We start from the raw sequence: 144,179 nt of genomic DNA, 5'->3' as shown, positions 1-144,179 counted from the left end.
CACTGCAGTATTTTAAATATCACTTCCATATTTAAAGTAAGATATTAAAAAACCTTTTGAAATAAAATTAACGTTTTATACTCAAGTAGTAAGTGAAACTAAGGGCGAAATTTAGTCTAATAAGACTGTGTAGAAATAAGATATATTTGTGTAAAAGCGCCCATCACCCACTAAGGGGGGTCTGTTTTGGCATATTCTTTAGATCTCATTTTAGGTAAACAGACAGCTGGAGAATGTACCATATTTTTCACTTTATAGGAAGAACCTGATGACACGGTTTTTGAGGAGGTAAATAAGAAAAAAAATAATTGAACCAAAAGATGTTCTTTTGGTGGACTTTGAACTAATGGTGGTCTGTGGGTGACACTGTTTTGGGTGGGATCTGTGGATGACACACTGTTATGGGGGAATCTGTGGATGACACACTGTTATGGGGAATCTGTGGATGACACACTGTTATGGGGGAATCTGTGGATGACACACTGTTATGGGGGATCTGTGGATGACACACTGTTATGGGGGATCTGTGGATGACACTGCTATGGGGGATCTGTGGATGACACACTGTTATGGGGGAATCTGTGGATGACACACTGTTATGGGGGATCTGTGGATGACACTGTTATGGGGATCTGTGTATGACACTGTTATGGGGGATCTGTGGATGACACTGCTATGGGGGATCTGTGGATGACACACTGTTATGGGGGATCTGTGGATGACACACTGTTATGGGGGATCTGTGGATGACACACTGTTATGGGGGATCTGTGGATGACACACTGCTATGGGGGATCTGTGGATGACACACTGTTATGGGGGATCTGTGGATGACACACTGTTATGGGGGGATATGTGGATGACACACTGTTATGGGGGCATCTGTGGATGACACACTGTTATGGGGGCATCTGTAGATGACACACTGTTATGGGGGCATCTGTGGATGACACACTGTTATGGGGCATCTGTAGATGACACACTGTTATGGGGGCATCTGTGGATGACACACTGTTATGGGGGCATCTGTGGATGACACACTGTTATGGGGGCATCTGTGGATGACACACTGTTATGGGGGCATCTGTGGATTACACTGTTATGGGTGATCTGTGGATGACACACTGTTATGGGGATCTATGGATGACACTGTTATGGGGATCTGTGGATGACACATTGTTATGGGGGATCTGTGTATGACACTGTTATGGGGATCTGTGGATGACACACTGATATGAGGAATCTGTGGATGACACACTGATATAAGGAATCTGTGGATGACACACTGTTATGGGGGGATATGTGGATGACACACTGTTATGGGGGCATCTGTGGATGACACACTGTTATGGGGGCATCTGTAGATGACACACTGTTATGGGGGCATCTGTGGATGACACACTGTTATGGGGCATCTGTAGATGACACACTGTTATGGGGGCATCTGTGGATGACACACTGTTATGGGGGCATCTGTGGATGACACACTGTTATGGGGGCATCTGTGGATGACACACTGTTATGGGGGCATCTGTGGATTACACTGTTATGGGTGATCTGTGGATGACACACTGTTATGGGGATCTATGGATGACACTGTTATGGGGATCTGTGGATGACACATTGTTATGGGGGATCTGTGTATGACACTGTTATGGGGATCTGTGGATGACACACTGATATGAGGAATCTGTGGATGACACACTGATATAAGGAATCTGTGGATGACACACTGTTATGGGGGATCTGTGGATGACACACTGTTATGGGGGCATCTGTGGATGACACTGTTATGGGTGATCTGTGGATGACACACTGTTATGGGGATCTGTGGATGACACTGTTATGGGGATCTGTGGATGACACTGTTATGGGGATCTGTGGATGACACACTGATATGAGGAATCTGTGGATGACACACTGATATAAGGAATCTGTGGATGACACTGTTATGGGGGATCTGTAGATGACACACATATGGCACCTTATGCTGGTCCCCTCATGGCCCTATGTGTCACAATTATTAATTTCTCATATTCCCTCCTGTATTACAGTTATTACTGTGTCCCCTCATGTCCGTGTGTGTTACAGTGAATGGTGGCCCCATTATACCGGGCCCCACTCACTCAGTCACGTTCCTGCTCCGCTAGATTCATTAATAAAGTGGGAGGAGCATGTGCCAACCATGTAAGATTGCTCTATTCACTTTCCAAGACGCACTGCCATTTTACCCCCACTTTTGGGGGGAAAAGTGCGTATTATAAAGCGGAAAATATGGTACTTTGTCATAAATGAAACACATCCTCCAGCAGCGCGGGGGGGGGGGGGGGGGGGGGGGGGGTCGGTCTTTATAAATGCACCCATTGTTTTAGTCCAGTTGGAAAATCCATCACTGTGGAGTAATTTCAATTCCCTGGAGCTAGGTGTCACTGGTGTTATGAATAATCAGTACCAGTAACGCTCACATATAAAAATTCTAACCAACTTTAAGAACATAAATTCACTCTTGACATAAGTCTGTCTGCTCTGATTGTCCAGGCCTGTCCATACTAAATAGCTGCATTCATTTAGGTATATGGCACTGGAACAATAGCATTAATCTCAAGAACATCAAATAGATTTGCATGTCTTCAAAGCCGAGAAGAGACAGAACTGGATATGCCTGTCCTCAGTGGCACAGTTATGTGCTAGCAACTCCCTGAAAAGGATTTAGTGTTTGGTAACCTGATCCCATTAGTACTTCTTGCTTCTTTTCTTCTGGAAAATGCCGTCACTCCACTAATTATTGTGCTGTGTAGTCTGCTGAATATGTCCAAACAGCAAACAGCAAGCCTAGGCTTAGAAAATGGCAAGATAAAGTAGATACTTAAGACTATAATAGGATGAATAAAATGTTAGCAGACGTCCCATTTACCGGCAACAGGCAATTCACGGAGACATGACTTTAAAGTATATTCACAAACAAACAGCACTGCACAAGTAGCATCAACAAAGGAGCTTTATTCAAATTACAAAGGAGGGATTTTAGATGGAAGAGTGCCAGTCAAAAGAGCATATCAAATGAGCAACTACAAAACTGACGCTGATTAACAAGTGCGCCATACTGGATTTTTTGCAGAGCATACACAATATCAATAAAAAGTCATTACATTTCTGAAGACCAATTCACATATTACAATTCAATCAACTCTGAACCCTTTTTAATGAAAACTGTGTGTGTGTGTGTGTGTGTGTGTGTGTGTATATATATATACACTCACCTAAAGAATTATTAGGAACACCATACTAATACTGTGTTGGACCCCCTTTTGCCTTCAGAACTGCCTTAATTCTACGTGGCATTGATACCACAAGGTGCTGATAGCATTCTTTAGAAATGTTGACCCATATTGATAGGATAGCATCTTGCAGTTGATGGAGATTTGAGGGATGCACATCCAGGGCACGAAGCTCCCGTTCCACCACATCCCAAAGATGCTCTATTGGGTTGAGATCTGGTGACTGTGGGGGCCATTTTAGTACAGTGAACTCATTGTCATGTTCAAGAAACCAATTTGAAATGATTTGAGCTTTGTGACATGGTGCATTATCCTGCTGGAAGTAGCCATCAGAGGATGGGTACATGGTGGTCATGAAGGGATGGACATGGTCAGAAACAATGCTCAGGTAGCCCGTGGCATTTAAACGATGCCCAATTGGCACTAAGGGGCCTAAAGTGTGCCCAGAAAACATCCCCCACACCATTACACCACCACCACCAGCCTGCACAGTGGTAACAAGGCATGATGGATACATGTTCTCATTCTGTTTACGCCAAATTTGGACTCTACCATTTGAATGTCTCAACAGAAAATCGAGACTCATCAGACCAGGCAACATTTTTCCAGTCTTCAACAGTCCAATTTTGGTGAGCTCGTGCAAATTGTAGCCTCTTTTTCCTATTTGTAGTGGAGATGAGTGGTACCCGGTGGGGTCTTCTGCTGTTGTAGCCCATCCGCCTCAAGGTTGTGCGTGTTGTGGCTTCACAAATGCTTTGCTGCATACCTCGGTTGTAACGAGTGGTTATTTCAGTCAACGTTGCTCTTCTATCAGCTTGAATCAGTCGGCCCATTCTCCTTTGTAAACCCTAGAAATGGTTGTGCATGAAAATCCCAGTAACTGAGCAGATTGTGAAATACTCAGACCGGCCCGTCTGGCACCAACAACCATGCCACGCTCAAAATTGCTAAAATCACCTTTCTTTCCCATTCTGACATTCAGTTTGGAGTTCAGGAGATTGTCTTGACCAGGACCACACCCCTAAATGCATTGAAGCAACTGCCATGTGATTGGTTGACTAGATAATTGCATTAATGAGAAATAGAACAGGTGTTCCTAATAATTCTTTAGGTGAGTGTATATACACACACACACAGTATAATTATCATTTGTACTGTATTGAACTGTAAATGGTTGTCTTTATCTGGCCTCTTCTGTACAGTATTACTGGTCTCATGTGACTGACTGAATTCACAAACATAATCGGTGCTCATACATGATCATTTTATGATTCTAATATCTCTAATTACTCTAATTACGGAGATGGCTATTTATAATTTTTTGTAAGTGAGTAAGGGACACTTCCATCATAAAGGAGTATTTTTAAACTACGGTAAGTTTGTCCCTAATCTGAAACAATTATTTTTAGAATGTTTGGCTGTTTTTCTTTTTTATTTCAGCAGTACTATGCCATTGAAAATTAAATACCAAATATTGTCCTCCAGAGCATAGTTCATCAGTTAAAACATTTCGGTAAACCATTTTAATGAGTCAGAACAGGAAGTGAGTTCAGGAAACTATCGGTATATCTGGAAAACTATTTACAAAAAAGAATTGCACAGAAAATTCACATCTAGCTTGTTAATATGTGATTTAAAATCACAGAAGGATCATGCTGCTGAATTTTAACATGCCCAATCCTTTTGTATTTAAAGGATTATAGTGTTTCATGTAATATAAAGATCTGACCCCTACCTTTTGGAACTATACAGATAAAATAATAATCAGCAACCAAATCAAACTAAAAATGTGAAGCAGAAAATGTAAAGGTAAAAAACATTGTACAAACACTATCCATATATCTTGGTTCATTAACATATTAGATGCTCTGGCCATTAAGTGGGTAAAATAATCTGGCCTTCAACCTGGCAGCGTATTGTGATGTTACCACATTTGCATAGAATGTCCTAGAACTGGGCCTACAGCTGTGATGTCACTGGATGACATCACAGTGATGAATTTGTGAAGGTGTGACTCCAGTTTGGATGCATACAACTTCAGAAAGAAGATTGGACACCATCATGAGGATTCATAGGCGTCGGCGCTATGTTGATCGGCTGCTGGTCAACCCTCTCTCATCCTGCATGTCGATTGGCTAATTCCTTCTGACATGATTCAGGAAATTGGATCAAAAACGGAAAACTCTGATGAGGAACTCCAGCTTCCTGGCCAAGAAATCAACCATAATGACACAGGCCAGGAGCTTCTTTAGGTCAGTTGCCTTAAGACGTAAAAACTACGTCATCCACCATGACACAGCTGAGAAGACACCAGCCAATTTTATTGCTGATCCAAAAGTTTCACCTGAGGGGCCCCTAATACCATAAGGAATGTCCCTGGGAGAAAAACCAGAAAGTGGGGAACCCCCACAAAAAAGACCATTCTTTGTCCACAAAGCACCAGCTGCTAAAAAAAACACCAAAGAGCTGTAAGCGACGATGTAATAGAAAGACTCGTCAAAAACAAGACACAGCAGTAAAGGATGATGTCTCTATAAATTTTTAGACCCTTAAAACATTGGACAAGAAAATGGCTAATGAAGACCTTTTGAAGGCATCTCGTGAAGCTTCCAAAGCCAGTCTTAAAAGGAAAGTATTCAGGGGCGTAGCTATAGGGGAAGCGTATGATTTGGGGCCCTGACCCAAAAGGGGCCCATCCAGGAGGGGGAGGACTAAAAGATTTTGTCAAGGCCCCCTCAACAGTATTACACAATATAATGATATACAGTGACAGTATAGACAGTGTTGGAAACAGATGGAACAGCTGCCGGGCCTGAGAGAGCGATCTTTACTATCCACAGGAATGGGGGCGGCATGAAAATTTCTGGGGGAGGGGGGCCCCCATAAAAAAAATTGCTGTGGGGCCTAATCTTTTTTAGCTACGCCACTGAAAGCATCAACCTTTAATGACAGTCAGTATGGGACATTTCCACTAGCCAAAAGAGCTGCAGCAGAAAACACATCCGCTCCATCTACCAAAGATGTAGGAGGCCCGGAGCTGGGAACACCACAAGTGAAGAGAATACCTGAAGAGCACAGAACAACTTGTCTTCAGAGCACTTATCCATCCTGAAGAGTAGCGGCCAGGAAGGCATGCTGGACGATGACATCATTAACGAGGCCCAGGATCTCCTGCAGAATCAGTTTGGGGACTTTGATGGCCTGCAGCCCACCGCTGCTATTCTCTTTCCACGGTACGTGGTGTGCTAAAGAAGGCTGTAAAAATCCACTACAACAAGGACAGGGTGCACTGGCTGACCACTTGCTTCAAAAATGGCGACAGCCTAGTGGCCGACAGCATCGAGACCAGCAATTTGCCTTTATCTGTTTGCAAACAGATTAATAATATCTACAGTGTAGTGGTTCATGAGCCCCTGAAACATCAGCAGAAAAACACCTATGACTGTGGGGTGTTCGCCATACCATTTGCCTTTGAGTTTCTGGCAGATGACTGTGAACCCACGGCAATCTTCCAGCACAATGTTATGAGAGACCATCTAATATCCTGCATGTAGAATGGCAGGCTCACAGGCTTTCCCAAAAAGATCAATTAGTGACTCCATGTCTTTCATGACGTCGAGTTTATGAAGGGCCAAGAGATCACCCTGACCAGAAGCTTGATATTACTGAAACAGACCTAGATCCTCTACATTACCAAAGCTGCAGTCTCTACCGAACCCCAGATTACAACCCATACTGACCCATGGTACAGGTCTAGAACCCACAGACCTGTTGGCATCAGTACAGATTCGGTGGTACCATAAGGCAGACCAACTTACTTGTGAGTTGCGCCGCCGGCCGCCCGCCCCAGCCTGCGTGCGTGGTGCAGCCCCGGCCCTCACTCACAGAGCTGCACGGGCCCGGCAGCACGGCAAAACGGTCACAGGGTCAGGCCAGGGGGGTGTGACTGGCGAGCGGCGCAGCGCCGGCGGGCGACAGCAGGGACTGGAGCTGACTGTGTCTGGGAGTCTGACTCACACACAGCCAGATTGCCGTAGCAGCAGGACAGGTGGGTAGGTGATCACTGATGAGCGCACTAGCGCCAGAGTGCACGGCATAAATGTGTTTAAAAAAAATTATACCACAAACAACAATCATAAATGGAGAGGGGGGGATGGTGACCGTGACATGATGGGAGGGGGGACAATTTCTGTAGTCTGTGACATGGGGATGGGGCCAGGGCCGACCGGGGGGGGATGATGTGCCATGGGGGGGGGAATGTGACACAATAGGGGGTAATGAGGTGATTATGAATTGACACGAAGGGGGTGATGTGACCTGGTTTGGAGGGGGAGAAATGTGACCTGGTTTGGAGGGGGAGAAATGTGACCTGGTTTGGAGGGGGAGAAATGTGACATCGTTTGGAGGGGGAGAAATGTGACATAGATGGAGGGGGAGAAATGTGACATGGAAGGGGAGAAATGTGACATGGGGGTGATGTGACAGAGGGGATTATGTAAAAAGGAGGGGGAGAAATGTGACATAGAAGGGGGGAAATGTGACATGGGGGGCTAATGGCTGACATGGGGGTATGATGGCTTACATTGGGGGCTGATGGCTGACATGGGGGGCTAATTGCTGACATGGGGGGCTAATGGCTGACATGGGGGGCTGATGTCTGGCATGGGGGGCTGATCTGAGACATTAGGGGTCTGATCTGAGGTCTGATTAACATTGGGGGTCTGATTGCTGGTCTGACCTGAGGTGTAATGGAAAATATTTTTTTCTTATTATCCTCCTCTAAAACCTAGGTGCGTATTAGAGGGTGAAAAATACGGTCCTCAAACCAGCGATTGTCTGGAGCAGAGAGAAGATACCAGGACCACACAGAGAAGAAGCCAGCTTCTGCAGACGGGACCAGGGCCAGGTGAGCTGAGAGGGGGGTCCTTATGCGTGCGTTCTGTATTTTTCTCACACCCATCAATTGCAAGGGCTGTTATCGTCTGAAAGTATGAACAAGAATAGGACTTGCTCTGTAATTTGCAGAACAGTTGCAAAAATTCAGCCCCATAGAAATGAATGGGTCAGAAAATGGTGGTTGTGTGCATGCGCTATTTGCCTTCTTATGGTTTTTTACATTGATTTTGGTTTGTTTGTTTTTTAATTGTGCCTTTTATCTTGCTTATTTTTAAGCCATATTTACATAAAACATGAAAACCTCTCTGCTTTCACATGGCCGAACTATTGGAGCATTTTAGCATCTGTATTATGGCTGCAACAAACGGACAACAATGGATCAACTGAACCATAGAGTTCAACAAAAATGTAGCTTCGCTTGTGTTGGCAAAAATCCTTGCACCGGCCGTGCATCAGTAAGTAACCAGTGACTTTTATAAGTCTTCATGTACTGATTGTAATAATGTCTTCTCATGTGATAATATTTGTATGTGTAGTAAGTACTTAGACAACCACCAAAGGTTCGAGATAATCGCACCCCACAAACATTGGCCTTTTAGCCTATGGGCCCCATAACTATACACTGCGTGCAGAATTATTAGGCAAATTAGTATTTTGACCACATCATCCTCTTTATGCGTGTTGTCCAAGCTGTATAGGCTCGAAAGCCTACTACCAATTAAGCATATTAGGTGATGTGCATCTCTGTAATGAGAAGGGGTGTGGTCTAATGACATCAACACCCTATATTAGGTGTGCATAATTATTAGGCAACTTCCTTTCCTTTGGCAAAATGGGTCAAAAGAAGGACTTGACAGGCTCAGAAAAGTCAAAAATAGTGAGATATCTTGCAGAGGGATGCAGCACTCTTAAAATTGCAAAGCTTCTGAAGCGTGATCATCGAACAATCAAGCGTTTCATTCAAAATAGTCAACAGGGTCGCAAGAAGCGTGTGGAAAAACCAAGGCGCAAAATAACTGCCCATGAACTGAGAAAAGTCAAGCGTGCAGATGCCACTTGCCACCAGTTTGGCCATATTTCAGAGCTGCAACATCACTGGAGTGCCCAAAAGCACAAGGTGTGCAATACTCAGAGACATGGCCAAGGTAAGAAAGGCTGAAAGACGACCACCACTGAACAAGACACACAAGCTGAAACGTCAAGACTGGGCCAAGAAATATCTCAAGACTGATTTTTCTAAGGTTTTATGGACTGATGAAATGAGAGTGAGTCTTGATGGGCCAGATGGATGGGCCCGTGGCTGGATTGGTAAAGGGCAGAGAGCTCCAGTCCGACTCAGACGCCAGCAAGGTGGAGGTGGAGTACTGGTTTGGGCTGGTATCATCAAAGATGAGCTTGTGGGGCCTTTTCGGGTTGAGGATGGAGTCAAGCTCAACTCCCAGTCCTACTGCCAGTTTCTGGAAGACACCTTCTTCAAGCAGTGGTACAGGAAGAAGTCTGCATCCTTCAAGAAAAACATGATTTTCATGCAGGACAATGCTCCATCACACGCGTCCAAGTACCCCACAGCGTGGCTGGCAAGAAAGGGTATAAAAGAAGAAAATCTAATGACATGGCTTCCTTGTTCACCTGATCTGAACCCCATTGAGAACCTGTGGTCCATCATCAAATGTGAGATTTACAAGGAGGGAAAACAGTACACCTCTCTGAACAGTGTCTGGGAGGCTGTGGTTGCTGCTGCACGCAATGTTGATGGTGAACAGATCAAAACACTGACAGAATCCATGGATGGCAGGCTTTTGAGTGTCCTTGCAAAGAAAGGTGGCTATATTGGTCACTGATTTGTTTTTGTTTTGTTTTTGAATGTCAGAAACGTATATTTGTGAATGTTGAGATGTTATATTGGTTTCACTGGTAAAAATAAATAATTGAAATGGGTATATATTTGTTTTTTGTTAAGTTGCCTAATAATTATGCACAGTAATAGTCACCTGCACACACAGATATCCCCCTAAAATAGCTAAAACTAAAAACAAACTAAAAACTACTTCCAAAAATATTCAGCTTTGATATTAATGAGTTTTTTGGGTTCATTGAGAACATGGTTGTTGTTCAATAATAAAATTAATCCTCAAAAATACAACTTGCCTAATAATTCTGCACTCCCTGTAGTTATACCTATAAATAAGGGGGTATCCTAATTTATTATTTTAACTCTGTCATAGAGACCTGATATCAGGCAGTTGTGTCGCGGGAACATGTGTCAGAATGTCAGACGTGTCAGATGATAGGGACTGCATCCATGAGAAGACCTTGTATCTTCATTGGGTAGATTGATGATTTGTGATTTTTCTGCTTCTTGATATTTATGGTGTTTTCTGTATAACTTGGACGCAGCAGTATCCACTGGTCACCACTGGAAATAAAAACAGCCTGGGGTTAAGAAGGTAATTGCAGCAGAACGGATCACCAGTGGTCTGAGACAAAATGAGGCGCAGAATAAACCATCTCCTGATCTTCACCAGTGACCCCTGCTAGAAGGTATTGGTCTTAAATACCAAAAATATCCCTAAATAAGGTAAGATCCTTGTTACAGGAGTTAAGGGAGATATTAATTATTAATATTTTGGATAATACCAATAATTAATATTCATAAATAGGCGTGAGACGTCTAGAGATGACTCCGCCTATTTATAACTATTATAGATAAACTAACTATGTTAGTCAGCTAATTGTCTAACTACCTCTGTTGTCTATACACTCCTCTGAACTAAACTACGTGTGACTTACTGCTACTACGGTGGTCACTAAAAACACTATACACTGTATTATGAATAATAAAATATGTATTACACAATACAATAATACAAGTCTAATTATACGCTATATCTATCTATATTTATAGAACAATGGTTATAAATATACATATAGACGCACACACCATAGTACAGCAATAACACTACAGTAAACACAATACAAACCTAACTACACTACACAATACACAATTCCCATTCCACCCCACACATTATCTATACATTACACTTACATACATTGATATGTATATCAGCAACCCACCCGCCTGGCTACTCACTGTCCCTACGGGGTACAAGGGGTTAACGCAATGGTGGAACTGCAAGGGTTAATACTTGCAGGCCAGGGATATAGATAGGAATGTAGCCGTGGGTTACAGGTTAGTGTAATACAGGGGTTAATCTGCTGCTTGGTACTGCAGCAGGGGTTCAGGGCAACAGCAGTGAAGGGGTTACTGCTGTAGGGATTAATGGGATTGTGGCACTGCAAGGGTTTGTGCAGGCCAGGGAATACAGGGTTAATACAGCCCAGCAAGGGAATGCTGGGGCTGCACAAAGGAAGCAGGGGACTGGGGGAAGGGGTAAGGAAGGGTTAATGCTCTGCAGGGCAGGGAATGCTCTGCAGGGACAGGGAACTGGGCAGGGGTAACCCAGGAAAGGACCAGGATATCAAGGGTTAATACAGCCCAGCAAGGGAATGCTCGGTCTGCACACAGAGAATGCAGGTGAACTGGGGTGCAGGGATTGCAGGGATTAATGCTCTGCAGGGCAGGGAATGCAGGGGTTAAGGATATGGGCAGAAGGGGTAAGCAGGGGTAAAGGACCTGCAGGACAGTGAAATAGGGGTTAATGATACTCAGCCAGTGCTCGTCTCCAGGGAGTTACTGCTCGTCCCAGGAGAGATCCTCGCTTGCTCATGGTTCTCCCTCATCCATGGGGCTGCATGTACTCCACTCAAGTCCACTCTACCATGTGTGCCTCTCTTTAACCACTTCACATCCGGGCCATTTGCCCCCTTCCTGACCAGGCCTAATTTAGCAAATCTGACATATCTCACTTTATGGGGTAATAACTTTGGAACACTTTCTTATCCAATCCATTCAGAGATTGTTTCCTCGTGACACATTGTACTTCATGATAGTCATAAATTTGAGTCGATATATATTTCACTTTTATTTATGAAAAAATCCCAAATTAACCAAATATTTTAAAAAAATGCACAATTTTCAAAATTTCTATTTCTCTGCTTTTAAAATAGAAAGTGATACCTCATAAAATATTTATTACTTAACATTTCCCATATGTCTACTTTATGTTGGCATCATTTTGGAAATGTCTTTTTTTTTTTTTTTTAGGACGTTAGAAGGCTTAGAATTTTAGAAGCAATTCTTAAAATTTGTAAGAAAATTGCCAAAACCCACTTTTTAAGGACCAGTTCAGGTCTGAAGTCACTTTGTGGGGCTAACATAGTGGATACCCCCATAAATGACCCCATTGTAGAAACTACACCCCTCAAGTTACTTAAAACTAATTTTACAAACTTTGTTAACCCTTTAGGCGTTCCACAAGAATTAAAGGAAAATGGAGATCAAATTTTTAAATTTCACTTTTTTGGCAGATTCTCCATTTGAATCCAATTTTTTCTTTAACACATCGAGGGTTAACAGCCCAACAAAACTCAATATTTATTACACAGATTCTGCGGTTTACAGAAACACCCCACATGTGGTCATAAACTGCTGTATGGGCACACGGCAGGGCGCAGAAGAAAAGGAGCGCCAAATGGTTTTTAGATGCCATGTCCCATTTGAAGCCCCCCTGATGCACCCTTACAGTAGAAACTCCCAAGAAGTGACCCCATTTTGGAAACTAGGGGATAAGGTGCCAGTTTTATTGGTACTATTTTTGGGTACATATGATTTTTTGATCATTCATTATAACACTTTATGGGGCAAGGTGACCAAAAATCTGGTTGTTTTAGCACAGTTTTTATTTATTTATTTTTTCAGCGTTCATCTAAGCGGTTTGGTCAAGTGAATTTATTATAGAGCAGATTGTTACGGACGTGGCGATACCTAATATGTATACTTTTTCTTATTTATTTAAGTTTTACACAATAATAGCATTTTTTAAACAAAAAATTTATGTTTTAATATGTCCATGTTCTGAGAGCTATAGTTTTTTTTATTTTTTAATCGATTTTCTTAAGTAGGGTCTCATTTTTTGTGGGATAAGGTGATGGTTTTATTGATACCATTTTGTGGGACATGCGCCTTTTTGATCACTTGGTGTTGCACTTTTTGTGATGTAAGGTGACAAAAATTGCTTTTTTTGAGACAGTTTTTATTTTTTATGGTGTTTATCGGACTAAGTCAATCATGTGATATATTTATAGAGCCGACTGTCACGGACGCGGCAATACCAAATATGTATATTTTATAAAAAAAATTCTATTTTTTTTTTTTTTATTCCTTTTTTAACACTTTATTTTCGTCCCCCATAAGGTCATACAAGACATTTAACTTTTATTTTTTTTCACTGTTGATTTCTCCTGTAACTGGGGTACCAGTTACATGAGAAATACTCCCCCAGAGAGGCGATACAGCCTCAGCGCAGGGCTGATCGAGGTCTGTAGAAGACCTCACAGCTCCTGCACTCACCCGACTCCAGCTCCTGCACTGTATACACAGAGCTCAGTGAGCGCTGTGTATACAGCGATCTAGAAGGCAGGGACACCTGGGCACTGTCCCTGCCTTCTCTAAGGATTGCCCTGCTGTCACTGACAGCGGGCAACCCGATCTGCACGATTAGCATGCAGCTGCCATCTCTGAATAGACGTTCAGGAATGTCCATTCAGAGATAGAGAACCACCTCCCGGAACTTTTTTAGTCTATGGGCGGATTGGAGGTGGTTAAGCTCAAATCCCAAGAGCCCTCCCCCTAGTCACAAATGCTGGAAGTAGGGGGGATGAAGAAAGCCCCCTGGCAAACGGTGCCAGAGAGTCTGCAATCTCTTTGTCCTGAGGTGACCAGCAAAAGGGCCCATCCTACTGTTTAGAGCCTGAACAAAAGAGGACTAGATACTGATCAGCTGTTAACCTACAAGCTATCAACACAAGTTTTTCTTTAAACATGGGGGATGAACTGTTGATAAGAGTTGATAGGGAATTGAATCTAGGGAATATTTAATACACTTCCCTCTACATATATATATACATATCCCACTTGGCCATTCATCACCAATATATATATACACACACCAACACACACATATATATACACATACCCCACTTGGCCATTCAGCGCCTATATATATATACACTGCTCAAAAAAATAAAGGGAACACTTAAACAACACAATGTAACTCCAAGTCAATCACACTTCTGTGAAATCAAACTGTCCACTTAGGAAGCAACACTGAGTGACAATCAATTTCACATGCTGTTGTGCAAATGGGATAGACAACAGGTGGAAATTATAGGCAATTAGCAAGACACCCCCAATAAAGGAGTGGTTCTGCAGGTGGTGACCACAGACACTTCTCAGTTCCTATGCTTCCTGGCTGATGTTTTGGTCACTTTTGAATGCTGGCGGTGTTTTCACTCTAGTGGTAGCATGAGACGGAGTCTACAGCCCACACAAGTGGCTCTGGTAGTGCAGCTTATCCAGGATGGCACATCAATGCGAGCTGTGGCAAGAAGGTTTGCTGTGTCTGTCAGCGTAGTGTCCAGAGCATGGAGGCACTACCAGGAGACAGGCCAGTACATCAGGAGACGTGGAGGAGGCCGTAGGAGGGCAACAACCCAGCAGCAGGACCGCTACCTCCGCCTTTGTGCAAGGAGGAACAGGAGGAGCACTGCCAGAGCCCTGCAAAATGACCTCCAGCAGGCCACAAATGTGCATGTGTCTGCTCAAATGGTCAGAAACAGACTCCATGAGGGTGATATGAGGGCCCGACATCCACAGGTGGGGGTTGTGCTTACAGCCCAACACCGTGCAGGACGTTTGGCATTTGCCAGAGAACACCAAGATTGGCAAATTCGCCACTGGCGCCCTGTGCTCTTCACAGCTGAAAGCAGGTTCACACTGAGCACATGTGACAGACGTGACAGAGTCTTGAGACGCCGTGGAGAACGTTCTGCTGCCTGCAACATCCTCCAGCATGACGGGTTTGGCATTGGGTCAGTAATGGTGTGGGGTGGCATTTCTTTGGAGGGCCACACAGCCCTCCATGTGCTCGCCAGAGGTAGCCTGACTGCCATTAGGTACCGAGAGGAGATCCTCAGACCCCTTGTGAGACCATATGTTGGTGCGGTTGGCCCTGGGTTCCTCCTAATGCAAGAGTATGCTAGACCTCATGTGGCTGGAGTGGGTCAGCAGTTCCTGCAAGACGAAGGCATTGATGCTATCGACTGGCCCGCCCATTCCCCAGACCTGAATCCAATTGAGCACATCTGGGACATCATGTCTCGCTCTATCCACCAACGTCACGTTGCACCACAGACTGTCCAGGAGTTGGCAGATGCTTTAGTCCAGGTCTGGGAGGAGATCCCTCAGGAGACCGTCCGCCACCTCATCAGGAGCATGCACAGGCGTTGTAGGGAGGTCATACAGGCACGTGGAGGCCACACACACTACTGAGCCTCATTTTGACTTGTTTTAAGGACATTACATCAAAGTTGGATCAGCCTGTAGTGTGTTTTTCCACTTTAATTTTGAGTGTGAATCCAAATCCAGACCTCCATGGGTTGAAAAATTTGATTTCCATTTTTTAATTTTTGTGTGATTTTTTTGTCAGCACATTCAACTATGTAAAGAACAAAGTATTTCAGAAGAATATTTAATTAATTCAGATGTAGGATGTGTTATTTTTGTGTTCCCTTTATTTTTTTGAGCAGTGTATATATATATATATATATATATATATATACAGTACAAACCAAAAGTTTGGACACACCTTCTCATTCAAAGAGTTTTCTTTATTTTCATGACTATGAAGGCATCAAAACTATGAATTAACACGTGGAATTATATACATAACAAACAAGTGTGAAACTGAAAATATGTCATATTCTAGGTTCTTCAAAGTAGCCACCTTTTGCTTTGATTACTGCTTTGCACACTCTTGGCATTCTCTTGATGAGCTTCAAGAGGTAGTCACCCGAAATGGTCTTCCAACAGTCTTGAAGGAGTTCCCAGAGATGCTTAGCACTTGTTGGCCCTTTTGCCTTCACTCTGTGGTCCAGCTTACCCCAAACCATCTCGATTGGGTTCAGGTCCGGTGACTGTGGAGGCCAGGTCATCTGGCGCAGCACCCCATCACTTTCCTTCATGGTCAAATAGCCCTTACTTTCAAAGTTTTCCCAATTTTTCGGCTGACTGACTGACCTTCATTTCTTAAAGTAATGATGGCCACTCGTTTTTCATCAAGAGAATGCCAAGAGTGTGCAAAGCAGTAATCAAAGCAAAAGGGGGCTACTTTGAAGAACCTAGAATATGACATATTTTCAGTTGTTTCACACTTGTTTGTTATGTATATAATTCCACATGTGTTAATTCTTAGTTTTAATGCCTTCAGTGTGAATTTACAATTTTCATAGTCATGAAAATAAAGAAAACTCTTTGAATGAGAAGGTGTGTCCAAACTTTTGGTCTGTACTGTACACACACACACACACACACACACACACATATACCTGGGGCATCACATACAGGGGACATACACATGTCCCCACTTGCCATACAGGGCCAATACAGAGCCATACAGGGAATATATATCCCTATTGGCCATATAAAGGGGCCCATATATATACATATCATGGGGGGCAGATACATATATATATATATATATCTATATATACGCCCACCTAACTTCGCTCTACAAGGAGTCATAAAGTGTAATTTGATTTATGACAGGAGCTCATAATAATAGACATAATGCAAAGTTCTGGAGACACCAGAGTGATGACACAGAATAATTTAGGGTTTAGATTCTCCACGAAGATGAGCAGAGCAGTGGCCATTAGTGGAAAATCATCCAAATCACCTGATACATGGCATATAAGTATGATAAAATTCTAACTGCCTGCAGTCACCACTAGGGGGAGCTCCCATTGACATTGATATGCAGATCACCATTGGCTCCCAGAATTTTAACTATGGAAGTGTGTAAAAAAGCTGTGTTTTTTTGAGAATTGTATCAGGAAAACTGAGCTCCAAACTCTATAAACATATATGAAAATAATTAATCAGTGGGTTTCAGAACAAGAATAAGAGCTATAGCAGTTAATTGCATTGATGAGCATTGGTATCACCATTAGAAACATGGGCCCAAGTTAAAGGGATTACAATGACGCACAGTGACCGGGAGTAAATTGTGTGTCACTTACATATAATTTTCCGCTGCTCCATGTTCAGTCATAATTAGTTATATTTTTTTGATTCTGCAGATCACTGTAGCCAGAGTGGGGGTCTCACTGTGTCCTGGCAATGAATATGGGATACAGCTGGAGGTGATGACTCTACCACAAGTCGACGACATGGTGGCCACCGTGTCAGAATCAGATGACCTGCGCTTCAGCAAGAGGCAGAATCCGGGCTCACTCTCTGCACTCACCCACTGGACTTTCTGCAGTTAGACGTCTTCACTAAAGAAGTGAGTTTCCTACTGCATCAAAGGCAGATTCCAGGCTTAGTCTCTGCAATAACCACTGGTCTCTGTGGACATTCATCGGACTTACCGTACCGCAGACAGATGTATTCACCAATGAAGTGAGTTGCCTGCTGCATTAAGAGGCAGAATCCGGGCTCGGTCTCTGCATTCACCACTGGACTTGTCATTCACTGGACTTTCCGCAGGCAGATGTATTCACCGAAGAAGTGAATTTCCCACTGCATCAAAAGGCAGATTCCAGGCTTGGTCTCTGCAGAAGTCAACGCACTTGACATTTACTATTGATTCAAGGAAAAATCTACCGTCCTGGTCACGTGTCATCATTTTCCTCCACCGCCTAGGGGGAGGGCAGTCCATCAGCCATGGTTCCCTAAGGCCTCTTTCACACTGGCATCCCAGATTTGCTCCGGATCTGTCGCGTGTGCATAGCAGGAAACCTGCACGAGTAGGCACGCAATTGCAGTCAGTTTTATCTGCGATTGCGCTCCAATGTTCAGTTTTTTCCACGCGAGTGCAATGCATTTTGCACGCACGTGTGAAAAAACTGATAGTGGTACCTAGACCTGAACCCGGACTTCTTCACTGACATTCGGTTTTGGGTTAGGTGTTCTATTCATTTTATTATTTTCCCTTATAACATGGTTATAAAGGAAAATAATAGCATTCTTAATACAGAATGCTTACTAAAAGGACCTTTGATGACGTAATCGCGCTCACCACGTGGTGAGCGCGGTGACGTCAGCGCAGGTCCTGCTGAATGAAGATAGACGAATCTTACGTCATCAAAGGTCCTTTTGCAGGTCCTGAAAGAAGAAGAAAGAAGACGATGTCGGCTGCGTGAACAAGTGGATGGGGTGAGTTAATTTTTTATTTATTTTTTAACCCCTTAAGCAACATTTTAGTAAGCATTCTGTATTATGAATGCTATTATTTTCCTTTATAACCATGTTATAAGGGAAAATAATATAGTAAATTGACTTTTATCAATTTACTAACATCATCTCCTAGCAACTATGCGTGAAAATCGCATTGCATCCGCACTTGCTTGCAGATGCTATGCGATTTTCACGCTGCCCCATTCATTTCTATGTGGCCTGTGTTGCGTGAAAAACGCAGAATATAGAACATGCTGCGATTTTCACGCAATGCACAAGTGATGCGTGAAAATCACCGCTCTTCTGCACAGCTCCATTGAAATGAATGGGTCCGGATTCAGTGCAGGTGCAATGCATTCAATTCTCACAGCGTGGCCGGTGGTGTATCAGCAGGGAGGGAGGAGGTGGGGGCCGGCATCTGGTGTTGTAATGGCAGCGGGGCCAGGTGCAGTCACTGTATTCTATTACACCGGGCCCCACTCACTGTAGTATTAATAGGTAACGTGTAGGCATGGGCATTGTTTTAAACTATAGTAATCCTCTGCAGCCTAGAGAAATCCATGTAGTACGGTACTCACTTGAAACTCCTGTAGGCAGGCCAGGCGGACGGTGGCAGCATTCACTACGTCACGTGCCTGCTCCGCCTGCTTCATTCATAAAGTGGGAGGAGAAGGCGCGTGACGTAGTGAATGCCCATGCCTACACATTACCTATTAATGCTACAGTGAGCGGGTGTAATAGAATACAGTGCCTGCCTCGGGCCCTGCTTCCATTACAACACCAGATGCCAGTCCCCACCCCCTGTATTGGGGGTCATTCACTATTTTACACAGGGACACTGTTATGGGGGGGGGATCTGTGGATAACAATATTATGGGGGGAATCTGTGGATGACACATATATAGCATAAGATGCTCTATATGTGTCATCCACAGATACCCCCATAGCAGTGTAATCCACAGATACCCCACCTAAGAGTGTCATCCACAGATCCCCTATAACAATGCCATCCACAGATCCCTATAACAGTGCCATCCACAGATCCCCCCATAACAGTGCCATCAACAGATACCCCATAACAGAGTCATCCACAGACCACCATTAGTTCAAAACCCGCCAAAAGCACACCTTTTGGTTCAAAATATATATTATCTTATTGTCCTCCTCTAAAACTTAGGTGCGTCTTATGGGCCGGTGCGTCTTATAGGGCGAAAAATACAGTAGGTCAACCATGTTCCCTTCTGCTTAATTCAATGTCTATGGAACTTCTGTAAATAGATAAGCATTGTACTTGGCTATCTCCAGCAGTCCCATAGAGAGTGAACAAAGTAGCTATGTGCACACTTGACCTGCCACTTCATTCATAAGGGAACACAGGATCTAGCTCTCGTGATGTCACGACTGTGACTGATCCAGACAGGTCTGGGAGGAGAAGGTCGCAGCGACTTGCTACTCGCGATAGCTTGTGAGTTTGCTCCATGGTTCAGGGTATGTCATCTGGGTTTTGCCTTGTGAACCTTTTTGTCCTGACTGAGAGTTTGTAGGCATCCTTCTCAGGTGAGTCCTGTCTGCCACTCCCAGCTACTATATTAGTTTCAGTTTCACTTGCAGTCATTGCCAGATATAGTCCTTACTTCCAGTGCTACTCTGACCTTGGAAGGAGATCGTTTGATGGTGTCGCTGTGGAGCTCTTGTCCGGCGTGGACTGTCGTGTTTGGGATCGCCTTCTCTGCTCGTGACTGGATAAGTCTATCTCTGCTGTTGTTTGTTTGTTGCTGTCTTCCCCTGTTGTTTTCCTAGACGGGAGTGATGGTGACTAGGGCTCCCATCGGCCTTTCCCCAGTCCAGTCTTGTTAGGGTGACTGAGGGTTTAGGCATCCTGCTCGCCGCACGGGTTCACACCCCGTCTAGGGTATCAGGGCAGACAGGTGCCAGCTTAGGGTTAGTCAGGGGTGGCCATTCTATTTCCCATCCGTAGATAAGGGTCCCCCTTCCCCTCTGTCTGGTGCGACACGACTGCTGCTGGGATAGCGCTCGTGACAGTATATCTGGCCTTTTAAAAAAAAAAAAATGTGACATTTCTATTTTTTTTATTTTTTTATTTGTTGCTTGCTGTTTTGCTTTGTATTTTGTCTGTTCCACTATGGATCCGGTTTCGGTTTTGGCGAAACAATTACAGGGGTTATCCCTTGAAGTGGCAGGATTAAAAGCAACAGTGCTGCAGCAGCAATCCTTGGGTTCCACCGTTGCTACGGGAAACCAAGGTACTCCTGAGCCAAAAGTGGCTTTACCTGATAGGTTCTCTGGAGGGAGGGACCAATTTGTAACCTTCAGAGAAGCTTGCAAATTGTTCTTCAGGTTACGCCCTAGATCCTCCGGCGGTGAGGAACAACGGGTGGGCATTGTAATTTCTCTCCTGCAAGGAGATCCGCAGGCTTGGGCTTTCTCCCTACCATCAGACTCTCCGGCCTTACGATCAGTGGAGGAGTTTTTTGAAGCCCTGGGTCTCGTATATGATGACCCGGACAGGGTCTCACTGGCTGAGTCTAAGCTACGTAGACATCGGCAAGAGAACCGGTCTGCTGAACTATATTGTTCCGAATTCCGTAGGTGGGCTACTGATACGTTATGGAACGACTCGGCCCTTAGGAGTCAGTTCTGCCAGGGGTTGTCTGAAAAATTAAAAGACGCGCTGGCGGTATACGAGGTCCCTGGGTCTCTTGAGGCTGCTTTGTCTCTGTCCATAAGAATCGACAGACGACTCAGGGAGAGACTATTAAATTTTACGGAGGCCTCTATAGGGCAGGGATCGGTCTGTTATGGTCCAGTCGAACCAATGCAAATAGGGGGCGCCACTAGACGGGTGAATCCTCCTAAGTTCCGCCGTAGGTCAGAGGTTTGTTTTCGTTGTGGGGGGAGGGGTCATTTTGTAAAGGTTTGTCCCTCAGAACCCAAGAGACCACAAACAAAGGAGCCGCCGGAAAACTAGAGTCCCCAGATTGTGCGGAGGAGAACAGTCTGGGCTTATTCGTTTCCTCCATACGCATGTCTCAATTTTTGTTGTCCGCTACCGTTGAGGCGGGCAATAAAACTGAGATCTGTTCCGTCTTTTTGGACAGTGGGGCGGGGGTCAACTTGGTGGATTCACGGTTTGCTCAGGCTCTGGGTTTTACTCCGGAACCAGTATGCAGAACTATTCCTGTGTTTGCCATCGACTCCTCCCCTCTTACTCAGAGAGAGTTAACTCAGATCATCCATAATATCCATCTGCAGGTAGGGGACCTCCATAAAGAGCATATCTCTTGTTATGTCCTGGACGGTCTTCCGGCTCCTATGGTATTGGGGCTTCCCTGGCTGGTGACCCACTATCCAGTGGTGGATTGGCAGGCCGGGGAGATTGTGGAGTGGAGTGAACATTGTAAGGACAACTGCTTGAGTAGTAGGTGCTCTACACTCTCTGTAACATCTTTACCTGCCTTTCTGTCAGATTTTATGGATGTGTTCTCTGAGAAGGGTTGTCAGGGGTTACCACCTCATCGTCCATATGATTGCCCGATTAATCTATTACCTGGGGAAAAACTACCTAAAACCCGGTTATACAATCTTTCCGGCCCGGAGAGGAAGGCTATGAAAGATTATATTTCGGAGAGTTTGGCTAAGGGACACATCAGACCCTCTTCTTCACCTGTGGCTGCAGGGTTCTTTTTCGTTAAAAAGAAAGATGGGGGCCTACGTCCTTGCCTGGATTTCCGGGAATTAAACCGGATAACTATCCGAGATCCCTATCCTCTTCCTCTCATTCCCGACCTCTTTAATCAGGTTGCTGGTGCTAAATGGTTCTCCAAAATGGATCTCAGAGGAGCCTATAACCTGGTTCGCATCAAAGAGGGGGATGAGTGGAAGACGGCTTTTAATACTCCGGAAGGGCATTATGAAAATCTGGTCATGCCATTTGGTCTTACTAATGCGCCTGCGGTATTCCAACATTTTGTCAACAATATTTTTAGTCACCTTATCGGGAGATTTGTTGTGATATATCTTGATGACATCCTGGTCTATTCCCCGGATCTGGATACACATAAGATCCATGTGAGACAAGTGCTGCAGATATTAAGGGCCAACAAATTGTTTGCTAAGTTAGAAAAATGTGTGTTCGCCGTAAAAGAACTGCCATTTCTGGGGTATGTGTTGTCAGATTCAGGTTTCCGCATGGTTCCAGAGAAAGTCCGGGCGATTATAGACTGGGATCTGCCTGAGAACCTGAAGGCATTGCAACGCTTCCTGGGGTTTGCCAATTTTTATAGAAAGTTTATAAAGAACTATTCCTTGGTGGTCAAACCACTGACGGACATGACCCGAAAGGGATCCGATTTTTCCAAATGGTCACATGCAGCCAAAACTGCCTTTGCATCTCTGAAGGAGAGATTCACCTCGGCCCCTATTCTCGTACAGCCAGATGTCTCGCTTCCTTTTATTGTAGAGGTTGACGCATCAGAGGTGGGGGTGGGAGCGGTACTATCTCAGGGCCCGTCCCCTGGTGAATGGCGTCCGTGTGCTTTCTTTTCGAAGAAATTGTCTACTGCAGAAAGGAACTATGATATTGGCAACAGGGAACTTTTGGCTATTAAGTTGGCTTTTGAGGAGTGGCGTCATTTTTTGGAGGGGGCGGTTCATCCCGTCACGGTGATTACTGATCACAAAAACTTATTATATCTGGAGTCTGCTAAACGTCTCACCCCTAGACAGGCTCGGTGGTCGTTATTTTTTACTAGGTTTAATTTTTTAATAACCTATCGCCCGGGGGCAAAAAATACTAAGGCAGATGCATTGTCTCGAAGTTTTCCTGGAGGGGGTGATGTTGAGGTACCAGAGCCCATTTTGCAAAAGGGGGTGGTGGTCTCTGCATTACACTCAGGTTTGGAGGGGAGGGTGTTGGAAGCTCAGGGGGACGCCCCGGCTTCCTGCCCCTCGGGTAAACTGTTTGTGCCAGAAAATTTACGACTGGAGATACTAAAAGAACACCATAACTCTACACTGGCAGGACACCCAGGTAGTAGGGCAACCTCTGAGTTAGTGTCTCGTCGGTTCTGGTGGCCTAAATGGCGCCAGGAGGTGTTGAATTTTGTGTCTGCATGTGCTACCTGTGCTCGTTCTAAGGTAGATCATACTCGTCCGGCAGGGCGTCTTTTACCTCTGGCCATCCCCAACAGGCCTTGGACGCACCTGTCAATGGATTTCATTACGGATCTACCAGTATCAGCGGGGAAGACTGTTATTCTTGTAGTTGTTGACAGATTCAGTAAAATGGTGCACTTTATTGCTCTTGCCGCATTGCCTAATGCTAACACACTGGCTCAGGTTTTTATTGACCACATCGTGAAGCTTCACGGGGTCCCTTCCGATATTGTTTCGGATCGTGGTACCCAATTCGTTTCTAAATTTTGGAAAGCTTTTTGTTCTCGTTTAGGGGTTCATCTGTCGTTTTCTTCATCTTTCCATCCACAGTCCAACGGTCAGACTGAACGTACCAATCAAAACCTAGAGACATATTTGAGATGCTTTGTTTCCGAAAATCAGGAGGAATGGTCATCTTATTTACCGTTAGCCGAGTTTGCCATTAATAATCGTCGTCAAGAATCCACCGATAAGTCACCATTTTTTGGTGCGTATGGTTTCCATCCTCAGTTTTGTACGTTTAGTGAGGGGGGGGCCGTCTGGGATTCCCAAGGAGGAACGATTTGCGTCTTCACTTTCTTCAGTGTGGCAGAGTGTGCAAGAAAGTTTGAAGAGAATTGGTGGTAGATACAAACGTGCGGCTGATAGGAAGCGCTCTGAAGATCCGGACCTTGGGGTGAATGACTTGGTGTGGTTGTCTACCAGAAATATCAAGTTGAAGGTTCCCTCGTGGAAATTAAGTCTGAGATTTATTGGTCCTTATAGGGTAATTAAGATCATTAACCCGGTGGCTTTTCGTCTGGAGCTACCTCAGACTCTAAGGATCCATAATGTCTTCCACAGATCTCTGCTTAAGAGATATGTAGAACCTCCTGAACCATTGCCACTACCGCCTCCACCGGTGGTTGTTGATGGCAGTCTTGAGTTTCAGGTAGGAAAGATTGTTGATTCACGATATGTTCGCCGCTCTCTTCAGTACCTGGTGCACTGGAAAGGTTATGGTTCCGAAGAGAGAATGTGGGTTCCAGCATCAGAGATAAAAGCGGACAGACTCATTAAGGCTTTTCATAGCTCCCATCCGGAGAGGCCTGGTCTTGAGGGTCCAGGGGCCCCTCGTAGAAAGGGGGGTACTGTCACGACTGTGACTGATCCAGACAGGTCTGGGAGGAGAAGGTCGCAGCGACTTGCTACTCGCGATAGCTTGTGAGTTTGCTCCGTGGTTCAGGGTATGTCATCTGGGTTTTGCCTTGTGAACCTTTTTGTCCTGACTGGGAGTTTGTAGGCATCCTTCTCAGGTGAGTCCTGTCTGCCACTCCCAGCTACTATATTAGTTTCACTTTCACTTGCAGTCATTGCCAGATATAGTCCTTACTTCCAGTGCTACTCTGACCTTGGAAGGAGATCGTTTGATGGTGTTGCTGTGGAGCTCTTGTCCGGCGTGGACTGTCGTGTTTGGGATCGCCTTCTCTGCTCGTGACTGGATAAGTCTATCTCTGCTGTTGTTTGTTTGTTGCTGTCTTCCCCTGTTGTTTTCCTAGTCAGGAGTGATGGTGACTAGCGCTCCCATCGCCCTTTCCCCAGTCCAGTCTTGTTAGGGCGACTGAGGGTTTAGGCATCCTGCTCGCCGCATGGGTTCACACCCCGTCTAGGGTATCAGGGCAGACAGGTGCCAGCTTAGGGTTAGTCAGGGGTGGCCATTCTATTTCCCATCCGTAGATAAGGGTCCCCCTTCCCCTCCGTCTGGTGCGACACGACTGCTGCTGGGATAGCGGTCGTGACACGTGATCAGTGGTGGTCCCAGATATTCTGTGGATAGGGGGAAGTTTTGTATTAACAGAAAGTATCTCCAGACCACATACCCATCAAAGTTAACGGGTCTGCAAAAAATGTGGATGTTACATGGACCGCATCCACATTTTTGTGGATCCGTGATTTGCAGACTGCAAAATGGATGTGGTTGTGTGCATGGGGGAGATTTGCTCTGGTAGGCAGGGTAAGCAGATGCGATACAGAGGCAAGACCACGGTTGAAAAAACAAAAGTCCAGTGTTTATTCACACACAGAAGGCAGAAAAGAAAAACAATGCTTTACAGGGTCCTGGTGTTAGTTCACACAGCAAGAGTTCCCAAAATAACATAAATCACCTGGCAGACCACAGCAGGCTTTAGGGCGCCTGACTCCCAGCAGGCGGCTCTCATGCAGCTCTCAGCCTTGCAGTATGGCAGATCTCCTCAGCTCCCAAAAACACAGAGCTTCCATATCTCCACTATCACTTGGAGGATCATACCACACCCAGCTGAGCCAGACAGTGTACTTGGGACAGGGCATCCGCGTTTCCCTGTAACCGGCCTGCCCTGTGTTCTACTGTGAACTTAAAGTTTTGCAGAGACAAGAACCACCTGGTGACCCGAGCATTCCTCTTTTTGGCCTGGTTTATCCACTTGAGAGGGGAGTGATCGGTCACCAGACGGAACTTCCTCCCCAACAGATAATAGTGGAGAGACTAGAGTGCCCACTTGATGGCCAGGCACTCTTTCTCCACTATACTGTACCGGGTCTCCGCTGGAGTGAGCTTACGGCTGAGGAAGACAACGGGATGCTCCTCCCCGTTGAATTCCTGAGACAGTACCGCACCGAGGCCTACTTCAGAGGTATCAGTCTGCACCACAAATTGCCTCTTCAAGTCGAGCGTCACCAAAACCGGGGACCCACACAGGGCCGACTTCAAAGCGGAGAAAGCCTCTTCCACCTGGTCATTCCAGCGGACTATCCCGGACTGCCGTACCTTTAAGAGCCCTGTCAATGGAGCCGCTAAAGTGGCAAAATGGGGGACAAACCTCATGTTATAGCCCACCATTCCCAGGAACGACTTTACTTGTCTAGAGGTGGCAGGTCGGGGCCAATCCCGTATCGCCTCTATTTTGCTTACTTGGGGTTTGATGACTCCATGCCCAATGACATACCCAAGGTATTTAGTCTCCTCTAACCCTATCGCACATTTCTTTGGGTTAGCTGTTAGTCCCGCCTTTCGAAGGGAGTCCACTACGGCCTGTACTTTGGGAAGGTGACTTTCATACCGCCGATGTGGACGAAGTACAATATCCATTAGACGTTGAAAAGTGGCGGGGCGCCATGCAGGCCAAAGGGTAACACCTTATATTGGTACAGCCCCTCTGGTGTAACGAAGGCAGTTTTCTCTTTGGCAGCCTCCGTCAAGGGTACCTGACAGTACCCTTTGGTGAGGTCCAAAACAGAAAAATACCTGGCTTGGCCTAACCTCTCAATAAGTTCATCTACCCGAGGCATGGGATATGCATTGAACTTAGATATTTCGTTTAATTTCCGAAAATCGTTACAAAATCGTAACGTCCCATCTGGCTTGGGAATTAAGACTATAGGACTGGCCCACTCACTTTTAGACTCCTGAATGACGTCAAGCCGCAACATGAGCTGCACTTCCTCCGAGATGGCTTTTCGCCGAGCTTTGGGTACCCGGTATGGCTTTAACCAGACTTTTGCCTGAGGCTCAGTGACAATGTCATGTTGGATTATGGAAGTGCATCCAGGGGGGTCTGAGAACACATCCGTGTTCCGACTAACGAACTCCCTGGTTTCCTGACCCTGTTTAGAGGAGAGGCTGTCAGCAACTTTTATTGTGGCAACCGCTTCCTTTGCATCAGACAGAGGAGCTGGAACCTCTTGCCCTAGAAAGCGCGCCAGCGAGCTGTCTTCCATACAGGTTTCCCTATCCTTCCAAGGTTTTAGTAAATTAACATGGTAAACCTGCTCCGGTTTTTGCCTCCCCGGTTGGTGTACTTTGTAATTTACCTCTCCAATTTTTTCACGTACCTCGTAGGGCACCTGCCACCTGGCTAGAAACTTACTGTCCACAGTCGGCACCAGAACCAAAACCCAATCACCCGGGTTAAAGACCCGGACCCGGGCCTGCCGATTATAGATCCGACTCTGGGCTCGCTGGGCGGCCTCCATATGCTCCCTGACAAGAGGCAAAACGGTCTCTATTCTCTGTTGCATCTTGGTAACATATTCAAGGACGCTTTTATGCGGAGTGGGTTGTTCTTCCCATGCCTCTTTGGCTACGTCCAACAAACCACAAGGATGTCTGCCATATAGCAATTCGAAGGGCAAGAACCCAGTAGAGGCCTGGGGCACCTCTCGCACTGCGAACATGAGATAGGACAGAAGAAGGTCCCAATCCTTTCAATCTTTGGACACCACCCTTTTTAACATGGTTTTCAGAGTTTTGTTAAACCTTTCAACCAGTCCGTCCGTTTGTGGATGTACACGGACGTCCGTAACTGTTTAATACACAGTAACTTACAGAGTTCCCTTATGACCTTGGACATAAAAGGGGTCCCCTGGTGAGTCAGGACCTCTTTAGGTAACCCCACTCCAGAGAACATTTCCATTAGCACTGCCTCCGGGTACCGAGTGGCGTAATCAAGGACAACCAAGATGTGTTGATGTCCCCTAGCGAACTTCGGCACTGGGCCTACTAGGTCCATAGCGATTCGCTCAAACGGTACCTCGATGTTCAGGAGAGACACCAAGGGACTGCGAAAAAGGTGCTGGGAGCTAGTTGCCTGGCAGGTCGGGCAAGACTTACAGAACTCGTCCACCTCCTTAAACACGCTGGGCCAGTAAAACCGTTGTAGTATGCTATACCTATATAGGGCTGCCCCGATACTTCTCCCCAGGAAACATTTTACTACAGTGGATAAAGGGTTCACTCCCTTTCTATGGAGCAAATCCTCCCCCAGAATAGCGAGACGCACCCTTCAGGCAACCTACCTACAGGGAGGCCTTGCTTTACCTAATATGTACATGTACTGTGTAGCTGTGCAGCTGAGTTACGTGGCGTGGTGGGTGCGGGCTGACTCGGGCAATCCGGCGGTAGTGCTGGAGGCAGCGTTGATGGAGTCCTATGAAGAGCTTACGAATTCGGCATACAGGAGGGGGGCGGGCTCTTCAGAACACTATACCCAATCTATGGCTGTGGCAGTGAAGATCTGGGTTAAATGGAGTCAGATGAGCAACTCTGGAGAGAATATTGCTACTTGGTCGCCATATTTGCCTTTGTGGAAAAATAGAGGTTTACCAGAATTGTTCTCATTAATAGAATTCAAATTTTGGCCCCAAAAAGGGGTGCGCTATCTTACCCAACTATATGATAGGGTTTTTTTCAGGTCTTTTAGCAGTCTGAAGCAAGAATTTAACCTGCCCCAACATAGTCTGTTCAGATACTTTCAGCTTAGGCATGCCTGTCATGCGCAGTTTGGTAGAGAACCTTTAAAGCTGGAGTGTGGCCCGGTGGAAGCAGTGGTTAGGAGGGTTCCTTTTGTCAAACCAGTGTCGGCTCTCTATGCATCGCTAATGACGCTGCAGGATTCTCCCCTCGATAACTCTTTTGTCAAGTGGAGAAGGGATGTAGAAAATCTGGAAGATGCACATATTAAAGAAATTGGCCATGCATGGAGATCAACAGTGGTGAGTGCTAGAGATCAATTTATTCAAACTAAGTGGCTCCATAGGATATTCTATACCCCTGAGAGACTATTCAAAATGGGTAAATTACCAGACCCGCAATGTACGCGATGTGGACATGAAAAGGGCTGCCTAATTTATATGATTTGGCAGTGTCCAGTCATCTATAGCTTCTGGGAAGAGATCCATGCCTACATTAATGATAAACTGGGTTTTCCTAATGTCTGTACTGCACTGACGAGTCTGCTGGGGATAGCTAATGAGGTTGTTCCCACCAAATTCGGCAGGAAACTATACAGAATCCTGCTGTTCTATGCTAGGAAAACTATCCTCCTTAATTGGAAACCCCCTAAGAGTCCTACTGTGCAACAATGGATACAAATAGTCAATACTGATCTCGAGTTATATAAGTTTATATATGAGCGACGAGGGACCCCAGATCGATTTATGAAGATTTGGGATCCCTGGATTGGAGCCCAAAAGCTGACGCCTTAAAAGGTAGTGATATTTTGTCTCTGGCCGATGAAGGAGTGTATGAATGTGTGTGTGTATGCAGTACTCTTTGTTATTTCAGGACATATTCTATTGGGTGTTATTCATACTATCCAGTTACTTTCTGCTTCGGACCTGGGTAAGGGCTAAAGGAAGCTGTTATGTTTAATCCCATGTTGATCAATGTACTGGGCTTATGTGTGATTTGCCGGTCAATGGAGTATTTGTAATGCTTTTTGTTAACCTAAAAAGATACTATTAAAAAAAAAAAAACGTTGTAGTATCCGGTCCTGTGTTTTCTGCATTCCCAGATGACCCCCGAGAACATGCTGGTGGGCTAACTCTAACACAAGTTTGTGATAAGCCTGGGGCACCACCAACTGTTCATTGGATTCACCTCGCAGCTGATTTACCCGATACAACATATCCTGATGAACCACAAAATGGGGGAACACCGACTCTGCCCCTGGTTGTTGTGGTTCACCATCTACTATTAATACATTTTCCCAGGCTCGGGATAGGGATAGATTCCCTGTCCTCCGTCTGGCGCAGGGCCTGGACGTATGCAGGGATGTCCTTTTAAACAGCTCACTCTCAGACAGCGGCACTGTGCTGTCTGAGAGTGAGCTGCAGGGAGAAAGTCACTGTCCCTCACACCCCTGCAGTTGACAGAAGTAGATTTTTACCTTCATTTTTTTCTGTCCGTCGACTGTGGAGTGGGAGGGGCATGGCCTAACTGGATCGGGCGTGGCTTGGTGCGACCTGGGGATGGGGTTTTTAAGTCCATCTTTTGAGGGTGGCCTAAATGGCCACCCTAACTGCCCCCTGAACTGTGACCTCCATAGCACTCCGCTCCCTTAACAGTGTCATCCTCAACGCCCTGCCCCTTTAAAGTTGACCTGCAGCAGTGAAGAAAAATGGCTGGGTTATTATGGAAACCTGGTGTAAAACTGTGTGTATGTGGAGACTAAGGACCTGCGAGCTTCTATTGGCTGATAAGGGACATGTGACAGTGTGTATGGCAGTTGGGATATAAAGAGAAAGACCTGTAGGCTTCTATTGGCTAATGTAGGTCATGTGATGTGCCATATTTGCATTTTTGGGGAATATTTCAGGAAAGCTGAGACCCGGTCTAAAACCTTCCCGAACACCTGATGTACCTGTGTGCCAAATTTTGTGATTGTAAATGCGACGGTGCGGATTCCTTTAATGAACAAACACATTTACACACATACACTAAGCTTTATATATTAGATATTGAGCTGTTGTGTCACAAAGAGTTAAATGTTTTTCTAGCTGTGTGAATCCTACTTTTTACTTTGTGCCAGTCATCTAATAAACCATATCTCTAAATAAAAGGTCATAAACACTTATTTAAGCCACATTCTTATCAGTAAGACAAAAACTGAGCTATAATGAGTTTTTATAAGGTCAAAGATAAGAGATAAGGAGACCGTCAGGTGAGCTGGCTGATAGGGCAGAGGGAAAATTCAGATCCTGCTACTATAGTAGCTCAGCTCTGTACAGAAAAAAGGGTTCCATATTTATAATAAAGACCAATAAAATAAAAAAATCTTGGCTCAAAGTACAAAAGTGCACCCAAAGGTGTGTATATAGCCTTTAAGGCCAGCCTAAAATGTTCAATCTTGGTGTAATTTTATCAGAGAATCTTGTTTCTCATGGTTAGACAGTCTTTTAGGTGTTTTTTTTTTTTTTTTAACTCTAGGCTGGCTTTCATGTGTCTTTTACTGAGGAGAGGCTTCCTTCTGGCCACTCTGCCATAAAGCCTAGATTGGTGGAGTGCTCCAGTGATGGTTGACCTTCTGGAAGTTTCTCTCATTTGCACGCTGGATATTTAGAGCTCAGCCAAACTTCTTCCATTTAATAATTATAGAGGTCGCTATGCTCTTAGGAACTTTCAGTGCAACAGATTGTTTTAGGATGTTTCTCCAGATCTTTAGCTGTACAGGCAGTTCTTTCCTCCTCGTGGCTTGGTTTTTGCTCTGATATGCATTGACAGGTGTGAAACCTTTAATAGATAGGGGTGTGTCTTTACAAATCATGTACAACAACTCTAATTTACCACAGATGGACTCCAATGAAGGTGTAGCAACACCTCAATGATGATCAAGAGAAATGGGAGGCCAGAACTAAATTTCAAGTATCATAACAAAAAGTCTGAATACTTACTGTATGTCCATGTGAAATTTTCGTGTTTTTTTGTTGTTGGGGTATTGAGTGCAGATTGGTGAGGGAAAACTTTTTTTTTTATCTTAGCACAAGGCCACAACATAAAATGTAAAGAAAGTAAAAGGGTCTGAAGACTTTCCGAATGCATTGTAGGTGTGTGAATGGATGCGCTACAGTATTTGCATCTATTTGTCCACCGTCATATAACATTATGTCTTGTCTGTGTGTGTCCTGCACTGAATTGATCGTTAACCTTGTGTCCTTATGGCTGAGTTCACACTTCAGTTATTTTGTCATTTATATTAATCAGTTATTTTGAGCCAAAACCAGGTGCAGGTCAAAAACACGTGCACATTTTTACATTACACCTGATGTCTGAGTAGGCTTCACTACTAGTTTTGGCTAACAATAACTGATGGAAACTGACCAAATAACTAAAGTGTGAACTTAGCCTAAGTATGGCCGTTTTCAGTGCTGTGATCTTGATAAGCAATGGGACTAAATGGCTCATTAATATCTCAATACCCCTGTTGGTTGTGTATTCATATATTTAGATGGTATTATGTGAGTATCGACATGCATCCCATGTTTCTGTGGGTTTCCTCCCACATTCCAAAGACATAACTGGAATGTTAGGGTACTTTCACAGTAGCGTTAAAAGTTTTCCGGTATTGAGTACTGTCCTAGGGGCTCAATAACGGAAAAAAAAAGCTTCAGTTTTGTCCCCATTCATTGTCAATGGGGACAAAACTGAACAGAATGGAAAGCTCCAAAGTGCATTCCGTTCTGTTTAGTTGCGTTCCCATACAGGAGAGCAAACCGCAACATGTTGTCGTTTGCTTTCCATCCTGGGATGCGGAGCAAGACGGATCCGTCATGACCCCCAATGAAAGTCAATGGGGACGGATATGTTTTCTTTGGCACAATATGCCACAATAGAAAGCGAATCCGTCCTCCATTTACTTTCAATGGAGTTCATGACGAATCCGTTTTGGCAATGTTAAAAAAAAGTTAAAGATAATATAACCGGATCCGTTCATAACGGATGCAGATGGTTGTATTATCAGTAAATGAAGCGCTTTTGTTGAACCATGCCAGACCCAGTAAAAACGTTAGTGTGAAAGTAGCCTTAGATTGTCAGCTCCACTGAGGACAGCAAAACTGATAATGTCTGTCTCTCTATAAGCAAATAAAATTAATTTAGTTTTTCTGCACAGGTCCTCTAATGGGAGAAATCAACATTGAGCCCAGGGTCAGAATGGCCCACCAGAGTCCCAGAGGATCCTTCGGTGTGCCCAGGCTCTGATACCATAATAGGCCCCAAAGATTCAGGAGAACAAAACCTATTTGGCTGCCACCACGGTCTGTTTCTTTGATTCAAAACCTATCAAACAATTTTTTTCATTTAGGCCTCATGCACACGACCGTATTTTTTTGCGGTCCGCAAAACGGGGTTCCGTTTTCCCATGATCCGTGACCGTTTTTTCGTCCGTGGGTCTTCCTTGATTTTTGGAGGATCCACGGACATGAAAAAAAAGTCGTTTTGGTGTCCGCCTGGCCGTGCGGAGCCAAACGGATCCGTCCTGAATTACAATGCAAGTCAATGGGGACGGATCCGTTTGACGTTGACACAATATGGTGCCATTTCAAACGGATCCGTCCCCATTGACTTTCAATGTAAAGTCTGGAGTCCCTTTTATACCATCAGATCGGAGTTTTCTCCAATCCGATGGTATATTTTAACTTGAAGCGTCCCCATCACCATGGGAACGCCTCTATGTTAGAATATACTGTCGGATATGAGTGAGATCGTGAAACCTCATTTCCGACAGTATATTCTAACACAGAGGCGTTCCCATGGTGATGGGGACGCTTCTAGTTAGAATATACTACAAACTGTGTACATGACTGCCCCCTGCTGCCTAGCAGCATCCGATCTCTTACAGGGGGCCGTGATCAGCACAATTAACCCCTTAGGTGCCGCACCTGAAGGGGTTAATTGTACTATCATATCCCCCTGTAAGAGATCAGGGCTGCCAGGCAGCAGGGGGCAGACCCCCCCCTCCCCAGTTTGAATATCATTGGTGGCCAGTGCGGCCCCCCCCCCCCTCCCTCTATTGTAATAATTAGTTGGTGGCACAGTGTGCCCCCCCCTTCCTCCCTCTATTGTAATAAATCATTGGTGGCACAGTGTGCGCCCCCCATTGGCCCCCCCACCCTCTATAGCATTAACAACATTGGTGGCTAGTGTGCGGCCTCCCATCTCCCCCCCCCCCCCCCATCATTGGTGGCAGCGGGTTACTAGCAATAGTACAATAGTAAAAGATTCATACTTTACCTGGGAGCTTGGGAGCTGCACACTGGCCACCAATGTTGTTAATGCTATAGAGGGAGGGGGGGCCGATGGGGGGCGCACACTGTGCCACCAACGAATTATTACAATAGCGGGAGGGAGGGGGGGGCGCACACTGTGCCACCAACGATTTATTACAATAGAGGGAGGGGGGGGGGCCGCACTGGCCACCAATGATATTCAAACTGGGGAGGGGGGGGGAGGGTCTGCCCCCTGCTGCCTGGCAGCCCTGATCTCTTACAGGGGGCCGTGATCAGCACAATTAACCCGCACCTGAAGGGGTTAATTGTGCTGATCACGGCCCCCTGTAAGAGATCGGGTGCTGCCAGGCAGCAGGGGGCAGTCTTGTACACAGTTTGTAGTGTATTCTAACTAGAAGCGTCCCCATCACCATGGGAACGCTTCTGTGTTAGAATATACTGTCGGTTCTGAGTTTTCACGAAGTGAAAACTCAGCTTTGAAAAAGCTTTTATGCAGACGGATCTTCGGATCCGTCTGTAAAAAAACTAACCTACGGCCACGGATCACGGACACGGATGCCAATCTTGTGTGCATCCGTGTTCTTTCACGGACCCATTGACTTGAATGGGTCCGTGAACCGTTGGCCGTGAAAAAAATAGGACAGGTCATATTTTTTTCACGGCCAGGAAACACGGCTCACGGATGCGGCTGCCAAACGGTGCATTTTCCGTTTTTTCCACGGAACCATTGAAAGTCAATGGGTCCGCGAAAAAAAACGGAAAACGGCACAACGGCCACGGATGCACACAACGGTCGTGTGCATGAGGCCTTATAATGATGATACAGAGGTTGTGCCTAAGGCTACTTTCACACTTGCGGCAGGACGGATCCGACAGGCTGTTCACCATGTCGGATCCGTCCTGCGGCTATTTCGCCGTGCCACCGGACCGCCGCTCCGTCCCCATTGACTATAATGGGGACGGGGGCGGAGCTCCGGCGCAGCACGGCGGTGCACGGCGAAAGGCCGCTGGACTAAAATTACTGCATGTCAGGCTTTTTAGTCCGGCGGCTTTCGCCGTGCTGCGCCGGAGCTCCGCCCCCGTCCCCATTATAGTCAATGGGGACGGAGCGGCGGTCCGGTGGCACGGCGAAATAGCCGCAGGACGGATCCGACATGGTGAACAGCCTGTCGGATCCGTCCTGCCGCAAGTGTGAAAGTACCCTTAAGAACAATTTCTTCTGGTGGGCACCCCTGTCCAACACTGGTTGAGCATGGGCCACTCATAATGTAAACATGTCATATTTACAACAATGTCACACATGTCAATATTTACAACATTGAGCAATGAGCAGTCTTTTTACATCTTATTTTATTTTTTATTTTCTTTCTGCCAAAATTAAAATGTGATTTTATTTGTCATTAAGTACAGGTGAAACTCGAAAAAATTTGAATATTTTGCAAAGTTCATTTATTTCAGTAATGCAACTTAAAAGGTGAAACTAATATATGAGAGAGACTCATTACATGCAAAGCGAGATATTTCAAGCCTTTATGTGTTATAATTTGGATGATTATGGCCTCATGCACACGACAGTATTTTTTCACGGTCTGCAAAACGGGGTTCCGTTGGTCCGTGATCCGTGACGTTTTTTCGTCCGTGGGTCTTCCTTGATTTTTGGAGGATCCATGGACATGAAAGATGTGAGGCCGCACTGGCTACCAATGATGGGGGATTCGGAACGTGATTTTAACTAGGGGGGGGAGATGTGAGGCCGCAGTGGCCACCAATGATGGGGGATTCGGAACGTGATTTTAACAAGGGGGGGGAGAGGTGAGGCTGCACTGGCCACCAATGATGGGGGATTCGGAACGTGATTTTAACTGGGGGGGGGGGAGAGGGAAGGCCGCACTGGCCACCAATGAATATAATATTGGGGAGGGAGGGAGTCTGCCCCCTCCTGCCTGGCAGCACCTGATCTCTTACAGGGAGCTATGATACGCACAATTAACCCTTTAGGTGCGGCACCTGAGAGGTTAATTGTGCGGATCACAGCCCCCTGTAAAAGATCGGGTGCTGCCAGGCAGCAGGGGGCAGTCATGTACACAGTTCTCAGTATATTCTAACTTGAAGCGTCCCCATCACTATGGGAATGCCTCTGTGTTAGAATATACTGTCGGATATGAGTTTTCACGAAGTGAAAACTCATATCTGAAAAAGCTTTTATGCAGACGGATCTGCGATCCGTCTGTGTGAAAGTTGCCAACGGCCACGGATCACGGACGCGGATGCCAATCTTGTGTGTATCCATGTTTTTTCACGGACCCATTGACTTGAATGGGTACGTGAACCGTTGTCCGTCAAAAAAATAGGACAGGTCATAGTTTTTTGACGGACAGGAAACACGGATCACGGCCGCGGATGAACAGTGCATTTTCGGAGTTTTCAACGGACCTATTGAAAGTCAATGGGTCCTCAGAAAATCACGGAACAACGGCCACGGATGCACACAACAGTCGTGTGCATGAGGCCTATGGCTTACAGCTTATGAAACCCCAAAGTCACAATCTCAGGTACCCTTTGCTCAGGGGGTATGGATTAATTAGCTGACTAGAGTGTGACACTTTGAGCCTAGAATATTGAACCTTTTTTACAAAATTCTAATTTTAAGCTGCATTAATGCAATTGCTTTTAATTTACATTACTGAAATAAATGGTCTTTTGCACGATGTTCTAATTTTTTGAGTTTCACCTGTATATTTCATATTATATACAAGTTGCTTCTGTGTATGAACAAAATACAGATAGAATACAATAAAGTGCTCCAGAGAGCTGGAAGCTTTTACATATAACTTGGTACTCCAGCTGATATGTATTCCATACAGACAGTGCTCAGCAACAGCTGAAGTGCTAGGAGATTTAACGAGGTATATTCAGGTATATAGGTAACGCACTTCATTTTGTTAAGCAGGCCTTTTTGGAATTTTAGGAGATACTTTAGGAGAACGTCTTGGTGAAATTGGGGACCTGCTATGAGGACTTTTGTTTTCAGCCTCCACTTTGGGTGCTGATTGTTTAGGAGTTTGCAGTCTGTTTGGTGTTCCCGGCACTGCAGCATTTGTCACGTCTTCTGCTTTAGCCGCTTGAGGAGGTGTTTTTACCTTCTTATTTGGGGTACCAGTTGACAGTACTGGTAAAGATGTTTGCTCTGTGGGATTCACTGGCAATTGCTGTGGGATTGGCACTGGGATTATTGGCTGTTTTGTGTCCTTCCATCTTCTAGCCCCAGACTTTGAATTATATTCATAGACGTTTCCTGTAACTACAAGCATCAATCAAGACTTTAGTGACAATGTTCTAGTAAGATGGAAATGACTGTTGCTGTTTCTCATGAGAATTGTAGCTTTGTCTTCATTTCACAATTAGATATAATATACAGGATAAATTCACAAAAGTTATACATTGGCTATCTGCAATTATTCCCTAGTATTCCTCAGTATTCCACTGCCACTTCTAGAACCATCTCTTATCTACATTATCTGCTTATCTACACCCCCTACCCTATTCAGATCTATACAGAAATTCTAAACCTGCATTAACTAATTATATTAGTCCATGTCTGGACTAGTCTCGGACTCAGATATTAACCCTTGTACTGCTTTATCATATAGTGACTTACGTTTGGTTACACCAAAAACTTGGTATAGGATGGTTCTGTGTGTAGGCGAATTGCTGTCCATATAATGTGCTTTTTGGATTCTCCCTCCTGTCCATTCTCTTAAAGAGCAATTTCACCTTTTAAAGTTTTTCTTAATCTTCATAAAATGTTAAAGTGCACAACTATGAAATGATAATGCATCAAATGAACTGCATCTTAAAAAGGTATAAGCTGTTATTGCCAGAGGAAAACTGCTTCTGACCATTCTGTCATGGAGCAGCCACTGGATGTAACGCACAGATGGACCAGGTCAACCAGACCAGGAGCTGCTCTAACAAGGTGAGACCTCCCCCTTCCTCGGCCCCATTCTAAGACATCCAGAGTCCCAACAGGGTCAATGGATGGGGTTGTCGTGTTTTACTCAATGAATGCTCAACTGCGGTAGCTCGAACATATGTTGTGATGAAGCCACACAGCCTGTTGATGTTTTGTCGCTATCACCAGGTATTGCCACTACTATTCAATAGGGTAGTAGGTAGTCTCCATGTTAATAATAGTTAAAGAACTTAGTCATGGTCCTTTCGCATAGATTGATAATCCGATTACTGGGGATTGTCTAGTGTCGCTAGGGTTATTATAGTGTTTGTATAGGGTGCTGTGGTGTGCGTCTATATGTATATATATTTATATAGACTTTGATATAAACTTTGACATTATATATATATATCACACACACACAGGTGAAACTTGAAAATTAGAATATTGTGCAAAAGTTATTTATTTCACTAATGCAACTTAAAAGGTAAAACTAATATATGAGACAGACTCATTACATGCAAAGCGAGATATTTCAAGCCTTTATTTGTTATAATTTGGATGATTATGGCTTATAGCTTATGAAAACCCCAAAGTCACAATCTCAAAAAATTTGAATATTACATGAAATCAATAAAAAATGGATGTTAAATAGAAAAATGTAGGACCTCTGAAAAGTATAATCATGCATATGTACTCAGTACTTGGTTTGGGCCTCTTTTGCCTCAATGCGGCGTGTCAGGGAGGCGATCAGCCTATGGCACTGCTGAGGGGTTATGGAAGACCAGGATGCTTCAATAGCAGCCTTCAGCTCTTCTGCATTGTTCGGTCTCATGTCTCCCATCTTTTTCTTGGTAATGCCCTATAGATTCTCTATGGGGCTCAGGTCAGGCTAGTTTGCTGGCCATCAAGCACAGTAATCCCATGGTCATTGAACCAGGTTTTGGTACTTTTGGCAGTGTGGGCAGGTGCCAAGTCCTGCTGGAAAATGAAGTCACCATCTCCATAAAGCTAGTCTGCGGAAGGAAGCATGAGGTGCTCCAAAATCTCCTGGTACACGGCTGCATTGACTCTGTACTTAATGAAGCACAGTGGACCAACACCAGCAGATGACATGGCTCCCCAAATCAACACAGACTATGGAAACTTCACACTGGACTTCAAGCATCTTGCATTGTGTGCCTCTCCATTCTTCCTCCAGACTCTGGCTCCTTGGTTTCCAAATGAGACGCAAGAGTTGCTCTCATCAGAACAGAGGACTTTAGACCACTGAGCAACAGACCATTTTTTTTTTTCTTTAGCCCAGGTAAGACGCTTCTGACGTTGTTTGTTGTTCAGGAGAGGCTTGACAAGAGGAATACGACATTTGAAGCCCATGTCCTGGATCCGTCTGTGTGTGGTGGCTCTTGATGCACTAACTCCAGCCTCAGTCCACTCCTTGTAAATGTCCCCAACACTTTTGAAAGGCCTTTTCCTGACAATCCTCTCCAGGCTGCGGTCATCCCTGCTGCTTGTGCACCTTTTTCTTCCACACTTGTCCCTTCCACATAACTTTGTATTAATGTGCTTTGATACAGAACTTTGGAATCATCCAACTTCTTTTGCAATTACCTTTTATGGCCTTCCCTCCTTATGGAGGTGTCAATAATGGTTTTCTGCACAAAATGTCAGGTCAGCAGTCTTTCCCATGATTGTGATTCCTACTGAACCAGACTGAGACAATTTAAAGGCTCAGGAACCCTTTGCAAGTGTTATGGATTAATTAGCTAACTAGAGTGTGACACTTTGAGCCTGGAATATTGAACCTTTTCACAATATTCTCATTTTCTGAGATTGCGACTTTGGGGTTTCATAAACTGTAAGCCATAATCATCCAAATTATAAAAAATAAAGCCTTGAAATATCTCGCTTTGCATGTAATGAGTCTATCTTGTATATTAGTTTCACCTTTTGAGTTGCATTACTGAAATAAATGAACTTTTGCACAATATTCAAATTTTTCGAGGTTCACTTGTATAGTTGTAAAGAATTGACTGTAAACTTTATATTGTTTTAATAAATATATTTATTGCTATAATACTGCGCATAGAGTTTTCAGTCATCACCGTATAAGCCCAGTACAGTCAGCAATAGCAGGTTACGCCTAATATTAATATTAATTCCACATATTAATAATTAATATTCCCTTTAACAATTATTATCTTTAGAAATGCTCATTGGGTGCTCATGTCCTTCATCAGGCAATACAATTATATTTTTTTGTGCAGCAGATCGACCTCTATAAACAGTGATCTGTTGCCCATAAATGATTATCCTCTATGGGAACAAGAACACTGTAGCGATCCCTCATCCCCATATAGCGAAGGTGATTGCTGCATGTCAATGCAACCCTCATCACTGTTGAAGATCAGGCAATTATTGGAAACATTTAGTTTTTTTCTGGTGATTGCCTGAAATAATGGTCTATGTAAACGGGCCTTACGTTAAAGCACCTCTAACCAACCAGACCGGACGACAGTAAAAGTACTAAATTCTCTTCAGGATAGGGGATAACCATTTGATTGATGGGATGCAATTCATCTCAATAGAAGTGCCAAAAATAGTTAAGTGCTGGACTTGAGTGCTATCTTCCGCAGTCTTAGGAGACTTTCGCAAAGGATTCCGGCAGGCAGTTTCATTCCGGACGCAAACGGATGGCATTTGTCAGACGGATCCGGATGTGGATCCGTCTGACAAATGCATTTAAACACCAGATCCGTCTCTCTGGTTTCATCTGGAAAAACAGATCCGGTATTTATTTTTTTCACAGTTTTGCCAGAACACTTAATGCTGGATCCAGCACTAATACATTTCAATGGAAAATAATACTGGATCTGGCATTCCAGCAAGTGTTCAGGAATTTTGGCTGGAGAAAAAACTGCAGCATGCTGCGGTATTTTCTCCGCCCAAAAAACGTAAGAGGGACTGAACTGATGCATCCTGATGCATACTGAACGGAATGCTCTCCATTCAGAATGCATTAGGATAAAACTGTAAAACTGTAAAAATGTATCCAGAGATGCCGTGTCTCATGTCTTAAATCACTGCACACAGAGGGGCTATGGCTAATTTTTCATGAATGCAAAGCAAGGTGGTACCAAATACCAATACAAAGATCAGCTATGAATGTTTTATCTATAACTTACTTGGATCTACTGCTTCTCCATCAAAGACAGTGTTCATCTTGGTCATTTCCTGTAAAAATAATATTATTGCATTGGTTATACAATGTTGTAAATTCCTGCACTACATTATATACTCATTTGTACTACTCTGCATTATTGTGTCTTAATTGCTGTTGTTCATTCTACTTTTTCTATTGCATACAAAGCAGCTCTACAATTGTCCTCTTTTATTATGTGCTGCACAAAAGTATTGGGTTCTGTTGTTGATTAGTGGAACTTGAAACCATTGTATATCTGTAAAGAATAAATCAAGGCATCTGGACGTACTGTAGATTTATTGAAAACGTTTCACTCGTTCTCAAGAAATCTACAGTACGTCCAGTTGCCTTGATTTATTCTTTAGGGCTCTTTCACACTTGCGTTCTTGTCTTCCGGCATAGAGTTCCGTCGTCGGGGCTCTATGCCGGAAGAATCCTGATCAGGATTATCCTAATGCATTCTGAATGGAGAGAAATCCGTTCAGGATGCATCAGGATGTCTTCAGTTCCGGAACGGAACGTTTTTTGGCCGGAGAAAATACCGCAGCATGCTGCGCTTTTTGCTCCGGCCAAAAATCCGGAACACTTGCCGCAAGGCCGGATCCGGAATTAATGCCCATTGAAAGGCATTGATCCGGATCCGGCCTTAAGCTAAACGTCGTTTCGGCGCATTGCTGGAGCCGACATTTAGCTTTTTCAGAGTGGTTACCATGGCTGCCGGGACGCTAAAGTCCTGGCAGCCATGGTAAAGTGTAGCGGGGAGCGGGGGAGCAGCATACTTACCGTCCGTGCGGCTCCCCGGGCGCTCCAGAGTGACGTCAGGGCGCCCCAAGCGCATGGATCATGTGATCACATGGATCACGTCATCCATGCGCATGGGGCGCTCTGACGTCATTCTGGAGCGCCCCGGGAGCCGCACGGACTGTAAGTATACCGCTCCCCCGCTCCCCGCTCCTACTATGGCAACCAGGACTTTAATAGCGTCCTGGGTGCCATAGTAACACTGAACGCATTTGGAAGACGGTTCCGTCTTCAAATGCTTTCAGTACACTTGCGTTTTTCCGGATCCGGAGTGTAATTCCGGCAAGTGGAGTACACGCCGGATCCGGACAACGCAAGTGTGAAAGAGGCCTTACAGATATACCATGACCTGGATAAATGAGAACCTTCACAGACATCTTGAAACCATTGTGGTTGTTACTAAGGCATTGTGGGAAGATAAAATAATAAATTTTTGGTAACTTATCAGTAGAAGAACATTGAACTATCTGCTACTATACATATATTTAAGAAAAAAAAGTTATTCATATCACATACTTTTTGCTCTCATCAATCTGCTAATGCAGAAAAGGCATTACATTACATTATACAAATACAATTATATACTAAACACCTAAATTAGTTTGTTATCCAACTTTTCCACTGCCTATAGGCATCCTGCTGTCTCAGGTGGGCACAGGCACCGCTCCACTCATATTCCCTCTTCTGCTCCAGTAGCTCAGATCCGCCAGCCTTCCACTGCTTCCTTGCAGTGGGCCCAGCCACCAGAGCCACTTTCTCTTTCTTCATAGAACCTCTATTTCCTCTGCTTTTCGCTGGCAAGGCCTCTTCCCTCTACCCATGATTTAGGGTGTATGCACGCTGGCCCTTTAAGAGCCCAGATAAGCTTGCAAGAGTACCTCAATTCTAAGGTGGCAACTTTGGGTATTTAAGGCACTTTCCTCTTTATGAGTGCCTGAGCAATAGGTTCCTAGCTTGCTACTTCCTACAAAGGTATGCTGTATTCATTTGTCTGCTCCTACTCTCCCTGTCTAGACCTCAGTCAGTCCCTGACTATGATTCTGCCTGATCCCTCAGTGCTCAGCACCAGTGTCTCTGACCAATGTGAGGCAGCTGTTAATCACACAGAGATTGCTTCAGGAGGTGTATAAAACTTACCCAGAAAACATTCTGCTTAACCTTCGTGTCTATAAAGAAAAATACATATATTTTAAATCAAACCACCATTATGTAGTTGTTAATTAGGCTGCCCATACACATTTTATAGCTGTTGGCCGAACAGCTATGGCTACTTTCACACTGTCGTTTTGGCTTTCCATTTGTGAGATCCGTTCAGGGCTCTCACAAGGGATCCAAAATGGATCAGTTTTGCCCTAATGCATTCTGAATGGATAAGGACTCACTCAGAATGCATCAGTTTGGCTCCGTTCAGTCTCCATTTCGCTTTGGAGGCGGACACAAAAACACTGCTTGCAGCGTTTTTGTGTCCGTCTGATGAAACTGAGCCAAACGGATCCGTCCTGACACACAATGTAAGTCAAGGGGGACGGATCCATTTTCTATGACACAATCTGGCACAATAGAAAACGGATCCGTCCTCCAGTGACTTTCAGTGGTGTTCAAGACGGATCCGTCTTGGCTATGTTAAAGGGAACCTGTCAGCGGCAAAAACCACCCCAAACCGCCAGCAGTACCTTCAAGTAGCCGGCAGTGTGTTTCTAATGATGATTTTCTTCCTGCAGTCAGATGCGGTAAAAGCAGGTAAAAACTATCTTTTATCCCCTGAGCACGCTATTTTCGAGTCACTCTTGAAGTCAAGCAGGCAGCTGCCTCCTTGCTTCAAGTCAAGGTAACTGCGCCCCCTTCCTTGCCCCTTCGCTGTGACTGACAGCGCTTATGCCCGACAGCTGGCTGTCAGTCACAGGGGAAGGGTCAAGGAAGGGGGCGCGGTTACCTTGACTTGAAGCAAGGAGGCCGCTGCCCGCTTGACTTCAAGAGTGACTCGAAAATAGCGTGCTCAGGGGATAAAAGATAGTTTTTACCTGCTTTTACCACATCTGACTGCAGGAAGAAAATCATCATTAGAAACACACTGCCGGCTACTTGAAGGTACTGCTGGCGGTTTGGGGTGGTTTTTGCCGCTGACAGGTTCCCTTTCAAGATAATACAAACGGATCCGTTCTGAACGGATGCAGACGGTTGTATTACCTGAACGGATCCGTCTGTGCAGATCCATGACGGATCCGCACCAAACGCGAGTGTGAAAGTAGCCTATCTCTCCCAAATCCCTCCCAGCTTCCCCAGCTTGGCCAAACGTGTATATGTAATCTGTGGGGCGGGTGGAGAAAGCCGCTGCAAAACACTTCTGGCAGCTTATCTCCCAGGAGAACAAAAGGATTGAGCAAAGATATTCATGGGTATGGTCAGCTTTTAGAGTCAGTATTATGGCTTCAACAGACCACCCAAACCACCAGTTTCAAATCTAGTGAGCTAAGCTTAGGTCTCCATAGACCCCTAGAGTGATGTATGTTTGGTTCAGCAGAACAGTGGGTGATCCTTGTTTTGCAGTATAGAAATATGTTAAAATATATAAACCTAAAAATGTGGCTATTTGTGAACAGAAGCATGTTATATAGGCTGGTTTCCTACGGATGTAATGCAGCAACATTTTACTATTAGAGTGCATTCACACGCTGTGGATTTTGTTGCAGAAATTTCCACGACTGTAAATCAGTTCCATTCATTTGAATGGGGCAGCAAGCACATGGATTTCTGCAAGCCCCGTTCAGGTGAATGGGACTGATTTTCAAAGGAAATTTCTGCAACAAAAGCCACAGCGTGTGAGTGCACTCTAATAGTAAAATGTTGCTGCATTAGAGCCGTGTGAAACCAGCCTATATAACCTCTTCTATTCTTCTGTTTTCACATATTTGTAACACATGTTCTGACCAGGGACAAGAGCTGCGGAGTGAATTGTCAGACAGCATCTCTGAGCAGGGACAGACCAGACTGCACTGTGTGTGTTAAAACAGCTATAGAAGACAAATGAGGAAAATGCCCATAATAGGTGCAATTTAATAATAAAAAGATATGACCGTGATGGTGTATGTACGTAGCTTTTAAGGTTTATATAACTTTTTAGTGATATTACTTTTGTAATGTAATTATAACTCCAAATCCACATAGCTCAATAACAAACAGAATTATTTAGCACTGCATAAAACAATATTAACCTAAGTGTCAATTGTACATACCTGGAGGTTTTATTCTAGAAAGGAATAAACAAACATGTTATTACAGGAAGATGCAGTAAACCATAAAGTAATAACAATACAGATCATTTCTTAGTGAAATATTTATTTTTTAACAATGGTTATCAACAAAGTCAGATTTGGCATGTCTGTGGCTACAAGCAAAAGTTATGTCTGGGGGCCCACACTGCACCACTAAGCTCAGCCGTGTCACAAAGCTAAGCTCCGCCCTGTCGAATTGCTAATCTCTGCCTACATTGCACCACTAAGCCCCACGCCCATTGGCCTACTAACTCCCATTCTTAGCTTAGCAGTACAGCCTGAGCACGTCTGCTACTGCTCTAACACTGGGAAGGGCCCCCTCCTACACAGGGCATCTTGGCAGCTAAACTGGCTGCATAGGCAGTATGTCCGTCCCTGGTTTATTTTTTGGGGACAGCAGGGGGCCCACTATTCTCTAATTCGCATGGTGGGAAAGTCCACCCATAGGTATTAACAATATACAGGTGAAACTCGAAAAATTAGAATATTGTGTAAAAGTCCATTTATTTCAGTAATGCAAATGAAAAGGAATTGCATTAATGCAGCTTAAAATTAGAATTTTGTGAAAAGGTTCAATATTCTAGGCTCAAAGTGTCACACTCTAGTCAGCTAATTAATCCATACCCCCTGAGCAAAGGGTACCTGAGATTGTGACTTTGGGGTTTCATAAACTGTAAGCCATAATCATCCAAATTATAACCAATACAGGCTTGAAATATCTTGCTTTGCATGTAATGAGTCTATCTCATATATTAGTTTCACCTTTTAAGTTGCATTACTGAAATAAATGAACCTTGCACAATATTCAAATTTTTCGAGCTTCACCTGTACAGTGTTTTAATAAACACAATATGCATGTAGGCATTTGTAACCTTAAAAACATTATTTGCATGATGTAATGAAAGACTTAACAAAAAATGTCAGTCTTACTAAGAATCCAGATATCTAATGGCTACTACCTTCAACAAGTCCATGCCCCCTTCAGTGTTGCAAGATAAGATTATCATGTATTATAAATGAAGGGCATAATTGTAAAACCAGACAAGATTAAGGTTTCATTATGTTGCTGCAGATATACTTTGCTACAGAACTCACCTGACAAATACCATTTTGTAGTTTATGAGCCTTACAGTACATACAGTTGCAATAAAAAGAATGTGAACCCTTTGGAATGATATGGATTCTGCACAAATTGGTCATAATATGTGATCTGATCTTCATCTAAGTCACAACAATAGACAATCACAGTCTGCTTAAACTAATAACACACAAAGAATTAAATGTTACCATGTTTTTATTGAACACACCATGTAAACATTCACAGTGTAGGTGGAAAAAGTATGTGAACCCTTGGATTTAATAATTGGTTGAACCTCCTTTGGCAGCAATAACTTCAACCAAATGTTTCCTGTAGTTGCAGATCAGACGTGCACAACGGTCAGGAGTAATTCTTGACCATTCCTCTTTACAGAACTGTTTCAGTTCCGCAATATTCTTGGGATGTCTGGTGTGAATCGCTTTCTTGAGGTCATGCCACAGCATCTCAAACGAGTTGAGGTCAGGACTCTGACTGGGCTACTCCAGAAGGCGTATTTTCTTCTGTTTAAGTCATTCTGTTACTTCTATGATTTGGGTCGTTGTCCTGTTGCAACATCCATCTTCTGTTGAGCTTCAGCTGGTGGACAGATGGCCTTAAGTTCTCCTGCAAAATGTCATGATAAACTTGGGAATTCATTTTTCCTTCGATGATAGCAATCCGTCAAGGCCCTGATGCAGCAAAGCAGCCCCAAACCATGATGCCCTCACCACCATACTTCACAGTTGGGATAAGGTTTTGATGTTGGTGAACTGTGCCTCTTTTTCTCCGCACATAGTGTTGTGTGTTTCTTCCAAACAACTAAACTTTGGTTTCATCTGTCCACAGAATATTTTGCCAGTACTGCTGTGGAACATCCAGGTGCTCTTGTGCAAACTGTAAACGTGCAGCAATGTTTTTTTTGGACAGCAGTGGCTTCCTCTGTGGTATCCTCCCATGAAATCCATTCTTGTTTAGAGTTTTACGTATTGTAGATTCGCTAACAGGGATGTTAGCATATGCCAGAGACTTTTGTAAGTCTTTAGCTGACACTCTAGGATTCTTCACCTCATTGAGCAGTCTGCGCTGTGCTCTTGCAGTCATCTTTACAGGATGGCCACTCCTAGGGAGAGTAGCAGCAGTGCTGAACTGTCTCTATTTATAGACAATTTGATTTACCGTGGACTGATGAACAGCAAGGCTTTTGGAGATACTTTTATAACCCTTTCCAGCTTAATGAAAGTCAACAATTCTTAATCGTAGGTCTTCTGAGAGCTCTTTTGTGCGAGGCATCATTCACATCAGGCAATGCTTCTTGGGAAAAGCAAACCCAGAACTGGTGTGTGTTTTTTATAGGGCAGGGCAGCTGTAACCAACACCTCCAATCTCATCTCATTGATTGGACTCCAGTCGGCTGACACCTCACTCCAATTAGCTCTTGGAGATGTCATAAGTCTAGGGGTTCACATACTTTTCCCACCTGCATTGTGAATGTTTACATGGTGTGTTCAATAAAAACATGGTAACATTTAATTCTTTGTGTGTTATTAGTTTAAGCAGACTGTGATTGTCTATTGCTGTGACTTAGATAACATTCCAAAGGGTTCACATACTTTTTCTTGCAACTGTATCCTTGGATCACATATGTGGATTAGATGGCACATTAAAGCTTCAAAGAAATTCATAAAGGCAAGTACTGTGTGTTTTCCATAATACTCACAATGGTTCAGTGTCTGGCTTCGGAGGTCTTCTGCATGGGAAGTACTTTGCAAGAAGGTAAATCAGACCCCCAAGGAACCCAAGCAGAAGTAAAGCGCCAATTGTGCATACAAATGGTATATACCATGCCAATAGGGAATATACATTTTCAGAGGTAACCATGTACACAACACTAGGCTGTGGAAATACAAAAAAAAAAAAACTTTTTATTTAGCCATCAACTAATATAAGCAGGACAACAGGGTCTACACTATGATTGACGTCAAGCAAATGCATTACTCATATTATTTATGCTTACAGTTTCACCAGATATATGAAATATATGAAACAGTTGCCTAAAACCCTTGTGGAAGCAGAAAATGTCCACAGTAACCTTTTTTAAAAATTGCAGCATTCAGGGCCAGATAACTAGTGACAATGCACATCGAGGTATGTGCAGATTAACAAATTGTGGAAATATAATGAAAAGTGGCATTAGATAGCAGTAGTATTATATAGCAGTAGATAACGTAAAAAGGATATTCAGAAAATAAAGGTTACAGTTCACATTAAGAAAATATACACAGTTTTCCAATATCCAGTTGTGTTTGAATGTTTGTGAACCCTTTTCTATATTTATGCATAAATATAAATAATTAAAACTATGTCAGATATTCAAATAGGTCCTAAAAAGATATAAAGACAACCAAATCAACCAAATGAGTCAATATTAGACTTGGTCATTTATTGATGAGCATCAACAACTCTTCTTCTGAGGTCCTCATAAATCTCCTTTGTTTGTGATATGATACTTTTCCACAAACATGTTTTGAAGATCAGACTTAGGCCTCATGCACACGACCGTTGTTTGGGTCCGCATCCGAGCCGCTGCTTTGCGGACAAGAATAGGCATTTATATTGCCGGCGCCATTCCGTTCCGCAAATTGCGGAAGGCAACACGGGCGGCTTCAGTTTTTGCGGACCCCAAAAAACGGCACGGGCGTGTGCATGAGGCCTTAGATACATGTTCTAAAACATAATAAAACAGTCGCCCACTAAGACCTGATCACCTGGTTATCCCATTGAAAACATCTGACTAATTTCACCTTCAAATTATTTGCTAATCTTAAAGGTTTGACATACTTTTGCCACTCACAGACATGTGATACTGGATCATTTTCCTCAATAAATAAATGATAGAGTCTGTATTTTTGGCTCATTTGTTTGACTTAGCTGTCTTTATCTACTTTTAGGACTTATGTGAAAATCTGGTATAGTTTTAGATCAAATTTATGCAGAAATGTTAAAAATTCACAAGGGTCATTGGTCACTCCAGGTTTTCAAGATCTCTATTTAGAACCTGTGTGTCCATCACTTGCCAGCACAGATTTTTAACTACTAGAAGTAAAAACTAAAGGGTCCTATAGAATGACAAATAGTGCGCTTGAAAACCAAGAGGAATCCATGTAGAAAGTATATTAGATATGTGTATAACTTTATTTAAAAAAAAAAAACATTTATTTTCTGAAACTGGAATACACATTGATGGCCCATTTTTCTCTTCAAACAGGCGATCAGCAGAGGGTACAGAGAGTCGGACCACTGTTCTAATATTGATTGAGAACATACCATCATATTCTGATCCTGGAAAGCCCCTTTAACTGCAGTCATTCCTCTATTTTAGTACAGTCTGCAAAATTACATTGCAGTCATCTGGCAACCCTGACCATATTCATGCATAGCAGCCATGCATTAAAGGGCATCCATCATCAGATTTGTACTTATGAAACTGGCTGACCTATTGCATGTGCGCTTGGCAGCTGAAGGCATCTGTGTTGGTCCCATGTTCATATGTGCGCACATTGTTGAGAAAAATGAAGTTTTAATATATGCAAATGAGCCTTTAGGAGCAATGGGGGCATTGCTGTTACACCTAGAGGCTCTGCTCTCTCTGCAACTGCAGTGCCCTCTCCACTTTGATTGACAGGACCAAGCAGTGAAAACATTATCACACCTGCCTGTCCCTGTCAATCAAAGTGAAGAGGGCGTGGCAGTTGCAGAGCGAGTTAGCCTCTAGATGTAACGGCAACGCCCCCATCGCTCCTCATTTGCATATATTAAAAATCATCTTTTTCATCAATGCAGAAACATATGAGCATTGAACTAACACAGATGCCTTCAGCTGCCAAGCGCCCATGTAACAGGTCAGCCAGTTTCATAGGTACAAATCTGCTGACAGATGCCCTTTAAATGTTAGTTTCACCTTTTCAATATACCAGGTTGCGGACTTGTGGTATGTGGAATGAACATAATTATCTTTGTCACCTAGAGAGCTCAGTAACAAATACAGTATATCAGGTTTCAATAAAAGCAAGCACATCCTTAAAGTGTTAATCCAACTTCAGATTAAATGTGATTGTGCTAGACTGTGAACATTAATCTTCAGGTGACAAATAAACTGAAGGCAAATATAAGCAAGCATTGCTGCCATTAAAAACATCCAAAAGGTATCTGTATGGACACGTACCTTTCAGTCAGGTATTTCCCTTTTCTGTGCAAATAGAAGGACGTGAGCTATTACTTAACACCTTGCGATTTAAAATAACATTGTTTCAAGGACAACTTTATCTGGCATTTCAAAATTCTGGATTGTGTAGGATGAATCCATAGCTCCTATTCACAAAAGTTGTGTGAGAACCCTGGTTGGGATCCACAGAGCTGGTTTCTTGTGGTTTTGATTCCCTAGCATAATAGTGGAGTTGCACACTAGATATTTGTACCCTCCACTATTACTATTATGCCTAGTATGAGGAATAGCTGTTGGTGTGTCTAATAAACTTTATATATTTTTGATACGGATTTATTGTCGGATGTGCATTTATAGGGTGGTTCTAGCGACTCTCTCTTGGGTCAATATTGTTTAATGTTCTCTTTCACCGCCCCTTGCACTCCGTTTATTATGTGGTGTGCCCCCTGACTTGGTTATTTGATAGTATGAGGAATAGCTGACGTGCTCCATCTACATTGCAAGGTATCCAAGTACAGAAGAGTTAAGGTTCCCTTACACATTAGAGTATTGTTGGCCGAACCCCACGAGAAAGGCAGGTTTGACCAACACTCTTATATGTGTGTGGGGAGCTCCTGTCTCTCCCCTGACCGATGATGCTGGAGGAGACAAGGATCTGACAAAATTAATATTTTCACCCCATCCTTTTGGGAGATAAGCCATCGCCAGAGGTGACTGGCAGCGGCTTTCTCTGATATCCCCATAAAATATACATATACCGGTACGTTTTTCCCAGCCGAACGTGTATGTGTATGGGGGAAACTGGGAGGAAGTCAGGAGAGATAGCTATCGGCAGAATGTGTATGGGGGTCTATAGTGTACACATATTACCATGACAATCTCAGAGCAAATACAATGAATTGCTGCAGCAATTGGGTCCAGATCTAGTATACTAGTAAACTGTATTTATACCTAATCTGAAATAGTAAAAAACAAAATACACAGTTTATTTAGGGTGAAAAATATTCATTCAATGTAAAACGCTCAGATTATCTAAATGCTTACTGTGGTAGTTGTTTTAGTTGTGGTCGTTCCAGGTATATAGACATTAATAAATAAAGACACAGTCCCAGTTTGTACAGGTCCTCCAAGAGACCGGGAATTCAAATTGCCATCAGTAATCAAAACCCTCAGGTTGTAATTCCAAGTAGTGTCCCCACCTTCAGAGTAATCAAACGGGAGGGCAAGAATCAGGCTGGAGACGTTGGAGCCAGAAGAAGGTGAAAAAGTAAAATGGTTGTTTATATTGCCTAGAAGGGTATGAACAATCATGGTCAAAGATATATGATAGATAGATAGATAGATAGATAGATAGATAGAATCTGCATACAGAATAAATTCATTGCAAAAGATAACCTCTGTCTATTAGGACTGTAATGTACAGATAGACATCAATACAAAGGGGTTCTGCAATTTAATGATTTTCTTCCATGTCACATAAAAAACATTTCATGACTGAAGGTTCTAGCGTGTACGGTTTAAGTTCATTGACCCCTTCCACATTCACTAATGTAAAAAAATGGATGATTTCAATTGGCTATTTTTTTGTATTCAAAAAGCCTCCCGTGGTGCCCCCTGGACATCAAACACCCCCCATGTGTGCCACCAGTATGATTAAAACCCCATGCATGCCTCCTAGTATTATTAATGATTCCATTAGTGGCCCCCAGTATTATGAATGCTCCCCTTAGTGGCTCCCAGTATTCCCCCCCTTTGGCCCACATTCTGTTTGTGTCACACAAAAAAATATATTATTATAATAATAACAATAATGATACTCAACTTATCTACTTGCACGCACAGGAACGCTCGTTCTTCACTGGAAGCAGCAGGAACGGACCTGCATTCCCAGCGTGGTGCCATCATCACATGGGGAACATCAGGTCCTGCTGCATACAGTGAAGAGTGTGTGTCCCTGCGCGTGCAAATGGATGAGGTGAGTTTAATTTAACCCCTGGGAGACCAAGTGTACCTCTTTTTAATGCCCATTAGACGGGTGCACTCCTGTCTAAACGGCTGTTAAAAACTGTCCTATTGACTTCAATGGGGTCTATCTGACATGTCCTATGTTTTTATTTTAAAAAACGCCATGTGAATAGCCCCAATAACTTCAATAGGTCATTAAATGTAGCCTAAAAGGTAGGTACTTCCAATCTTAACACTGAACAGAAGCTCCCAAATGGATTTCCAATGTATTATAATTTCATGTAAACTAAAATGCAAGAGAATTATATATTGCATCATTTCATCCCTAATTGTATACCTGAATCAATAAAGTATTGAAAAGACTGAGGTCCAGAATCCCGATCTGTACAAGTAAGCTTGAAATTCTGAATGTTTGTACCTGTTGCTTGATTTACAGGTACGGACAGTCTGTATGAATTTGGTTTACATACCGGTTTTTCATCATTAGCTTCCAGTATGTTCACAGTCACCTATGGAAGCAATAAAAAAATAGAAGATTTAAACAAAGATGTCTCATCTCTCATTTTTTTTTATTATTTCTTTCTTCTCTCCCTCTCCCTTTCTCTCTCCCCAAAACCCAAAATTCACATGAATCCAGTCACCAAAAATCCGGATTCAATTGCAATTCAGATTTTAAAATAATTAAGATTCAATTTGTGTCAAATCAGTTTTCACATTTCCAAACACGACCTTTCATCACTCATTCTATTACTCTATTCTCCTAAATATAAAGTGCTCTTATATTTTTCACAGCTCCTTTGGAAAATAAAAGTTGGAATCTGATTGATTGCTATGGGCAACTAAGTTCTAGCTACACCGTTGGAACTGGTAAAATTATCATATGATAAAGTTCACTCCTGGCAAAACTGAGTGGGAGAAACACAGATGTGCTGTAAGAACTGGAGATCAGTACAAATGTATCTGCTAGACTAGGGATCAGCAACCTCCGGCAATCCAGATGTTCTGAAACTACAACTCCCAGAATGCTCTATTCACTTCTATGGGAGTTGTGAGAACAGCCGAGCATGTTAGTATCACAGCAGCTGGAGTGCCAAAGGTTGCTGATCCTATATGTGCTAGACTATATAAGTACTTGTACAAGGCCAGGCATAGCTCATAATAATTGGACCTTCATGTTCTTGCCAAAGTATATACTGTGTCATGATATACCGAATATACTACATATACCACAAGGTCTACCACAGCACTAGTGTGTTATTTTTTTTTATAGTAGCTTATTAGGTCTCAAAACGTATTATTTACCAAAGTAATAGTACAGGGTGGGCCATTTATATGGATACACCTTAATAAAAGGGGAATGGTTGAAGATATTAACTTCCTGTTTGTGGCACATTAGTATATGTGAAGGGGGAAACTTTTCAAGATGGGTGGTGACCATGGCGGCCATTTTGAAGTCGGCCATTTTGAATCCAACTTTTGTTTTTTCAATAGGAAGAGGGTCATGTGACACATCAAACTTATTGGGAATTTCACAGGAAAAACAATGGTGTGCTTGGTTTTAATGTAACTTTATTCTTTCATGAGTTATTTACAAGTTTCTGACCACTTATAAAATGTGTTCAATGTGCTGCCCATTGTGTTGGATTGTCAATGCAACCCTCTTCTCCCACTCTTCACACACTGATAGCAACACCGCAGGAGAAATGCTAGCACAGGCTTCCAGTATCCGTAGTTTCAGGTGCTGCACATCTCGTATCTTCACAGCATAGACAATTGCCTTCAGATGACCCCAAAGATAAAAGTCTAAGGGGGTCAGATCGGGAGACCTTGGGGGCCATTCAACTGGCCCACGACGACCAATCCACTTTCCAGGAAACTGTTCATCTAGGAATGCTCGGACCTGACACCCATAATGTGGTGGTGCACCATCTTGCTGGAAAAACTCAGGGAATGTGCCAGCTTCAGTGCATAAAGAGGGAAACACATCATCATGTAGCAATTTCGCATATCCAGTGGCCTTGAGGTTTCCATTGATGAAGAATGGCCCCACTATCTTTGTACCCCATATACCACACCATACCATCAATGTTTTTGTTCCAACAGTCTTGGAGGGATCTATCCAATGTGGGTTAGTGTCAGACCAATAGCGGTGGTTTTGTTTGTTAACTTCACCATTCACATAAAAGTTTGCCTCATCACTGAACAAAATCTTCTGCGTAAACTGAGGGTCCTGTTCCAATTTTTGTTTTGCCCATTCTGCAAATTCAGTGCGCCGATCTGGGTCATCCTTGTTGAGATGCTGCAGTAGCTGGAGTTTGTAAGGGTGCCATTTGTGAGAAGCTAATATCCGCCGAAGGGATGTTCGACTAATGCCACTCTCCAGTGACATGCGGCGAGTGCTACGCTGTGGGCTCTTGCTGAATAAAGTTAGGACAGCCACTGATGTTTCTTCATTAGAGACAGATTTCATGCGTCCACATTTTGGCAAATCCAACACTGAACCAGTTTCACGAAACTTAGCAAGCAGTTTGCTAACTGTAGCATGGGAGATGGGTGGTCTCGTAGGGTGTCTTGCATTGAAATCTGCTGCAATGACCTGGTTACTGCGTTCACCAGACATCAACACAATTTCTATCTGCTCCTCACGTGTAAAACTCGGCGACATGTCAATGGCTGTAAACAAAGAGAAACTCTTAAATAACTCATGAAAGAATAAAGTTACGTTAAAACCAAGCACACCATTGTTTTTCTTGTGAAATTCCCAATAAGTTTGATGTCACATGACCCTCTTCCTATTGAAAAAACAAAAGTTGGATTCAAAATGGCCGACTTAAAAATGGCCGCCATGGTCACCACCCATCTTGAAAAGTTTCCCCTCTCACATATACTAATGTGCCACAAACAGGAAGTTAATATCACCAACCATTCCCATTTTATTAAGGTGTATCCATATGAATGGCCCACCCTGTAGTTGATTGATGATGTTTAAAGACCATGGAAAGTTTTGGGGACATTTTTAATTATCACAATCTATATATTTTTGGCTAAAACATTTCTTTTATTTGAAAATTTGCAACTTTTTAGTTTAGTTTCACTGAATCTGCAGATTCTCTGTCAGAGTACTGTTTAAAATTATTAAGAAAGACCAAAGGTTATGCCCCCAAAGGTGTTCATAACTTTTGAAGAGAAGATTTCTTAGCAAAAATACAAGCAGTTCATTGATATATGGCTGTAATAAATAATAATAGGAAATACCCATAACAATATCCTACTGCCCTTTGTAATTATTCATTTCGAAAACGCGTGGAAGACCTAACTGCAGAATATCTATATTCAAGATGAGCAATCGAATCTATAGAATCAAAATTTGACTTAAATTGCAGAGGGAGCGATGCAATACAGATGACATACAGTACAGAAGCAATATGAATGGTATACTATTAATACCAGGATGTATCTGTATTTAGAACACTCTCCATAGACATTTACATTCTTTAAAACAGATGAAAGTAGCACATGCTGCTACTGCATATTGTGAATATCCTCATAGAGTAACAGTATTTTGCACCCCAAAATATGGACATAATTCTGATGGAGTATATGTAGAGATAATTTAATTACTTACTCTCTCTGTGTTTCTCACTCTCCCCTTTTTCTCTGTCACTCCACAACCCCTCCCCACAAATTGAATCACACAAATTCTGGTTTGTTAGAATCAGAACTTTAAAAAAAAGAAAAACATTTAGGTCGAATTTCAATATCTAAATATATGCTCATGTCAAACCCTCCTTCCTTTGTCAGAGATCATTACTTTCCTTGGAATTAGACCTCTACTTTCCTGAGAATTAGTTTTGGTATTTCCCCCTTAATGTCTCTGACGGTTATGATGAATTCACTTTTACTTCTATAAATCTAATGAGCCTTACTGAAACTGTAGAAAACTTTGATCCAGAATCCGTAGCTTTCACTGTAAGTATGTATTTTTGCGTAGTTTCATAATCTGCATAATCAGAAAGGCTCAACTCTCCAGTGCTTGGATTAATCCCAAAAATTCTAGTAGCACCCAAAGTGCTACCACCACTCTCAATTGTGTAAGTGATCCCTATATAGGGGTAGTCTTGGTCCGTAGCATATATGTAACCAATTATTGAACCAGCTGTAAAAACAATAACATGTACATTATTATTTTATATCTAAAATGATATCACACATGACAAAGGAAATCCAAAGATGTCATTTAAGTCTTAAATAAAGTAGAGTTTGATGTCTACTTCAGACCTTACTCCAGGATGCATAGAGCATTGTCCATAAAAAGTGCTACTCCAGTAGCAGTAGACATAGAAACCTAGAAACCTAGAATGTGTCGGCAGATAAGAACCATTTGGCCCATCTAGTCTGCCCAATATACTGAATACTATGAATAGCCCCTGGCCCTATCTTAAATGAAGGATGGTCTTATGCCTATCCCATGCATGCTTAAACTCCTCTACTGTATTTGCAGCTACCACTTCTGCAGGAAGGCTATTCCATGCATCCACTACTCTCTCAGTAAAGTAATACTTCCTGATATTACTTTTAAACCTTTGCCCCTCTAATTTAAAACTATGTCCTCTTGTAGCAGTTTTTCTTCTTTTAAATATTGTCTCCTCTTTTACCTTGTTGATTCCCTTTATGTATTTAAAAGTTTCTATCATATCCCCTCTGTCTCGTCTTTCTTCCAAGCTATACATGTTAAGGTCCTTTAATCTTTCCTGGTAAGTTTTATCCTGCAATCCATGTACTAGTTTAGTAGCTCTTCTCTGAATTCTCTCCAAAGTATCAATATCCTTCTGGAGATATGGTCTCCAGTACTGAGCACAATACTCCAAATGAGGTCTCACTAGTGCTCTGTAGAGCGGCATGAGCACCTCCCTCTTTCTACTAGTAATGCCGCTACCTATACACCCAAGCATTCTGCTAGCATTTCCTGCTGCTCTATGACATTGTCTGCCTACCTTTAAGTCTTCTGAAATAATGACCCCTAAATCCCTTTCCTCAGATACTGAGGTTAGGACTGTATCACTGATTTTATATTCTGCTCTTGGGTTTTTACACCCCAGGTGCATTATCTTGCACTATCTTGCACTTATCAACATTAAATTTTAGTTGCCCGATTTTTGACCATTCCTCTAGTTTTCCTAAATCCTTTTCCATTTGGTGTATCCCTCCAGGAACATCAACCCTGTTACAAATCTTTGTGTCATCAGCAAAAAGACACACCTTACCATCGAGGCCTTCTGCAATTTCACTGATAAAGATATTAAACAATATGGGTCCCAGAACAGATCCCTGAGGTACCCACTGGTAACAAGACCTTGGTCTGAATATACTCCCATTGACTACAACCCTCTGTTGTCTATCCCTCAGCCACTGCCTAATCCATTCAACAATATGGGAGTCCAAGCACAAAGACTGCAATTTATTGATAAGCCTTCTATGTGGGACAGTATCAAAAGCCTTACTGAAGTCTAGATAAGCGATGTCTACTGCACCTCCGCCATCTATTATTTTAGTCACCCAATCAAAAAAAATCAATAAGATTAGTTATACATGATCTCCCTGAAGTAAACCCATGCTGTTTTTCATCTTTCAATCCATGGGATTTTAGATGTTCCACGATGCTCTCCTTAAGTATGGTTTCCATTAATTTCCCCACTATTGATGTCAGGCTTACTGGCCTTATTGACCATGGTAATATTTGCAGGGATGTAACCAAGGTGACTGTCATTGGATGGATGCTCAAAATGAAGTGACATTATGTAGTGACAAGAAACAGAAGATGTTCAAAGGGTAAATATACTGGATGGAAAACATTTCTGTTTTGTTACTCTTAGCAGGTTTTCCATTTAAAATAAAATAAAAATATTCTGCTGAACCTCCATTTTTATATAAAAAAAACAAGATAAATGGCAAGTCTCTACAATATTCTTATTATTGCAATCATTTATTGTGTAAGCTTATGGTTTGCAAATCCATCTGTAGAAGAAGGCTGCTGTAAATGCTTTGTGTCAGGCAAGATGTACTTCTTAAACTTAACTCACACTTTAAAGGGAATCTGTCACCCCGGTAGACCCTTTTTCAGTGTTTGCATGGCCCTATAGTTCTGTTATAGCCATGTGTAAATATACCTTTATGTCCAAATCCATGTTCTCTAACTACCAAAAAATATGGTTTAATTAATATGCTAATTAGGTTGAAAAGAGCACAAGGGGCTGTACTTATCTGTTGTGGAGCCCACTCCTCCTCACTCTTCTTCTTTCCACCTCCAAGCAGCACCGATGTCATCATGCTGCTGGCTAAAATCTCACACAGGAGCATGTTCACCTTTCTGTGTGGCCCACGCAGTTTGTAATGTAGCTGGCAGCAGCCTCATTAACTAAACTGCGCATGTGCCAGTAGTCTGCGCAAGATGTTAGCTGGCAGCATGATGACATGACCTCAACTAGGAGTAGGAAAGAAGAAGAGTGGGGAGAAGCAGGGCACACTGCTGATGGGTGTGACTGGGCTCCACAAAAGATGAGTACAGCCCCTTGGGCTCTTTTCAACCTAATTAGCATATTGATCAAAACATGTTTTTGAGGGGTTAGAGAACATGAATCTGGACATGAAGGTATATATTTACACATTGTTAAAACAGAGCTATAGGGCCATGCAAACAGAAAAAAGGGTCTACCATGGTGACAGATTCCCTTTAAGAAATATAAAGTGTCCCGCTTATAGTTATACATTTATTATTATGCCATTATGCCATATTAGTATATATTTTTATGTAGTTCAATACATTTCTACAACTGTATGTAGTTACTCACGTGGGGAAAGCTCGGACACGTTGAACACATAAGAAGAACTATTGAATACTGGAGCATATTCATTGACTGGAGTTGTTTTAATATACACATAAATATAATCTGAAAATAAAGAAGAAGCAGAGCATTGGTTGTGCTGTATTTTATAGAGGGAATATAGATTAAATAGAAAATTACATTACTTACCCTTGTAATATGGAGCGGCTATATCCTGCACTGCAACCTTTAAACTATATTCATTGCCTACAGCTATATTATTGGGGTCTTCAAAGTCCAAATCACCTGTCAACTAAAGGAAAAAATATAGTTATTAATGGGATGGATTATATAGAGAAAAAAATCAACCACATAGGATCACTATCAATAATCCATTAACAGTATGTTCGTCATTCATTATGTATATACACTCACATAAAGAATTATTAGGAACACCATACTAATACGGTGTTGGACCCCCTTTTGCCTTCAGAACTGCCTTAATTCTACGTGGCATTGATTCAACAAGGTGCTGATAGCATTCTTTAGAAATGTTGGCCCATATTGATAGGATAGCATCTTGCAGTTGATGGAGATTTGAGGGATGCACATCCAGGGCACGAAGCTCCCGTTCCACCACATCCCAAAGATGCTCTATTGGGTTGAGATCTGGTGACTGTGGGGGCCATTTTAGTACAGTGAACTCATTGTCATGTTCAAGAAACCAATTTGAAATGATTCGAGCTTTGTGACATGGTGCATTATCCTGCTGGAAGTAGCCATCAGAGGATGGATACATGTTCTCATTCTGTTTACACCAAATTCGGACTCTACCATTTGAATGTCTCAACAGAAATCGAGACTCATCAGACCAGGCAACATTTTTCCAGTCTTCAACAGTCCAATTTTGGTGAGCTCGTGCAAATTGTAGCCTCTTTTTCCTATTTGTAGTGGAGATGAGTGGTACCCGGTGGGGTCTTCTGCTGTTGTAGCCCATCCGCCTCAAGGTTGTGCGTGTTGTGGCTTCACAAATGCTTTGCTGCATACCTTGGTTGTAACGAGTGGTTATTTCAGTCAACGTTGCTCTTCTATCAGCTTGAATCAGTCGGCCCATTCTCCTCTGACCTCTAGCATCCACAAGGCATTTTTGCCCACAGGACTGCCGCATACTGGATGTTTTTCCCTTTTCACACCATTCTTTGTAAACCCTAGAAATGGTTGTGCGTGAAAATCCCAGTAACTGAGCAGATTGTGAAATACTCAGACCGGGCCCGTCTGGCACCAACAACCATGCCACGCTCAAAATTGCTTAAATCACCTTTCTTTCCCATTCTGACATTCAGTTTGGAGTTCAGGAGATTGTCTTGACCAGGGCCACATCCCTAAATGCATTGAAGCAACTGCCATGTGATTGGTTGACTAGAAAATTGCAATAATGAGAAATAGAACAGGTGTTCCTAATAATTCTTTAGGTGAGTGTATATTAAAAAGAGTATTCCCTTTTTAGATATTAATAAATGCCATAAATGTATGATACTGTAGATGTGTTACCCATGCTCAGTTGTTTCTGTAACTCCTATATTAGTGAATGGAGATAGCTGCCACTTCTCCAACCATGAATGTGGCAGCCAAAAGGTCCACTAACCAGGGAATTGTGATCTGGGACCCCCTTTTTGAAGATAGATGAGGGGCCTAGAGATGTGACCAGAATCTATCAGACATATATGCCATATCCTGTGGCTATGCCCTAAATGTCTAGGATGGGAATACTACTATAGAACACTGAATCAATAAAATAGAAAAATCCTTCTTATTCTAAGTTAAAATGTTTCCATTTCTTAGTTCTGTCTCTATGAAAACAGTGGAACAACCCATATGAACACTATTACAGGCTCTCGTTCAAGAGAAGGATCAATAACTGTATAACTGATTGTACACATATTTCCCATTTGGGGATCTAGGGAGAGGTGGTTGCAAGCCCATATGGAAGTTATATTGATGGTAAACTGACAAATTACTTGTAACACTTTTTTTTTTAGTACCAGATAAATTAATGCAGAAAACCACCAACCACTATTTTTCCAGATCCCGCCGGAATGAGTTGGAATAGTTTGTTGCTACCAAGCCCGGAAAGCTCACTGAAATTGAATGCATTGTTTATGGGGTCAACATCAATGTCCGTGCACTCATTACTGAGATCCATAATGAGAGTGCCATTTACTGCAGTTTCAGGTACCGATTGGCTGTTAAAACATTGAATTAATAATATGAATGTTCACTTCTGAATACAAATGAATCAACATGAGCTAAACTTTGCACTAGACTGATATATACAGTTGTATCTAAAAATAATTACATTTTTATTACCAAAAAGTTTTAAGGCTTCGTACACACACTTTTTTTGTGGTGTTTTTCCACCTTGTAAAAAATTCCATGAATTTTATGCACTTTTTATAGGCGTCTCTTGTGACTTTTTTATATTCACTAATTTTTATGTGCATTTCTATGCCTTTTTTTTATTTACCATAGAGAAGCCTATGAAAAACTGTAGGCTTAATCCAGCATAGAGTCAAGAAATAATCCAGACTTTATTGCAAATGAATAAACATTAAAAGTCCCAACAAAAAGAAGCAAGACAGAAATGCTGATATGCTTCAGAAGCTTCTTGTGTCTGTAATAATAAATGTCGGGAAAAAAAGCCATACCTAGAGCATGCTGTGTTTTGAAAAATGCCACTCAAAAGTGTGTTTTATATTTGTCTATTGACTTAAAGCAGAAAAAAATGCAGAAAAAAACTAAGCAAAAAAGGTGTCAATTTTCCTAAAATTGCCATCTGTGAACCTACTCTGGACACCAGGACATGCTACTATGATGAGAATGAAAATATAAATCCACTTTAATATGTAACAAAATACTTGAAACCATTGAATGCTGATACTGTATATAGTAAGGCCTGTTTCACATGAGCATAACATGGGTGTATTTTTGCACGCGTATTATAGCTACTAACAGCATCAGTGATTGCACCCATATTATGCTTGTTTGAATCAAACATATCCTGTCTGCAGCTATATGGTGAACGCATTAATGCAAACTGATGGATTAAAGAGTGAAAAAAGGATTTGGTTAACATTTTGTCTAGGGCAGGAATGGGCAAACTGCGTCTCTCCAGCTGTTGTAAAACGACAACTCCCAGTATGCCCAGTCTGCCTACAGCTATCAGCTTACAGCAGGGCATGATGGGATTTGTAGTTTTACAACAGATGGAGAGCTGCAGTTTGCCCATCCCTGGTCTAGGGGACAATCATTGAAGAAGTGGCCGGTCATGAAATCCGTCCTCTGAATGACACTGCAGGACAGCCTGTGTGAGAATGTAGAGCACAGTGCCCTATGTAAACTCCAGTCTCTGCCTACATCACTGTGAAGCTCTATATTATGTGAAGATCACAGCAGTGTTTTCGAGGAGGATGGATTTCATGCTCATAAGGCCTCATGCACACGACCGTTGTGTGCATCCGTGGCCGTTGTGCCGTTTTACGGGTTTTTTTGCGGACCCATTAACTTTCAAAATCGGAAAATGCACCGTTTTGCAGCCGAGACCGTGATCCGTGTATCCTGTCCGTCAAAAAAATATGACCTGTCCTATTTTTGAGGGAGGGGGGCCGGCCGCACTGGACAACAAAGAGTTAACTACAGGGGAGGGAGGGGGGCCGGCCGCACTGGACAACAAAGAGTTAACTACAGGGGAGGGAGGGGGGCCCACTGGCCACCAATGAGTTAACTACAGGGGGGAGGGGGGGCCGGCCGCACTGGCCACCAATGAGTTAAAAACAGGGGGGGGGTCTGCCCCCTGCTGCCTGGCAGCACCTGCCAGGCAGCAGGGGGCAGTCATGTACACAGTTCTTTTAGTATATTCTAACCTGAAGCGTCCCCATCACCATGGGAACGCCTCTGTGTTAGAATATACTGTCGGATTTGAGTTTCACGATCTAACTCATATCCGACAGTATATTCTGACATAGAGGCGTTCCCATGGTGATGGGGACGCTTCAAGTTAAAATATACCATCGGATTGGAGAAAACTCTGATCCTATGGTATATTAACTCCTGACTTTACATTGAAAGTCAATGGGGGACGGATCCGTTTGAAATTGCACCATATTGTGTCAACGTCAAACGGATCCGTCCCCATTGACTTGCATTGTAATTCAGGACGGATCCGTTTGGCTCCGCACGGCCAGGCGGACACCAAAACGTGTCATGTCTGTGGATCCTCCAAAAATCAAGGAAGACCCACGGACGAAAAAACGTTTGCGGACCGCAAAAAAATACGGTCGTGTGCATGAGGCCTCAATCTGACAGCGGCCATTTTCACTCCTTCACCAATTGTCCCCTAAACAAAACGAGCCATTATAAATAATTAAAGATATTTAATAGTTTATTTGTTACTATTTTAGGTTATATCGGCTTTTTAGGCCTCTTTCACACTACCGTATGGCTATTTCAGTGTTTTGCGGTCCGTTTTTCACGGATCCGTTGTTCCGTTTTTTTGTTTCCGTTGTGTTTTCGTTTCCGTTCTGTTTTTCCGTTGCGTTTTTCCGTATGGCATATACAGTATACAGTAATTACATAGAAAAAATTGGGCTGGGCATAACATTTTCAATAGATGGTTCCACAAAAACGGAACGGATACGAAGACTTACGGATGCATTTCCGTATGTGTTCCATTTTTTTGCGGACCCATTGACTTGAATGGAGCCACGGAACGTGATTTGCGGGCAATAATAGGACATGTTCTATCTTTTAATGGAACGGAAAAACGGAAATACGGAAACGGAATACGGAGCACATTCCGTTTTTTTGCGGAACCATTGAAATGAATGGTTCCGTATACGGACCCTATACGGAACGCAAAAAACGGCCCGCAAAACGGAAAAAAAAAATGGTAGTGTGAAAGAGGCCTTAGGCTCCATTCACACGTCCGCAAATGGGTCCGCCTCCGTTCCGCAATTTTGAGGAATGGGTGCGGACCCATTCATTTTCTATGGGGATGGAATGGATGCGGACAGCACACAGTGTGCTGTCCGCATCCGCATTTGCGGAGCGCGGCCCTGATCTTCGGGTCCACAGCTCCGCAAAAGATAGAACATGTCCTATTCTTGCCCGCAGCTTGCGGACAAGAATAGGCATTTCTATAGGGGTGCCGGGCGGGTGTGTTGCGGATGCGCAATTTGCGGGTCCGCAACACACCACGGATGTGAATAAAGGCTTCAATTGTATTTCTCCCAGTTTGGTTTGTACACTTATACACAGAATATGTTATCTATCTCTGATGTTTTTCAAATAGAAATGACAAATCAGGATAAGAAAATGATAAATGGTAATAAAGATTGTATTATACCTGAAGGCATACTGGGTGCACACTGGAGGGTTATCGTTTATATCCTGAATATTGATGGTGATAGTTGTTGTGTTTGAGTTTCCAGCACTTGGAAGGTCGCTCACTTGGATTTCTAGACTCATGGCTCTGTTAGGATTGAGGGTTCTAGCATCAACATCAATTCTCTTGGCAATCTGAATCACTCCAGTGACTGAAATTTAAAGCAAAAAAAATGAAAACTAAAACAAGAAAACCTGTATAAAATTTTATTATGATAGAACTGATCTGGTATGCTTTTAGTTTTTGAAGAAAATTGTGTTTTTTTTAGAAACGCAAGCCTTCACACAGTTTCCCCCATTAGCTGCATTAAAATTGCAGCATTACTGTAATATGCACTGCAGTTTCCATGTTTTTTTAGGGGGAATAAGCTGAAAGTGACCTTTCAACCATGAGTGAAAAGCTGACTACAAAAAAATCTGTCACAAAGCGTCATGCAGTAACATCACAATTAGCGCCACTGTGGACCCCTACATATGTGCCCGCATTGCTGATAAAAATGATGTTTTAATATATGAAGATGAGCCTCTAGGAGCAACAGGAGCATTGGCGTTACACCTAGAGGCTCTGCTCTCTCTGCATCTGCCACACCCTCTGTACTTTGATTGACAGGTACGGGCAGTAAGAACATCATTGTGCCTTGTCCTGACTTCCCTAAAGTCTCTCTGAGTGCAGAAGACACGGCAGTTGCAGAGAGAGCTGAGCTTCTAAGAGTAATGGCAACGCCTCCGTTGCTCCTAGAGGCTCATTTGCATGTATTAAAACATCATTTTGCTCAGCAATGCGGCACATATGAACATGGGACCAACACAGATGCCTTCAGCTGCCAAGCGCACATGATACATGTCAGCCAGTCTCATTGGTACAAATCTGCTGACAGATGCCCTGTCAGCTCAGAGGCCTGTGCAAACAATGTCTGTTTTTTCAGTTTTTATAAATGACTGCTTTCAAACTATGCAACAAATATAAATGTTCAGATGTTGTCTTTTGAAGATCCCCATCAGTTGCGTCCATATCTTCTAATAGGACATACGGACAGAGCTTGATCTGATGGGACATGCCCTTTACGAGATCTGAATAATTAAAACATGAAATAGCTGACCACCAGAGGCGGACTTATGGCCGCTGCGTACATGACAATCGGATGCACTCAGCATTAATTAATGCCAAAAGCATCACGTACTTATGTTCCTGGCTTGAGTTCAATGGTATTGCTGTCTTTAGGATGGTGATACATCTGAATACTTCAGCGGAGGCAGCAGTATTTTGTGCTGCACTGAGGTATTTGGTTCGGCTGGGACGGTATTTTGTGCAGCAGTATGGTATTGCTGGCCAGTCTACTTCTGTTTTCCATGTCTACGTGTGTTGCCTCACCTTGTTGACCCACTTACAGCATGTGGCCATTTATTTAAAAAAATTTCCAGGGCCACTTTAAGTTCCCAGTTCATCCCTGCTGACCCCTACACTCGGCTAGTATGGATCTATACAATAATTCATATGCTAACTATAAATGGATTTTTCAATAAAAAAAAAATATAATAATAAGCTAAAAAAAATGTATATGATATCTAAGTATAAAATGTGAGTAGACTTATCATACTTTCATTTATTGAGAAGTACTGGTTTGGGGTATTGATGCTGTAGTACAGATTGCTTATAAACCCAGCATCATCTGGATCCTCAGCAGTTATTGTGGTAACCACAGTCCCTGGATTCTCTTCCTCAGGAATGGTAAATGTTGTAGCTATCCTAGAATAAATAAATACATTTCACTTGTTAACGCTAATCTTCAATTCGACACACAGGTTCTTTAATACCATATTAGTGATTACTATATAAATCTACTGCACATTGCAGAACATGATCGAGATTCTGGAGTATGGTAGGAAGCCACTGTTATTCTTGTAAACTCCATATTTCCACACAAAACCATTGTTTTCAGTCTATAGAACTAGAAGACTAAGTAGTATACATTTTTTGGGAGATGTTTCTGTATGAAATAAAAAGTGCAGCAGATTGATGGACATCAGCCTGACAGAGGAACTCTTGTGGCCTCAGTCTGGTAAATGGAGGGGGTAACTTGGCATCAAAAATGTCATCTGCCAGTTAAAACCAGATAGCAAAACATCTCTTTTTTTCTAATCCGTTTTTATTTTATTTTACTTATTATGTGGGAGGTCATCCTTCTTGAGTCTGTCACTTACATGACATGTTTTTAACTGATTATATACTGTAGCTCTGTGGGGCGCAAATACATAACAATGATGTTACTTTGGTTTAATTTCTGAGAGTCTCCAAAGCACCAAAAATGAAGTATTAAAGATATGCAAATTACCTATCACAAGTGCCCAGGGGCGGCGAGCGTGTTGCAAATGCCCAGTTCTCCTGCCTTACTTACACCTGGCTCCTCCTATATCTATTGTCCGGCCAGCCCTGTATCCTCATTCATCATTCTTATCTCCATTCGTAATCCAGCGCCTGCAAGTATCACTGCCGGGTCTGGGCATGCGCAGTACATTGTCCACCGTGGGCAGAGGCATACTGATATGCAGTGCACATGCGCCAGTCACTGGCTACTCCGTTTAAAACATGTCATGTAGGTGACAGACTCCATTTAACAGTATTTACACAGCATTAAAAAAATAATAATAATGTATGTCAGCCATAGACACAATGGACAGGAGGGGACCCCATTGACTTACGTGGGTTCTAGGCATGCTCTGTGACCTGTGCAGAGGTCATTGTACAAGAAAGGAGTAGATAAGCTGTGATATCACCTATTGTGGTGGATCTTGTCTTATCTATGCACAGAGGTGATATCATTATAGGCAGGATTAGAATGACTTAACTGCAGTACAGTGATCTGTACAAACAAAGAAGCCAATTATTAGACATAGTGGCTAGTGTGAAAACTGCAGGATATTTGGTTTTAGTTTAAATATAAAAACTAACATGGGAAATTAAAAATAACATCATCAAAAAAAAATAATAATATGTTAAACATAAAAAAGTGATTTAAACAGCAGGTCATTTTCTGAAGACACATTCCCTTTAAAACTATATATCAATCTGCTCAGCTCCTCCTGCTTTATAACATGCTACCTGCAGATTGCACTGCATTTTGTAGAGACAGGTCCTCTCTAAAGAAATAGCCAAATTTGAGATGACCATTTAAAAAAAAACATAACAACCAAAGACTATGTGAATCATGCATGTTTAAGGTTTTCTGAGATTTTTTTTTACTGATGAGCTGCTATCCTAACTTCTAACTTCATGAAGACCATACCTCAGAAATGTCAGTTTTGGTGGCTGCTGCACTGACAGGACAACTCTCCGTTTTCTTGAGTTTTCCATCTTTGATAATTCCAGGAACTGCATCATCTATGAGTTGATGCGACATCACTGCTTAAGCTGGTCTTGATCTCTGTTTGGCATCAGATGTGCCACAATTATTAAGAGATGCAGTGCATGTCGGGCTGTCTGTGCACCAGAACTGAGATCTACGCCAGCTCTCAGTTGGCATATACCGGTAATTTAGGTAACATTTTTGCCAGTTATCTGCCTTATAGTGCAATAAAATGTGCAGGACCGCCTAGGGACAGAAAGCACCGTCTACTCCTCTCCCCTTGATGCCAACTTTTTTTAAAGTGGCAAGTGCAGCTCAAAACCCTGCATTGGCATATATATATATTTTTTATAAATATTTATTTAAGCAGTATATTCATAATGACAAGCATGAACATATAATCATATATGAGAAACGTAATGAAACATTGAGTAACAAAGAACAAGGCATGGATACAAAGCGTACAAGTAAAGAGCATGTACATAAACTTGGATCCTATGAGACCATGTAGCCTATTTCGCCAATGATCACTGGAGTGATCCTGTATGCAAAATAATGTAAGGCTAAGAGTGATTTTGATGTTGAGTCTTGTCTGCCAGACAAGTACAAAATCAGTGTGAGTGGACGAGTACCACCTCAACCAAGGTGACCACATAGATAGGAATTTATCATGTGATAAGGTTAACCAACTACTATGTTCTTCCATTCTATAAATTTTCTGCGTTTTCATTAGCATATTTTTGAAACATGCTATGTGCACGGTAAAACCTCCAAAATTTCTTGGCATACCAGGTGTAATAAATTCTTCTGTACTTTTATTCTTGTGATATTTTCATTTTGCAGGACAAGCAGTATGTATAGTATTTACAGCACTAGGGACATGGAACTAACATAGAGCACCAGCCTAGGAAGGCCATTCTTTACAATATGCCCATAGCCTGTTCACAGGATCCTAAAATCACATGAATAAGAGATATGCAAGGTAAGATGGATTGCCATATATTACAAAAATATCGACATACGTACATGTTGAAATATGGTGTTTCATCATTGATGTTCGTTATCATGACTGTCAAACTTCCATTTACAGACAGTCCCGCTGAATCTGTTACTGTCACAGTAAGTGAGTAGCTAATAAAAAACAAATAAAAAATTTATTAACTCTATTCTATTTTTTTTATGCAATATATATATATATATATATATATAAAAACAAAATGGCTGCACACCATTATACATACAAACAATAGAGCTAAGAAATGGGGGTCATTCGAAGTAAAAGTGGTACAATACCGACTATAAATGTGTTAATGGAAGCTCTTAGCGCACATATTTGATCAAACGTGTGTCGGGCCCATCTACCAGGCGTCAAGGGCAGATGGGTCCCTAACACTAAATATACTGCCTATTTTTGGACTTACTTAAGCCTACAATATTCAGGGCAGTGTAGGAACCAGCTACATACGTACTCTGCTCAGAAGTCCCAGGTAGATGCGCTAAGAGCTTCCATTAACTCATTTATAGTCGGTATTGTACCACTTTTATTTAGAATGATCCCCATTTCTTAGCTCTATTGTTTGTATGTATAATGGTGTGCAGGCATTTTGTTTTTATAAAAATGCTTGCTTCATGGATATACACCTGTGATTCTGAAGGTTCTAGTCTAAATTCTCTTGTAGTATATATATATATATATATATATATATATATTCATAATTATTCACATTCCAATTTCACCAGTCTGTGATTTTCTAACTTAAAGTGAATAATAAGTAATAAAATAATTTACTCCCATTCATTTTTAGCTACACAATATGGCAATATATTTAGCTTTACACAAATTTCACATCAGCAAACTTCTGAGCCCATATTACATCCGCAAATCCCAAAACTCCCCAAAATTACTCCCTATAGTATATCACTTCATTAGTCCTTGAGCCCAAGGTCAAATCTACAGTTGTAAAATAATCATAGCACAGATCACTCTAGTGCTCGATGATCTGTATCATCTTGCGGTACAGGATCCAAGGCAGAACTCAGATTTCTGCCATGGATAATGTATCACAGATTATCATTTCATTGTCATTGATTCCCATTGTCAGGTATGCCCAAGCTGTGGCGCTCCAGCTGTTGCAAAACTAGAACTAGGCCCCAATCCTACCAAGTATATAGGGTGATATAGGGCACAGCATCCATACTCTCATGACTGTATTTCTTGTCTACACCCCCTTCCGTCAGGCCTGACTCCCCTACCACGCTGATCCTAGTCATCTGGTCGGTCAGGTAAGACTGTCTGTGTCCACACCGGCGCAGCAGTTACATCTAATATTCTTGTCCTACCAGAAGTGGGGTATCCGTCCTGGAACCCCAATACATGTTATACTTGTGTTGGTTGGGTTATACTGTTAGCATTCACCTATGCGTATCAGTGCTAAGTTTTGTCTTTTTTCTCTACCAGCAGTGGGGTATCCACCCAGAACCCCTTGACTATATGTTTTGTATTGTGATGCATCTTCAGGTGTATATTTTAATGTATATCATATAAAGGTTATATTTTATAAGGATATTTCCCCACACTCTTTCATTGTGGGCCACTCACAGCTTTGAAATCTTGAAATATCAATGGGATTGTTGTCACAAATAGTCTCAATCAGATATCCAAAACTAGAACTCCCAACATGCCCTTATATCTGTAGGCTGTCTGGGCATGCTGGGAGTTGTAGTTTTGCAACAGCTGGAGGGCTGCTGATTGGGCATCTCTGCCCATTGTCATTCAGGCCTCATGCACACCGCCGTTGTGCGGCCGTTCCGTGCATTGGGGACCGCAATTTGAGATCCCTAGTGCTTGGGCAACGTCCGTGCGGCGGCCGGGACGGATCGAGACCCATTCAAATTTAATGGATCTGTGATCCGTCCACACCGCAAAAAAATAGAACATGTTCTATTTTTTTGCGGTTCGGAGGCACGGACAGAAACACCACCGAAGCACTCCGTAGTTCTGCACCGCAGCTCCGGATTGCAGACCCATTCAAGTGAATGGGTTCACATCCGTGATGCGGGGAGCACACGGCCGGTGCCTGCATATTGCGGACCCCCTGTTTGCGGGCCACAATACGGCCACGGCCAGGCAACGGCTGTGTGCATGAGGCCTCAGGAAGATCATGCAGAATCTGCAGAAATACGTAGCATGCATTCCCATGGATGTTTCCCCGCAGTGGGACCAAATATCCATGGATTTTTTCCTAATTCATATGAACAAGGTGCAAAAAAAAAACACATTAGTTTGACTAGGATGAGTAATGTTAGCGAAATCTGCAACTAAATTCTCATTAAATCTTGAATGTGTGAAGTTGCATGCTTTTTTACTAGTCAACCATGATTATGTGATGGGTCTTTAAAGTTGTAGGGATATGATGAACAGTGGCGGGCAAAGTAGTTCTTCATTTCTCTAGGAAAATTTAATTTTTTAGGGCTACAATCAAATATCCATATGGGTGCTTTAATGAAATATACATTTTTTTTACCTGTGTGGATCAGTCTCATAATCAAATGTTTTTGTAGGCACTATTATACCAGTCAGAGATACTGTAAATGGATCTGAAGCAGGTGTCAGTGAATACTGCAAAACATATTTGTGTTAGCAGCTGTCAGTGTCACATATATATTGGTCACATAAATACGTACACAATAATAAAATTACTATACAGCTAAAGTCCTATTTTAAAATGCACAATACAATAATGTATATTTTACTTGTACCATGACATAACTGTACTTTGTTGGTGCACTGTAATTGCATGGAGCAGGCTCACAAGCGCATCCCACTCTAACGAGACTGGTGATTGCTATGTAATACAGCTGACACCTGGCCACTATGGCTGGAATTTGAGAAAACTGTTATCCCAATGATTTAGCCCCTTGGATGCCACAGTCAACAGTGTGCAGGGCATCTGAGCGGTTAGACAAAGTTAGGAGGCGCCCTGTTTCCTCTAATTGGAGACCCCACAGCAAAATTGGTTTGGGCCTTTTAAAAGCTCCCAGGCCTACCATAGCAAACTGTCTGTTAAGACATGCCTGAGGCAGTCAGTAAAAATCCCATAGACTGCAATGGTATATTACTGCAGTCTATGGTATGAGTGGTCATGTTCCCTAAGGGGACTAAAAATTACAGTAATGAAAATAAAAAGTCCCAATTTTCAATGCAAAAATAATCAAGCAATGAAAGAATAAATATAATTGGAAATATACAGATAGATAGATCTAGACTAAATGTAGAGTATATAACACCCCCAATATAACACCAAAAAAACAAGCCCGCCCTGTAGATAGAAAAAAAAAAAGTGATGGGTGTCAGAATATGATGATGCAAAGAAAAAAAATGTTTAATGGGTTTTTGTTTTTTTTAGTAAAAGGGTTAACTATAGTATGTTCAACTTCAAACACAAGAACATTATTGTACAGCGGAAATAAAAAACAAACAAACAAACACGTGGGCTTGTATATGTACAGGTTCAGAAAACCAACCTTTAGAGCACTTATGCTATCCTCAGGATCAGATGCTAGAATGGTATAAATGGGTCCTTGTGCTGCTCCTTCTTCTATATAAATGAACACAACTGTAGGATACAAATGTATGGTAATAGGCAATTCATTGAGAATTATATGGATGTACCTGTATTTGGGATTGTTTTTACACATATATAGGAAGTGGCAAAATATTTATTCTATACATTGTATGATATTGGATATGTTTGGGTTAAGCAGATATGACAAATGTATATCATAATATGTTATTTATAAAATGCATAACAATGTCCTAAATATATTCCTGATATTGCTTCTAATTCAACCTATAGCAACCAATCAATGCCTGTTATAAAAGACCATTTGCAGACAATGGACGCTCACTGGCCATTAGTAACAGGGTCCTATAGGGCTAGATAAGACTCTAGGTATTCCTGTGTATGAACACACCTACCTCTGGGGTCTGTTCATACTGGAAGTCAGTCAGGATTTTGGCTAGGGTTTTCACTAGGAGGTGTCCTTCCTTCCCTAGTTCTCAGGCCTGATTCCCTTTTCCCCCTTCCCTCTTATGCTCGGTGTGGTGTTTCCCTCCCACACCGAAGCATGACAGTGGCTCGTATTAACTTTTTCTACATGATAAATGCAACTTACTGAAGTGAGACAACCCACTTGAAGAAACTAGAAGTTTCATAATTGTGAAAGACACAATTTAAATATTCTACAGCTTCTATATAGACCTATATGTCTTTATAGTAAGAGATTACAAACAAGCCCTGTGTAGTCTGATTATGTAGTCTTACTCTATAATGGGACACTCAGTGCTGCACATATCTATTTTTATGGTGGCTTGCACAAGTTCTCCAGCTTCTTAAAGAAACTGTTCTATGTCAGTTGCTGACATAGAACAGTAAACGTGCTCTGACCTGTCTATTAAATCTGTCTTGCTGAATCTGAATTGCTGCCTGCCATGACCTTTACTGGATCTGTGATATTGTGTTGCATAAACTCTACCACTTGTGACCTCCAATTTCTACACCATGCTGCTGTTTATCAATTCTAGTACCTTGCTATACAAATACCATCTTCAATCTAAAAAGCTCAGCGATACCGCATGTCCATACTTGCAGCAGTGCGGTAATTTCAAAGCTCTGTGCTATACCATTACTATGTGTGAATAATATTCCTTATATTCATGAAATGCTCCCTATGCATGGATTTTAGCTGTTTTTGATATTTTGGTCACGTTTGGATATTTTGGTTTTGGTCACGTTTTATTTTCAGAAAATCTGTGTGGTTAGAATGCTAGACTTTGATTATAGCCGATACTCACTTTGGTTTGCTAGGTTGTCGAGAAACACTGGAGGTTCATTAACATCAGTGAGCTGTACAGTTAAGGTTTGCAAGTTGGTGTCCATTGTGTTATCCACCATGTAAATCTGTATATCAAAGCTACTGGGTGTTGTTTCAAAATCAAGTACTGGACTGCCTGTGGTTACCACCTGTAACAAGTTCAACATGTACCTGTTTAATGCTGATATTACATGAATGGGCTGTGTTTGAGTTATTTTGAGGGCACACCATATTTACACTGTTATACAAGCTGTACACTGACTACTTTACATTGTGTCAAAGTGTCATATCTTCAGTGTTGTCCCATGAAAAGATAGAATAAAATATTTACAAAAATTTGAGGATTGTACCTACTTTTGTGAGATACTGTATGTATTATGGAAAGGTGGTCAAGCTTGCAGACTGCTACTCCATACACATTCTAAAGAAGTTATGGAAACAGCCAAATACATGGGCTCATGTAGACCTCTCAGCCACCACCCTCCTCAAGACCACGAATAGAAGGAGAATTAGATGTATTAAAATTTAGACAAGACATTGGGGCACAGTTACTGAGTGTTGTGTGGCATCAAGAGCACAAGATGTATACAAAATAAACTAGGAAATCTAGTAAAAAAAATAACCTCAGACTTTGCTGACAATCTCAAGCAAGAAAACAGGCCAAGGAAGTCTGTGAGGTGGAAATTAGACTTAAAATACCTATTGACACTCTACCACCAGTTTTTAGTTGTATATCATATTTATGACCTAAAATAAACGTTTTTTTAAGAGTGCTCAATTCTAATTTTAGAAATACAAGGATTTTCCAGACTAATGCCACATTTACACTGCCCAGTTGTCAGGCAGAATATCAGACTTTAAGGCCCCTTGCAGATGAGCGTTCCTCCCCCAGCGAGTCTGCATCGCTGCTCCTGGCCTGACCTCCCATAGCTGCCAGGAGTCACATAGCATTATATTGATTTATGATGCTATGTAACCCTTACAGTTCTGGAATGTACTGGATAACACTTGCATAATGCTGCCAGTCTCATCCAATACATTCCAAAACTGGATTCGATGCAGGAGGAACGCTCGTCTGCAAGGGGCCTAAGGGTTTCTGCATGCAGTTTTGGAAGCCAAAATCAGGAGTGGATTATAAAAGTAGAGAAAGTATACAGGATAGATACGACTTCTCTTTTTTTAATCCATTTCTGGTTTTTACTTTCAAAACTGCATGCAGAAACCTGACCATGTGACCGTACCCCTACGGTGGAAATAAACAGTCAATAGCTTTCGGCTGAATGATAGTTCATCCAAAGGGTATCTCTCTCAACTCCCTAACATTTCCCCCATACACATACACGTTTGGTTCGGCTAAGTGTGTATATGTTGGCAATAGGGAGAAAGTCACTGCCAGACACTTCTGGCAGTAGCTTATCTCCTGGGAGAACAAAAGGATTGGGTGAAAAATTCAGTTCGGACAGTCCTTTCCAGCAACGTCATCTGTCAGGGAGAATGGGGAGCTGCCTATGCACATTAGATTATTGGCCCAACCATTTGTTCTCGATGGGTTTAGCCAACAATACACTAATGTGTAAGCCTTAGGACCTGAAAGAAGCATTTGTAATTTAAAATAAATTCTTACCAAATAGTTTGGAGGGCTATTATCAATTCTGAAGGCAATAGTAAGTGGATTGCTGTTGATTATTCTGGGAGACAATAGTAAGGAGGATGTAGAGTCCACAGAGAATGTGTAGACCACTGTTCCAGCTGGTTGGTTCTCCGCCAGTGAAGTTGTATTAGGTAGTCCGATGAACAGTAAAGTGCCTCCTCCTTAACAAAGATAATATGCAGTATGAAAACAACAATGCTAATAAAATACCATAATAATAATATTTTTCTCAATATTGTATAAAGGGATGAGCTAAATCTATGGTCATCATGTTAGCCTTTTCTCCCCCCTTCTCCTTTCATGTCCGTATAAAGCCACTTTAACACAGTGCATTTTTGGTCAGTATTTTGCATCCATAATTTAAGCCAAGACAAGGAGTGCATATGCAAAAGAAGTTTAAATATTTCCTTAAAATCTTACAGGCAGATACTATGAAATTTATATGGGCCGGCAAACGGGCCAGAATCTCCAGGTCCACAATGTGTAAACACAAATCTCAGGGAGGTCTATCTGTACCAGATTTCACCAAGTACTATAAGGCAGCAGGTTTGGCTCAATTATTCTTAACCCACTTAAAACCAGAGGCCTCCCCCTTGTGGGTATCCCTGGAACAAACCCTTTGTGCGCCCTGGACCTGGAGATCCTTGCTATGGAACACCACTTCCTTACCATCAACCATTCGAGCAACTTCACCATTGTCACATCACTCTCTGATTCTGTGGCGGTCTGTTAGATTTAAAGCGGGTTTCCAATCCAAATATTCCCCACTCTTTCACTTATTTGGCAACCCAGTGTTCCCCCCTGGTCTACAGATGGGGTCATTTAGGTGGTGGACTTCCAATAACTTTACCACCCTTTATAGGTTTCTGACTAGAGGGAAACTTATGTCCCTAGCCGACTTTAAGGATAAATACGATCTCCCAGATAGTGAGTCTTTTAATGCTTTGCGAATCTTCTCATGTTTCCACTCCCTGAAGATTAGTAATATGTCATTGGATGTTTTTGAGATACTGGGGACAAAAATCTGTGTTTTTGCAGAGTACCACTTCTTAGTCCTATCAGCTGACAGCTCAAGTGAAGCTTTATTTCTGATCTCCTAACCTCATTAACACTCTTTATAGCTAAACTCTTATCAAACTGATAAGAATATGGCTTACATGAGTGGTCTGAGAAGTGATACTCTGTAGACTGAATTTTAACCCCTGTATCTCAAAAATGGTTAAAACAACTGATGGCGGCTATTTTAGCATGCCAGTCCTCGCTGACTGGCAAAATAGAAGAGGTCAGAGTCGACCTGGGACTTCTGCGCCATGATGTCCAGCAACTGAGAGAAAGAGCTCCCCATAATTAAGAACGGGTCTCAGCCCTGGAAGACCTTACAAGACCCCTTACAGCCAGAGTACAGGCCATAGAGGGCTCAGTGGATCTATGGAGGCAGAAATGTGACGATCTGGAGAACAGAGCCAGAAGAAATAATGTCCGGATCCTAGGTATGCCGGAAAGAGCAGACGGATCAGACCCAACCACATTCTGTCACGACCATGATCATGGTCGTGACTCCTGATCCACATGCAGTTGCCTGCGGTTTGGTTTTTGTCAATCACATTGTGAGTGCGGCTGGATTGTTGCCTCACATGTGGTTGCCGCTGGCAACATGTTTGTACTTGGCAGTTGCTAGGCAGCTTGCTGCAATCTGCATGCGGTTGCACCTGGCAACCTGTCTTTGTAGGTGTGCCTTTTTATATGTTTGGTGTGCACGAGGTTTGGGTGTGTGCACTGTGACATTTTCCCTTCACTTGTGGCTGCCCGAGGCAACGTGTTGTATTGTGTACATGTGGTGGCAGTGTCTCGGCCTTCTGGCTGACTCCCAGGACACGGTTGCCACGCATGTCATTGCCTGCGGTAACAGCTGCAGTGTGATAAGTGTTTGTACACTTCCCCTGTATGTGGCTGTTTTCCCTTGCCTGGTGTAGGGAGGGTTAACTCCCTTCTGTGTGTGTGAACACTGGGTGTATCTGTGTGGGTGTGGCTACATGGGCTATTTAGCCTCTTCTGAGAGCAGTAGTCAGGGGGGTACTTCAGCCATGGTCTGCTGGAGTCGTCCTCCTACTTTATACCATCTGCCAGTGTGGCCACCCTTGTGGTCATAGATGTTATACGTTAAGTTGATGTTGGTATTCCTTTTGTTATTTAATGCAGCTATGGATCTGGGTTCCTGTGTGTGTGTATGTGTGTTGGCTGTGTCCATTTAAGTATGGTGTGGACATCAGCGTGTCAGCACAGGGATCCAGTCAGTTAGGCTGTGGCAGGTAGGTGGAACTAGTGCAGTTCACCTGGCATATCCATAGGTCTGTTTTTAGTACCCCTTTTCCTTGCAGCTTGGCCAGTGAGACTCCTGTTCCTCCGTGCCTAGGAGGAACAGATCGTCTTACCCTGCTCCTTGTTCCAGGGCAATCCTGAGGGCTAGCAGGGATTATTAGGTTCCGGTGTATGAGCCCTCCCACCATCAGGGTTGGCTCATATGGTTAGGAGTCAGGGTCAGATTAGGGACGCGATAGGAGGTGACCTGCTCCCTAATTCTGTCGTCCTGGCCGAGCAGCCACTAACATCTTCTGGCATCGCACGGCTGAGGGTTTTCCCCATCCTCAGCCATGACACATTCCTTGAACAGTGGCTTAAAGGGAACCTGTCATGTGGATATTTGATTATAATCTAACTAATTATATACAATCATTAACTACTAAAAAGTGCCTTAGATGTATTCACTTACTGGTGTGACAGATGGTTACCTCATAATATACACAAAAAGATGCCACATGCCGCATGCTAATGAGCTGATTTGAGTCCAGCGTGATGTCAGTGAGTCCAGCGTTTTTTTTAATTCAGAGCTATAGCCACTCCCCTGCCCACCTGCTGCTGATTCATATGGAAAAAAAATGTCAATCAGCAGCAGGTAGGCGGGAAGAGTCAGGAGCTCATGAATATTCAGGACTCATCATTATGAGCTGGAGCTTTACAATACAAGATGTTGGCAGATTGACTGGGTCAATTAAAGAAAGTGACCCAGCATTTTGCTAAGAGAATCAGTCACTTATTTATGTTGCCCTTAGTTAGGACACCATAAAATTGGTGACAGGTTCCCTTTAAGTCTATGTTCCCAGATGCAAGCTTCTCAATGGCTTATGCAGTGGAGAGAGCCCACTATTGTCCCAGCGCGGCCACCACCACCAGGGGCACCCCCTAGACCCCTTTTGGCCCGTATGCTTAACTGGAAAGACAGAGACCTTATCTTAAGCCAAGCGAGAAACAAGCCAACCATCACATTAGGCAACGCGAACATATCGCTGTTCCCAGATTTCTCAGCAGAATTAAGGAAGAAACCTGCTACCTTTATAGCTGTCAAGCGACACTTGAGGGAACTTAATCTGCAATATTCCATGGCGTAGTCGGCACACCTGCGAGTGGTAGATGGTGGGAAATCACTATTCTTCACTAACCCTCGTGAAGCAGAGGAATCGTGAAGCAGAGGAATGGATATCAACGCGGCCAAGAAGATCACCTCCTAATTGAGAGATACCGGGAGATCAGAGGGGTTTTGCATCGCCTTTCCTTAGCAAAGGACTTACAGAGCAACAAGTATGCTGACCCTCACATTATGTACAAGGGACTTCGGGTATAGTAATATGCTTGCAACCTTACATAATACGAAGCTAACTGACACTGCTCACAGCATTAGTTCATATTTCAGTTACTAAACACTAGCATTAAATACGGGAAATACATGCTGGATGAGGCATTGGTGTACATTTTGGCCAAAGCGTAATAAGCCACTCACCACGTCAAGGTCGCCTCTATTGAGTGGTCCCTAACACTAGTTCCTACCTGTTTATGGGCCATGACAGTCACACAAAGTCCAGGGAATGCAGGTCTGCATGCACGCCAAGCACACTCTGCTTTTAACACCGTCCGGTGCCATTACAGCTTTCATCGGATCCAGGGATGCAAGTACCAACATGCACGCTGAGCCCACCATATACTTCTCCTGGAGCCAAATGGCTACTGGTAGGTTCTATATAAGCAGACTCAGTTTTATACTGACTTTAAAACCAGCCTCCAGGACAGATTGACTGGTCAGGTGTGCATGACTCCAAGGAGATTGTCACGCCTCCAATATATACTACAAAGAAAAAATGTGGGGGATTGAATCAGCACAACCTGTATGTAGGTGCACATCACTATGGCGAAATACATATACAAATGGAAAATACAAATGTGATAGCACTCTACATCCAGCATTCTGCCCTGCCTCTATGCTGGATGAGGCATTGGTGTACATTTTGGCCAAAGCGTAATAAGCCACTCACCACGTCAAGGTCGCCTCTATTGAGTGGTCCCTAACACTAGTTCCTACCTGTTTATGGGCCATGACAGCCACACAAAGTCCAGGGAATGCAGTTTTATACTGACTTTAATACCAGCCTCCAGGACAGATTGACTGGTCAGGTGTGCATGACTCCAAGGAGATCGCCACGCCTCCAATATATACTACAAAGAAAAAATGTGGGGGATTGAGTCAGCACAACCTGTATGTAGGTGCACATCACTATGGCGAAATAAGAAGTATATGGTGGGCTCAGCGTGCATGTTGGTACTTGCATCCCTGCATCCGATGAAAGCTGTAATGGGACCGGACGGGGTTAAAAGCAGAGTGTGCTTGGTGTGCATGCTGACCTGCATTCCCTGGACTTTGTGTGGCTGTCATGGCCCATAAACAGGTAGGAACTAGTGTTAGGGACCACTCAATAGAGGCGACCTTGACGTGGTGAGTGGCTTATTACGCTTTGGCCAAAATGTACACCAATGCCTCATCCAGCATGGAGGCAGGGCAGAATGCTGGATGCAGAGTGCTATCACATTTGTATTTTCCGTTTGTATATGTATTTCGCCATAGTGATGTGCACCTACATACAGGTTGTGCTGACTCAATCCCCCACATTAAATACGGGAGTCTGATCAGACACCTGCATAGGTATAACATCATACTGCACTATGCAGGTCCCCGATCACATGGCTACTGAAAAAGTTTTTAAGCTTCAGACACAGTACTCATGGTATTGGTTATCTTTGTTATGTTATCTGTTTACTTCTCTGTTTTGTAAGGCATGGTACAAGTATAATGGGCATAGAAGACACAGAACACACCTACAATTGATGTGGGATATTGTATTGAATCATATGAGCATCTTACCGGCATTTCTCCTGTAATTGATATAAAGCAGCAATCATGTCAGCCCTACCTATAATGTCCTGGAATGTGAGAGGCCTGGGAGGTCACAGAAAAAGAATGGTGGTATTTGCACATGTTCGCAAGTATAACCCTCACATTCTAGGATTACAGGAGACACATCTGACGGCAGATACTGGAGTGAGGATGGGAAAACCCTGGGTACAATGGAAAGAAAATGCATATAGAAACTCATACAGTATTCCAGAGGGGTGTCATTGTTAATACACCAAGCTATTAGATGGGAGGCACACCAAATGATGATAGACTCTGAAGGGCAATAAGCTTTTGTCTTTGCACATGTCAATGGTATTCCATATATTGTGATGAACATATATAACCCACCACCCGCTAACATATCTGTTTTACAAGTGGTCGGCGGGATTTGCAGCACAATACCCTAATGCTAGGATGATATGTATGGGGGAATATAACATGGTGATGAATGATCAGTTAGACAGATTCCAAGACCCGTCCTGCCGGTCCAGTCTACGGTTGTCCAGCACCATCTTAGCAAGATTTGTTGCTGAAATGGGGTGGATAGACATGTGGAGGGAGAAAAACCCTGAACGAGAAGAGTATTCCTGCTTTACTCCGTCAAGGGGTGCACTATCAAGGATAGACTACATATTTGGTACTGAAAACACATATTTAGATTTGATGGATATACAGTATGAGCTGCAAGGACTGTCGAACCATGCGCCGGTGACAATGAAACTTACGTTAGCTGATACAGTGACACGCAGTAATAAGATACGTATACATCCCTTTTGGTTGACTTTAATGACAAACAACAATCGTATTCCAGACCAACTTAATGTGTTCTTGGAAATACTTACGGATGAGACGGACGACTTACTAATATGGGAGACTCTGAAAGCTTATCTGCGAGGATGCCTTAAAGGGTTTCTACCACCAGAAATACTGTTTTGTAGCTGACTGACATTAGCGATGCGCTAATGTCAGCACTACATAACAGTATGTTTCTAACATTAGTCCCTGCAAGCCGTTTTTGTTAAAAAAGCACTTTTATTATATGCTAATGAGCCTCTAGGTGCTATGTGGGCGTAAAATCAGCACCTAGAGGCTCCGTCCACTCACCCATTATGCCGCCCAGGTCCAGTGTTGTGCCCGCCCAGCTCCTCTTGATTGATGCCACTGTTCCCTGCATCGTTGGCGAAATCCCACACCTGCGCCGTTCACTTCTGTCTTCGGCGCAGGCGCAGTGATTGAATGATGCGATCCTGGAGCCGGATTCCTCACTGCGCCTGCGCCGACTACGTCACAGTGAGGAAGCCGGCATCAGGAGAGCGGCCTTCACTCACTGCGCCTGCGCCGAAGGCAGAAGTGAACGGCGCAGTCGCGGGATTTCGGCAGCGATGCGGCGGACCGTGCCATCAATCAAGAGGAGCTGGGCGGGCACAACACTGGACCTGGGCGGCATAATGGGTGAGTGGACGGAGCCTCTAGGTGCTGATTTTACGCCCACATAGCACCTAGAGGCTCATTAGCATATAATAAAAGTGCTTTTTTAACAAAAACGGCTGCAGGGATTAATGTTAGAAACATACTGTTATGTAGTGCTGACATTAGCGCATCGCTAATGTCAGTCAGCTACATAACAGTATTTCTGGTGGTAGAACCCTTTAAATCATCTATATCCTATATCAAAAAAGCTACTTAGAGAATGAGTTAAGTGGCCGATGCAAAGAAGCGGAGAGTAGCTTTACCTACAGATTATAATAGGAGGGAGTGGATGCAAAAAGGGAAACAATATATGATATACCGTATTTTTCGCCCTAAAGGACGCACCGGCCCATAAGACGCACCTATGTTTTTGAGTAGGAAAATAAATATTTTTAACCAAAAGGTGTGCTTTTGGTGGGTTTTGAACTAATGGTGGTCTGTGCATGACACTACTATGGGGGATCTGTGGATGGCACTGTTATGGGGGGGATCTGTGGGTGGCACTGTTATGGGGGCATCTGTGGGTGGCACTGTTATGGGGGGAATCTGTGGATGGCACTGTTATGGGGGGATCTGTGGATGGCACTGTTATGGGGGGGATCTGAGGGGGGCACTGTTATGGGGGGATCTGTGGATGGCACTGTTATGGGGGGGTGATCTGTGGATGGCACTGTTATGGGGGGAGATCTCTGGATGGCACTGTTATGGTGGGGGTGATCTGTGGATGGCACTGTTATGGGGGGTGATCTGTGGATTGCACTGTTATGGGGGGGTGATCTGTGGATGGTACTGTTATGGAGGGGGATCTGTGGATGGGACTGTTATGGGGGGTGGATCTGTGGATGGCACTGCTATATATGTGTCACCCACAGATCCCCCACCCCATAACAGTGCCATCCACATATCCCCCACCCCATAATAGTGGCATCCACAGATGCCCTAATATACCGGAGCTAAACCTGTGGGAGGGGCCGGTACATGCAAATGCAGCGGGGCCGCTCACTCACTGTTTTATTGCCTAAACCTTTTATAATAATAACTTTAATTAAAGTTCCGATCCCCAGCCCCATCTGTACTACTTACTAAATGTCCTGTAGCAGGCAGAGCAGGGCGGGCGGCCGGCCGTAACTCACTGATGTCACGTGCCTGCGCCGCCTACTTTATGAATGAACACGTGCCTGCGCCGCCTGCCCTGCTCTGCCTGCTCTGCTTAGTAAGTAGTACAGATGGGGCTGGAGATCGGAACTTCAATTAAAGTTATTATTATAAAAGGTTTAGGCATTAAAGAAGTGAGTGAGCGGCGGGGCCAGAGTACAGTGACCGCACCGGCCCCGCCACATTTGCATGACACCGGCCCCTCCTCCCTCCCCCTCCAGCTGATACACCGCAGTCTGGGATGCTGCAGCATCGCAGACTGCGATGTAAAATTTAAGCATTCGCCCCATAAGACGCAGGGGCATTTCCCCCCCACTTTTGGGGGGGGAGTGCGTCTTATGGGGCGAAAAATACAGTACCTTAAAGAAAAATGAGAACGTAAAATGTTCTTTCTCAAACAGCAAACATTTGAGCTAGGCAATAAAGCCGGGAAAGTACTGGCATATGTAGTACGCAGAAATATGCCAGCGCTGTCGGTGTTGCGTATACACACTGCAGACGGAGAGCTAGTGGAAGAAGCTAATGGTATACTAAATAGATTCAAAGAATTTTAACAAGACTATATATACATCTACGATCTAGTACACCCACTCTGAATTAGCGTGCTATCTTCAGGAGATAATGTGCCCACAGCTAGGTATTCAGGATAGAGAACTCCTAGATGAAGAGATAACGCTTGAGGAGGTTAAGGAGGCCATTAAAGGACTGAATATGGGAAAATCTCTTGGCCCAGACGGTATCCCGCTGGAAGTGTACTCCAAGTACATAGACATTTTGGGACCGCAATTAAATAAAATGTACAAAAAATCACTACAACAGGGCCATCTCCCTGAATTATTGTACGATGCGTCAATAGTAGTACTACTAAAACCCCATAAGAACCCGCTGGAATGTGGATCTTACAGGCCCATCTCCCTGTTAAACATAGATTACAAAATACTTACCAAAATACTAGCCAACAGATTGAATAAAGTGATAACCTCTATAGTACACGAGGATCAGACAGGCTTCATCCATCCAGGCAGGTCCACATCTAGCAATATCAGAAGAGCACAAGTCATAGCCCAAATAGGATGGGAAGGAAATAAACATTAGGCTCTAGCCTCCCTAGATAAAGCTAATGCGTTTGATTCAGTGGAATGGCCTTTTCTAATAGAAACACTAAAAAGCTTTGGATTTGGTCATGTATTCATTAATTGGATTCATATACTTTACCAAAAACCTAAAGCTAATATATTGGTCAATGGATCTTTGTCACCTATGTTTCAACTGAATAGGGGAACAAGGCAGGGTTGTCCCTTGTCACCCATCCTGTTCGCAGTAGCAATAGAACATCTAGCTATTAGAATGTCAAGATTCTATATTCAAAGGAATAGCTATGGGAGGAAGAGAAGACCGGATAGGATGATATGCGGACGACCTAATATTGTATATGGATGATGTAGAGAAATCCCTGCCAAGAGCAATAGAACTCATTGAGGATTATGGCAACTTTTCCGGCCTTCGAATAAGTTGGACAAAATCTGCCCTTATGCCGCTTTGGTCACCTTCTTGGCCCTCAATATACAACAACCTATTGGTAGTAGAGCAATTTAAGTATTGGGCATAGTCATCACCAGGGATCCACTTTTGTCCTACACTAAAAACATTGCTCCCATAGAACCCTTCTTTGTTGACAAATTTAAGGCCTGGAAAACTCTCCCCCTATTGGTCATGGGGAGACTAAACCTAATCATAATGATTTTGCTACCTAAGGGTCTATATCTCTTAGAGCACGCATGTACAGTACACCTATCCCTCGCAGTTTCTTTGACCGATTACATGCTCTGATGACGGCCTTTGTATGGGGAAAGGAGAGACGGAAACTAGCATTGTGTACGTTACAGAGAACAAGGGGGTGCAGCTTTGCCCGACTTTTATTTATACTTTTTAGCTGGACAGTTAAGATTTTTGAAAACCTGGGTGACACAAACTATGTTACCAAACACTGAATACTACCTACAACATTACTTGCATCTTACCACTATGTGGCCCATATTGGAAGATATAAAACTGTTCCCCGAACAGGCTCTACAAATACAAACCGGATTCCAAAAAAGTTGGGACACTATACAAATCGTGAATAAAAACTGAATGCAATGATGTGGAGGTGCCAACTTCTAATATTTTATTCAGAATAGAACATAAATTACGGAACAAAAGTTTAAACTGAGAAAATGTACAATTTTAAGGGAAAAATATGTTGAATCAGAATTTCATGGTGTCAACAAATCCCCAAAAAGTTGGGACAAGGCCATTTTCACCACTGTGTGGCATCTCCCCTTCTTCTTACAACACTCAACAGACGTCTGGGGACCGAGGAGACCAGTTTCTCAAGTTTAGAAATAGGAATGCTCTCCCATTCTTGTCTAATACAGGCCTCTAACTGTTCAATCGTCTTGGGCCTTCTTTGTTGCACCTTCCTCTTTATGATGCACCAAATGTTCTCTATAGGTGAAAGATCTGGACTGCAGACTGGCCATTTCAGTACCCGGATCCTTCTCCTACGCAGCCATGATGTTGTGATTGATGCAGAATGTGGTCTGGCATTATCTTGTTGAAAAATGCAGGGTCTTCCCTGAAAGAGATGACATCTGGATGGGAGCATATGTTGTTCTAGAACCTGATTATATTTTTCTGCATTGATGGTGCCTTTCCAGACATGCAAGCTGCCCATGCCACACGCACTCATGCAACCCCAGTCCATCAGAGATGCAGGCTTCTGAACTGAGCATTGATAACAACTTGGGTTGTCCTTGTCCTCTTTGGTCCGGATGACATGGCGTCCCAGATTTTCAAAAAGAACTTTGAATCGTGACTCGTCTGACCACAGTACAGTCTTCCACTTTGCCACACTCCATTTTAAATGATCCCTGGCCCAGTGAAAATGCCTGCCCGCCTGGATCTTGCTTAGAAATGGCTTCTTCTTTGCACTGTAGAGTTTCAGCTGGCAACGGCGGATGGCACGGTGGATTGTGTTCACTGACAATGGTTTCTGGAAGTATTCCTGAGCCCATTCTGTGATTTCCTTTACAGTAGCATTCCTGTTTGTGGTGCAGTGTCGTTTAAGGGCCCGGAGATCACGGGCATCCAGTATGGTTTTTCGGCCTTGACCCTTACGCACAGAGATTGTTCCAGATTCTCTGAATCTTCGGATGATGTTATGCACAGTTGATGATGATAGATGCAAAGTCTTTGCAATTTTTCGCTGGGTAACACCTTTCTGATATTGCTCCACTATCTTTCTGCGCAACATTGTGGGAATTGGTGATCCTCTACCCATCTTGGCTTCTGAGAGACACTGCCACTCTGAGAAGCTCTTTTTATACCCAATCATGTTGCCAATTGACCTAATTAGTGTAAATTGGTCTTCCAGCTCTTCGTTATGCTCAAATTTACTTTTTCCAGCCTCTTATTGCTACTTGTCCCAACTTTTTGGGGATTTGTTGACACCGTGAAAATTGGAATCAACGTATTTTTCCTTTAAAATTATACATTTACTCGGATTAAACGTTTGATCTGTCATCTACGTTCTATTACAAATAAAATATTGACATTTGCCATCTCCACATCATTTCATTCAGTTTTTATTCACAATTTGTTTAGTGTCCCAACTTTTTTGGAATCCGGTTTGTACATAGACTTGCACACCAGGTATGGAATGCTACGAAATTCCAACAATATAGGGATTTGATGGATGTCATACCAATGTGGGACAACCTGCTGTTTCCGCACCTACAAACACTGGAGGGGGTATCAATATGGAAAGAATATGGGATACTTACCTTAAAGGACATATATGACAAGGGGACATTATACTCATTTACTCAGCTGCAGGATAAATATGGTATCATACGTACTCATTTCTTTAGATATTTGCAGGTACGACATGCTCTTCAAGCACAATTTCAGAGCACCAAGGGAGCTATTTCCACATATCCATTAATAGGTATACTCAATACAGAAGGTCCAAAAGGCATCATATCTGCCCTGTACACATATCTCCTGGGCAACCAAATGGCTTTGAACCCACTGGCTGTGGAAGCTAAATGGAGACCGTGCATTTCCCCAACTTACCTCAGAAGAGTGGGGGGAGGCATTGGAAGCACCCATAGGAGTCTCACCATCGCTTAACAATAGATTAACACAACTATTTATGTTACATAGGAGTTATCTGACCCCTATCAGACTATACAAAATGGGAAGACTGCCTCATAACAGATGTCATAGATGTGCACGAGCAAATGCTGATTTTTGGCACATGACATGGGACTGCAGCTACATTAAATACTATTAGCAGGAAATTATAAATGTCTTATCCACCATGGTCCCAAATCCATTGTCGGTATGACCCAAAATATGTTTACTAGGGATATTGGAGGATGAGATACGGACGCACCACACTAGTATTTTTCTGAGGCAAGCCTTATTCCTTGCTAGGAAAGCAATAGCGCTCAGATGGATGGCAGATAGACCACCTACGGTGAGTCAGTGGAAATCTTTGATAAACCAGGTCATTCCTTTAGAGAATATAATATTCCAAAATAGGAAATGCCCTGAAAAATTCCTGAAAGTATGGGGAAGTTGGTGCTCATCACCATTGACGTTATCTAACTTTCACATGTATACAAATGGACCACCCACATGATATCTGCCACAATATGGAAAGGAGAATACTTCAATGAATAAAAATGTTAACTTTATGAATAGAGGTTATGGGATAAAGCCGCGCTCACATTTATGTATAACGTTTTATGCAAGGAATGTACACTGGATTTTTTTTAATGTACGTTACATTATTTGATACGATGTTGATCAGTATGTACCTGTGCCATGCCTTACTTGTTATGCTTCAATAAAGCAAGTTTAAAAAAAAAAAATTGACTAAGCAGCAACACTGTAGATACATTTTGGGGTTAGTGTTATACATGTTCAAATTGATTTCTTCACCCTTCTTTCCCGGCATTGACTAGCTTGTCTTTTAACTAATTCATAATAAGCACTCTTCGATAGACTCCCTATTAACTGTACATTGCTGTTTTAGATAAACATGTAAGCTGCTTTTTAGCTTCAAAGGTTCATTTATTGGGGTTATACAGTACTAAATTGCAGTAGCACAAGATATAAGAAGTAGTGATGGTAAAATAGAAAGAAATATGGATATTAAATAAAAAAAATGTTACAACAATACTGATCATACAGGTAAAGTATCGACAAAACCGCTTCGGGGTCAAGTATCCGTGATAATCCACTGGTTAATCTTGTCACCTTATATAATGCCAGATCCTTCTAACGTATATCATCTTTACAATGTCATACAGTAACGGGGGTCTATGGAGTAGGAGGAGGACAACCAGGGCTCCCAGAATCTCTCAAAAATGTCATGTGTCCAGACGGATCGCTGAAAGTCTCTCATATAAGAGAATCCTATTAATCCTGTCCAGTGAATTTGATTGCCACTTGAATGCTATGTGGATTCTAGCTGCTAGGAGTATGTATTACGATAGTTTAAATCTAGCATAGGTTAACCAAGGGGGTTTGTCCCCTAGAAGACATAAAGAGGGGGACATAGGATAGGTACATCCAGGACTGATGACAGTAGGTTGCTGATTTTGCTCCAAAACATCCGCACCAGTGGACAGGACCACCAGATGTGAAACATTGTTCCCTCTTCATCACATCCACGGAAGCATTTGGGAGAGACTTCAGGGTAAATACGGTGTAGCTTAGTCGGGACCATATATGTCCTATGTAATATTTTTATTGATGTTTCTGCTAAGGTAATTTGCCAAGAGCCCCTAGAGAGAGTCTGGGAACGCAGGTACCATCTGGAAAGTGTATATTCTGTATGGGTGTCCTCCTCCCATGCTTTCATGTACGACAATTTAGTTCCTTCTGGTGGAGCATTGAGTAAACTATAAATCCTGGATAGTAAACCCTGTCCCTCTTTATATAAAGAATAGGTGACCGAACGCTCGAAGGGCGTGAATTCTAGAGTGTAGTTTGCAATTTTTAGGGAGTGTAGAAAAGAGAAAATCTGATTGGCGTTAAACAACTCCATCTCGAGGAGAGCATTTTTGTCTTGAAAGTCAGCTAGAAAAGTCAATTTACCTCTCACCAGGAATTTTAGCCCATTGTAGGGCTTTGAGTCCTTCTTCTGGAGTATGGACTGTGTGAGAGCGAGAGTTCAGTTGTAAAGATAGGGAAAAAGGAAACCCCCATCTGTATCGCACCTGCGCCTTTAGCAGGGCTTGCGTTATCGGTCTCATATCTCTACATTTGCGGAGAGTAGATGGTGCTAGGTCTGCGTCCAAATGGACTGAGGAGGGGAGCCCCGGCAGGTTGGATAGATTCCTGGCCGCGATCAGTATCTGATCTTTCACTTCAGGGTGATGAAATTTGAGGACCACATCCCTTGGTAGGTCCTGTGAACGAGGTTTTCCCAAAGCCCTATGGACTCTATCCATCCGCAATTGGTTTGGCTGTGTTTGGGGGAGCAGAGCCTCAAAGAGATTGTGCATGGTGGTTGGAAGGTCCGAAAAGGTTTCCGGGAGACAACGTACTCTCAAATTTCCCATTCGTGACCTATTTTCCAGGTCTTCAATTTTTAATTCCATCGCAGACAGTTGAGCTGTATGGGAGTTGATGTCCTCCCTGTCTGCGCTTATGGTGTCTGCTATCTCATCAGCACGTGACTCCAGATCAGATACTCTATTCCCCAGATCCCACATTTGGCGGGAAAACTCAGCAACTGCTTAAGAAAGCTCTGTACGGAATAAGGAGGCTATATTCTTATATAGGTCAGCTTGACCTGGGTCAGTTAGGGCCGCATCGAGCAGGAGTCCACTTTCAGCGGAGGTGGCTGGGCTGGCTGAAGGAGACACTGGGCCTGCCATGATGGCCTGTCGCGTGGTCCAAAATATCTCCGGCAATGTCTGCGATGGAGCTGGTGTTCCCGCAGTTTTTCTAATGTTGCAAGCTAACTTCTGGGTCCTCTGCATAGGTATGCGGTATGCTTTTGGAGCCGTGTGGACGGCGCTAATGGAGGGATTTGTTCAGCGCACGGAGCGGAGCTCACAGAGGCATGTCTTCCCCGTAAGACGCGTGCATGCGCCTTAATGTAAGCTGCTTTTTATGGGAAAAAACAAACAGTAAGATCTACCAGTAAATCAAATTCTGTAAATATTCTGTGTAGTATACAAAATGTTACTGTTCACTCCGTACTTTCAGGATTTTATGGCCATTAGACTTTTTAAATTAAAGCTGCCAGGAGGGTAGATCTGTTTTATATTACGATACTTAGATCCTTGTAATACTGAAATGGTGCAGGAATGACACTTGATATTAGTGTAAATAGAAGCACAATCGCTTTTATAATACACACTTCAGACTTATTTACACACCTCATGCCTCGGACTGGTAAGCGTAAGTGTGGCTTAAATCAGCACTGTGCTTTTAACAAACTTGGCATAAATCTATTATACAGGTGAATATAAAAATACTCTGTAATACATGTTATTTTAGAAAAAATTGTAAGTCCATCACTTCTTTTCATCCTCTATCACCTGCACTGATCATTCAATCTGAATTCAATGCCTAACTCTGTTCTAAGAGAACTGAGGAATCAGGTTACATGTTGCCCATTGAAGTCTATAGAAGGGGCATAGGCGTGCGCAGCCTATTGCATTAGGGTGTGCACCCTAAAGCACAAACACACATGCCGCGCGGCTCGTGTATGTATGTATGCATATATTATATACACATACGCACATACAGTATATATACATAAATACACTTTGCATACACACATACAGACCCACAGGGAGAAGAAATCATTTTTAAACGTACCCGTATTTTTTGCACTATAAGACGCTCTGGCCCATAAGACGCACCTAGATTTTAGAGGGGGACAATAAGAAAAAAATATTTTCATTACAACTGAGGTCAGACCACCAATGTTAATCAGACCTCAGCTGACAGCCCTAATAAGACCCCCAATGTTAATAAGACCCCAATAAGATCTCAGATCAGACCCCAATATGAATGACCCCCAATCAGACCTCAGATAAGAGCCCCAGTGCCTCATATCAGCCCCCAGTGCCCCTCTTCAGCCCCCCAGTGCCTCATATCAGCCCCCAGTGCCTCATATCAGCCCCCCAGCAGCCTATCTTCAGCCCCCAGTGCCTCTCTTCAGCCCCCAGTGCCTCATATCAGCCCCCCAGTGCCCCTCTTCAGCCCCACAGTGCCCCTCTTCAGACCCCCAGTGCCCCTCTTCAGCCCCCCAGCAGCCTCTTTTTAGCCCCCCAGTAGCCTCTCTTCAGGCCCCCAGTGCCTCATATCAGCCCCCAATGCCCCTCTTCAGCCCCCCCAGTGCCCCTCTTCAGCCCCCAGCAGCCCCTCTTCAGCCCCCAGTGCCTCATATCAGCCCCCCAGCAGCCTCTCTTCAGCCCCCAGTGCCTCATATCAGCCCCTAGTGCCCCTCTTCAGCCCCCAGTGCCTCCATCAGCCCCCAAATAAATAAAAAAAACACTTACTGTTCCTGCTCCGGATGCTGCCGCTCCTCACCGCCCCCACTCGGTAATCCTCTTGTACAGTCTGCTGTGTGGGCGCACACAGTGTGAGGTCACAGCGCAGCCTGACACTGTGCGCAGCCTTCACAGTGGAGCCCTGAGGACCAGGAAGGAAGAGGTGAGTATAGCGCTTTCAGTGCTTCCTGGCCCTGACAGAACCTCGAGTCGGCTTGATTAGAGTGTGCCCAGGCACACCCCGTGCGCACGCCTATGAGAAGAGGTAGTCGGGAGGAGGAGCAGGTCTCGCCATGCGCTAGTAATTTTTTTTTCTCACCCCAATGCTGGATTCACAATAACACTGCTCACTACTTCTGTATAACGTTCTCCATGCTGCTGCTGAAGATGCTAGCATGTTTTCTATTTCACCCCAATGTTGAATTTCCAGCTATACTGCACAGAACTACCTTACTATGCTCTCCATGCTGAGTGTGCTCAAGAGAAATAGGGGAGCAGGATCTCCTGTGTATGGGAGACATGATAGCAGCTAGTCTCAGTCCACTGTAGAGAGATCGGTGAGATCAGGGAAACATGGCAATGAGAGTGAGCCTGCAAAAAGGGAAAAATAGTGAAAAATACTATATAAGAGTCACTTCTTGGCCCAATACAGTATCATTCCTCATGTACACACCTGACAGCTTATTCTCAAAAATCAATGGATATGAAAAGTATGTTTTACACTAATGTTTAAAACCCATAAAGACTTACAATATTCAAATTTCCCACTTAGGTTTAAATGATCGTTTTGAGAAATTGGAAATCTTTTCTTAGATACTCCCAACTGGTAGGTTATTATTATACAAAAGTTTTGTGTATTAGATTACGTGCTGATATTAGCTGCAGTCCCTTTGTAGGTCCCCACTTCTTTCAGTCCAAAACGTATAAAAAGGGGTTAGGGTCCGCGCTGCAATAAAGGAAAGCTAAGGGGTAACACAAAAATCACTGGTTCTTTTTATGCTGCTTCCTCCGATCTCCTCCTTAGGGTACTTTCACACTTGCGGCAGAGGATTCCGGCAGGCAGTTCCATCACCAGAACTGCCTGCTGGATCCGGCAATACGGACGCAAACTGATGGCATTTGTCAGACGCATTGAAATGCCGGATCCGTCTCTCCGGTGTCATCATGAAAAACGTATCCGGTATTAATTTTTTTAGCATTTTTAAAGGTCTGCACATGCGCCGATCGAAAAGCCGGATCCGTTTTGCCGGAACACTTAATGCCGATTACGGCACTAATACACTTCAATGTAATTTAATGCCGAATCCGGCATTCCGGTAAGTGTTCAGTATTTTTGGCCGGAGATAAAACTGCAGCATGCTGCGACATTTTTTCCGTCCAAAAAACGTAAAAGGGACTGAACTGATGCATCCTGAACGGAATGCTCTCCATTCAGAATGCATTAGGATAAAACGAATCAGTTTTTTTCCGGTGTTGAGCTCCTGTGACGGAGCTCAATACCGGAAAACAAAAACGCTAGTGTGTAAGTACCCTTATCCTTCCTCCTTCGCAGCTTCTTAGTCTCTGAACCAACAAGCGGTAGTGGGTATGCTTCTCACGTTTTCTTGAACATCACATGGAACATATGATAAAGCCTTATCATATGTTCCATGTGATGTTCAAGATTACGATTTTGCGTGAGAAGCATACCCAGGTTATTGATACTATTACTTTCCCATGTATTTATAAGTATGTTCAGTATAATTTCAATATTGATCAACAGGATTGCTACTCAGGATTGCTCCCCCCCCCCCTCCCTCCAGTATTAGGCCCGTATTGCGGCCCACAAACAGCGGGTCCGAAATATGTGGTTACCCGCCTTGTGTTCCCTGCATCACGGATGCGGACCTATTCACTTGAATGGGTCCGTAATCCGGAGCTGCGGTGCGGAACAGAGGCATGGAACCCCACGGAAGCACTACTTCTATTTTTTTATGGTGCGAACGGATCACGGACCCATTCAGGTTGAATGGGTCTGGATCTGTCGCGGTTGCTGCACAGATGAGGGCCCCGCACTGGGGACCGCAAATTGAGGTCACAATGCACGGAACTGTCGCACAACGGCCATGTGCATGAGGCCTTAAACCAGATTGTAGTGCCGCACACAAGAGTGGCTTCCTCTCTGGCAGACTTGTGACAGTTTATCACATAATCACCCATTCACTTGAGTAAGTGCACTATAATGGTGGAACATGTGGTGTGCAGGGTATCAATGGCAATAACAGCTGATTACTGGAAGTCCTGCAGAGATCAGTTGATTTTAGGAGGCTTCAGTCAGTTGCCAGAGAAGGCTGAGGCCTGCTGAAAGTTCCCAGGCCTTTCATGGTAATCTGCCTCCAAAGCTGAACAGGCAGAGTGGCAGAATTACATTTACCATAATAGTTCTCTATTATAGTTATCTAATATGGTAAATGGAACAAGGGATCAAAAGATCCCAGATTCTAGCCCTCTAGGGACTAAAAATTATTATGAAAAAAATGTGATTCGACATTTTTCTGGTCACCTTATCCCACCCCCAAAAATTGAAAAACATTGATTAAAAATTTGTATGTACCTCAAAAAATGTTACCAATAAAAACTAGTCCTTATACAGTTTTTTTCCGAAGGTTTTTTAAAGTAGTAAAGCAAAAAAAACTATACACATTTGGTATCACAGTAATAGTGTTGAGCCACAGAATAAGGACATCATGTCATTATTAGTGCACAATGAAAACCGTAATATCAAAACCCAAAACACCTTTTTGGAATTGTGGTTTTTTTTCAGTTTCACCCCACAATTTTTTTCCCCCATTTTCCAATACAAGACATGGTAAATTAGTGGTGCTACTTATCGCGCGAAAAATAAGCCCTCATATGGCTATATGGACAGAAAATGTTAAAAGCTATGGCTATTGGAATGTGGGGAGGAAAAAACAAAAATGAAAAAATGAAAATGAGCCTGGTAGTTAAGGTGAAATCTGTAAAACTTGACAGCAAGTAAACCCAATAATCAATAAAATATGGTTAATTAGATATATATGATAAGGTCCATTATTTGTCTGATAATTTGTTTTTTTAAAACCACTAGAACAGGAATCAGAAACCTCCAGCACTCGTTTTACTTTGTGCATGCTGGGAGTTGTAGTTTCAAAGCAGGAGTGCCGAAGGTTTCTGATCCCTGCACTAGTGAAAAATATGCAACAATAGGGCGAAAAAAAAAATTTCACACCTCTGTTGGGTTACATGTCAAATGGACCAGTGCCATGTAATCAATTAGGGTATTGTCAAATTGATGAAAGCAGGCAAATTCATGAGAAAAGTAGGCTTTTACTAACTTGATTTTTACTAACATTAAAATTGGAAAAACCCTCCCAAAAATAGTGTTCAGTTTTTTTCCAAATGAGTGCAATTCATTTTGATATGTCTTTCATGCGGGTAAAAAAAAACTGAAGGTTTACAAACATCTCCTAGCAACCATCAGTGAAAAAAGGCATTGCACTAATGCGTTTTTCACTAACGCGCCATTCAATGTGTTTTTCACTGAAATCCCTTTCACTTCTATGGGACCAGGGCTGCGGGAAAAATGCAGACTATAGAACATGCTGCGATTCTCACGCAATGCAAAAAAGATGAGTGAAACAGACCCATGTGCACAGACCCATTGAAATGAAAGGGTCAGGATTCAGTGCGGGTGCTATGCGTTCACTTCACACATTGCACCGGCGCTGAAAACTCGCTCGTGTGAAAGGGCCTTAAACAGGAAGGTGCATGGTGTAGGACTCCTGCCAATCTGATATTGATGAGTCCAGAACAAAATAGATCCAAAGCATGGCACTCACCATAAAAATCTTCCTTTATTTAATCCAGTGTGCACATACAGCAAGGATAGGAGGGTAAGGCAGGAGAACAGTCGGCTGTGTTTTCTCTTTCGTTTTATGTCTGATATTGGTGACACTGGGACTACTATGTCCGCCCCAGTTACAGGAGAAATCAGCAAATAAAAAATAAATATAATGTTAAATGTCCCTCAAAAGTCTTGTATGACTTTATGGAGGGCAAAAAGTTTCTAAAGTTTATTAAAAAAAAAATTAAAAAAAGTTTCAGGTGTAAAAAAAAGTGCCTCTTTCCGTTAATCAAGTCATTTAAAAATTTAAAAAAATAGAAAAATAAAGAAATAGACATATTTGGTATAACCATTTCCATAATGACTGGCTGTATAAAAATATCACGTGACCTACCACATCAGGTGAACGCCATAAATAAATTTGGCCTAAACAACCATTTTTAAGTCACCTCACCTCCCAAAAAACATATCAAATGATCAAAAAGTCGTATTTACAAATGGTACCAATAAAAATGACATCTCATCTCACAAAAAGAGCCCTCAAAATTCAAAAATGTTCTTACTGTTTAAAACGGAAAAAAAATTTTTTTTTTACATATTAGGTATCAGTGTCTAACAACCGTCTCTATAACAATATCACATGAACTAACCCATCAGGTGAACACCATAAAAAAAATATATATATAAATTATGCCAGAACTGCTGTTTTTTTTGTCATGTTGCTCCCCAAAAAAACATATCAAGCAACAAAAAGTTTTATGTATCCCAAAATGGTACAGATAAAAAGTACAGCTTGTCCTGCAAAAGGCAAGCTCTCAGACATCTACGTTAGCAGAATTTTTATTTTTCTATGGATGTTAGTATATAGCAATGCAAAATATTACAGATTTTTTATAAAAAGTGATTTTATTTTGCAAAAGTACTAAAACATGAAAAAAACTATAAAAATTTTGTATCATCCTAATTGAATCAACCTGCGGAATTAAGTTATCATATCATATATACCGCATGGTAAATCCAATAAAAAAATTAAAATAAAAAATACTGACAGAATTAGAATTTTTGCCCACCTCACCTCTCAAAAATGAGACAAAAAGCTATCAGAAAGTCAAATGTACCCCCAAATGGTGCCTATACAACCACAAAAGTCCCTAAAAAATGAGCCCTCACACAGCTCTTTCAACAAAAAATAAAACAGTTATGGCCCTTAAAAGCTATTCCAAGTTAGAAAATCCAGATGCCGCTCCTTCCCTTTTGAGCCCAGGCATATCCACAAACGGCATTTTACGACCATAAATGGGTAGCAAAGTGTGGGGTGATACTCTCCTGTTATCCCTTGTGAAAAAGAAAGTTTGAGCCTAAAGCACCATTTTCAGGTTAAAAAAAAATATGTTTTTTATTTTCACAGCCAAGTTTCTAAATACTATGAAACGCCTATGGGGTCAAAGTGCTCACTACACCCCATAAAAATTCCTTGGGAGGTGTAGTTTCCAAAATGTGGTCATTTCTGGGAGTTTCCACTGTAGGGGTACCTCTGGTCTCTTCAAATACAATATGGCACCCAAAGACTTTCAGCAAAATCTGCCCTTCAAAATCAATATGGCGCTCCTTCCTTTCTGTGTCCTGCCATGTGCCCATACAGCACTTTACAACCAAATATGGGGTGTTTATGTAAACTGCAGGTTTGTTTTATGTAAACTTGCTGTTTTACAGGAAAAATTGAATAAAATGGTTAACAACATTTATAAAAATCTGTTTTGAATTAATTGAGAGGTGTAGTTTCTAAAATGGGGTAATTTATGGGTGGTTTATACTATGTAAGCCTCTCATAGTGACTTAACCACCTCCGGACCGCTGTACGCAGATTCGCGTTCCGGAGGTGGCAGCGCTGCGCACAGTCACGCATATACGCGTCATCTCGCGAGACGCGAGATTTCGCTCCAAGCCGGCCCGCGCATGCGCATCGCGGGCCGGCAAAAGTTAAAGAACAAGTTCGTCACCAGCCTGCCAGCAATGATCATTGGCTGGCAGGCTGGCGATTTTTAAAAAATCCAATCACAAGCCATATAACAGATCATATTAGTAAATATGATCTGTTATACAGGGAGTGCAGAATTATTAGGCAAGTTGTATTTTTGAGGATTAATTTTATTATTGAACAACAACCATGTTCTCAATGAACCCAAAAAACTCATTAATATCAAAGCTGAATATTTTTGGAAGTAGTTTTTAGTTTGTTTTTAGTTTTAGCTATTTTAGGGGGATATCTGTGTGTGCAGGTGACTATTACTGTGCATAATTATTAGGCAACTTAACAAAAAACAAATATATACCAATTTCAATAATTTATTTTTACCAGTGAAACCAATATAACATCTCAACATTCACAAATATACATTTCTGACATTCAAAAACAAAACAAAAACAAATCAGTGACCAATATAGCCACCTTTCTTTGCAAGGACACTCAAAGGCCTGCCATCCATGGATTCTGTCAGTGTTTTGATCTGTTCACCATCAACATTGCGTGCAGCAGCAACCACAGCACCCAGACACTGCTTGAAGAAGGTGTCTTCCAGAAACTGGCAGTAGGACTGGGAGTTGAGCTTGACTCCATCCTCAACCCGAAAAGGCCCCACAAGCTCATCTTTGATGATACCAGCCCAAACCAGTACTCCACCTCCACCTTGCTGGCGTCTGAGTCGGACTGGAGCTCTCTGCCCTTTACCAATCCAGCCACGGGCCCATCCATCTGGCCCATCAAGACTCACTCTCATTTCATCAGTCCATAAAACCTTAGAAAAATCAGTCTTGAGATATTTCTTGGCCCAGTCTTGACGTTTCAGCTTGTGTGTCTTGTTCAGTGGTGGTCGTCTTTCAGCCTTTCTTACCTTGGCCATGTCTCTGAGTATTGCACACCTTGTGCTTTTGGGCACTCCAGTGATGTTGCAGTTCTGAAATATGGCCAAACTGGTGTCAAGTGGCATCTTGGCAGCTGCACGCTTGACTTTTCTCAGTTCATGGGCAGTTATTTTGCGCCTTGGTTTTTCCACACGCTTCTTGCGACCCTGTTGACTATTTTGAATGAAACGCTTGATTGTTCGATGATCACGCTTCAGAAGCTTTGCAATTTTAAGAGTGCTGCATCCCTCTGCAAGATATCTCACTATTTTTGACTTTTCTGAGCCTGTCAAGTCCTTCTTTTGACCCATTTTGCCAAAGGAAAGGAAGTTGCCTAATAATTATGCACACCTAATATAGGGTGTTGATGTCATTAGACCACACCCCTTCTCATTACAGAGATGCACATCACCTAATATGCTTAATTGGTAGTAGGCTTTCGAGCCTATACAGCTTGGTGTAAGACAACATGCATAAAGAGGATGATGTGGTCAAAATACTCATTTGCCTAATAATTCTGCACGCAGTGTATGGCTTCTCTGCTCCTCTGCTGGTCCTTTTCGTCGGTTGGATCCAGCAGAGAAGCAGACATCACTGTGAGTACACCAAACACTTCACTGTAGCCCCTGATCACCCCCCTGCACCCCAATTAACCCTTTGATCACCCCGTTGATCGCCCCTGTCAATCACCAGTGAAAGGAAAAAAAGTGATCAGTGTAAACTGTCACTTTTTTTTTTCCACTAGTATTGGCTGTTAGGTTTTAGGGATAGTTTAGGCCCCTTGGTTAGGTAGTTAGCGTCAGTTAGCGCCCACCCCACCGCACCGCAGTCACTTTTATTCGCTGAATAGCGTATCGCTAATCAGCATTTGTACTTTTATAGTATCTGTAAGTGATCAAAACTGATCACGGTCAGATCTATAATAGTATTAGTGTCACTTTAGTTCGCCCTCCACCCAAAACGCAGTGTTTGCCCGATCAGGCCTGATCGGTCGCCCACACGTGCGTTCACCCACGCCCGCCCCACCGCAGTGACAAAAAAAATATATTTTTTGATCACTGCACATTCATTTTACACGCACTGCGGCGATAAAAAAATCAGTTTTGATATTTTTTATCAACCGCAGCGGCCTCTGGTACTTCGCTAGCCTCCCCTTTGTAAGACAGGTTTGCTTTTTTTCTTGGGTAGTCTCAGGGAATACCCCTAAATTTAGTAGTCCAAAATGTCAAACAGGGGGTATTCTTCTGAAGAGGCCTACAGGATTCTGACCCAGTCGGATGAGGAGTGGGAACCCTCATCTGACGAATCTAGCGGGTCAGAATATGAACCTGTGGAAAGCAGTGGCTCTCTGACCCAAAGTTCGGACGAGGAGGTGGAGGTCCCTGGCAGCACCAGGCGTACCCGGCCCCGTGTCGCTAGACCACAGGTTATGCAGGATCCGCTTCAAGAGCAGCAGAGTGGGGCTGTCGCTGCCGGATCACGTGGTGAGGCATACACCAGCAGCGCAGCCCTCCCTGGACCTAGTACCAGCACTGCCGTACAACATGGTGACGTGGCGAGCACCAGAAGGGCAGTTGAAGCTGGTACGGTGGCACGTGCAGTAGTTACCCCGTCGCAGCCACCGCACAGACAGGCCCGTAGAGCCCCTAGAATCCCTGAGGTGCTGGCAAACCCTGATTGGCAGTCACCAACTTCAGCCGCACCTGTAGTTCCCCCTTTCACCGCCCAGTCTGGAGTTCGGGTTGAGACGGCTCAAATCGGTTCGGCCCTGGGATTTTTTGAGCTGTTCTTGACTGCGGAGCTCTTGGACTTAGTCGTGGCAGAGACCAACCAGTATGCCACACAATTTATATCCGCCAACCCGGGAAGCTTTTATGCCCAGCCTTTCCGGTGGAAACCAGTCCAAGTTTCCGAAATTAACATTTTTTTGGGCCTTCTCCTCAACATGGGCCTGACAAAAAAGCATGAATTGCGGTCATATTGGTCAACGCACCCGATTCATCACATGCCCATGTTCTCTGCTGCTATGTCCAGGGCACGATTTGAGGCCATCCTCCGTTTCCTGCATTTTAGCGACAACACCACCTCCCGTCCCAGAGGCCACCTAGCTTTTGACCGGCTCCACAAAATTCGGCCCCTCATAGACCATTTCAACCAGAAATTTGCAGATTTGTATACCCCCGAGCAAAACATCTGCGTAGACGAGTCCCTAATACATTTTACCGGGCGCCTTGGCTTCAAACAGTACATCCCAAGCAAGCGTGCCCGGTATGGGGTCAAATTGTATAAGCTCTGTGAAAGGGCCACAGGCTATACCCACAAATTTCGGATCTATGAGGGAAAAGATCAGACCCTGGAGCCGGTCGGTTGCCCTGACTACCTGGGGAGCAGTGGGAAGACAGTCTGGGACTTGGTGTCACCCTTATTCGGCAAGGGGTACCATCTTTATGTGGACAATTTTTACACAAGTGTGGCCCTCTTTAGGCATTTGTTTCTAGAACGGATTTGCGCCTGTGGCACCGCGCGAACTAGTCGCGTGGGCTTCCCCCAACGGCTTGTAACCACCCGTCTTGCAAGGGGGGAGAGGGCTGCCTTGTGTAACGAAGAACTGCTCGCGGTGAAATGGAGAGACAAGCGTGACGTTTACATGCTCTCCTCCATTCACGCAGACACGACAATCCAAATTGAGCGAGCAACCCGTGTCATTGAAAAGCCCCTCTGTGTCCACGACTATAATGCGCTCATGGGAGGGGTGGACTTCAATGACCAGATGTTGTCTCCGTATTTAGTTTCCCGCAGAACCAGACGCTGGTATAAGAAGGTGTCTGTATATTTAATTCAATTGGCGCTCTACAATAGTTTTGTTCTCTACAGTAAGGCTGGGAGAACACGATCTTTCCTCAAATTCCAGGAAGAGATCATCGAGAACCTCCTTTACCCAGGAGGTTCCGTGGCCCCATCCCCCAGTGTAGTTAGCCGTCTACACGAGCGACATTTCCCCAGTGTCGTTCCTGGTACCTCAACCCAACCGTCACCCCGAAAAAGATGTCGTGTCTGTAGCAGGAGTGGAATAAGGCGTGACACCCGCTATTTCTGTCCTGACTGTCCGGACCACCCTGCCCTATGCTATGGAGAGTGTTTCCGGAAGTACCACACACAGGTACACTTAGCATAGGGATTGCATCTCACAGGACAGGCACACAGGGCTATTAGGGCTCTTTTACTCTCAGCTGCTGCAAACCTCTCCTTTCACCTGGGATAAAGTGCATAACGTACTTCGCCACATCTTTGGGCGATTTGCGCTTTGCACATTGTCCCATGGGGAAGGAGAGGTTTGTTCTATAAAGGTAAAAAAAACTAAACCAAAAAAAAATTACCGGTAAGTAAAAAAGTTAAAGTTTAAAAAAGTTAATATGTTCTGTTCTAAAGTTAATAAAGTTATTGCTTTGCGGCCGGGTTTTTTCTTTTTTGTTTTGTTTTTTTTACCTTCCAGGTGGACCAACCGATCGACCAGCTGCAGCACTGATGTGCATTCGGACAGAAGCATTGCGCTGCTGTCAGATTACACGCAAGTCGGTGTATGCGGCGCTGCAAGACGAGATTTCTCCTCTGCAGTAAAAGATATGTTTGCCGAGGCATATGAGCTGAGGAGGTGGCGGTGTTCATATACTTTGGCAAACACTTTGTATATATATAAAAAAATAAAAAATCCCGGCAATGATTTATTCATCCACATCGATTGATGTGAATGGAGAAATCGGGTTTGCCAGGGCATACGAGCTGAAGTGGGTATGGATGTTGGGCGGAGCTCCTATGTCCTGGCAGACGCCTTTCCCCTCCTTTTTCTTTTTTTGGCAGAGATTTTTTCATCCACATTGATCGATGCGAATGAAGAAATCTGTGCCGTTCATTTTTTTCTTTCAGCCCAGAGGCTGAACGGAAAAAAAAAATCTCATTACCCGTATGCTCAATATAAGGAGAATAGCAGAAACTCCTAATGCTGGGCATACATGTAATGATTGCGGAGACCCTCAAATGCCAGGGCAGTACAAACACCCCACAAATAACACCATTTTGGAAAGAAGACACCCCAAGGTATTCGCTGAGGGGCATATTGAGTCCATGAAAGATTGAAATTTTTGTCCCAAGTTAGCGGAAAGGGAGACTTTGTGAGAACAAAATCAAAAAAATCAATTTCCGCTAACTTGTGCCAAAATTTTTTTTTTTCAATGAACTCGCCATGCCCCTCATTGAATACCTTGGGGTGTCTTCTTTCCAAAATGGGGTCACATGTGGGGTATTTATACTGCCCTGGCATTCTAGGGGCCCCAAAGCGTGAGAAGAAGTCTGGTATCCAAATGTCTAAAAATGCCCTCCTAAAAGGAATTTGGGCACCTTTGCCCTCCTAGGCTGCAAAAAAGTGTCACACATGTGGTATCTCCGTATTCAGCAGAAGTTGGGGAATATGTTTTGGGGTGTCATTTTACATATACCCATGCTGGGTGAGATAAATATCTTGGTCAAATGCCAACTTTGTATAAAAAAAATGGGAAAAGTTGTCTTTTGCCAAGATATTTCTCTCACCCAGCATGGGTATATGTAAAATGACACCCCAAAACACATTCCCCACCTTCTCCTGAGTACGGAGATACCAGATGTGTGACACTTTTTTGCAGCCTAGGTGGGCAAAGGGGCCCACATTCCAAAGAGCACCTTTCGGATTTCACAGGTCATTTACCTACTTACCACACATTAGGGCCCCTGGAAAATGCCAGGGCAGTATAACTACCCCACAAGTGACCCCATTTTGGAAAGAAGACACCCCAAGGTATTCCGTGAGGGGCATGGCAAGTTCCTAGAATTTTTTATTTTTTGTCACAAGTTAGTGGAAAATGATGTTTTTTTTTTTGTTTTTTTTTCTTACAAAGTCTCATATTCCACTAACTTGTGACAAAAAATAAAAAGTTCTATGAACTCACTATGCCCATCAGCGAATACCTTGGGGTCTCTTCTTTCCAAAATGGGGTCACTTGTGGGGTAGTTATACTGCCCTGGCATTCTAGGGGCCCAAATGTGTGGTAAGGAGTTTGAAATCAAATTCTGTAAAAAATGACCTGTGAAATCCGAAAGGTGCTCTTTGGAATATGGGCCCCTTTGCCCACCTAGGCTGCAAAAAAGTGTCACACATCTGGTATCTCCGTACTCAGAAGAAGGTGGGGAATGTGTTTTGGGGTGTCATTTTATATATACCCATGCTGGGTGAGAGAAATATCTTGGCAAAAGACAACTTTTCCCATTTTTTTATACAAAGTTGTCATTTGACCAATATATTTATCTCACCCAGCATGGGTATATGTAAAAAGACACCCCAAAACACATTCCTCAACTTCTCCTGAGTACGGGGATACCAGATGTGTGACACTTTTTTGCAGCCTAGGTGGACAAAGGGGCCCATATTCCAAAGAGCACCTTTCGGATTTCACAGCTCATTTTTTACAGAATTTGATTTCAAACTCCTTACCACACATTTGGGCCCCTAGAATGCCAGGGCAGTATAACTACCCCACAAGTGACCCCATTTTGGAAAGAAGAGACCCCAAGGTATTCGCTGATGGGCATAGTGAGTTCATGGAAGTTTTTATTTTTTGTCACAAGTTTGTGGAATATGAGACTTTGTATGAAAAAAAAAAAATCATCATTTTCCACTAACTTGTGACAAAAAATAAAAAATTCTAGGAACTCACCATGCCCCTCACGGAATACCTTGGGGTGTCTACTTTCCAAAATGGGGTCACTTGTGGGGTGGTTATACTGCCCTGGCATTCTAGGGGCCCAAATGTGTGGTAAGGAGTTTGAAATCAAATTCTGTAAAAAATGACCTGTGAAATCCGAAAGGTGCTCTTTGGAATATGGGCCCCTTTGCCCACCTAGGCTGCAAAAAAGTGTCACACATCTGGTATCTCCGTACTCAGGAGAAGGTGAGGAATGTATTTTGGGGTGTCATTTTATATATACCCATGCTGGGTGAGAGAAATATCTTGGCAAAAGACAACTTTTCCCATTTTTTTATACAAAGTTGTCATTTGACCAATATATTTATCTCACCCAGCATGGGTATATGTAAAAAGACACCCCAAAACACATTCCTCAACTTCTCCTGAGTACGGGGATACCAGATGTGTGACACTTTTTTGCAGCCTAGGTGGGCAAAGGGGCCCATATTCCAAAGAGCACCTTTCGGATTTCACAGCTCATTTTTTACAGAATTTGATTTCAAACTCCTTACCACACATTTGGGCCCCTAGAATGCCAGGGCAGTATAACTACCCCACAAGTGACCCCATTTTGGAAAGAAGAGACCCCAAGGTATTCGCTGATGGGCATAGTGAGTTCATGGAAGTTTTTATTTTTTGTCACAAGTTTGTGGAATATGAGACTTTGTATGAAAAAAAAAAAAATCATCATTTTCCACTAACTTGTGACAAAAAATAAAAAATTCTAGGAACTCGCCATGCCCCTCACGGAATACCTTGGGGTGTCTACTTTCCAAAATGGGGTCACTTGTGGGGTGGTTATACTGCCCTGGCATTCTAGGGGCCCAAATGTGTGGTAAGGAGTTTGAAATCAAATTCTGTAAAAAATGACCTGTGAAATCCGAAAGGTGCTCTTTGGAATATGGGCCCCTTTGCCCACCTAGGCTGCAAAAAAGTGTCACACATCTGGTATCTCCGTACTCAGGAGAAGGTGGGGAATGTATTTTGGGGTGTCATTTTATATATACCCATGCTGGGTGAGAGAAATATCTTGGCAAAAGACAACTTTTCCCATTTTTTTTATACAAAGTTGTCATTTGACCAAGATATTTATCTCACCCAGCATGGGTATATGTAAAAAGACACCCCAAAACACATTCCTCAACTTCTCCTGAGTACGGGGATACCAGATGTGTGACACTTTTTTGCAGCCTAGGTGGGCAAAGGGGCCCATATTCCAAAGAGCACCTTTCGGATTTCACTGGTCATTTTTTACTGAATTTGATTTCAAACTCCTTACCACACATTTGGGCCCCTAGAATGCCAGGGCAGTATAACTACCCCACAAGTGACCCCATTTTGGAAAGAAGACACCCCAAGGTATTCCGTGAGGGGCATGGCGAGTTCCTAGAATTTTTTATTTTTTGTCACAAGTTAGTGGAAAATGATGATTTTTTTTTTTGATTTTTTTTTCATACAAAGTCTCATATTCCACAAACTTGTGACAAAAAATAAAAACTTCCATGAACTCACTATGCCCATCAGCGAATACCTTGGGGTCTCTTCTTTCCAAAATGGGGTCACTTGTGGGGTAGTTATACTGCCCTGGCATTCTAGGGGCCCAAATGTGTGGTAAGGAGTTTGAAATCAAATTCTGTAAAAAATGACCTGTGAAATCCGAAAGGTGCTCTTTGGAATATGGGCCCCTTTGCCCACCTAGGCTGCAAAAAAGTGTCACACATCTGGTATCCCCGTACTCAGGAGAAGTTGAGGAATGTGTTTTGGGGTGTCTTTTTACATATACCCATGCTGGGTGAGATAAATATATTGGTCAAATGACAACTTTGTATAAAAAAATGGGAAAAGTTGTCTTTTGCCAAGATATTTCTCTCACCCAGCATGGGTATATATAAAATGACACCCCAAAACACATTCCCCACCTTCTCCTGAGTACGGAGATACCAGATGTGTGACACTTTTTTGCAGCCTAGGTGGGCAAAGAGGCCCATATTCCAAAGAGCACCTTTCGGATTTCACAGGTCATTTTTTACAGAATTTGATTTCAAACTCCTTACCACACATTTGGGCCCCTAGAATGCCAGGGCAGTATAACTACCCCACAAGTGACCCCATTTTGGAAAGAAGAGACCCCAAGGTATTCGCTGATGGGCATAGTGAGTTCATAGAACTTTTTATTTTTTGTCACAAGTTAGTGGAATATGAGACTTTGTAAGAAAAAAAAAAAAAAAAAAATCATCATTTTCCGCTAACTTGTGACAAAAAATAAAAAGTTCTATGAACTCACTATGCCCATCAGTGAATACCTTAGGGTGTCTACTTTCAGAAATGGGGTCATTTGTGGGGTATTTGTACTGTCTGGGCATTGTAGAACCTCAGGAAACATGACAGGTGCTCAGAAAGTCAGAGCTGCTTCAAAAAGCGGAAATTCACATTTTTGTACCATAGTTTGTAAACGCTATAACTTTTACCCAAACCATTTTTTTTTTACCCAAACATTTTTTTTTTATCAAAGACATGTAGAACTATAAATTTAGAGCAAAATTTCTATATGGATCTCGTTTTTTTTTGCAAAATTTTACAACTGAAAGTGAAAAATGTCATTTTTTTGCAAAAAAAATCGTTAAATTTCGATTAATAACAAAAAAAGTAAAAATGTCAGCAGCAATGAAATACCACCAAATGAAAGCTCTATTAGTGAGAAGAAAAGGAGGTAAAATTCATTTGGGTGGTAAGTTGCATGACCGAGCAATAAACGGTGAAAGTAGTGTAGGTCAGAAGTGTAAAAAGTGGCCTGGTCTTTCAGGGTGTTTAAGCACTGGGGGCTGAGGTGGTTAAAAACTAAACTGGGCCTCAAAAAAGTAGATTTTTAGAAATTTTGGTGAAAATTTGGTTTTAAAATTCTAAGACTTCTAACATCCTAAAAAAAAAAAAATGACATTTACAAAATGATGGCAACATAGTCATATGATGAATGTTAATTAATAAGTATTTAATGAGGTATCACTATCTGTCTTAGGCTGGTTTCACACGGGCGTTGCGGGAAAAGGTGCGGGTGCGTTGCTGGAACATGCACGATTTTTCCGTGCGAGTGCAAAACATTATAATGCGTTTTGCACGCGCGTGAGAAAAATCGGCATGTTTGGTACCCAAACCCGAACTTCTTCACAGAAGTTCGGGTTTGGGTTAGTTGTTCTGTAGATTGTATTATTTTCCCTTATAACATGGTTATAAGGGAAAATAATAGCATTCTGAATACAGAATGCATAGTACAATAGGGCTGGAGGGGTTAAAAAATAAATAAATAATAATTTAACTCACCTTAATCCACTTGATCGCGCAGCCGGCATCTCTTCTGTCTTCTTCTTTGCTGTGCACAGGAATAGGACCTTTAATGACGTCACTGTGCTCATCACATGGTCCAATCACATGGTTCATCACCATGGTGAGGGACCATGTGATTGGATCATGTGATGTGACGTCACCACAGGTCCTTAGCCGGCAGCTCAACATTACAGAAGAAGACAGAGATCCGCAACTACGCGATCAAGTGGACTCGGTGAGTTAATTTTTTTTTATTTTTAACCCCTCCATCTCTATTTTACTTTGTATTCTGTATTCAGAATGCTATTATTTTCCCTTATAACCATGTTATAAGGGAAAATAATACAGATCGGGTCCCCAGCCCGATCGTCACCTAGCAACCATGTGTGAAAATCGCACCGCATCCGCACTTGCTTGCGGATGCTTGCGATTTTCACGCGGCCCCATTCACTTCTATGGGGCCTGCGTTGTGTGAAAAACGCATAATATAGAGCATGCTGCAATTTTCACGCAACGCACAAGTGATGCGTGAAAATCACAGTTCATGTGCACAGCCCCATAGAAATGAATGGGTCAGGATCCAGTGCGGGTGCAATGCATTCAACTCACGCATCGCACCCGCGCGGAATACTCGCCCGTGTGAAAGGGGCCTTAAAAGCAGAGGGAATAAAATCTTATTTTTATAAAGAAAAGTAAAACATATCGTCATGAATTTACCAATAAGTAAAGGCATTCCAAAGTCATTACCACATAAAGTGACACTCAGATACACAAAATTAGGCTCGTTCAGGAAGGGGGGTAAATAGCTTGGTCTGGAAGTGGTTAAAAAGCTCATGGTAACTTAGCTGCAGAGGCTTTATTGGTTGAGAGTTTATAACAAGTAGGAGCACTTCTGCTCTTAACATTTTACATGTGTAATATATTCATGTGAAATGATGTGTGAACTATAACTGAGAAGTAATACATCAAATAGCATATAGCTGCTTCATGCAACCACATCTCCTTGTGTACCAAACACTGTGTAAACTAGCAAAGCAAACAAGTGTGTCAGTCTTTGAAATCTTCTACAAATGTCCTTTCAAAGCATGAATCACTTGTTTGAAGACTGACAATGGGAAGTTCATCTGTGACCTCAGATCATGTGTCTCTGTGCTGTAAAACATACTAGATCTACCTACTGGTAGAGGAGGCCATTTGTATATGTGGAAGAATTCTAAAGAAGATCAACAGCCTAACAACCACCTACAACATTTCACCTCTTGTATATTTGAGCTTTTGTTATCTTTTGTTTCTGTGAACACTTATCAGGCACAGTAAACATCATTTTGCATTCTGTGATGATGCTACATTGTCTATAATGTTTGAAAATCATAGAGGATGGTCCTGCTATTTGTACTTTTCCAATATCTAAAAAATGTGATTGGCCCAGATACAGGAATGCTCCAGATGGCGACCAAAATGGCGGGAAGACTTTTTAGTCTTGTCGTCATTCGCGACTAGACCCGTTGCCACGCTGCAGTTGAATACTGTGGAGGGGCACAGGAGCCAACAGTTCCCTGCCCTGTTGATCACCCTCATTGGCCTCAGGCTTAGTAATGTCATCACGCTCTCTGTCCTGGGACACGGAGAAGTGATGCGGTTGCCCACCTGCAGACCACCATCCCAGGCTGTAGACCAGAGGAGGTTGCGGTCTTCATCGTGAACGCCGGTGAATGGGACATAGATGAGTATTAGTTTTTTACCTATTTTTCAGTGCCCACTTGGGGGACATAATTCTGAAGGGGTACTTTGGGGGACATTACGCAAGAGGGGGTGAGCACTACTATCAGGGATATTACTGGGGGCAATGTGGGGGATATTATTGAGGAGAGAGAAGAGTACTGTGAGGTTTATTACTGGAGGGGCCCTGTAGATTACTACTGTATGGCAGTGAGGGAGACATTACAATTGGGGGGGGGGGGGGGGCACTGTACATTACTACTGTGGGGCAGTGAGGAGGACATTACTGCTGTAGTAAATGGGGACACCATACTTCTAATTACACCTGATCACCAATGCAATTGCTTCGGCGAGCAGGTAAACAGATCAGGGAAGGCAGCGCCCATATGAGCACTGCCTTCTCTTCAAACAGCTGATCAGCGGGGGTGCTGGAAGTCAGAGCTCTGCCAATCTGATTTTGATGACCTATACTTAGGCCCCCTTCACACGAGCGAGTTTTCCACACCGGTGCAATGCGTGATGTGAACGCATAGCAACCGCACTGAATCCTGACCCATTCATTTCAATGGGTCTGTGTACATGAGCGGTTTTTTTTTCACGCATCAGTTCAGTGAAAAACGCAGCATGTTCTATATTCTGCGTTTTTTCACACAGCCCTGGCCCCATAGAAGTGAATGGAGCTTCAGTGAAAAACACATTGCATCCGCAAGCAAGTGCGGATGCAATGTGTTTTTCACTTATAGTTGATAAGAGATGTTGTTTGTAAACCTTCAGTTTTTTATCATGTGTGTGAAAAACGCATTTCACCCGCGCGGAAAAAACTGAACAACTGAACGCAATCGCAGATAAAACTGACTGAACTTGCTTGCAAAATGGTGCGAGTTTCACTGAACGCACCCTGAATGCATCCAGACCTAATCCGTCACGTTTGTGTTAAAGAAACCTTAGGATAGGTCATCAATAGTAAAAAGTGGACAACCGCTTTAAGGCCCCTTTCACACGAGCGAGTATTCCGCGCGGATGCGATGCGGGAGGTGAACGCATTGCACTCGCACTGAATACTGACCCATTCATTTCTATGGGGCTGTGCACACGAGCGGTGATTTTCACGCATCACTTTTGCGTTGCGTGAAAATCGCAGCATGCTCCTCTTTGTGCGTTTTTCACGTAACGCAGGCCCCATAGAAATGAATGGGGTTGCGTGAAAATCGCAAGCATCCGCAAGCAAGTGCGGATGCGGTGCGATTTTCACGCACGGTTGCTAGGAGACGATCGGGATGGAGACCCGAACCTTATTATTTTCCCTTATAACATGGTTATAAGGGAAAATAATAGCATTCTGAATACAGAATGCTAAGTAAAACAGGGCTGGAGGGGGTTAAAAAAAATAAAAAATCATTTAACTCACCTTAATCCACTTGCTCGCGATGCGGGCATCTCCGTCTGACTCTTTTACTGTATAGGACCTGTGGAGAGCATTAACTATAGTTTAAGGACCTGGGATGACGTCACTCCGGTCATCACATGGTACGTCACATGATCTTTTACCATGGTGATTCACCATGGTAAAAGATCATGTGACGTACCATGTGATGACCAGAGTGACGTCATCCCAGGTCCTTAAACTATAGTTAATGCTCTCCACAGGTCCTATACAGTAAAAGAGTCAGACGGAGATGCCCGCATCGCGAGCAAGTGGATTAAGGTGAGTTAAATGATTTTTTATTTTTTTTAACCCCCTCCAGCCCTGTTTTACTTAGCATTCTGTATTCAGAATGCTATTATTTTCCCTTATAACCATGTTATAAGGGAAAATAATACTATTTACAGAACACCGATCCCAAGCCCGAACTTCTGTGAAGAAGTTCGGGTTTGGGTACCAAACACGCGCGATTTTTCTCACGCGAGTGCAAAACGCATTACAATGTTTTGCACTCGCGCGGAAAAATCGCGGGTGTTCCCGCAACGCACCCGCACATTTTTCCACAACGCCCGTGTGAAAGAGGCCTAATAGTTATCAAAACTAGTTGCCTACATCATCAGTTTTTGTATGAGGTGTCTGCCTTGCTTTATCAAACCAATTGTAAAATTAATGATGTATGTGGTATTAGGGGACTTTTCTCTATTTGTTTAACATGGGTATGAATAGCTGAAACGAGTGCTGTTTGCCTATAACATATTTATGAGCAGCCCATTGTAATTTTTTCATATTAAAAGCAAAATTAGTAATTCGAGATATGTTTTCAAGATATAATGAAAAATAGCTAAAATTTTCAGTACACACCACTCCATGGAGATAGTTCCATAATATATACAAATTACCACCATAATTAACTTACATTATCAGTTAAACCTCATGTCCAGCTATATTCATTAAAAGTCCCCTATGGAATTTTTTACAGTGCTGACCAAGCGCAATATGTGATTTATCAAGTTATAGCAGGTCATTTATTAAGATGACGGTCTTAATAACCCCTATATTTGGCGGTGGATCAGTCGAAATTATGAAGAGGCGCAGGCTTCTACATTACTTCGGCTCATCCACTGCCAGTCTAAATGTAAGCCAGCTTCCTAGCTGGCTTACATTTAGACCATTTTCTACGCCTAATCCTGGCGTGAACGTGGAAAAGTCGCAGAATGCGGCGCAACTAACCACTGTGCCACAATCTGCGCCTAAAATATGTCTAATGTAAGCGTATTTCAGGAAAGTAAATTACACCTATAGTGTTTAAATACAGTACTCATAAGTCACATAATACATTTGTGCCCTAAATGTCAGTGAGGTACAAGGACAGCCACATCATCCGTATATTGACATAGAACATTGCACTCTAAAACGGTCAAAGAAAAATGGGGGTCATTTACTAAGATCACTATGCCAGTTTTTTTGCTTAAATAAAGTCACAAGGCCCGTTTTGTTGCACGGGCGTTTTTACGCCATCCTCACCACTTGGGGGGCCAGACCATCAGTCCCAGCAAATGCACTAATATTTACGCCGTAAATAATGTCTGTAATCTACTTCAGTCAGGGACTGGAGCAGACTTTAAACTAGGTGCACGGACTGCCAGGGGATGCGTCTAATTTAAAAAGAGGAGCACGCCTCCGGCAGCGCAGGGGCGATCAAAGACTGGCATAAAATGACGGTCTTTGATAAATAGCCTCCAATGTATTTTTATTAGACTTCACCCTCAGCTCAATTCTTTTTCATGGTTTAATACTGAATATACATACAGGTGAAACTCGAAAAATTTGAATATCGTGCAAAGTTCATTTATTTCAGTAATGCAACTTAAAAGGTGAAACTAATATATGAGATAGACTCATTACATGCAAAGTGAGATATTTCAAGCCTTTATTTGTTATAATTTGGATGATTATGGCTTATAGCTTATGAAATCCCAAAGTCACAATCTCAGGTACCCTTTGCTCAGGGGGTATGGATTAATTAGCTGACTAGAGTGTGACACTTTGAGCCTAGAATATTGAACCTTTTCACGAAATTCTAATTTCTAAGCTGCATTAATGCAATTCCTTTTAATTAATTTGCATTACTGAAATAAATGGACTTTTGCACGATATTCTAATTTTTCGAGTTTCACCTGTATGTACTATTAGCATTTAAGGTATAGAGTTTAACATGAGTAAAATACAGAAATAAAACGAAACCAGCTCAATATTACACATATATATCTATATTATATTTCATATAATAGATACAGTATATCACAATAAGTATACAGTACAATACAAATAATAATCAATAAGGATGTAATAATCAGGCTCAGGGGCGTAGCTAAAAGCTCATGGGCCCTAGTGCAAGAGTTCAGCTTGGGCCCCCCTTTCCTCAGTGCTTGTTGGCAAGGGGCAGGGGGGCACGTAGCCTTCCTGCTGCCTGAGGCAAACATTGAAAGAGCACCCCCTAATGCCAAATTCTTGACCTTACTCCTTCCCTCCAGCCAGAGGTGTAAATTGACCAGCAAGCACTTTCTATAATGCCAGTGTCTTATGTGGCACAAGGGTCTTTGGGGCCCATCAGGCACCTGGGCCCGGTAGCGACTGCTACCTCTGCACCCCCTATAGCTACGCTCCTGATCAGGCTGCAAAATAAAGTCATATGTGAAGATCTATGGTGCTGAAAGTTCGATTCAGTAGCGCTGAAAGGTTATGGGTTTTACACTGGCATACAGTTAAACACGCAGACAGGATGTCTGTCTGAATTAAGCCTTAGCCATATCTTGTATTTAAATTATTTCAATTATTTATATTAAATGCTGATTGGACTTATTTCATACAAGCAAGTGTTCCATCCGGATGTAATGTGTGTAGCAAATGACGAATTCCTGATCCATTAGTCTCAATGGATCTGTGTACATGAGCGTTTTTCACACATCCTCTTTGTGTTCAGGAAAAATCACATCATGTTCTATATTGTGCATTTTCAGCTCTAGCCCCTTAGAAATTAATGGGGCTCGCATTAAAAACAGAAAGCATCCAGATGCAATATTGAGTTATTTTTCAGTTTTCCTAAACACTCATGAAAAACGCATCAAAAACTGATTGCATCCGGGCGAAACACTGAACGCAATCACCGACAAAATAATTAAACTTACGCGCAAAATAATCAGTTTTTCCCTGAAGAGATCCTGACACAATCTGTATCACTCGTGTGAATGAGGCCTTAAAGGCGCAATTAGATGAGCAGGTAATTGTTAAATTCAAATGGTAACGACTTATGTAGGACAATAAACGTGTAATGTATGTAGCAACTGAACAAGTGTACTGAGATTGCTCGTTCATTGCTTGTAAAATCGTTTATGTGAACAAACACTGTCGCTATAGAATTGTGGTAATGTAAAGGTGTGATCTTTCCATGTAAAACAGGTGAATTTTAGGTAAATCGTTGCTGTCTAAATACAGGGAATGATCCTTGATTAAGTGAGTAAATGTTCGCATGAAAATTCATTTGTACATAAAATCTTTGCATGACAATGTTTCTCTGTCATTGACGTTAAATCGCTAAATGTTAACGTGTCATTGATCGCCTAAACGATTATCTACACACTAAATGCTCCTTAAGTAACATAACATAGTAACATAGTTTGTAAAGCTGAAAAAAGACGTCTGTCCATCCAGTTCGGCCTGTTATCCTGCAAGTTGATCCAGAGGAAGGCAAAAACAAAACTGTGTGGTAGAAGCCAATTTTCCCCATTTAAGGGGAATAACATTCCCTCCCGACTCCCATCAGGCAATCAGAATAAAGCCTCATGCAGACGTCAGTGTTTCGCGGATGTGTGCTGTACCTGTTCTCCGCGGACAGCACACGTCCCTATTCATTTTAATGTGTGCATTTACACATCAGTGTTTCAGCACGGTCCGTGGGTCCGTTTATTTACCATGGATGCATGCTCTATTTTGTCCGTGTTCACAGATCCATCACGCCCATTATAGTCTATGGGTCCGTGAAAACCACGGATGCCATCCGTGTTGCATCCGTCTTTCACAGATTATTAACATGAGATTCTTTGAAAATTATTTTTCAGCTGTTGAGTGTTAGTGAAACACCGATGCAACACGGACAGCAAAAAACGGACCCATGGACCCAGCACGGATCTGTCACGGGAGAAAACACGGATTGAACACGGTCCGTGTTACCACTGATCCAAAACTGACACGGACGTCTGCATGAGGCTTAACTCCCTGGATCGACGACCCTTCTCCAAATGCTGACGACTAAGCTGAACACTTACAAAGTCCAGAGAGTCATAGAACAAGAGCAGAGTCACTGTAAGGCCTCATGCACACGGCTGTTGTTTGGGTCTGCAAGCCTTTTTTGCGGCTTGGATGCGGACCAATTCACTTCAATGGAGCCGCATCCGTTGCTCCGTTCCGTGGCCCCGCAAAAAAATAGAACATGTCCTATTCTTGTCCTTTTGGGGACAAGAATAGGCATTTCTACAATGGGCAATTTTTTGTCTGGCGGACCGCAAAAAACGTAACGGTCGTGTGCATGAGGCCTAAATCAGCAGGCAAGATATAGAGACACAAGGGAAAAAATTATTCTGTTTCTATAAAAGTTATGTAAACCAGTCAAATTAATGAAAAGAGGCACTATATATATATATATATATATATATATATACAGGTGAAACTCAAAAAATTTGAATATTGTGCAAAAGTCCATTTATTTCAGTAATGCAACTTAAAATTAGAATATTGTGAAAGGGTTCAATATTCTAGGCTCAAAGTGTCACACTCTAGTCAGCTAATTAATCCATACCCCCTGAGCAAAGGGTACCTGAGATTGTGACTTTGGGGCCTCATAAACTGTAAACCATAATCATCCAAATTATAACAAATAAAGGCTTGAAATATCTCGCTTTGCATGTAATGAGTCTATCTCATATGTTAGTTTCACCTTTTTAAGCAACTTAAAAAGGTGAAACTAACATATGAGATAGACTCATTACATGCAAAGCGAGATATTACATGCAAAGCGAGATATTACTGAAATAAATGAACTTTGCACAATTTTAAAATTTTTCGACTTTCACACATATATATATATATATATATATATATATATATATATATATAATAAATCTTGATTACTGTGGTATTAGAAACAATGTTAGGGCTTGTTCACACGACCGTGCCGTTTTTTGCAGTCCGCAAATTGCGGATCCGCAAAAACACAGATGTCGCCCGTGTGCCTTCCGCAATTTGCAGAAAGGAACAGGAGGCCCGTTATAGAAATGCCAATTCTTGTCCGCAAAACGGCACAAAAAAATGCAGCTCGAATGCAGACCAAAACCACAGTCGTGTGAACAAGCCCTTAAAGAACTCACTTTTTCTTGTTACTCTGCATCAATTTTTGACAGGAGTTTCTTTTTTTTTTTTAAATAAAACAAAAATACCATTATCATGTATCATTAAAAGCTAATTATATTAAGACATTTATTGCCACCTTACCAGGGCCTATGACACCAAGCAGGAAATAGAGGAGCCTGAGTTTCTCCATCTTCCGAAAAGCCTGAGCTGCGAGTGAATGTGTGTACGGTATCACAGGGCTGACTAGTGGACTGTCTGGCTTTACCTGCCCTTCTGTGAACTAATCTCCTCCTCTGCCTGGAGAACAAGCTGCCCAGTCAAGAATCAAACAGATTGAAAGCGTATCTATGGGAGTACCTAAACACATTAGTGTGCTGGCTTCCTTTCACTCTGCTCCGACTGCAGCATTCAATAACTGTCCACCTACCAGTAAGATCAGCATTTTGTATTGGGGGACCCCAGTCTGATTCCTCCGGCCGAGATGAACAGAATTAGCATTTGGTAATGAGCCAGCGACCGCATACAAAGGCAGAAATACAATATGTTAACAAAACTAGCACAAATGTTGTACATTCACACGCTTCCCGTAACCTAAGATACAGTAGCTTTTTTTACTGATTGCTTAAAACAGAACTAAGGCTAATTTCACACTAGCGTTTTTTTACGGATCCGTCATGGATCTTCAAAAACGCTTCTGTTACAACAGTGCTTCTCAAATAGTGGGGCGTGCCCCCCAGGGGGGGCGCCAGGCTCCGTAAAGGGGGGCTCGTTCAGGGCCGGCCTTTGGGGTGTGCGGCCGCACAGGGCGCCATAGCAACAGGGGCGCCGGGCGGCCGACAGCTCGCAGTGTAATATGCGGCAGGGAGATGAGCGCTTCCATTGTGGAAGCGCTCATCTCCCGTCTGATCAGAGGCCGGCGCAGGCGCTGGACGTGATGTACGGAGCGGGGGCCGGGGGAGGGACTGGGAGGAGGAGCTGGGGGCCGGCAATAGCGGTGGGGCGGTGCGGTCACTGTACTATACTATAGCCCCACCTCACCGCTCCCTCCGGTATACTAATATAAAATGTATTATTGAATTAAGTTATTAAACATGCCCCCCTCACTCCTAATAGTACCGTATATCCGAATTTCTTCTGTATAATGCCGGCAGGCCGGGCGGCCGGCGCGTCCCTCAGTGATGTCACGTGCCTGCGCTGCCTGCTTTATTAATGAAGCAGGCGGCATTATACAGAAGAAATTCAGATATACGGTACTATTAGGAGTGAGGGGGGCATGTTTAATAACTTTAAACGGCGGCGGCGGGCACACGGAATCTGTGGATGGCACAGTTAAGGGGTGGGAGTCTGTGGATGGCACTGTTATGGGCTGGGGGGGGGCACTGTGGATGGCACTGTTATGGGGTGGGGGGTCTGTGGATGGCACATATATAACAGTGCCAGCCACAGATCCCCCTGTAACAGTGCCAGCCACAGATCCCCCCCCCCCATAAGTGTCCGTCATCCACAGATCCCCCCACCCATAAGTGTCCGTCATCCACAGATCCCCCCCATAAGTGTGTGTCCGATCCACATTTCTTTCTTTTTTTATTCTCTTATACGTTAAGGATACAGTGTTATGCAGAGGTGTACTTATAGCAATTTTATAGACAAATGATACTATTTACAGTCGCGCGGGGGGCGCGAAATGTGTTCTTCTTCCTAGGGGGGGCATGACAGAAAATAATTGAGAAGCACTGTGTTACAATAACACAACCGCATACATCCGTTATGAACGGATCCGGTTGTATTATGTCTTCTGTAGCCATTACGGATCCATCTCCCATTGACTTACATTGTGTGTCAGGACGGATCCGTTTGGCTCAGCTTCGTCAGGCGGGCAGCAAAAAGCTGCAAGCACCATTTTGGTGTCCGCCTCCAGAGCGGAATGGTGACTGAACGGAGGCAAATTGATGCATTCTGAGCGGATCCTTTTCCATTCAGAATCCATTAGGGCAAAACTGATCCGTTTTGGACCGCTTGTGAGAGCCCTGAACGGATCTCGCAAACGGAAACCAAAACGCCAGTGTGAAAGTAGCCTAAGGGTACGGCCACACAGTCAGGTTTCCTGGTGCAATTTTGGAAGCCAAAATCAGGAGTGGATGATAATAGGAGAAAAAGTATTAAAGGGGTATTCCGGTTGCATAAAGTATCCTGTCAATAGGGGTTAACTATTAGATCGGGGGGAACCCAACGATCACCTGTAACCTGTGGAGCCCACTGAAATGGATGGAGCGGCTGGAAATGCGCATCACCGCTCCATCCATTTATACAGGAGTTGGGGAGATCTGGAAATAACCGATCTAATAGTTATCCCCTATCCTGTGGATAGGGGATAACTTTCTGTAACCGGAATACCCCTTTAACCCATTTTACCCCGGAAGATTTTTTCATTTTTGTGTTTTCGTTTTGCGTTCCCTGCATTCCCAGAGCCATAACCTTTTTTATTTTTCCGTTCACATAGCTGAATGAGGGCTTGTTTTTTGCTGGATAAGCTGTACTTTCCAACGCCACCATTTAATATTGCATTTGAGGTAGTGGGAAGCAGGAAAATATTTCCAAATGGGGTGGAATTGGAAAAAAAACACAATTCCGGCACAGTTTTTTTTATTTACGACATTCAATGTGCGATAAAACTGACCAGTTACTTTCATTCTAAAGGTCAGTCCAAATCCGGTGATACCTTATATGTATAGTTTTTCTTGCGTCTTGATACTTATAAAATAATAAAAACCTTGAGAAAAAAAATCTGTTATATTTTTTTTGTCGCCATATTCTGACCCCTATACCATTTTTGGAGTTATGTGTACGGAGCTGTGTGAAATTTTTGCAAGGAGATCTGTACTTTTTCATTGTGTATGACTTTCTGATCACTTTTTATTGAATTTTTTTGTGGTAAATAAAGCAACCAAAAATGGCAAATCAGCCATTTTGACTTTTTTTCTATTTTGCCGTTTGCCGTATTATGTGTATTTTTTGGGGGGAGGAGTTGATTAGAACTTTTATTAAAAAAAATAAAAATTTTATTAAACTTTATTCTTTTTTTCATAGTTCCCATAGGGAATTATAACAAGCAATCATTAGATTGCTATTCCCATAGATTCTAATGAATTAGCATTGGAGTCTATGAGAAATGTACTAGTTTCCTATGGAGACCTGCTACAGGCAGGGGCTCCTGTCATTCTGTATGACAGGGGCTGCTGAATACAAGCCCAGACTCCTTTGATCGCCGCTGGAGGGAGTCGGAGCATACTCGGAAGCAGTTTGCTATGCAATTGACATCAGTTAAAATAGCATGTTAATAATAGCTCGCTGCATGCGTGAAACTATGTAGCTTGAACAAAAAGGACAAGCTGTGTCCAAAGCTTACATCTGTAATTTACTTGGTGAAGGAACAAAATACACATGGTACAATTACAATACCTGCCTCTGCAGATGGCTAACAGGTGACTTCCTTATAGCTGACAAATGTGACAGTAGCGCCATCTTGTGGACTTCTGTTTTCATTGTGGACATTTTAGGTGTTTTGTTATCCTTTCGCTATTACTAAGTTTGCTCCTGCAAAGCATGATGACACTTTTACACTACAGTATTTTGGTCAGCATTTTATCCTCCACTCCTGGTTTTACTATTTTGACATCTGCTTTTGTATTTTGGTTTGGTTTTTATATTTGGTTCCATCATAGGACCAAAAATGATGGCAGAGCCCAATTCATCACATGACAGACATAAACAGAGCCCTATGAATATCATGAGGCCAGTCGGGTTTTTGTGTTATGGTGTCCAGCATATGATGACAGAGACTTACAAATACGAATGCAAAATACTGACCAAAATACTGCCATGTGAAAGCGACCTAAGGCCTGTTTTACACAAATGCATTGGTACACATCGAAATACAGATCCACAGTACAGACATACGATGAAACAGAGTGCATCCGTATTCCATCAATACTGCATCTGTATTACACCAGTATGTGCATCTATTTTTACATTCATGCATATTATTTACCATCGAGCAAAAACTGATCCTTTTTTTCCTTTCTCTGGCTGACATTTTCTTAAAGGGGTTGTCCAACCTCCCAGAAAACTTAGTGTAGCCCTATATGGGGCTGACCTGTGTACATAATGGGACCTTACAGACTAGTGGTCACTATGGACCTATTTACGTTCTTGGATCAAGTACTGTTTTTTGCCTTTTTTTTTTGTGTATAAAACTTCACTTTTATTTCATTATTTAAATGTACGTTATACTTTTAATCTTATTCCATCCTATTACAATGCTAAAGACACATATTAAAACTTTCAGTTGTGCGGACTGGCTCTGTGTTTTTTTTAAAATTTATTCTGGTAAATACTTTTTGTACTATAGTTATAATTGTTATCACAGTTGCTGCTGCCTTGTTGGTAAGGTGGACTTCTTGTTTGAAATCCCTCTATTCCTATAACACAGGGGTAGGGGGAGAGCTGGAGGGGGGGGGGAGGGAGGAGAAATAAGGAGATTAACCTGTGAATTGGTATAATCTCTTATAAAGGCATAGATGACAGTGTTCGTCACAGTCTATGCTTGATATCATACCTCTGGTATATCTCTAGTGTGTTCATATCTAGATCAAGCCTATTCCCTAGTGATGGCACTACTTGTGCTTTTAGTATGCTCCTCTTATCACCTCCTATCCACCTCTCTCCATGAATCACCTTCCCCTTGTAGCCACTGCCTTCAGTATTACTTTCTATTGGCTACTGGGTCCCTGTGATACGCAGCTTTATTTGCTCATATGTTTGAGCTTAGTCCACATCATACTGCCTAAAACCTAACACTCACACACCCTGCATCCCGACATGTTTCGCTGTATACCAGCGTCTTCAGGGGATAATGCAGGTGTGAGTGTTGGGGGCGGAGTCCAGCCTTTAAAGGTTCGTTTCCGATCACATGTTTTAAGACACCAATCATTTACTGATACATAGTATCCGTTTGTTACTTTTGTTCACACCCACTGATCGTTGATTGGCCCCAGTCCGTCATGCACTGATGACTCACAGTTTCATGACGTGTCTCTAGGGTCATTAACTCATGCGCCCCGGTTTGCCCATTCTTCACTGCGTTATCGCGGGACTGTTGTTATGTTCGCGCATGCGTGAGAACTTATACTTTTTGCAGTCATCAGTTCATCACCATTAACTCAGCGCATGCGTGCGGGCTCCACACCGATTTGTCCACGCTCATACTTCACGGCCGCGCGACATATCCCTGGGGTCACCTGCACACACCTCCGGACCTGCCCGCCCTCACCGGTGCTGCCGCGAGACTGCCATTATATTCGCGCATGCGCGGGGACTTATACATTTTCAGTCATTTGATTTTCCTATCGGCTTCGCGCATGCGCATGGACTTTAACATAGGTTTGTCCACATCTGTGCTGTCACATCCTTCCAACTGGGGCTTCATTTCACTCCTAGCAGAGCCTCCTTCATATAACACTCTACTTCAGCAGGGTACCTATGTTGTGATGTAATTCCATATTTAGTTAGGTGTCTACTCTTGTTCCTCAAGCTATTCCTTTTGTTTACTTTAATAATATCTTATTCTCATGGAGTGTATATATCTTTATACGTATACATATATAAATGTATGAATGTGAGGGCTAATTTTTCCTCAGGGGGAATTTTTGGTCAAATTTCTAAATATCTTCTATTAGAGAGGCAATATATTATGGCTTATTTTTTTGTTTTTTCCTAACTCTTTGTGCCTTTTTGTTTTTTATTTTTTAATATTTTTTATTTTCATACCAGGTCATCAATCACTGGTCCATACATCCATCTCTAACTTCTCCCCTGATTCCAGATTCCAGACACCCCTCCCCACAGCCTGGGCTTCCCCATCACTACCACGGTAAGTATTTTCTTCTTCTTTTGTTTTTTAGAGGTATATATAGTTTTTTTACTCTATTTTGGGAATTGGATTTTCTTCCTTTTCTTTATTTCTTCATTTTTACTATATTTTTTATTTTTTAAGAGAGACATTTTCTCTACCCACGTAGGTGGTCTACTCCGCTCCTCTCTAAATAATCTGTCTACATAGCATTATCATTGCTAATCTAGGAGTACTGTAATATGTTATTATTTGTTTATATCATTCTTTTTCTTTTTACTGCTACATTGTTCTACAAAAATGGTAGGAAGGTGAATCCTTCATTTATTCCAATCGGTGACAATGATTTAAGCCGATATATCCACTTTGCCTCCTCCTGTTGTAATTTGTTATCCACATCTCCTTGTCTCGGGCCTATTTTGACCCTCTGTATCCCCCAAATTTCTAGACCTGTTGGGCTCCCTTTGTGATATTTGTTGATATGTCTCACTAGGGGTGTATCATCGTCAGTATTGAGGGCACTCAGATGTCTCGAGATCCTCCTCCTCAATTCCTGTATTGTCTTTCCCACGTAGATTTTAGGACACCTACATTGTATCGCGTAGACAACGCCAGTACTCTTACAATTGATATATTCTCTAATAGTATATTTCTTCCCATCATGGGGGTTTATAAACTCTTTCTTTGGCACCATATACTTACAGAATACGCATCCACCACATGGGTATGACCCCTGTGTGGATAACCAGTTCTTTTTTGTACTTGTTTTCTTCTGGAAGTGGCTATGAACCATGATATCTTTTAGGTTTTGTCCCCTCCTGTATGTCACCGACGGGTTTTTAGGCAATACTTCCTTTAGGTCTTTATCTGATGTTAAAATATGCCAATATTTTTTAAGAATGCCATAAATTTTTTTGTGTTGGTAATCAAAGGTACCAATACAACGTATTGTTTTTTCATTTTTTAAAACCTTTCTTTTGAACAGACTCTCCCTCTCCATCCTCTTGACTCTATTATAGGCCCTATACAGCACCTTTCTAGGGTATCCCCTTTCCAGGAATCTTTGATACAGAACCTTACATTCTTCCTCGAAAGCTGTTTCATTTGTACAGTTTCTTTTCGCTCTTAAATATTGTGCGACCGGTATACCTTTCTTTAAGGGTTTCGGGTGACAGCTTTCCCAATGAAGGAGACTGTTACCAGCCGTAGCCTTCCTATATACTTCGGTGGTCACTTCACCATTAGTTTCTATATTGATCTTAAGGTCAAGAAAGTTTATACTCTTTTTATGGATCTCAGCTGTGAAATGCAAGCCGACGTCGTTCTTATTGAGGTCTTTAGTGAATGTCTCAAACTGTGATGTAGTGCCGTTCCAAAAAATCAAAATGTCATCTATGTATCTAGCCCAATACATTATGTGCTCTGTGTAATGTGAATTCTGATCAATAAATACATATTTGTCTTCCCACCACCCCAAAAATAAATTAGCAAAACTGGGTGCACATACTGTCCCCATCGCGGTCCCTGTGATCTGTAAATAATATTGTCCGTTAAAAATAAAATAATTATGTGTAAGTAAAAAACGTAATAAGGTGATAACTAAATTATTGTGCTCATGAAATTGTGTTCCTTTAGTGTATAAATAATATTCTACCGCCTTAATCCCTAATTCGTGGTGTATACTAGTGTAGAGAGCCTCGACGTCTAGGCTTGCTATCAGAGTCTCATCATTCACATGGATTTCTTGCAGTTTTATCACTGTGTCACTTGTGTCCTTAAGATACGAGGGGAGAGTCTGCACAAAGGGTTTCAAGATAGCATCCACGTAGGAACTTATACCCTCGCACATATTGTTGTTCCCTGAAACTATCGCTGATAGCAAGCCTAGACGTCGAGGCTCTCTACACTAGTATACACCACGAATTAGGGATTAAGGCGGTAGAATATTATTTATACACTAAAGGAACACAATTTCATGAGCACAATAATTTAGTTATCACCTTATTACGTTTTTTACTTACACATAATTATTTTATTTTTAACGGACAATATTATTTACAGATCACAGGGACCGCGATGGGGACAGTATGTGCACCCAGTTTTGCTAATTTATTTTTGGGGTGGTGGGAAGACAAATATGTATTTATCGATCAGAATTCACATTACACAGAGCACATAATGTATTGGGCTAGATACATAGATGACATTTTGATTTTTTGGAACGGCACTACATCACAGTTTGAGACATTCACTAAAGACCTCAATAAGAACGACGTCGGCTTGCATTTCACAGCTGAGATCCATAAAAAGAGTATAAACTTTCTTGACCTTAAGATCAATATAGAAACTAATGGTGAAGTGACCACCGAAGTATATAGGAAGGCTACGGCTGGTAACAGTCTCCTTCATTGGGAAAGCTGTCACCCGAAACCCTTAAAGAAAGGTATACCGGTCGCACAATATTTAAGAGCGAAAAGAAACTGTACAAATGAAACAGCTTTCGAGGAAGAATGTAAGGTTCTGTATCAAAGATTCCTGGAAAGGGGATACCCTAGAAAGGTGCTGTATAGGGCCTATAATAGAGTCAAGAGGATGGAGAGGGAGAGTCTGTTCAAAAGAAAGGTTTTAAAAAATGAAAAAACAATACGTTGTATTGGTACCTTTGATTACCAACACAAAAAAATTTATGGCATTCTTAAAAAATATTGGCATATTTTAACATCAGATAAAGACCTAAAGGAAGTATTGCCTAAAAACCCGTCGGTGACATACAGGAGGGGACAAAACCTAAAAGATATCATGGTTCATAGCCACTTCCAGAAGAAAACAAGTACAAAAAAGAACTGGTTATCCACACAGGGGTCATACCCATGTGGTGGATGCGTATTCTGTAAGTATATGGTGCCAAAGAAAGAGTTTATAAACCCCCATGATGGGAAGAAATATACTATTAGAGAATATATCAATTGTAAGAGTACTGGCGTTGTCTACGCGATACAATGTAGGTGTCCTAAAATCTACGTGGGAAAGACAATACAGGAATTGAGGAGGAGGATCTCGAGACATCTGAGTGCCCTCAATACTGACGATGATACACCCCTAGTGAGACATACCAACAAATATCACAAAGGGAGCCCAACAGGTCTAGAAATTTGGGGGATACAGAGGGTCAAAATAGGCCCGAGACAAGGAGATGTGGATAACAAATTACAACAGGAGGAGGCAAAGTGGATATATCGGCTTAAATCATTGTCACCGATTGGAATAAATGAAGGATTCACCTTCCTACCATTTTTGTAGAACAATGTAGCAGTAAAAAGAAAAAGAATGATATAAACAAATAATAACATATTACAGTACTCCTAGATTAGCAATGATAATGCTATGTAGACAGATTATTTAGAGAGGAGCGGAGTAGACCACCTACGTGGGTAGAGAAAATGTCTCTCTTAAAAAATAAAAAATATAGTAAAAATGAAGAAATAAAGAAAAGGAAGAAAATCCAATTCCCAAAATAGAGTAAAAAAACTATATATACCTCTAAAAAACAAAAGAAGAAGAAAATACTTACCGTGGTAGTGATGGGGAAGCCCAGGCTGTGGGGAGGGGTGTCTGGAATCTGGAATCAGGGGAGAAGTTAGAGATGGATGTATGGACCAGTGATTGATGACCTGGTATGAAAATAAAAAATATTAAAAAATAAAAAACAAAAAGGCACAAAGAGTTAGGAAAAAACAAAAAAATAAGCCATAATATATTGCCTCTCTAATAGAAGATATTTAGAAATTTGACCAAAAATTCCCCCTGAGGAAAAATTAGCCCTCACATTCATACATTTATATATGTATACGTATAAAGATATATACACACCATGAGAATAAGATATTATTAAAGTAAACAAAAGGAATAGCTTGAGGAACAAGAGTAGACACCTAACTAAATATGGAATTACATCACAACATAGGTACCCTGCTGAAGTAGAGTGTTATATGAAGGAGGCTCTGCTAGGAGTGAAATGAAGCCCCAGTTGGAAGGATGTGACAGCACAGATGTGGACAAACCTATGTTAAAGTCCATGCGCATGCGCGAAGCCGATAGGAAAATCAAATGACTGAAAATGTATAAGTCCCCGCGCATGCGCGAATATAATGGCAGTCTCGCGGCAGCACCGGTGAGGGCGGGCAGGTCCGGAGGTGTGTGCAGGTGACCCCAGGGATATGTCGCGCGGCCGTGAAGTACGAGCGTGGACAAATCGGTGTGGAGCCCGCACGCATGCGCTGAGTTAATGGTGATGAACTGATGACTGCAAAAAGTATAAGTTCTCACGCATGCGCGAACCGGGGCGCATGAGTTAATGACCCTAGAGACACGTCATGAAACTGTGAGTCATCAGTGCATGACGGACTGGGGCCAATCAACGATCAGTGGGTGTGAACAAAAGTAACAAACGGATACTATGTATCAGTAAATGATTGGTGTCTTAAAACATGTGATCGGAAACGAACCTTTAAAGGCTGGACTCCGCCCCCAACACTCACACCTGCATTATCCCCTGAAGACGCTGGTATACAGCGAAACATGTCGGGATGCAGGGTGTGTGAGTGTTAGGTTTTAGGCAGTATGATGTGGACTAAGCTCAAACATATGAGCAAATAAAGCTGCGTATCACAGGGACCCAGTAGCCAATAGAAAGTAATACTGAAGGCAGTGGCTACAAGGGGAAGGTGATTCATGGAGAGAGGTGGATAGGAGGTGATAAGAGGAGCATACTAAAAGCACAAGTAGTGCCATCACTAGGGAATAGGCTTGATCTAGATATGAACACACTAGAGATATACCAGAGGTATGATATCAAGCATAGACTGTGACGAACACTGTCATCTATGCCTTTATAAGAGATTATACCAATTCACAGGTTAATCTCCTTATTTCTCCTCCCTCCTCCCCCCCTCCAGCTCTCCCCCTACCCCTGTGTTATAGGAATAGAGGGATTTCAAACAAGAAGTCCACCTTACCAACAAGGCAGCAGCAACTGTGATAACAATTATAACTATAGTACAAAAAGTATTTACCAGAATAAATTTTAAAAAAAACACAGAGCCAGTCCGCACAACTGAAAGTTTTAATATGTGTCTTTAGCATTGTAATAGGATGGAATAAGATTAAAAGTATAACGTACATTTAAATAATGAAATAAAAGTGAAGTTTTATACACAAAAAAAAGGCAAAAAACAGTACTTGATCCAAGAACGTAAATAGGTCCATAGTGACCACTAGTCTGTAAAGTTAAAACGTTGACATGTACTGTGAGGTCAAAGGTCATTGAAAAAATGTACATAATGGGACCTAGAGCCTTCGCTGAATGGAAGAGTGGGAACATAAGTGAAGTATATCAGTGCCTCCACCCAGGTTAGAGCCTCTGTAGTACAGAGAGGATCTCTTCCTGGGACTTACCTATGAAGTGTAGTTAGTAGCCTTAACAAGGATTACTGTACTAATCTCACAGTCTGAAGAATACATATAGATACCACATAAGGTTATAACAGAAACTTTATAAGGGTAAGACCTCATGCACATGACTGTGCCGTTTTTTGCAGTCCGCAAACCGCGGATCCGCAAAAAACGGAAGCCTTCTGCAATTTGCGGAACGGGCGGTTCATTGTAGACATGCCTATTCTTGTCCGCAAAACGGACAAGAATATGACCTGCCATATATGACCTGCTATATATTTTTTTGCGGGACCTTGGAACGGAACTGAGTGCTGTCCGCATCTTTTGCGGCCCCATTGAAGTGAATGGGTCCGCATCCGAGCCGCAAGAACTGCGGCTTAGATGCGGACCATAACTACAGTCGTGTGCATGAGGCCTAAGAATGATAATAGTACATACATGCAGTACACTGAGAACGCAGCAGTATTGCAATACCGGGTGGCAGCTCAGGGGGTGCACCTCCGCTCTATCTTGATTCCCATGACTCTACCCGTGACAGTGACAGTATATAGGGCCCCCATAGTGCCCCCCATAATGTGTCACTATATAGGGCCCCCATAGTGCTTCCCCTCTTCTCCATAGTTCCCCCCATATTGTGCCAGTATATAGGGCCCCCATAGTGCTTCCCCTTTTCTCCATAGTGCCACCCAATATTGTTCCAGTATATAGAGCCCCCATAGTGCTTCCCCTCTTCTCCATAGTGGCCCCTATAGTGCTTCCCCCTCTTCTCCATAGTCCCCCCCATATTTTGGCAGTATTTAGGGCCCCCATAGTACTTTCCCTTTTCTCCATAGTGGCCCCCATAGTGCTTCCCCTCTTCTCCATAGTACCAATCCATATTGTGCCAGTATATAGAACCCCCACCCCCCTTCTTGCCACAGTATACTATAAATAATAAAAACAATAAACACATACACTCACCTAAAGAATTATTAGGAACACCATACTAAAACGGTGTTGGACCCCCTTTTGCCTTCAGAACTGCCTTAATTCTACGTGGCATTGATTCAACAAGGTGCTGATAGCATTCTTTAGAAATGTTGGCCCATATTGATAGGATAGCATCTTGCAGTTGATGGAGATTTGAGGGATGCACATCCAGGGCATGAAGCTCCCGTTCCACCACATCCCAAAGATGCTCTATTGGGTTGAGATCTGGTGACTGTGGGGGCCAATTTAGTACAGTGAACTCATTGTCATGTTCAAGAAACCAATTTGAAATGATTCGAGCTGTGGAGATGAGTGGTACCCGGTGGGGTCTTCTGCTGTTGTAGCCCATCCGCATCAAGGTTGTGCGTGTTGTGGCTTCACAAATGCTTTGCTGCATACATCGGTTGTAATGAGTGGTTATTTCAGTCAACGTTGCTCTTCTATCAGCTTGAATCAGTCGGCCCATTCTCCTCTGACCTCTAGCATCCACAAGGCATTTTTGCCCACAGGACTGCCGCATACTGGATGTTTTTCCCTTTTCACACCATTCTTTGTAAACCCTAGAAATGGTTGTGCGTGAAAATCCCAGTAACTGAGCAGATTGTGAAATACTCAGACCGGCCCGTCTGGCACCAACAACCATGCCACGCTCAAAATTGCTTAAATCACCTTTCTTTCCCATTCTGACATTCAGTTTGGAGTTCAGGAGATTGTCTTGACCAGGACCACACCCCTAAATGCATTGAAGCAACTGCCATGTGATTGGTTGACTAGATAATTGCATTAATGAGAAATAGAACAGGTGTTCCTAATAATTCTTTAGGTGAGTGTATACTTACCTTATGCTGCTGTCAGTGATGTGATGCAGGCCTCTTCCGGCCTGTGTCCCGCTCTGTACGGCTCAGGCGGCGCAATGGCCTCTGATAGGCTACTGGCCTAGTGCCTGTAGCCTATCAGAGGAACGGGCAAGGCAGACGCCTCTCCCCTGCTCCTCCACACCATTCATCTGTATCGCTGTCCTGAGGACGGCGATACAGATGAATATGGAGATAAGAGCTTCCACAATGGAAGCGCTCATCTCCACTCCTGCTGCCTCCGGACAGCTCTGCGGGCCAGATAAAAAGGTCCGCCGGGCCGTAGTTTGCCCATCACTGATGTAGATACTCAAAGATCTGCTTATCTACAGTTGCAAGAAAAAGTATATGAACCCTTTGGAATTATATGGATTTCTGCACAAATTGGTCATAAACTGTGATCTGATCTTCATCTAAGTCACAATAATAGACAATCACAGTCTGCTTAAACTAATAACACATAAATAATTAAATGTTACAATGTTTTTATTGAACACACCATGTAAACATTCACAGTGCAGGTGGAAAAAGTATGTGAACCCCTAGACTAATGACATCTCCATAAGCTAATTGGAGTGAAGTGTCAGCCAACTGGAGTCCAATCAATGAGATGAGATTGGAGTGTTGGTTACAGCTGCCTTGCCTTATTAAAAACACACACCAGTTCTGGGTTTGCTTTTCACAAGAAGCATTGCCTGATGTGAATGATGCCTTACACAAAAGAGCTCTCAGAAGACCTACGATTAAGAATTGTTGACTTGCATAAAGCTGGAAGGAGTTATAAAAGTATCTCCAAAAGCCTTGCTGTTCATCAGTCCACGGTAAGACAAATTGTCTATAAATGGAGAAAGTTCAGCACTGCTGCTACTCTCCCTAGGAGTGGCCGTCCTGTAAAGATGATTGCAAGAGCACAGCGCAGACTGCTCAATGAGGTGAAGAAGAATCCTAGAGTGTCAGCTAAAGACTTACAAAAGTCTCTGGCATATGCTAACATCCCTGTTAGTGAATCTACGATACATAAAACACTAAACAAGAATAGATTTCATGGGAGGATACCACAGAGGAAGCCACTGCTGTAAAAAAAACAAAAAAAACATTGCTGCACGTTTACAGTTTGCACAAGAGCACCTGGATGTTCCACAGCAGTACTAGCAAAATATTATGTGAACAGATGAATACAAAGTTGAGTTGTTTAGAAGAAACACACAACACTATGTGTGGAGAAAAAGAGGCACAGCACACCAACATCAAAACTTCATCCCAACTGTGAAGTATGGTGGTGGGGACATCATGGTTTGGGGCTGCTTTGCTGCATCAGGGCCTTGACGGATTTCTATCATTGAAGGAAAAATGAATTCCCAAGTTTATCAAGACATTTTGCAGGAGAACTTAAGGCCATCTATCCACCAGCTGAAGCTCAACAGAAGATGGGTGTTGCAACAGGACAACGAAACAAAGCATAGAAGTAAATCAACAACAGAATGGCTTAAACAGAAGAAAATACGCCTTCTGGAGTGGCCCAGTCAGAGTCCTGACCTCAACCCAATTGAGATGCTGTGGCATGACCTCAAGAAAGCGATTCACACCAGACATCCCAAGAATATGGCTGAACTGAAACAGTTCTGTAAAAAGGAATGGTCAAGAATCACTCCTGACCGTTGTGCACGTCTGATCTGCAACTACAGGAAACGTTTGGTTGAAGTTATTGCTGCCAAAGGGGGTTCAACCAGTTATTAAATCCAAGGGTGCACATACTTTTTCCACCTGCACTGTGAATGTTTACATGGTGTGTTCAATAAAAACATGGTAACATTTAATTCTTTGTGTGTTATTAGTTTAAGCAGACTGTGAGTGTCTATTGTTGTGACTTAGATGAAGATCAGATCACATTGTATGACCAATTTGTGCAGAAATCCATATAATTCCAAAGGGTTCACATACTTTTTCTTGCAACTGTATTCCTCCTAGTTATAAAGATTACACATGCCACTTGCCTTGGATTCCTAGAGACATAAGATGTCTCCTCACTGCAGCTCTGTTCCTCATGGTTCTAACTGACTGTGTTTACAAAACAAACCTTGTACTGAATCCCTGGGGTTTCTGAAGCAAAGCAGCAGGGGCAAAGAGGCTAAATACACTACATCTCAGCAGTATTAGCAGTTCCCAACATTAGCAAAAGCTAGGAAACTAGGGAAAAAAACACTCATTTTCTTTTAAAGCATCTCAATTGCAGTGCCAAGGTTCTCCCACCAATACAGCCAAAAAGTGGCCTCAGCAGTGATGTGTACATGAGCAGCATGTGACCGCAGAAGCACCGCAGAGGCTAAGTGGTCATGTCATACGTGGTTACATGACCATGGAAAAGAAACAGGGGGATAGGAGCCTTGACACTGGAATGGAGGAGCTTTCAAAAGGCCTCTTTTTTAGGCCTCTTTCACACGGGTGTCGCGTGCGAGGGCTGGATAGTATGCGGGTGCGTCTCTGGAAAATGCTTATTTTTCCGCGTGAGTGCAAAGCGTTTTAATGCGTTTTTCACACGCGTGAGAAAAATCGGCATGTTTGGTATCCAGACCCGAACCCGGACTTCTTCACAGCAGTTCGGGTTTGGGTTAGGTGTTGTGTAAATTTTATTATTTTCCCTTATAACATGGTTATAAGGGAAAATAATAGCATTCTTAATACAGAATGCTAAGTAAATTAGGGATGGAGGGGTTAAAAAAAATAATAATAATAAAACTCACCTCATCCACTTGTTCGCGCAGCCCTGCTTGTCTTCATTCTTCTTCTTTGGGGACCTTCTTTGGTTCCGTGCTCATCACATGGTCCATCATGTGATGAGCTCAGTGACATCACCAAAGGTCCTTTTCGCCCAGGTCATCAAAGAAGAAGAAAGAAGACGAGCCGGGCAGCACGAGGTGAGTTTAATTATTTTTTATTTTTTTTAACCCCTTCATCCCTAGTTTACTTAGCATTCTGTATTAAAAATGCTATTATTTTCCCTTATAACCATGTTATAAGGGAAAATAATAAAGATCGAGTCCCCATCCCGATCGTCACCTAGCAACCATGTGTTAAAATCGCACCGCATCCGCACTTGCTTGCGGATGCTTGGGATTTTCACGCAGCCCCATTCACTTCTATGAGGCCTGCGTTGCGTGAAAAACGCTGAATATAGAGCATGCTGCGATTTTCACGCAACGCACAAACAATGCGTGAAAATCACCGCTCATGTGCACAGCCCCATAGAAATGGATGGGTCCGGATTCAGTGCGGGTGCAATGCGTTCACCTTACGCATTGCACCCGCGCAGAAAACTCGCCCGTATGAAAGAGGCCTTAGTCTTGTTTTTTTTAACTATCCCCTTCCTGAGCAGATACATTTTCCTTTTTAGTACGTGTCTTTGAGAGCAATAACTTTTTTTTAACTTGGTTATGTAAATAATGCTTGTTCCTTTTTCAGTGATACACAGGGTTTTATTTGTCATGTTTATTTTAGCACTTTGTTTTTGTTTAATTTTTCATACCTGGGAAAATGTAAAATACTGAAAACAATACTAAAACAAATACGGTACTAGAAGCTAGAAAGAGTGTGTTTTTTATGAATTTATTATTTATTTTGTCTTTATGTTTAAAAAATTGTTTTTGTTATGTTACATTTAGCAGCTCCCATAAGGTCATACAATATATTTGAGGGGTATTTAACACTACATTTTTATTGCGGATTTCTTCTGCAACTGGGGCTGACATATGGGAAATACAGTGATCCCTCAAGATACAATGGCCTCAGGATACAATTTTTTCAATATACAATGGTCTTTTCTGACCCATCGTAGGTTGAAACTAGACTCAACATACAATGTCTCAGACTCAGTTCCTACCAATCAATGCCATTACTCGGGTAAAATAGCTGTATTAGTAGCCAGTTAGCAGCCATTCCTGACTGTTATATGTAAGGACATGTTTAATCTGTATTAGTTATCAGCTTATTTTTCTTAAATCTTTATTTACTCTTATCTTGGATGACATTTTAGGGCTTTGGAACAGATTACTTACAATGGTTTCAACATAAAATGGTTTTCCTGAAACCAATAAATATTGTAACTTGAAGGACCAATGTACAGCCCTTAGAGAGGTGTACAGCTGATCAGCAGTTAGCTAATCTGGGTGTCACGGCGCCGTCTAGGAGGCGGGCACATCCAGAGCGCGCGCGCAACATCAGTGCGTCCAGCGTCACCCGCACTCCTGATAATACTATGTGTGCATCTATCTGCATTCATGCTAATGGTTTTAGGGCTGAGCACCGAGCTAATCACTCGGTACTCGGCTGTGTAGTCTGTGTAAAGTCATGTGACGCTGGCCACAGCTCCCTATCTAGCTCCCTATTTAAACAGGCAATCTGCTGGCCACAGATTGCCTGTTATTTAGGTTCCACCTGCGATTTTGTCTTTCCTGGCGTACTGACCCCCTGCTGAACTCCTGACGATCCTCTGCTGACTCCTTTGGTACTTCACGACTCTCCTGGTATTTATGACCCCGGCTTCTCCTGACTATTCTCTGCTTGCTCCATTTGTACTTTGTAGATTTCCTGGTATTGACTCGGTCCGTTCACGTTCTGTTGTTTGTCTGTCTGTCATCCCTGCACTTATTCCAAGCTAGGGATTGCCGTCCAGTTGTCCCCTGTCATTAGGACTCGCGAGGCAAGTAGGCAGGGCCAGGGGTGAGGGTGGAGCGCAGTGGTCACTTCCCTCCCCCCTGTGTGTGTGTGTACGTGACCGTTACAGAATAACAGGCCTACTGAAACCACTGTACCATGAATCCTCTAGTGACCCTGACTGAGCATGTGTCAAACCTGACGCAGATGGTGCAGGAGCTAGGGGAGAAGATTCATTCCCTAGAAATAGGACAAGACGCCGCGGCTCCTCAGGCCTCTGGTCCGAACTTGAGCCCTCATATGGAGCCACCGATCAAGCTTCCAGAGCCCTTCTCTGGAGTTCGGAGGAAGTTTCACTCCTTTAAGGAGAGCTGTAAATTGTATTTTAGTTTACGCCCCTTGTCTTCCGGGTCGGAAAGCCAACGGGTGGGCATTGTTATTTCCCGCTTACAGGGGGATCCCCAGGAGTGGGCCTTTTCTTTACCCCCTGATGCTAGTTGTTTAACCACGGTAGAGGTTTTTTTTCAGGCTCTGGGTACCCTGTATGATGAACCAGACAGGGCCCTGGTAGCCGAAACTGCGCTGAAAGCATTGGTTCAAGGCAACCTCTCTGCGGAGGAGTATTGCACCCAATTTAGAAGGTGGTGTGTTCCCTCAGGGTGGAATGAGCCAGCTCTTAAGTGTCAATTCAGGTCAGGCCTATCTGATAATCTAAAAGACCTACTAGTGAGTTATCAGCTCCCTGAGACTCTTGAGGAGAACATGACCCTAGCAGTCCGACTCGACCGACGTGTGAGAGAAAGACGACAGGAACGACAGTTCTCTTCTCAGGTACTGGTCCAGTCTGAGGGTTGCACCAGGAGTGGTGTGGAGGTCTCATCTGAATAACCTATGCAAATTGGGATGACCAGAGGGGATCAGCACCGCAGACGTGGGATCTGTTTCTACTGTGGAGATACTGACCATTGGATCAATCAGTGTCCAAAGAGGATCCTTTCTGATAAGGCTTCCAAGACAAGACCACCAAGGGACCAGGTACTCCCTGTTATTACTAAGAGTAAGCTTTTAGTTCCTATAATAATTTCTCTGGGTTCTAATAAGTGGTCGGGTCAGGCCTTTATAGATTCGGACTCAGCGGCCAGCTTTATTGACCTGGGGTATGCTACTAGACAGGGTGTTCCAATTTTTGTTTTACCCACGGCCCATCCATATCATGGCCATCGACTCCACTCCCCTGGTGGGGGGTACTGTGAGGTCATGTACCTCAGAGATTTCCTTAGCTGTGGGAGTGTGCCACTTAGAGAAATGTTCCCTGTTAGTCCTAGAGAACTTACCAGTCGAGGTGGTATTGGGGATGCCGTGGCTCCAATTACACAATCCTACGATTGATTGGACCAGAGGGGAACTGGTGAGTTGGGGATCTGAGAATACGGGTTGGGTTCTCTGTGGAGACTGAGGTATTACCTGCAGTCATAAAGGAGTATGCTGATGTGTTCTCGTCGTCGTCCACAGAGGCTCTTCCTCCCCATAGACCTTATGATTGCGCCATAGTCCTGGAGAAGGGGGCAAGGTTTCCTAAGGGGCGTATTTACAATCTTTTCAAACCTGAACGTGAGGCCATGGAAGATTACATTAAGGAGAGTCTCATTAAGGGGCACATTAGACCCTCGGTTTCTCCCATGGGGGCGGGGTTTTTCTTTGTTAAGAAGAAGGATGGTGGTCTTAGTGTCACGACTGTGACTGATCCAGACAGGTCTGGGAGGAGAAGGTCGCAGCGACTTGCTACTCGCGATAGCTTGTGAGTTTGCTCCGTGGTTCAGGGTATGTCATCTGGGTTTTGCCTTGTGAACCTTTTTGTCCTGACTGGGAGTTTGTAGGCATCCTTCTCAGGTGAGTCCTGTCTGCCACTCCCAGCTACTATATTAGTTTCACTTTCACTTGCAGTCATTGCCAGATATAGTCCTTACTTCCAGTTCTATTCTGACCTTTGAAGGAGATCGTTTGATGGTGTTGCTGTGGAGCTCTTGTCCGGCGTGGACTGTCGTGATTGGGATCGCCTTCTCTGCTCGTGACTGGATAAGTCTATCTCTGATATAGTTTTTGTTGCTGTCTTCCCCTGCTGTTCTCCTAGACATGAGTGATGGTGACTAGTGCTCCCATCGGCCTTTCCCCACTCTAGGCTTGTTAGGGTGACTGAGGGTTTTAGGCATCCTGCTCGCCGCACGGGTTCACACCCCGTCTAGGGTATCAGGGCAGACAGGTGCCAGCTTAGGGTTAGTCAGGGGTGGCCATACTTTTCCCATCCGTAGATAAGGGTCCCCCTTCCCCTCCGTCTGGTGCGACACGACTGCTGCTGGGGTAGCGGTCGTGACAGTATATCTGGCCTTTTAAAAAAAAATTTAGAAAAAATTAAAATAAAAAAGTGACATTTTTTTTTTTTTTTTTTTTTTTTTTGCTTGCTGTTTTGCTTTGTATTTTGTCTGTTCCACTATGGATCCGGTTACGGTTTTGGCGAAACAATTACAGGGATTATCCCTTGAAGTGGCAGGATTAAAAGCAACAGTGCGGCAGCAGCAGCAGCCATCCTTGGGTTCCACCGTTGCTACGGGAAACCAAGGTACTCCTGAGCCAAAAGTGGTGTTTCCTGATAGGTTCTCAGGAGGGAGAGACCAATTTGTAACCTTCAGAGAAGCTTGCAAATTGTTCTTCAGGTTACGCCCTAGATCCTCCGGCGGTGAGGAACAACGGGTGGGTATTGTAATTTCTCTCCTGCAAGGAGATCCGCAGGCTTGGGCTTTCTCCCTACCATCAGACTCTCTGGCCTTACGATCAGTGGAGGAGTTTTTTGAAGCCCTGGGTCTCGTATATGATGACCCGGACAGGGTCTCACTGGCTGAGTCTAAGCTACGTAGACTTCGGCAAGAGAACCGGTCTGCTGAACTATATTGTTCCGAATTCCGTAGGTGGGCTACTGATACGTTATGGAACGACTCGGCCCTTAGGAGTCAGTTCTGCCAGGGGTTGTCTGAAAAATTTAAAGACGCGCTGGCGGTATACGAGGTCCCTGGGTCTCTGGAGGCTGCTATGTCTCTGTCCATAAGAATCGACAGACGACTCAGGGAGAGACTATTCAATTTTACGGAGGCCTCTATAGGGCAGGGATCGGTTTGTTATGATCCAGTCGAACCAATGCAAATAGGGGGCGCCACTAGACGGGTGAATCCTCCTAAGTTCCGCTGTAGGTCAGAGGTTTGTTTTCATTGTGGGGGGAGGGGTCATTTTGTAAAGGTTTGTCCCTCAGAACCCAAGAGACCACAAACAAAGGAGCCACCGGGAAAACTAGAGTCCCCAGATTGTGCGGAGGATAACAGTCTGGGCGTATTCGTTTCCTCCATACGCATGTCTCAGTTTTTGTTGTCCGCTACCGTTGAGGCGGGCAATAAGACTGAGATCTGTTCCGTCTTTTTGGACAGTGGGGCGGGGGTCAACTTGGTGGATTCACGGTTTGCTCAGGCTCTGGGTTTTACTCCAGTACCGATACGCAGAACTATTCCTGTTTTTGCCATCGACTCCTCCCCTCTTACTCAGAAAGAATTAACTCAGATCATTCATAATATCCATCTGCAGGTAGGGGACCTCCATAAAGAGCATATCTCGTGTTATGTCCTGGACGGTCTTCCGGCTCCTATGGTATTGGGGCTTCCCTGGCTGGTGACTCACAATCCAGTGGTGGATTGGCAGGCCGGGGAGATTGTGGAGTGGAGTGAACATTGTAAGGACAACTGCTTGAGTAGTAGGTGCTCTACACTCTCTGTAACATCTTTACCTGCCTTTCTGTCAGATTTTATGGATGTGTTCTCTGAGAAGGGTTGTCAGGGGTTACCACCTCATCGTCCATATGATTGCCCGATTAATCTACTACCTGGGGCCAAACTACCTAAAACCCGGTTATACAATCTTTCCGGGCCGGAGAGGAAGGCTATGAAAGATTATATTTCGGAGAGTTTGGCTAAGGAACACATCAGACCCTCTTCTTCACCTGTGGCTGCAGGGTTCTTTTTCGTTAAAAAGAAAGATGGGGGCCTACGTCCTTGCCTGGATTTCCGGGAATTAAACCGGATAACTATCCGAGATCCCTATCCTCTTCCTCTCATTCCCGACCTCTTTAATCAGGTTGCTGGTGCTAAATGGTTCTCCAAAATGGATCTCAGAGGAGCCTATAACCTGGTTCGCATCAAAGAGGGGGATGAGTGGAAGATGGCTTTTAATACTCCGGAAGGGCATTATGAAAATCTGGTCATGCCATTTGGTCTTACTAATGCGCCTGCGGTATTCCAACATTTTGTCAACAATATTTTTAGTCACCTTATCGGGAGATTTGTTGTGATATATCTTGATGACATCCTGGTCTATTCCCCGGATCTGGATACACATAAGATCCATGTGAGACAAGTGCTGCAGATATTAAGGGCCAACAAATTGTTTGCTAAGTTAGAAAAATGTATGTTCGCCGTAAAAGAACTGCCATTTCTGGGGTATGTGTTGTCAGATTCGGGTTTCCACATGGATCCAGAGAAAGTCCGTGCGATTATAGACTGGGATCTGCCTGAGAACCTGAAGGCATTGCAACGCTTCCTGGGGTTTGCCAATTTTTATAGAAAGTTTCTAAAAAACTATTCCTTGGTGGTCAAACCACTGACGGACATGACCCGAAAGGGATCCGATTTTTCCAAATGGTCACATGCAGCCAAAACTGCCTTTGCATCTCTGAAGGAGAGATTCACCTCGGCCCCTATTCTCGTACAGCCAGATGTCTCGCTTCCTTTTATCGTAGAGGTTGACGCATCAGAGGTGGGGGTGGGAGCGGTACTATCTCAGGGCCCGTCCCCTGGTGAATGGCGTCTGTGTGCTTTCTTTTCGAAGAAATTGTCTACTGCAGAAAGGAACTATGATATTGGCAACAGGGAACTTTTGGCTATTAAGTTGGCTTTTGAGGAGTGGCGTCATTTTTTGGAGGGGGCGGTTCATCCCGTCACGGTGATTATTGATCACAAAAACTTATTATATCTGGAGTCTGCTAAACGTCTCACCCCTAGACAGGCTCGGTGGTCGTTATTTTTTACTAGGTTTAATTTTGTAATAACCTATCGCCCGGGGGCAAAAAATACTAAGGCGGATGCATTGTCTCGAAGTTTTCCTGGAGGGGGTGATGTTGAGGTACCAGAGCCCATTTTGCAAAAGGGGGTGGTGGTCTCTGCATTACACTCAGGTTTGGAGGGGAGGGTGTTGGAAGCTCAGGGGGACGCCCCGGCCTCCTGCCCCTCGGGTAAACTGTTTGTGCCAGAAAATTTACGACTGGAGATACTAAAAGAACACCATAACTCCACACTGGCAGGACACCCAGGTAGTAGGGCAACCTCTGAGTTAGTGTCTCGTCGGTTCTGGTGGCCTAAATGGCGCCAGGAGGTGTTGAATTTTGTGTCTGCATGTGCTACCTGTGCTCGTTCTAAGGTAGATCATACTCGTCCGGCAGGGCGTCTTTTACCTCTGGCCATCCCCAACAGGCCTTGGACGCACCTGTCAATGGATTTCATTACGGATCTACCAGTATCAGCGGGGAAGACTGTTATTCTTGTAGTTGTTGACAGATTCAGTAAAATGGTGCACTTTATTGCTCTTGCCGCATTGCCTAATGCTAACACACTGGCTCAGGTTTTTATTGACCACATCGTGAAGCTTCACGGGGTCCCTTCCGATATTGTTTCGGATCGTGGTACCCAACTCGTTTCTAAATTTTGGAAAGCTTTTTGTTCTCGTTTAGGGGTTCATCTGTCGTTTTCTTCATCTTTCCATCCACAGTCCAACGGTCAGACTGAACGTACCAATCAAAACCTAGAGACATATTTGAGATGCTTTGTTTCCGAAAATCAGGAGGAATGGTCATCTTATTTACCGTTAGCCGAGTTTGCCATTAATAATCGTCGTCAAGAATCCACCGATAAGTCATCATTTTTTGGTGCGTATGGTTTCCATCCTCAGTTTTGTACGTTTAGTGAGGGGGGGCCGTCTGGGATTCCCGAGGAGGAACGATTTGCGTCTTCACTTTCTTCAGTGTGGCAGAGTGTGCAAGAAAGTTTGAAGAGAATTGGTGGTAGATACAAACGTGCGGCTGATAGGAAGCGCTCTGAAGGTCCGGACCTTGGGGTGAATGACTTGGTGTGGTTGTCTACCAGAAATATCAAGTTGAAGGTTCCCTCGTGGAAATTAGGTCCGAGATTTATTGGTCCTTATAGGGTAATTAAGATCATTAACCCGATGGCTTTTCGTCTGGAGCTACCTCAGACTCTAAGGTTCCATAATGTCTTCCACAGATCTCTGCTTAAGAGATATGTAGAACCTCCTGAACCATTGCCACTACCGCCTCCACCGGTGGTTGTTGATGGCAGTCTTGAGTTTCAGGTAGAAAGATTGTTAATTCACGATATGTTCGCCGCTCTCTTCAGTACCTGGTGCACTGGAAAGGTTATGGTTCCGAAGAGAGAATGTGGGTTCCAGCATCAGAGATAAAAGCGGACAGACTAATTCGGGCTTTTCATAGCTCCCATCCGGAGAGGCCTGGTCTTGAGGGTCCAGGGGCCCCTCGTAGAAAGGGGGGTACTGTCACGACTGTGACTGATCCAGACAGGTCTGGGAGGAGAAGGTCGCAGCGACTTGCTACTCGCGATAGCTTGTGAGTTTGCTCCGTGGTTCAGGGTATGTCATCTGGGTTTTGCCTTGTGAACCTTTTTGTCCTGACTGGGAGTTTGTAGGCATCCTTCTCAGGTGAGTCCTGTCTGCCACTCCCAGCTACTATATTAGTTTCACTTTCACTTGCAGTCATTGCCAGATATACACTGCGTGCAGAATTATTAGGCAAATGAGTATTTTGACCACATCATCCTCTTTATGCATGTTGTCTTACTCCAAGCTGTATAGGCTCGAAAGCCTACTACCAATTAAGCATATTAGGCGATGTGCATCTCTGTAATGAGAAGGGGTGTGGTCTAATGACATCAACACTCTATATTAGGTGTGCATAATTATTAGGCAACTTCCTTTCCTTTGGCAAAATGGGTCAAAAGAAGGACTTGACAGGCTCAGAAAAGTCAAAAATAGTGAGATATTTTGCAGAGGGATGCAGCACTCTTAAAATTGCAAAGCTTCTAAAGCGTGATCATCGAACAATCATGCGTTTCATTCAAAATAGTCAACAGGGTCGCAAGAAGCGTGTGGAAAAACCAAGGCGCAAAATAACTGCCCATGAACTGAGAAAAGTCAAGCATGCAGCTGCCAAGATGCCACTTGCCACCAGTTTGGCCATATTTCAGAGCTGCAACATCACTGGAGTGCCCAAAAGCACAAGGTGTGCAATACTCAGAGACATGGCCAAGGTAAAAAAGGCTGAAAGACGACCACCACTGAACAAGACACACAAGCTGAAACGTCAAGACTGGGCCAAGAAATATCTCAAGACTGATTTTTCTAAGGTTTTATGGACTGATGAAATGAGAGTGAGTCTTGATGGGCCAGATGGATGGGCCCGTGGCTGGATTGGTAAAGGGCAGAGAGCTCCAGTCCGACTCAGACGCCAGCAAGGTGGAGGTGGAGTACTGGTTTGGGCTGGTATCATCAAAGATGAGCTTGTGGGGCCTTTTCGGGTTGAGGATGGAGTCAAGCTCAACTCCCAGTCCTACTGCCAGTTTCTGGAAGACACCTTCTTCAAGCAGTGGTACAGGAAGAAGTCTGCATCCTTCAAGAAAAACATGATTTTCATGCAGGACAATGCTCCATCACACGCGTCCAAGTACTCCACAGCGTGGCTGGCAAGAAAGGGTATAAAAGAAGAAAATCTAATGACATGGCCTCCTTGTTCACCTGATCTGAACCCCATTGAGAACCTGTGGTCCATCATCAAATGTGAGATTTACAAGGAGGGAAAACAGTACACCTCTCTGAACAGTGTCTGGGAGGCTGTGGTTGCTGCTGCACGTAATGTTGATGGTGAACAGATCAAAACACTGACAGAATCCATGGATGGCAGGCTTTTGAGTGTCCTTGCAAAGAAAGGTGGCTATATTGGTCACTGATTTGTTTTTGTTTTGTTTTTGAATGTCAGAAATGTATATTTGTGAATGTTGAGATGTTATATTGGTTTCACTGGTAAAAATAAATAATTGAAATGGGTATATATTTGTTTTTTGTTAAGTTGCCTAATAATTATGCACAGTAATAGTCACCTGCACACACAGATATCCCCCTAAAATAGCTAAAACTAAAAACAAACTAAAAACTACTTCCAAAAATATTCAGCTTTGATATTAATGAGTTTTTTGGGTTCATTGAGAACATGGTTGTTGTTCAATAATAAAATTAATCCTCAAAAATACAACTTGCCTAATAATTCTGCACTCCCTGTAGTCCTTACTTCCAGTTCTATTCTGACCTTTGAAGGAGATCGTTTGATGGTGTTGCTGTGGAGCTCTTGTCCGGCGTGGACTGTCGTGATTGGGATCGCCTTCTCTGCTCGTGACAGGATAAGTCTATCTCTGATATAGTTTGTTTGTTGCTGTCTTCCCCTGCTGTTCTCCTAGACATGAGTGATGGTGACTAGTGCTCCCATCGGCCTTTCCCCACTCTAGGCTTGTTAGGGTGACTGAGGGTTTTAGGCATCCTGCTCGCCGCACGGGTTCACACCCAGTCTACGGTATCAGGGCAGACAGGTGCGAAGCTACGGGTTAGTCAGGGGTGGCCATACTTTTCTGCTGGGGTAGCGGTCGTGACACTTAGACCCTGTATAGATTACCGTAAATTAAATGAGATCACTATCCGGAATATTTACTCCCTCCCATTGATTCTGGATTTATATAACCAGGCATTAGGGGCGGCCTGGTTTTCTAAGATTGATTTAAGAGGAGCATACAATTTAATCCGAATCAAGGAGGGGGACGAGTGGAAAACAGCATTCAATACCCCGGCTGGTCACTTTGAATATCTCGTTATGCCTTTTGGACTCAGCAATGCCCCGGCTGTGTTCCAAAATTTCATGAACGATATTCTTAGGGAGTTCTTGGGAAAATTTATCATTGTATATCTCGACGACATTCTGATATTTTCCCCTGATTTTTAAGAGTCATGTGTTTCATGTTAGACAGGTGTTGGAGGTGTTGAGAGAGAACCAATTATCTGCTAAACAGGAAAAATGTGTTTTTGGGGTGCAGGAGATTATATTTCTCGGACACGTTCTGACTCTCCATGCCATAAAGATGGATCCTAGCAAGGTTTTAGCGATTAAGGGATGGGTAAGACCATCATCCTTAAAGGCCTTACAACGTTTCCTTGGATTCGCTAACTACTACCGTAAGTTCATAAAGAATTTCTCGGTAATCGCTAGACCACTGACCGACCTCACTAAAAAAGGGGCGGATCTGGAAAATTGGTCTACTGAGGCCTTAGATTCATTTGAAACCCTAAAGGATGCTTTCAGTAGCGCTCCCGTTCTAACCCAGCCAGATCAGGAAAAACCTTTTATTGTGGAGGTGGATGCTTCTGAGGACGGGGCAGGAGCAGTCCTCTCGCAAGGTCCT

At 43.0% G+C, this 144,179-nt stretch overlaps 1 protein-coding gene across 1 annotated transcript; it reads right to left on the bottom strand.

Moving 5' to 3' along the window:
* Positions 1–36,895: 36,895 nt before the first annotated feature.
* On the bottom strand, positions 36,896–116,932 carry CDHR3 (cadherin related family member 3). Its single transcript, XM_040415740.1, has 19 exons — positions 116,866–116,932; positions 75,822–76,009; positions 74,178–74,346; positions 72,848–72,939; positions 71,848–71,942; positions 69,350–69,454; positions 66,578–66,726; positions 64,942–65,131; positions 61,612–61,783; positions 59,751–59,853; positions 59,568–59,666; positions 56,646–56,875; positions 53,057–53,228; positions 51,799–52,043; positions 48,250–48,425; positions 45,416–45,429; positions 43,320–43,348; positions 41,365–41,413; positions 36,896–37,528 (listed from the first exon to the last, which is right to left on the bottom strand). Exons 1-19 carry the CDS (start codon positions 116,912–116,914, stop codon positions 37,170–37,172), a joined length of 2,685 nt encoding a protein of 894 aa, XP_040271674.1. The 5' UTR covers positions 116,915–116,932; the 3' UTR covers positions 36,896–37,169.
* Between the last annotated feature and the right edge of the window lie 27,247 nt (positions 116,933–144,179).

The sequence above is a fragment of the Bufo bufo genome, chromosome 1 (genome assembly GCF_905171765.1).
Source record: "Bufo bufo chromosome 1, aBufBuf1.1, whole genome shotgun sequence".
NCBI classification, from domain to species: Eukaryota; Metazoa; Chordata; class Amphibia; order Anura; family Bufonidae; genus Bufo; species Bufo bufo.
Note: the sequence above shows the minus strand (reverse complement) of the source record. Positions and strands in the feature narration are given on the sequence as shown.

Bases quoted from the DNA above. Each gene is read 5' to 3' on its own strand.
- CDHR3 (XM_040415740.1), bottom strand. From the start codon at position 116,914: ATGGAGAAACTCAGGCTCCTCTATTTCCTGCTTGGTGTCATAGGCCCT. The intron at 56,876-59,567 runs GTGAGTAACTAC...TTGTTTTTACAG, and splicing joins CGTGTCCGAGCTTTCCCCAC to CTGGTTCAATAATTGGTTAC. The intron at 48,426-51,798 runs GTAAGCATTTAG...GTATTTCCACAG, and splicing joins CAACTAAAACAACTACCACA to CCTAGTGTTGTGTACATGGT.